Source organism: Tasmannia lanceolata, unplaced genomic scaffold (assembly GCF_043159265.1).
Source record: "Tasmannia lanceolata isolate RefF3 unplaced genomic scaffold, GAP_Taslan_0.1 ptg000003l, whole genome shotgun sequence".
NCBI lineage: Eukaryota > Viridiplantae > Streptophyta > Magnoliopsida > Canellales > Winteraceae > Tasmannia > Tasmannia lanceolata.
The window spans coordinates 45,504,043-45,648,221 of NW_027518680.1; the positions used below are offsets into that span (position 1 = coordinate 45,504,043).

The 144,179-nt window shown below is 39.0% G+C and overlaps 3 protein-coding genes across 4 annotated transcripts; 2 read left to right on the forward strand and 1 right to left on the reverse strand.

Annotated features, from left to right (window-relative positions):
• Positions 1-278: 278 nt before the first annotated feature.
• On the forward strand, positions 279-27,116 carry LOC143854927 (zinc metalloproteinase-like protein). 2 transcript variants are annotated; one of them, XM_077365068.1, is made up of 12 exons: positions 279-436; positions 7,896-8,173; positions 13,534-13,746; positions 22,934-23,014; positions 23,118-23,204; positions 23,303-23,398; positions 23,544-23,597; positions 23,685-24,462; positions 24,805-24,991; positions 25,101-25,149; positions 26,540-26,579; positions 26,731-27,116. In XM_077365068.1, exons 2-12 carry the CDS (start codon positions 7,931-7,933, stop codon positions 26,877-26,879), a joined length of 1,977 nt encoding a protein of 658 aa, XP_077221183.1. In that variant the 5' UTR covers positions 279-436; positions 7,896-7,930; the 3' UTR covers positions 26,880-27,116. The 2 variants fall into 2 exon arrangements, with proteins under 2 accessions (XP_077221183.1, XP_077221192.1); XM_077365077.1 differs by lacking the exon at positions 13,534-13,746.
• A 9,561-nt stretch (positions 27,117-36,677) lies between these two features.
• Positions 36,678-54,919, forward strand: LOC143869823 (uncharacterized). The gene is made up of 7 exons (XM_077376382.1): positions 36,678-39,249; positions 39,292-41,223; positions 51,103-51,396; positions 51,717-51,927; positions 52,876-53,137; positions 54,642-54,654; positions 54,840-54,919. Exons 1-7 carry the CDS (start codon positions 36,678-36,680, stop codon positions 54,917-54,919), a joined length of 5,364 nt encoding a protein of 1,787 aa, XP_077232497.1.
• Positions 54,920-134,455: 79,536 nt separating this feature from the next.
• Positions 134,456-135,148, reverse strand: LOC143869824 (uncharacterized). The gene has a single exon (XM_077376383.1). It carries the CDS (start codon positions 135,146-135,148, stop codon positions 134,456-134,458), a length of 693 nt encoding a protein of 230 aa, XP_077232498.1.
• Positions 135,149-144,179: the final 9,031 nt, after the last annotated feature.

Below are 144,179 nucleotides of genomic sequence, written 5' to 3' on the forward strand. Positions count from 1 at the left end.
CATAAAACAATCCCTAAAAATTAGTGGAAAAAATTAATTATTTAAAATTGTTTTTCCCCCATCACCACCTTCTCAAGTCTCTCGCTCTCCGGCTCATGTCCAGCAAATTCCACAATCACAGGCTCACAGCTAGGCCCACAAATATTCCATGGAATATTTTTCGGGCTGTCAAACAAAAAATATTAAAGAAATAAACAGCTTCCTGGAAAAAAAACTTGACTGCACATACCAGCGCATTTTAGTGACAATTTTCGAAGAGCACTAATATGCGCCAAGTCTCTCGAATATTTTTCATTGGGTGATGCTGAATCGAAGGTTCCCTCATTCTTTGAAAATTGTGACCACATTGATTTATTTATTTATATAAGACCCGATATTTTCCTCATTAGTTTCAAGAGGAGATTGTATCATCCGTCTCTCTTATCATTCTAACGAGGTAAATCATTTAATTTTCCATCTGGGTCTCCTGAAAAATCCAATTTTATTGCAGAATTTTAATCTTTCTTGGTTGGTTTGCGATAATTAGTGGAATTGTCTTGTTAGAGTTATTATTTTGGGTAATTTGTTGAGCGTTTATGCCGATAGATGATTTTTGTGTAGATGTTTGAGGAATGGAATTTGATTGGTTTTGCTTTTCTCGTTTGTGTGTTTTTTTTTAATGTTTTTCCCTTCTTTATGGGTCCTTTGTGTTTTCTGGCCATTGAATTTTGGTGGGTCTCTTGTATTTTCTTTTTTCTTTTATATTTTTGTGCTGATAGATATTGATTCCTGTGCTTATTTAAGGAATTGACAATCCCATCTGTGTTTGATATTGAGCTTGATTGTTTAGGAATTAGATTTTGTTGTAAATTCAAGAAACTAGTCTTTGGGATTATGCAAGCACGCATGTCGCAAGCGGGGATACATTTTTTTTCTAGGGTTCTGAGTTTTTCTTATTTTAATTTTTAATTTTTTAGTGTATACATCTTGGACTGGTTCTCTGTTATGTTTCCTCTATAATGAAATAAATGGAGGGTAATTAGGATTTCATAGGATTTGGCCGCAACTTATTGGCTATAGTATGGGAAACTTGGTTGAAATATGATGGCTACATTTGCCAACCAATTTATAGTTGCTCCCTAACCTCTTCATTCTCCCCACTATCTTATGGTTAATTTTGAGTCCAATAATTGGTTTTGGACTCACAATCGGTTGTCATAATCTTAAAGGAACATGCCTTAGGAAGTTCCGCTTCTCTTCAACAACGTTACTTTAAAGCTTTATGACACTTTTCTGATTTGCTTTATGTCTCTACATTCATAGCTGTGAATTTGGGGACACTAAATTTGAGGCAAATGGCAGCATGTTGTGAGGTTATTATGAGAGATCATGTATGATGCATCAATCTAGTCAACAGAAAACCCTTATTGGTTCTTCCCAATCAATAAAAATTGGCCCCGTCAATCATTTGACTTTCATTAGTTGACCAAATTTTGTCCGAGTTTGAGTTTTAAAACACAGGCTAACCAACCTTTAAAAAAAAGCAAAAATGATCAAATCTTCTGAATTGGCATAATATTGAATAAACATGCCCCTTTCTCGTTATATGGATACAACAATTTACTAAAGGAATTGCAGTATACTTAATTGGGCTATGTAGGCACAATCAGCGTTATTATGGGGCCAAAACACATTGCTTTTCCCTTGTGCTTCAGGAGTTTGTGAGGTAGAACATGACACATGATCTGACTGTTGAAAAGTAAGGATTAAGTTTTCTACATATTAATGAAGCTTTTAAGAAATCCTTCTAAGCAGTGTTTAAAAATGTGGATGTGGGGTCAAATTGAGGCTACAAAAAATCCTTGTCGACTTGTATCAACTTAAATCAACCGGATTTTGTTTTTCTTGGTCTGGTCTCTTGTTTCAAGGTTCCTTAATATTTATTAGATTATTTCTCGAGAAACACCTGCATTCTCATTTTGGGTCGGTTTTGGTTATGTTGGCTTTCTACTTCTTTTCTTCTTTTATTATTTTTTTGAATGGTTCTTTTCTTCTTTTAATCAACACTGAAATTACCAAATTTTGTTTCTTCTACTTGATTTTGCCTAAGTTGACTTCCCTGGAATATTTCCCATTTGTGTAGGCAGTATAATCACCTTGGAACTCTTGCTTCTCCCTTGAAAACTTACCCCTATTGAAACTTTTTTTTTTTTTTTAGAGTGGACTGGTGATGAGAGTTTCTGTTGGAGTCTAAAGATATAGTCTTACTCTTACCCTTATCGTCAACTCAGCTTAAGATTATCCCCATTGTTGCCCCGACTTGCTGTGACCCTAATTGTTACCCTGCTTTGTTCTTGTCCATTGTGGCCCTAAGGTGTCCCTCCTAAGATGGTTGTACTACTCAAAGTAGTCCTGCCATGATATTCATCTTTTGACCATCTTAGAAAGTGTCATCCAGTGATCTATTGTCAATTTGTGATACATACCAACTACATGGAATTTATTCCTCATCAAGTGATTCGCCCTACTCGTTAGTTACCTCCAATTGTACGAGTTGTGTAAAAGGTGCATCTCACATGACATACCCATCATCATGGGTACATGTGTCTATGTTATCTTTTCCGATGAATAATATTGGCCCCTCAACATGGGTGCTGCCTACATCTGTCTGTTAAACTCTTGGTAATGATCTGACAAGTTCTCATGGGTTCATCGATGTGCCTATAAACTATAAGTTTAGAGCCTGTGGTGCTGAGATCAATTGTCAACACAATTTTCTGAAAGGTGATTGTTCAAGGGGTTGCCATGGATTGACTCATTTGTAGCCCCTTGCTTCCACAACATCTAAGTTACTTCTTCAAGGGACCTTTAGTGGAAAGGGGACAGGTAACAAAGCAATGTGAAAAGAGAAAACATAACAGAAATCTTTCTCAATCCACAAGCCCTCTCAAATACCTAACTGTGCAATCATTGTCTGAAGTAGGTAAAAGGAACTGGCTTCACTTCTTGCTCTGGCATTGGTTCTCCTTGGGACTGTTCACTTGCTTGCTCGCAACGTGAAAAGAAAAGAAAATGACGCGAGAAATCCGTTTTCTCACTATCCACTTGATTTCTCGAGAAACCAGAAATTCCGACGTGGATTTACGAAAATAATGACGTGGAAATCACGTTTTCTCGCAAAGGCAAGTTATGGTTTCCGACTAATATTGCGAGATTTGGTTTCTTTTCTACCACGGGAAAAAAGTCGGGCTCCCTTCTCTGTTTTCGTCACGCGTAAAAAGCCCTAGCCTCCTCCCTTCTCAACCTCTCCCACGAGAAGCTCATCTCCGGCAAGGTACTCTCTACCTCACCTCTCTCTCTCTCTCTCTCTCTCTCTCTCTCTCTCTCTCTCTCTCTCTCTCTCCGTGGTACTCCGGCAACCTCGTCTAACCCCCGAATTTTTTTGACAGATTTTTTCGGACTTTTTGCCATCGGGTTTTTGGACATTTTTTAGTGGTTTTCACCATTGTTTTTGTTTATTCCTGCAATAGATTTCTAATGTTGGGGTTTCTATATTTTTTTGTTTATGTTACAATAGGGTTTCAGATTTAGGGATTTATGCCATTGTTGTGGTTTATCGTTGGTATAGGTTCCAAATCTTGGTGTTTTTGGAGTTTTTTTTGTGTTGCAATAGGGTTTCAGATCTTGGGTTGGATTGATGAGAAATAGTTTTATATTAAAAATCTTGGGAAAAAATATAAATTGGTTATCACATATTTGTACTTGTTGAGAGGAGAAGAGATTAGAGAGATAATGAAGAAGTTGTGTTTACTCCCCCTTACTTTAGTATTTATATATAAAGAGAACATACAAAGACCACTATGCCCTTAGGCTATGCAATACACCTTCTAACACTCCCCCTCAAGCTGGAATGTATATATTGTACATTCCAAGCTTGTTACATCTGTCACTCAATTTTGTATAGCTTAAGGGCTTTGTGAACACATCTGCTAACTGATCAGTAGATCTCGTGAAAGAAACATGAATCTCGCCGAATCTCGCCTCTTTGTATCCTTTGGCGAATAAAGTGGCAACCAACCTCTATATGCTTGGTTCTCTCATGAAAGACCGGATTGGTAGCTATATGAATTGCAGCTTGATTGTCACAATACAGTTGAGCTGGAGCAGATGAAGAGAAACCAATCTCTGAAAGGAGAGAACGTAACCAAATAAGCTCCCCGCTGGTATGAGACATAGCACGATACTCTGATTCGGCACTCGACTTGGAGACTATGTCCTGCTTCTTACTTTTCCACGACACTAGATTGCCACCAACAAAGGTGCAATATCCAGTGGTAGATCTCCTATCTGCTGGAGATCCTGCCCAGTCTAGATCACAGAAGCCTTCTACCCGGGTATGACCATGCTTCTTGAATACGAGTCCTTTCCCTGGTGCTTCTTTCAAGTAGCGAAGAATCTGAATCACTGCTGCCCAGTGAGAAGTACGGGGTGAGCTCATATGTTGGCTGACTGAGCCAACAGCAAATGATATATCTGGACGAGTGACTGTAAGATATATGAGCTTACCCACCAGCCTCTTATATCTGCCAGGGTCATCTAATAAATCTCCTTCTTCTGGAAGAAGTTTTCCATTTGGGTCCATGGGAGCAGACGCAGATTTCACTCCAAGGTGATCTGTCTCCTCAAGAAGATCTAGTACATATTTCCTCTGTGAGAGGGAGAGACCTTTAGTAGAATATGCAACCTCAATGCTAAGAAAGTATCTGAGACGACCCAAATCTTTGGTTGAAAACTCGTTCTGCAAGAAGGTTTTCAACCTGCGTATCCCCTCTGAATCACTGCCTGTAATGATGATGTCATCGACATATACTATCAATAGCACACAACCAGTAGTGGAATGAGAACTGAAGACGGAGTGATCAACTGCACATTGCTTCATGCCATAGTGCATGATAGCATCACTGAATCGTCCAAACTATGCTCTAGGAGACTGCTTGAGACCGTATATAGACTTCCGCAACCGACATACTGAGGAGGACATCGCCCTTTGAGCAACATACCCAGGAGGTTGCTCCATATACACCTCAGTAAGCTCACCATGTAAAAAGGCATTCTTGACATCTAACTGATGCAGATGCCAGTCATGTGTAACTGCAAGAGATAGAAGAACACGAACAGACGGAATCTTAGCGACCGGCAAAAAAGTCTCTAAATAATCAACACCAAAGGTCTGAGTATAGCCTTTTGCCACCAACCGCGCCTTAAGGCGCTCAATAGTACCGTCAGGTAAGTGTTTGACAGCATAAACCCAACGACAACCAACTGGTCGAGCCCCAAGAGGAAGAGGAACTAACTCCCATGTCTTATTGGCCTGGAGGGCCTCCATCTCAAGATCCATGGCCGCACGCCATCCGAATGATCAAGTGCAGCTGGTAAAGACTGTGGCAAAGAAACAGAGGACAAAGAGGAAACAAAACTCCGAAACATCGGGGTGAGAGAATCATGTGAAATAACAGAGGAAATAGGGTGAGCAGTACTGTGAGAACGAGTTCTAGAAGCAATGGGAGAATCTGAAGTAGGAGTAGGAGAGATAGGTACCTGAGATGTGGGGGGTGTGATCTCCGGCTGTAAGGACGATGGCACAGGCGGAGGAGGATGAGCTGTAGATCTCGGCCGACGAGGATATGTCTGCGGAGGAGCGGGAGGAGGAGCCTCAGTAGCCTCAAGAGCCTGTAGTGAAGAGGAGGGATCACAAACAGGAATAGTTTCAGGAACTAATACAGGAGGGGAGAGGAGAGGAGCCGGAAGGGTGGGGAGGGGAAGAGGAAGGTCCGAGTCAGGAACTGTGGAAGGAGTCTCATGAGAAGATACAAAGTAGGACTCAGACTCGAAGAATGTGACATCGGCAGACACAAAGGGCTGACGCAGGCGAGGACTGTAACAGTGATAATCTTTCTGGGTACGAGAGTACCCAAGAAAGATGCATCGTTCAGCCCGAGGGTCCAGCTTGTTAGGGTTTTAATGAGGGAAAGGAAGGGAAGGGTGAAAATGGGAAGAAAGAGAAAGAGATTGGGGTGGAAGAGAGAGAGGGCGAGGGAGGAGGAGGAGCAGGGGCGGAAAAAAAAATGGAGGGAGGGAGGCGCGTGATGGAGGGAGGGAGGAGAGAAGAAGGAGAAGGGGAGCTTCTCCAATGGTCCCTAGGGCACAAAAAACCCTAGGGCTCTGATACCATGTGGAGAGGAGAAGAGATTAGAGAGAAAAGGAAGAAGTTGTGTTTACTCCCCCTTACTTTAGTATTTATATATAAAGAGAACATACAAAGACCACTATGCCCTTAGGCTATGCAATACACCTTCTAACAGTACTTACTGTTTATCAAAATAGTTTTTTCCCTCTCTTTTGCTCGGATTTCATCACAGTATGTATTTTTAGTTTTTTTGCTCAGATTCCATCATTATTAGCTGTTTTGGCTTGTGATTAGGATTTAATGTTCTATTTTTATTGAGAACCCTAACCATGGATTAGGGTTTAGGGTTTTGTTTTCATTTTTTTGTATTCCTTGGCAAGTGAACAGCCACATGATTCCTTTTCTTTAGGTTTCTCAGGATTTCCTGGGCAACTGAACAGCCGCAGGATTCTTTTTCCGGCACAGTTTCTTTTCCTTTTGCCATGTCAGATTCTTTTCCTTCAGCGAGAAACAAGTGAACGGATTAGGAATTGTCCTTTAGCCTCATTCTTGACAATCAGTAGTGATCCTTGTAGAAGCTTGCCTCATGAACTTAGCTCCCTATAGTTGGTGGTGTGTATTTCCTACACAGGAGGCCATGCTCAGAATGGGCACCACCTGAAAGCCGATGCCCCAACTTGTGAAATTTTTTCTCTATAATCAAGAATCATTTAATAAGTGTTAAGAGTACTTTTAAGTGTACGATTTGTCTTTATCTCCTTTGATCTCTTCCTGCTACCCAAAATCTTGTTATACTCTTTGCCACACAGCATATCACCATCCATTAATTATGCCGTGAAACACTTTCTACTAGTCGGGATAGGAACAAGGTTTTAAATTTCGGACCAAAATTTTGGATTTCGGTGAGGATCGAAACTGAAACCAAAACGTTCTGAAACCGAAATTGCTGAAATTTGCGAAATTCTTGATAAAATATTAATTTTTTTATTCCTTTACAAAATTTCAGCCGAAATTACTGAAATTTCGGCCCAAGAAAATGACATTTTGAGCTCTTCTACCGAATTTCGGTCGAAATTTCAGGATTTTGGCTAAAATTTCTTTTTCGGTGAGGACCGAAATTTAAAACCTTAGATAGCAACCACATGCTTGAATAAAAAGAAAGCTATGGAGGTCAGCCTTTGAGACATACTCAAGTGGGGCCCATGTGGACCACTTACTCCTTATTGAAGTGGAAACATAAAGGCGCAAAAGTGGGAGGGTCAGTTTTATCATTTTTCACTAGGTTAACCACAGCCAAGCAGTCACACCTCGTGCCCACATGGTGGTGGATCTAGTATTTGGGTTTAGTTTCTATTTTAATTGTGAGCAAGTCATTAGTCTTATTTCAGGAAAAATTTATTGCTCGGAGTAGTTTACAATTTGGAGATGATTCTATTTTGGTTGATTGAATTAACTAGAGTACTTTCCAATTTAGATAACCAATGAATACAAATTATGCTAACTGCTTACATAAGTAATATTGAAAATTTTCTAGATTTTCTTACTTTATTTTTATAATTAATATTGGGCCTTATATGGTGGCTTTGCTAATATATCTTTTTTGTAAGAGTTCTTTCTCATTTGGAAACTTAATATTGCTCTTTAGTTTGAATAAATGCAAGTCAAAAAGTTCAATTTGAACGTTTCCCTTGATTTGAAGTAGAACTTAGTTGGATTCTACATTGTGCAGTGTGATTGTTCCGTCATCACTTCTTCAAATAAAATATGGAAGAACAATCGAATATGATCAATTTATTGGTCATCTGGAGGGGGAAGCAACTGAATGTGGAGATTAATTCAAACTCTACTATCAAGGACTTCGGAAACAAGCTCCAAAAGTTGACTAATGTCAAGCCTGATACCATGAGACTACTCCTTCCACGGTCTACCAGTACAAGTTCCAAAACACTTGCTCCTTTCTTGGAGGAACACTCAAGTTTAGGTTTGCAAGAGATATCTGTTCTTAAGGTAAGAAACTATATCTCTACCACATCACTGTGATGCATACTCTCTTTTATCGCATGTTTTGGAATCCCTCTACTATGTTCATATCTTTTGCTGCGTAGATCTGCATACATAAGAGATATGAGGTGGTCTTTGTACCCACTACTCAATTCCGGGACCACAGTTAGGAACTTGGAAGCAATCTTGTAAATGGAAGTTTGGAAATAGTGATATTTAGGACCGGTAATGATCATTTGAATTTTAAATGGATAGTAACCTCTATTTTTGCTCTGATTCTATGAATATGGTCTTTGCAAAAAAATTTACCTAGGCGTATGTACTTATCAATTTTATGCATTTTTTTAACAAGTATTACCTTTGGCTGCTGAGCATTCACCCTCGGTATTCTTGTGCATGCATAACATTTGTATTCTCAATCTTTAACAAGGAGGTATATAGGTGAAACTAATTACAATTTCTATTTATTTTAAAACGCTGCCCTTACAGATCGTTTGTGGAAAACTTATAATTAACGTTCAGCAAAGGGAAATTACTGTTTCAAGATGTATTTTTTTAAGCCTGTAGAAGAGGGTAAAATCAGTTTCGGGTAAGGAGCATAAATTTGTTTACAACATAGCAGAATTTCTGGCCCATCCTCCCAATGATATTGAGGATTTGTTTTTTCTGTCAGATGGCAAAATTTTTAGAGGGGTGATAAATCGACCCCCCATGTGTCTCTCTCTCCTCTGGGTTAGAGAGAGAAAGACACATGGGGGGTCGATTTAAGATATTTGGGAGTTGATTTATCACTGCCCAAATATTGGACAATTTTAACTGAATTATGTTCAGTCGGTGACCATTGAATTTTACTAGTAACTTAGTTGTTCCAAGTCAAATACTATGAGCAGTCGCCCAACACCAGTCACATGGGCTTACACATATCGAAACAGCCATGTTGACGTGTTTGGTTCCTATGATACGGCTGTATCAATATGCTCATCCCACCTGCAGTTGGGTGTTATGCAACTACCAGTAGTTTTGTAGCTGTTTCAAATTGTTAAGCCAAACCTTTGATTTAAGGATGATAGATATATCTAAAAGGGATCTATCTAGATTACCTGACCCCAAATTTGTAGTTGAAAAATTTCTAACAGGTCATTGAAATCAGATTTTTTTTAAAGATATCTTATTCAAATGGGGAAATAACCACAATTTTGAATGGGTCTGCAGTAAAATAAAGTATGTATGGTTGATGTGTCATTATGGAATGCTTTTAGAAAACCATTGTTTGGGAAAAAGTCCTTTTATGTTGAAAAGATTGGTGGAAAAAAGTCACCAAATAATATCCAACAAGAAGTTAGAGACGAAGAGGACACATCTCGGAATGGTACTCCAGTTTTATATACACGTGTGTGCGCGTATTCTTGGCAAGTAATTAATTCTCCACTGTTGAGCCTGATTAGTGGGTAAACAAAAGCCAACCACGAAAACCATAGTACCTAAACTATCATTCTTAACTTGATGTCGAAATTTCACCTCCAGCTCTTGGTTGAAATTAATCATTCTAAGTCTCCCAAAGTTCTACAATTCTGTCACCTCAACTTCAATGGTTGTAACTTGTAAGTGTCCTCTCCACCACAATATGCAATGTGTACATTCACTATGTCAATGTGTGTGAGAAAAGGGTTCGTGCTAACGTTAACAGCTAGCTTAGCTGCTAACGTTAGCGTAAAACAACTGTGGGCCACATTGTTGGGCTGATCCTAAGCATTCATTTGAAAGGCCCCATCATGGATGGGGTGTGTACCAAAAATTAGCTTCATTGGATCATCATAGGATGTCCATTTGTGGGTGTGAAAATGGACAGATACTGTTTGTCCACTAATCTGCCCATTTTTTCACCCCACAAATGGACACCCTAAGATGATCCAATGGAGCTGATTTTTTGTGGACACCCTATCCATGAAAGGGCCTTCCAAATGAATGCTTTGGATCCCCCCAACAATGTGGGCGCACCTTGTTTTACGCTAACGTTAGCAGGAACCCTTTCCTCTCTCTCTCTCTCACTGTCTCTCTCTCTCTCTCTATATATATATATATATATATATTGTGTGCTTCTCCTTGGCCCTTACTGAAATAAAATCACCAAGTAAAATTCGGAAAAAGAAATGTAAGAACATGAGGATAAAATATTGGGATGGGACTCAAGTTTTTATTCCCTCTTTAATCAGTTGGAAGATGAAGAATACAATAAACAGCTTATCTCGTGCAGTTGTTCACCAATATATATATATATGAGGAAAGGGTTCCTGCACATGAGTGCAGAAACAGGGTGGGGGCCCACATTTTTTGGGGGTCCAAAGCATTCACTTGGAAGGCCCTTCCATGGATAGGGTGTGGACCAAAAATCAGCCCCATTGGATCATCCTAACCCCATGGGCAGAAACATGGACACACAATGTCTGTCCATTTTCCCTCCCACCTTTGATTGGGTTAGGACAATCCAATGGAGCTGATTTTTGGGCCACACCTCATCCATAGAAGGGCCTTCAAAATGAATGGTTTTGATCCCCACAAAAATGTGGCCCCCACCCTGTTTTTGCACTAGCGTGTAGGTAAGTTACCTGCACACGTTTGCAGGAACCCTTTTCTCTCTCTCTCTCTCTCTCTATATATATATATATATATATATATATATATATATATATATATCTCTCTCTATATATATATATATATGTATATATATATATATATATATATATATATATATATATATATATATATATATATATATAGAGAGAGAGAGAGAGAGAGAGAGAGAGAGAGAGAGAGAGAGAGAGAGAGAGAGAACAGTTTCTACACACAAATGTAGATAAGTTATCTACACACTAGCTTAAAATACAGTGGAGGGCATATTGTTTAGGTGATCCAAACCATTCATTTGATTGGCCCTCACATAGATAGGGTGTCCACAAAAAATCAGCTCCATAGGATCATCCCAACCCTATGATTTGTGGAGGTAAAATGGACGTGTATAAACCTTCACAAATCTGTCCATTTTTTGCCACTACGGTTCGAAGGGTTAGGATGATCCTATGAAGCTGATTTTTTGGGCACACCCTATCTATGTGAGGGCCCATCAAATGAATGCTTTGGATCACCCAAACAATGTGGGCCCCCACTGTATTTTAAGCTAGTGTGTAGATAACTTATCTACACTTGTGTGTAGAAACCGTTTTCTCATATATATATATATATATATATATATATATATATATATATATATATGTCAAATGATATTTTCACATTCTATAATTTATCCATAGATAAGGAAGGAGAGATTGAGAAGGATGTTAACCACAGAATAAAAGCAGGTTAGTTGAAGTGGAAGCATGTTTCAGGAGTTCTGTGCGATCGTAAAATACCTACCAAGTTGAAGGGAGAGTTTTATAAGACAGTTGTGAGGCCAGCCCTGCTGTACTGCTCAGAACATTGGGCCACGAAGAAGCAGCATGTGCATAAGATGAGTGTAGCGGAGATGCGAATGCTTAGATGGATGTGCGGCTACACAATGTTATATCGAATTAAAAATGAAGACATCTGTAAAAAGGTGGGGGTGGCACCAATTGAGGAGAAGATGAGAGAGCACCTCTTAAGATGGTTTGGGCATATCCAACGTAGGCCTTTGGATGCTCCAGTGAGAAGAAGTGACTCGTGCCAAGTTGATGGAGTAAAAAGAGGTAGAGGCAGATCGAAAACAACTTGGGTAGAAATAGTGAGGAAAGACTTTGGGGGGGGGGGGGGGAGCGCTAGGAACATAACAGAGAACATGACCTTGGATAGGAAAGAATGGAAGAAAATGATCCATGTAGACGAACCCAACCAGGGGCGGAGCTAGGAATTTGGTCCAGGGGGGCAAAGAATGGCTGTTGTAGTATGTTGGGCCCACACTTTTACACCATGTTTTGATAGGTGGGGCCCACAATCTCCGCCTATCCCATGCATTACGTGGAGCCCACAATTTACACCTCTAATTTTGATGTAGTGGTGCCCACTATTTACACTTCATGTTTTGATGGGTGGGACCAACTATTTACATCATGACCCAAGAATGCCAGTGATTTAACTATTTACATTGTGGCCTAGGAAGTGAACAGTTTGAATCATCATACGAAGTGGGACCTAGTTTTTTTTTGAAAAATACTATAGTTCAAAATTACTACAGTCTATTCACATTCTAGCCCAACAAATCCTGGATTTCAGGGAGGCAAGTGCCCCCCTCGCCCACTGGCTAAAGGGGTGCAACCTATATACATTATGGCCCAATAAATGAACAGTTTGAATCGTCCTATGAAGTGAGCCACAAGGTAGGTTTTGAAAAACACTGTAATTCACTTGCGGACGACATATAAAATCTCATGATTATATATATTAGTCATAAGTTTTTATATGGTGTGTGGCGCACAGTCCACCATTTTCCTAAAAAGATTGTAAAGCCCACTTCACGGGATGATCCAAACCGATCATTTATTTGGCCACAATATAGATAGGTTTTGCCTCAAAACTCATTTCCAAATGATGATCCTAACTTATAGTGGTCGTACCTTTACTGATCGGAGGGTTAGGATCATCCTATTAAAATAATTTTTGGGGCACAACTTATTTGCATTGTGGCCCAACAAATGAACGATTTGGATCATCCCATGAAATGGTCTCAGTCGTTTTTGAAAAATACATACGTCCACAAACCACATAAAATCTCATCTGTTGATTCAACTTTTGGCCCCCAAACCATATGAGATTTTTTTTTTCCGTTGCTCATGTAGAAATGGAAACTTTAGAGAGAGAGAGAGAGAGAGAGAGAGAGAGAGAGAGAAAGAGAGAGAGTTACGACACAGATGCTATAAAAATGGGATTTAAGAATATTTAGCATTAAATTCAGTTGCTTTTTGAGGAGATTACGAAACAAATGCTATAATACTGTGGCGTTACGAAAATCTGAGAAATTTTTTCCCTTTTCAAGGGGTCTTTATGAGAAAACTGAATACACCTACCACTTAGCGGAAATTTCCCGATTTTCAGGCTGGTCCCCTGCTGGCTCTGTCCCTGAACCCAACTAGTGTCAGGACTAGACTTTGTCAATTTGAGCCTGGTAGATCCTTTCACCTCCTTCATGAAAATTTTCTAAAGGATTAATTAGCCGACCCCAACTAGTTTGGGACAAGGGCTTAGTTGAGTTGAGTTAAGTTATAATTTATCCATACATATCCGTCATTAACTGTGTTTGCTCTAGACGATAAAATCTTCTTCATAAAATTATCTCTCTTCAAAAATGACAACCCTGACATGTCGTTTTATTTGTTTACTTCTTTTTCCTATCGCAGGGAAAGCCTATTAGAATGATGGGTGTTTTTGAAGATGAAATTGATGAGGTTTCGCAAAATAGTGCAAAGACAGACCTCAGGATAGCTGGATTCGATGAAGAGGAAAAGAGATTACGGCAGCGTTTGTTAGATAGGCCTCAAAGTTCTCTGAAACTTCCTCAAGGAGCCTACATTTTCTGTGATTTTCGCACACTTCACCTTCCAGGGATCGAGGTTTGATTACTCCTTGCTCAACTGTAGTCCTTGCTCAATTGAAATTGTTAAATGTATGTACTGTAACTACTTTTCACAAAAATTGTAGTCTAACTGATTTTTGAACCCTAGGATTGAACTTACATTGTATGAGTCATGAGACCAAATTATGATTTAGGGTTTAGACATCACTGGACAATGCAAGTGCATGGGAGATGTAGTTTCACCTTCTAGAGAAACACTCATCTCTGAATGTCAAACTTTCAACTTGAGATAATTTTTGAGTAAGTGTTCTTAATCCAGAAAGTCCTTAAATGAATGCATCTGTGAGTCACGACCGCCACAAGAACAACTGTTAAAAAACCAAAAAGATGATGAAAGAGTACATGGTCTTTTTTTAGCCATGCAACCATCTCCAATGATCAAACAGACTCTATGGGCTTGAGATAAACACAAAAATCTCTAGCCCCAATGACAGACCTCTTCAAAGTCTCAAATGTTCTCCAAATCTAAGAAACACGGGTACTCTCCGGAGGCCCACGCACCCGTGTCGGGTGCGTATCGGGTGCTCTTGGGTACTCTTTCGGTGCGTACCGGGTATGCACCCAAACAACTAACAAAACGAAAATCCAGTTTGGGAGTTTGGGTATGTATCGGGTGTGCACCCGGGTCGAATTAAATTGAAAATTACAGATATACAATAGAGGGGTTGTCTCAATCAAGGAAGCATGATTCGTTCCTTTAGGCGGGAATTGCGATTCCCCGGAACGCGAATCCGATTCGAATCCCCGAAAATTACGAATCGGGGTTCGGATTCGTCGGAACCCCGATTCCCAATTTTGGGAACCCCGATTCCCACTTTATAGGAACCCCGATGCCCAGGCGATTCCCAGCGAATCCCCAGCGAATCCCAACTCCCCAGCGACTCCCGACGAATCTCCGGCGAATTCCCGGCGAATCTCTGTCGACTCTCTGGCAAACCCACGATTCCCGCTTCCAACCATCCCTTGAGCCTCCGATTCCCGCTTTCGAATCCCGAATTGAATCCGCTTTCGATTCCCGCCCTGGCAACCTTGGTCTCAATTAACAAAAGGGGGGGGGGGTGAATATATCAAAATATCTATAATATAGATCCAGTAATTAAAAACCTAACAACTTAGAAATAATATTAGATTTTGGTGATGTTATTTTTATTTTATTGTTCTCCAATTAAATTGATTGAATGATTTAACAAAATATTTAATTTTATTCCTTTTTATAAATATATAATAAAATATAAAAATATATTATATTCAGCGTATCCTCAACGTACTTGTATCCAATTTTTTTTAAAATCACGTATCCACGTACCCGTATCGTATCGTACCCGCACCCCGTACCCGTATCCGTGCTTCATTGCTCCAAATGATTATCTTAAAGAAGGTTGCCACTTGTGATCATGATGAAAGTTCTTAGTCTATCTTGATTGATCTCATAATGGCTCTCTCAGAATATCTAAATCCTTAAATTGTATTTTGGGGCGGGTAGAATGTCCTGAGGTGAGATAATATCAAGTCTATAGGAGTCTAATGCCTTCACAGAATCATGTGACAACCCTCACTTTTTGTGATGGCCATATTGTTGGAGAAATTTGTCAAATAATCTATCTTTAGGAATTTCTGTTAATATTATTTAATCAAATTAAAATCTATCAAAATAATAAAAGTAAATTAATCAAGAAAAAGGTTAGAAATAGCCTGTTATGGATTGAGGCACGCCAGAAAGAGTGCTGTCTTTAGAGTCAAAACGCCCTCGTCTCCACTGGGCTCACAGGCGTTTGGCTCCTAAGATTCAACCATCCTTCAGGGTCTCTTCCGTGCAGGGAATTGATCCCACGAACTCGTCATGCCCGTGTCGCAAAATAATAATAAAATAGAAAAACTAAGAACCCATGAAAATACAGTTGTTTGTTGAGAGAAAGTGGAGAAGAAGAAAGCAATCCATCAGAGATCTCGTCTTCTATAGAAAAGAGTTGTTTCCTTTTTAAGAGATAGAGAGGGTTGAGAGAGCCGTTACAAAATTTAAGGGGTGAGACGTTCCATACCTTTCACACCTAAAATCTCTCCAACTCCCCCAAAATATCTCAACGTATAATGCCTACTAAGTTTCCAAATAAATAGGAAAAGATAAAACAAACTAGAATTATTAAAATTTTAAATCACTAAAAAATCTAACAATCCCCCACATGATTTAAAATTTAAAATAAATAGGCAAGCGACTTTACTGTGGGATGGGTGGAGATGTCTTCCGGACTTGAACCTTCACTTAGTGTTAGCAATTTTCCGTCTGAAGGAGCCGTAGTGAACTAAGTCTTGAACTAGGTCCTTGAGTTCAGACTTCATTACCACACACACAGTACGGGCAATTATTGAGTTCTAGTCGGTTTGGCCCTTTACGGTCATGAACCCATACTTTGTTTCATGAGTGTCTTTAGGGAGTAGCCCAGCTTCCCACAGTAGTGACCTCACTACCAAACTCACTTAGGTGAGTCCTCCAAGGGTGCTCTGTGACCTACACCCTGCAGAATTCCGCCTTGGACTGAGTAAGAGATAAAACTCAACCTAAAATCGTCACAGTCATGAGCATTATCACCATAGGAATGAGACTAGGGAATACCCCTCAAAATAATTAGTGCTCCTCCTAGACACCCTACAGCTTCGTTTTTACGCATTGAACCTCCTTCATGGGATCTCCTATCACAGAGGTTGGGTGTCCACTGCAGTGACTACCTTATGGGCTTCAGTCTCATTCCCTTCGATGAATATTTCACTAGCTTTTGAGGTAGTCCTTTTCAATTATAATGCTTTAAGACCATGAAAGGTCTAAAGCCACCACTCTTTGATAGAGTTTTATTTTATTTGTGTCTTAAACTCCTTTTTACGTTATGTACCATCATGAAATGAGTATGCCAGTCTTATTTTTACATCATGATTGTGCCGCTTATGATACTCAACTATCAGGCTTAAAACACCATATCTAGTCTGTTAAAGTATAAAAGATAAATAACGCCTCTCTCCAACGGCTTAAGCTTTTGGAGAAGTTGGTAATGTAACATGGTATCAGAGCCAAAGGTCTCGAGCTCAAACCTCTCGGATAGCAAAAAGCCACATGCGATGGTCGGCCCAAAGTGGGACCACATGTGCCACGTGTTTGCCAAGTGGGCCACACGTGCGGGGGAGTGTTAAAGCATAAAAGATAAATAACGCCTCTCTCCAACGGCTTAAGCTTTTGGAGAAGTTGGTAATGTAACATAGTCTATAGACATGCAAAGAACATCAACTCAAATGCTGAAATTCATCATGTGCGAGTAAGTTTCAATCTTGTAATAACTTTAAATAACTCCACTTGTATAAGTGATAACCCCTTCATTTGAGCAATTTAGTGAACACAATAATGTACTTTATTTGTGCAAGTGCTTACCCCCACACAACTTGCAAAAAAATAACTTTTGCATAAAGCACAACATATTCATGCAAGGAATCAGAATGCATATAAAATTTCAGCATAATGACAAGACATAGAAATAGATATGCTAATAGATAATGCACAATCAATAACACATCTATTTGCTCAAATTCATGCTCTAGATTTGCTTGCCTACTCAACCAAGTTCCCTTTGCATATTTTAATTGGCGGTCCTTTCCAATGAGAGCCACAAGTGTGTACGGAAAATACTCACACAATGATATTGAAATGGTAATATGTGAGGCTTTGACATATAAAACAATTCATGACTTGTTCCTGACAACGTCTCCTTCCTAGGATTTGAAGATGCAAGTTTTATTTACAGCTTCAAATAAATAGGCATATGTTGAGATCAACAAATCTTATCCTATATACATGGCACAAGTGGGCCTAGTCATTCCCAAATAACTCAGTTTAAAAAATATTTTGATGGAGTGTACAAAAATTGCCAAGTTATCAAACCACATCGATTAGCGGAATCTATCTTCAAGATAAATTAGAATTCAATTGACCACTCTATTGGACATCCCATGCACAAGATAAAAGACTACATGAATCAATGGGTTTGATTTTTGGGATATACAAGTTCTATTAATTGGACGGTTTGGATTAATAAAAGATGAGCCATTCTTATGATCAGATAGGTATGATTAGCATCACTCGTTGCAAGCCACCTTCTAAATTCATTTATCTCACTTGACTAAGTGACTATTTTTAGTCACCATAAGAAGTCAGAGTGAATAATTAACATTAGCATGCAGAGATGGCGTCCCTAATATCTCTACAAGACAACACCACAAACAGTAAAGATCTTAAAATTGCATTTGAAATTAAAATCATAGGATGACTCAAGAAAATTACAACAAATATTGTCAAGTTTGGGTGTTATATTAAAACACACAAATGTTCACATAGGCTATAAAATGGGTGTCAATATTAAAATAGTAGGATGTAAATTTCAGTTTTCCCTTTATGCAGAATGGGTGAAAAACTGCCTAGTATTACAAAAACTAAGATATAGAGAGGAAATGAATTCCCTTTTATTTTTATTTTGACTAGGTTCTTTAACCAAAGAAGAGAAGTGATATTTACACCCTAAACAAGGAATTTAGATCCCATTTCTCACGGCAAGAGTCTTATGGAGAAAGGTGTTTATATCTAAAGGAAGGTACAGTTTTCAATAAAAGTGATCTAATTGGTTTCCTTTCTCAACACGATTCATACCCGTTGGGAACACGCCAACTAATCGAGATGACAAAGATAGGAAGAATATTATCTTCACAAATAACTCAGATTCTGAAGAATCGCCTTGAATGGCAAATTCAAGCAGCTGATCCAAAAGCCTGCATGGGAGTCGGTAACAAAGTTGGCCCTGAACTCTGGGTGGCCAACCAAAAGAAGGGTTTATATGTGTCACCCTTAATTATTAAACGGGTTTATATGTTTTCTTTGCCGACTTCCTCACGGAAAGGTAGATATGAGAACTGAAACAGAAAACAGAGACCGATGAGTTTCAGCCACAAGAAAAAGAGAAGCTGATTAGAGGGCTTGCGGCAATATTTTAGGGACCTTCCGATTAAAAGGAAAATTAATGAGAGAGAGATGCGTCAAGAATTATAATGCAAAAAATTACGAGGGCATTAGTAGAGAGTATCTTCAATCGTAATCTTGTGTCTTAGGAAACTGAAAAGCAGAGAGTTCTTCCCTCCGAATTAATACTGAGAGGTTTTATCAAATAATGACTGAAAATTGACTCCTTTTCTTCTCATCCTCCAAATACAGCCCATTTCACCTCCTCCGTCTGATCTACGCATAGCATAAGGACATAGATGATAGGATAATGTCATTTCTTTGTACACAAACAAATATGCTGCATTTTTCAAAGAACGGAAATAAAATTGATTTTTCCTACAGAACAATTTCAAGAAATTCTAAGAATCCTTAATTAAAAGAAAACTAAAATTTCTTCTTGCAACTGGATCAAGAAAGACAAATTAATATTAACAGAAAATTCCTTATGTTTTGACTCTAAAATTGTTGGAGAAATTTGTCAAATAATCTATCTTTAGGAATTTCTGTTAATATTATTTAATCTAATTAAAATCTATCAAATTAATAAAAGTAAATTAATCAAGAAAAAGGTTAGAAATAGCCTGTTATGGATTGAGGCACGCCAGAAAGAGCTCTCTCTTTAGAGTCAAAACGTCCCCGTCTGCACTGGGCTCACCGGCGTTTGGCTCCCAAGATTCAACTATCCTTCAGGGTCTCTTCCGTGCAGGGAATTGATCCCATGAACTCGTCATGCCCGTGTCGCAAAATAATAATAAAATAGAAAAACTAAGAACCCATGAAAATACAGTTGTTTTTTGAGAGAAAGTGGAGAAGAAGAAAGCAATCCATCAGAGATCTCGTCTCCTGTTAAAAAGAGTTGTTTCCTTTTTAAGAGATAGAGAGGGTTGAGAGTGCTGTTACAAAATTTATGGGGTGAGACGTTTCATACGTTTCACGCACCTAAAATATCTCCAACTCCCCCAAAATATCTCTTAACGTATAATGCCTACTAATTTTCCTAATAAATAGGAAAAGATAAAACAAACTAGAATTATTAAAATTTTACATCACTAAAAAATCTAACACATATTTGTCAAGTTGCTTGTTTTCCTATAGGTATAATTGAACATCCCAGTAGAAGAGATAAAAATAATTTTCTGATTGCAGTGGATGTTAAAATGTATGATCAATTAGTTAACAATGGATAAGTATCTGTTGCTTACTACCTTCCTTGCCACCGATTTCTATCTGTGGCCTGTGCCCTGCACCCTTGCCATATTTGCTGATTGATTTTCCTCCCTTTTATTTATATTTCATTTTAGGTCTTTTCCTTTTATGGGCTGTGAACTAATAACAATTAAACAAACACCTATTTCCTTAGTAACGGTTTAATGAAAAATTCACTCAATCCCAGGCACAGAAATGTGGTTACTAGATTCTATAGTTCAGGGAAGAGAAAAACTCGTTATCTCAATAAACAGATAAGTACTGTCCAGTACTGTCCAGTTGTCCAAGAAGGATTATGTTACAAGATTGAAGATCTGAAGAAGAAGATTTCCCCTTTTCTTCTCTGAAAGAAAGGCCTAGTTGGTTGCCTCAGCTCCTTCGTAAGGCTTTGCTGGGGAGGATATTGTTGTGGCCCCTAAGCTTCTTCGCTATAGCTCGGCTGGAGAGTAACATCACATGGGATGCCGATGCAAATCTGATTCTAATAATACTAATTTGATAAAAATAAGATCCCACATATGACGTAGATCTAAATCTATTATAGAACTGATTATAATATAAGTGATCTTAAAATTTTCAGAACCGTCCATGTGATCTAAAATTTGTTTATAACAGCTGGACAGATCTCTCTCAAATTTTCAATCAATGGTATTTTGTTTGCTGGATGTAATAATCATATAAGATATATATATATATATATATATATATATATATATATATATATATATATATATATATTGATACGGTGTAAATAAGCTAGATTGAATATTTAACACTGCTGCGATAACTTTAGGAGGAACTGACCTCAGAGTAGATCCAAAATCAGTCATAGATACCGTTGGAAAGAAACTATCCTAGCGTTGAATCCTTTTTGTTTCTACAATTGGAGATTTAATAAGATGTGCCATCTCCTTGTATATTCTGAAACCACTTCCACCTGATTACTGATTTTTTTTTTCTAGTTGAAGGCTAAAGATGCGGTAATGGAAAAACTTTGAAGTCTTTGAAATGTGTAAGAGACATCCTAAGCATCGGTAGTGGAAGCTGAAATCGAGGTTTTAAATTTCAGTTTTGGTTGCCACGGAAATGGAAACATTTCAGTTTCTGTTGGGAATTTCAGTGAAATCTTATAAGCTCACAGAAACATATGAAAATAATAGACTTTTAAGATGAAACTTTAGGAAATGCTAGAATTGACACAAATAAATCATGTAACGAAGACAACTATCTATAATGGTTGAATAACATTGAACACCTAGTGACATACGTTGTCTCGCAAGTCCTATAATTTAGTGCATATCACCTTTCACATCTTATTCATATTAATATAAATATATAACACCGCATTTCACATGCAATTCATATAAATATAATTATGCAATACATAATTACATACTAATACTAATACTAGTACAATATACTACTACAGCACTTACAATTTTCCTTTTGATGCGTTTCGGTTTCAGTAACGTTTCTTTGGGGAAGTAACCAAAAGCATTTCAGTCATTTCGTGTCGGTTTTGTTGGAAATTTAAAACCATGTTGAAATTAGATTATGAGAAATTGATCTAGGAGCAACTCCACAAGTTGTACCGTTGCTACCCAATATCCATTGTTCAGCTACTTTCCTTTTGGGCATTGAAGAGGGGGAGCGTGGGCTTTGGCCATCTTCTTGATATGAATGATATGTTGATTTGATGAATGGAAACGACTTTTCTTTTTTTCTCTTTGCAAAACATGGAAGTGATGCCTTCTTTCCGAGGTGTGATGCGTTGGTCCTCCCTGGTGTAATTCCAGTGAAAGCCTTAGGTGTGATGTCTTTGGTCCATTAGTAGGGTGATGCACTCTCACCATATGTCATAGGCATGATGGCGTGAACAACCCTCAATGGGATGTCCCGGGAAATCTAGTGGTGAAATGCTCTAGTATTTATCTGACATAAGTGTTTTCAATCCTCTTCTCCGTTCTGACCCTTCTCTACAATTGATTATTCTTTGTTCTTGATTTAATTCCTGCTACCTACCCATTCAAATGATCATATCTGTGGATCTAACGAACCGATTTTAATCAAAATTTAGGATTATTCTCTAACCATAACCGACAACCATACCAAAGTTTCAATCCAACCGCTAGATCTTGATTTGGAATTGGATCAATTTCTGGGATTGAAAAATAAAACTGCAGAAATCTAGAAAGTGGCCAGATTTGAAATTCTATGATCTGTTTGACCTCACACTCTATATTGTCTTTCTCTAAGACCGTTCCAACAGATATTCAAATTTCGTGAAGATCAAACAGTCGGATCTTGACTTAGACTCAGATCTAGACTTGAGAGTAATTAAAACCTGCAGATTTTAAGAAACACCGACCTTACCTAGAATCTCCCTTCCATAGATCTGTCCGGCATAAACTCCCTACCAGCTTGCCTAGGCACCGTTGAAGTCAGGTCCCAAACAAAAGGGCCCGTGTCTCCCGATCCCCTTACTTAGGCAGCAGATATCCGGCGTGGCCTCCTTCAAGGAGATCCAGATAATGATTCAATTCACTGCTAGGCTGAATAGGTATGAATCACAGCAAAAGCCCCTTGCACGCATGCACAACTTGGCCACTTTGCAGCTGAATCCTTCATTACATGACCTTGCCATTGACTGTGTTATTGCTATTTTTTACAAATAAAGAGAACATTATCGATTGCCCATCTAATGGATGCCCAGTTGATATCACATAAGGTTCTTCTATCAACTTTCGCATTGATCAGATGTTTGTCACCAATTCACCAATCTATGGATGCTTCATTGGATGATATGAAAAAAATGTTGTCATACTTTGAACTATCTTACACATTTCGGTCATTCCTTGCCTATTATGACACTGTTAGAGAAGCTGTGTTATTGCAAATGTTTACTGTGTTATTGCTATTCTTACAGCTAAACCCTCCACCTTCAGAGGCATTGAGAAGAATGCATATGCTTGCGTGTGACCCTGGAATCATTGCTATAATGAATAAGGTACTTGATGACCATTCTTTCTTGTAATATTAATGCAGTCTGACCTTTCATTACTATGCTTCAGCCATCATTGCTCATAAATGATCATTTCTTCTTCTTTAAGCATCGCTGGAGGGTTGGAATTATGACAGAGATGCCACCTGTGGGATATGTTGGTGTCTCTCCTAAGTGCATTCTAGGTTTCAACAAGGTAACAATTGGTTTAAAAAGTAATGTAGAAGGGTATTCATAATGGAAAACCGATGAGAATAATCATCGATTTTATTTTGTAATTCTTAATTGATATAGAACAATGGAGAGGAAATATCTCTGCGTCTTCGAACAGATGACCTGAAGGGATTCAGGAAATATGAAAGCATCAAGAAAACTTTGTTGCATGAACTTGTAAGCATTATTAACCTTCTTTTTTTCTACATGTGCATGATTCACGTAACATGAAGTATTTTTTATTTTTTTTGGTGAAATGGAACATGTTTAAGTAGTTCTTTGTAGCAAACTATTTTTTGAGCTTCTTTTTATCTTATTGCAGGCTCACATGGTGTACTCTGAACACGATGCAAACTTTTTCGCTCTAGATAAACAGGTAAATATGATGTATTCTTCGAGGTTGTAGTCATCTATTAGCATGTTTGAATCTTCCCCTTACCAGTTTTTTTCCTTCTTGGGACAGCTGAACCAAGAAGCTGCTAGTCTAGACTGGACAAAATCGAAAGGTCACACTTTGAGTGGCCTCAGGCACTCAGATCGTTATGAGGAGGAGTTCCATTCTGATACAAATAGTAGTTATCGAAAGCTTGGGGGTAAATCATTGAGTTCATTGCCCAATGCGCGTGCTTCTTCAGTTGCAGCTGCTTACCACCGCGTTTTAAATGCTTCCGCTATTAGTTCAGAAGCACTTGGAGGAAAGTCTGAGAATGAACAGACAGATGGGTTAAGCATAAAGGTTCACCATGAACCCAATGCAGCAATTGAGCCTGATCCTGATGACTGTTTAGATGGAGAAAAGATTTCAGAACCTGATCCCGATGACTGCTTAGTCAATGGAAACATGTTAGAGCCATACTCCGAAACTAGCGGAGACAAAGCATTCGGGCTGGATCCAAATGATTGTGAAGCAATTGTGGACATCACTGGAGCCCACTTAATAAATACAGGAAAGGTTCTAAGTTCTAAATATTTTGATGAACCTGATCCTGATGATTCTGAAACTAACAAGGTTGTTAAGAAGTATGGAATTGTGGCAGAACCTAATCCTGATGATTCCCAAGCAGTTGAAGCTATGAAGGATGAAGCTGAACCGGAACTTTCAAGGCGTCTTTTTCCGAAAAAGATGGAGGAATCTGATCCTAGTGATTCTGAAACCAAAGAGGCTATTTTGGGTTATGGTGACGAGCCTGATCCTGATGATTCTCAAGCAGATGATATTATGCAGGCCGAGCCTGATCACGGTGAGAATATGGGTGGTTTCATGGCTAAAAAACCTAAGGTTTGGATTGCAAGAAAAAACATTTCTGATGGAAGAAATTTTTTTCTTTCCATGATTTAGAGGGAAATGATGTGATTAGAGGGTTAAATTGGGCAGATATTATCATAAATGGCAAGTCCATCTGAATAAAATTTGAATAGGATTGGTTCCAATTATTTTTTTCTCGTGTAAAAAAAGTTGGAAATTTTAGAATTAATTTTCCTTTCCAAGGTTTTCCACAAAATTCCTGCCATCCAAACAGGGCCTAAGATAAAAGACATGCATCCTGTATGGGAAAACTCTAATGTGTCTTTACCTGCTGCAGAAAGGACTGGTATGCAGACTGATGAACCTGATCCAGATGATATGGCAGACAATCAAGAACTTCAAAGAATCGATGACCCAGTTACTGTTATTTGTACTCGCCTTCGAAAAGCCATTGAGATGCTTAGATCTGAAGCGACACCAGTGGAAGTTACGTCTGTCACTCGAACGCTTTTCAAGATCATCAAGTAAGTTTATTAAACTTGAATGCTCTGTTCCATCAATAGCTTCTTCCCATCATGCTTCCCTTTCTTTTGAGTGAAGGTCTGCTTGACTTGTATGTATTTTTTATTGTAGGAATGTGATAGAGCATCCAGATGATATGAAATATAGACGGCTTCGGAAGGTATTCTCTTTGGAAACATTTTACACTGTATTGCATGGATTCTCACCCCCTGTGCTGAATCTGTGTGTACACGCTTCGACAGGAATATGTGGGACATATCCGGATTATTGTCATAGTCGTGTCGCACACAAATCATGTTTTTCAGATCTGACACATCATTGTCTCTTTTAAAATTCGATTCCTGTATATTTCCCCCTTTAAACATGTTTTCTTCTTAACTTTGTTTTTTTTAATAAAAGCACACCCCGTCCTCTCTTAATAAAAACCCTAGCGTCATCACATTCCACACTCAAACATCAACCTCCTTCCTCCATCTTCGACTCTCTTAATAAAAACCCCAACGTCTTGACACTCGACCTCAAAATTTTCATATATATATATATATATATATATATATATATATATATATATATATATAGAGAGAGAGAGAGAGAGAGAGAGAGAGAGAGAGAGAGAGAGGAAATGGTTTGTGAGCAGCTGGTCAGATAAGCTTATATGAGCATAAGCTCACAAACACATGTGGCCCCACAAATTTTTTTTTTTTTTGGGGAGGTGGGGCGGTCTAGAGCATTCATTTGGAAGGCCCTTCCATGGATAGGGTGTCTACCAAAAATCATCCTTGTAGGATCATCCTAACCCTGCCATTTGTGGAGGGAAAAAATGGGCAGAAACATGGACACACAGTGTGTGTCCATTTTCCCCTGCACTTTTGATTGGGTTAGGATGATCCTATAGGGCTGATTTTTGGTACACACCCTATCCATGGAAGGGCCTTTCAAATGAATGCTTTGGATCCCCAAAAAAATGTGGGGCCACATGTGTTTGTGAGCTCCTGCTCAGATAAGCTTATCTGAGTAGTTGCTCATTAACCATTTATATATATATATATATATATATATATATATATAGAGAGAGAGAGAGAGAGAGAGAGAGAGAGAGAGATGATTTTTTCACCCCCCATAAGGATTATGCGCCCCGCTTGTAATGTGATTTGACATAAAAAAGCGTTAAAAGTCTGCCCCCAAATCACGTTAAAAGGGGGACGCATAATCCTACCGCGGGGGGGGGGGGGGGGGGGGGGGAATTCCTCTCTCTCTCTCTCTCTCTCTATATATATATATATATATATATATATATCCACGAATCTCACATTTTGAAGTTTGCCGAATCCTAACACCTTGAATCCGTGTCGGATCCCAACATGCGAATCCGAATCTAAATTCATGCAACACTGATTTTACACGAGGCTCTTTTTTTTCTTTTTTGGCTAGTTAATCTGCTTGGAACCAAAACTGGAAAAGTGAAAACCCATATTTGACATATCTCTGTACCTTAAGAATGAGGATCCTTTTCAAGTCTTCCTGTTTACTAACTTTCATTAAAAATGCAGGCTAATCCTCAATTCCAACTGAACGTGGCAAATTATAAAGGTTTAGTTATTTTCCTTCCCTCGTGATTTCTCACTCACTGTTCTCAAGATGATGCTTCTTTTGCTGAGTATTTTTCTTGCATGATTTGGTCTAAATGGAAATTGGGCTCAATATGGTTTGATGATTGATTTGATGATTTGGTTGAAACCAGCTGCCATGGAAGTACTTTCTGTTGTTGGTTTCCACGAAGATGTAGTATCAGACGCGATTGGGAGGTCAGAAAGTTATTTGGTGCTGAAAAGGGATGACCCTGGCTTGCTTTGGCTTGCAAAGTCTTCTCTAGAGATGTGCATTGCTTAGTACTGAATTGGATTAATAGTAGTATGTAATTACAATAGCTTGTGTGTGCTCAATCAGGTGGGAGAAATGATTGAATTAGAAGTGAAATAGAAAGCCCATTGCCTTAAATTTGAAACATTGTATCTAGTATGGACATGTGAAAATTGACTGGATGGTGTGAAAATGTATATTGATTGGAAACTTTTTTTTGTTGAAAATTGACAATTCATTGATACTAAGAAAATTACATTGAGACCAGAGGTCCTTACTTGCATTACATAGAATCAAATAAGGGTGGCTAGGAGCATGCTCCTACGCCAGTAACAAACCAAAAATCCTTCAGGTCAACTATTACAGTGAGGTCTACACTACCATACACTGCCACCTTGTCGAGCAACAATTTCACTTCCCTTTCGAATTCTTCATCTACTACCCTTTATTTCTTGAGGTCCCGTGCTCATCTTTTCAAAGACAGGGAGAAGGCAAGGCATTCATCAAAACAGACTTGTCATCACCATCTAGATAGTCATTCAGTTTGAGCTTATAGGCAAGTTCTCAAAATCGAAGGAACTTCCTCCATGCTATGCTGGATCTGGGGCTCTAGCAAGAAAAAGGAGAAAAACCTCCGGAATCTTATTTAGGGCTTCCGAAGATTCGCTGGTCGTAGGCTTTTCTTCCACTAGCCGGATACCCACTGCCTTAGTCTCATCTCATTTTTGCCTTCACCCAACCATTTTTCCGAACCCAAGTATCCTATAGAGAGAGTGCCTGAATAACGGTAAATGGTTATCTTTTAACAGAATAATCCCACAGAGTCTATACCCAATGAACGGCCCGGCTTAAGACTCTAGCTTGAGTAGCTTCCAGAACATGTAAAGAGAGAATAGCCGTCTTCCAGAGCAAGATGAGGATTCTCCTGGATCATCAAGAGATGCCATTCCTCCTTTGTTAATAGTAGCAAGCAATAAGAAATCTATCTTTAGGCTTGAGAGTCTCTTTCAAAATATGATGTTGGGGGTACCTTTTAATACCAAACCTAAGACCTTGAAGTAGGGGTGCAACTCGGGTCGGGTTCAACCCGAACCCGACAGGTTGAACCCGAATTTGGGTTGGGTTTTTTTTAAAAAAATCGGGTTGGGTTGGGTTGGGAAAAATCAACCCGATTTCCAATTCCGATATGTGCTTAAAACCCGATTTCAACTGAACACATTTCCCATTGAAGCTAGAAATGTGCTTAAATTTCAACATAAATTTATCCTTTAGTATTAGTGAAAGGTGCAGCCAGCGAAGCAATTTTTCGCCTAAGGGCAGGGTATTTAGGCTTAGATTTCTCGGGTCTCACCAACAGACCAAAATGGTCTGAATTCCTCTCTTCAGGTCCCATCACACCTTTTACGAGGCAGACCGACGGCACATTCTTAGGCATCCCAACATGAGGATTTGATTGGTTAGATTTAAAATTTGAATTCCATATGGGGCCCAACGGCTCATCAGGCAAAGGTCTTTTACTCGCCGGAGATCGATCCGCCGGCGAAGGAGAACCTGATCCTGGGATAGCAGAATCAGAATTTTCCTTCGAAAGATCAACCCCAATGGTATAGGTCTGGTCTAAAATTTTGAGTTGAACATAGGAATTAAGGAAAAGCCAGCGGGGGGCTAGAATCTTGGCCGAGACGTAACTCATACAATTCTGGTGATTGCCCTCCATCTTGGTTTCTACAACCTTACCAAAAAGGCCCCCTAACGCCTCCATCGTTGAAACAGCCCAGGCGTACAATGGGATACCATAAAAGTGAACCCAATGAGCTTCCTCTCCTTGAATAAATTCCTTTTTCCATGGTGAGAGGGAAAACAAATGGTTATCCAAGGTCGCAGATCCCTTAGCGAGGATCTGTAATGCTTGTGATTCTGTTTCAAACATAAAAAAGAACTTCATTCATCGTCAACATAGAAGGACAATGTAAAGATGGGATTTCCCAGGTAACTTGGGCCCATTTCCAGAGCTCCTGCAGGGTCTCATTATGGTTTTTCTTTTTCCCTATTAGGCAGGCTCTTAGGCTTTGTTCACTTGTTTTCTAGCAGCAGGAAAAGAAAAAAAAGGAAAAGAATCTGACGTGGAAAACTGGAAAAGAAAGGAAAAGAAATTGTGAGAAAATTCATTTTGTGAGAAAATTCCGTTGTTCACTTGGCCGAGAAAGGAAAAGAAAGTATGCAGGCAAAGTGGTTTTCTCAGGAAAGTGATTTTCTCACCCTTTTGGTGAGAAAATTTAGAGGGAAAGTGCAAGAAAGTTTGTTTTCCACATCATTATTTATATTTTCCACCTGTGTAATTATGCTTTCCCGAGAAAACAAGTAAACGGCGAAAAATGTCAAATCATGTCCAATCACGAGAAAATTTGGCTTACTTTCTTCTCCTTTCCTTTCTCAAGAAGGCAAGTGAACAGAGCCTTAGGGAACCCATTCGCACATCCACTTCCCTGCCCGAGATAGATAAAAGTGGAACTCCTGAACTTTTGTGGCGATAAATTTTACCCGAATCAGGCCAAAGATCATCTTCACCATCATTGGATTGTACCATAGATGAGCAGCTAGCATGAGGAACCCATTTTTAAGGGGATTTTGGTTCTATGACACCAGCGACAATCATCCCGCCATCTAAAGTTAAAATATTGACAGGAGAGCAAAACCATGCTCCTGATCTATTATCTCGATCATGCTTAGATCTCCCTATGTCTCTCCCCTCCCCTGTCCAAGATGTGCGGAGTGAGGGAGGAAGATTAATCTAGCTTGCAGACACCTTCTGCATCTAATCTGCCATCCAAATTAATTATGGTAGCGACAAGATAGGCACTGCTAATCCTCCTCCCCTCCCCGTCCCTTCATGTGCACCGAGTCTGAAAAATTATTGATTGGAAACTTTGTAAGCAAGAAATACAAAATTATATGTGAACAATGATTTTATTGATGGTGGTTTACTGATTATACTAATATAATTTATGTTAATAATGAGATTGCATAGATTTGAAAGCTTGGTTATATATATATGGTTACGTACTCTGCATTGATCTGTCTTCCCATGACTTGCCATTGTGGGCTCCTGCACTCGGGCGAGCATTACTGGTGTCTTTTTCATCATTTTCATTGATCAAAAGGTGCTTTTAGCCTCTTTTTTTTCTCTCTCTCTTTTCTTGTTGGGTGATCCACTCATTAACCATAGTTAATAGAGGGATTGTCCTGTTCGATCCCCCTACATGAGATCTCAATGGAAAGACTCATGGGTTCAACTAGAGTCGCTACCTAAGATGAAGGGCTTAGATGTACGAGTGACATTCCCTGATTGGGTTTGTGGCCGCATTCCTTAGAATACGTGATGACTGCAGCCTGGCAGCCAACCTTCTTCCATCTTTGCTGTTTTCATCATGGTTTAGTCTGAGATTGAGACAAGAAAGAACAAAAGGTGTTTTATTACTGTTTTCGTTTAAGCTTGCATAAAGGAGAGAATTTATTAAAATTCGGGGAGATAGGCCATGGAATAAATAAACGTACCCCATGGACCCGTTGATTGTCCAACCTAAGAGTGTAATACTGAGAAGAACTTAAACTAAAACGCCAGGGTGGAGCTAGAAATTTACACTCTGAGTGGGGGATTGGGGGGGGGGGGGGGGGGGACGCTATATGTGCCTCCGCCCCTATATTAGTTCAACTAAATAGTCGAGGATGGCCTGGTTTAGGGTCCGCTGTTGGCCTACTAACGGTTGCAGCCTCGATGAATCATGAAGTGATGATGATAAGGGCTGTAGGCTACTGGGGATTGCTTAAAATGGCTAAGTAACTGATTTTATGGTTAAAATGAGTGACTATTGACTACCCAACCAGGCAAGTTATTGGCCAGAAAAAACCGCCGCAATTGTAAACCAAGCTTGGTTGGTGACTGGTTTGATCGACGAAGAGTGGATTTTACAACAAAAATGTCTTAAATTGACATGTATCATTGTTTTTCTTATCAATTTTCCTTTGTCGGTGCGCTGGAGTTTGAACAGGGGATTTGTGATTTGTTTCCAAAAAGAAAGGGGTAGTTGAAATAGTGCACCAAGAGGATTGAGAATGATGGTCATTGTCTGTTCATTGAAAAACAATGTTTGTAAAGAGTAGGTTTTGAAGGACGGGGTTTTTTTTTTTGGGCTGTCGATGACTATGATATGGTGACACAAGCATGGAGACCCTTCAGCTTTTGAATGCGTGCAAGGATCATGAGAAGCTCAGTCGAGTGAGTGCTGTAAAAATACGATATGAATACTACGATTCTTAAACTCGTTAGCAAAATAAGAATATTCTGAAAAGAGTGGGTTTTACAAAGTGATATATGATAATCCTTAATGAACCAAATTAATGCGGAACTTACCTCCGGCCATGGCGATTAGAATCGAAGATCACGACTCCCTCGAACCTCGACGAACCACGAACACGATCTCCACTGCGCACGCAAATAAGAGAAGAGAGATCTTCTAATCTTGAGAAGACCTTAGGCTCGATCGATGGAATCACAACAACTATTTTCCTCTCAGATTAGGGACCCTTTTTAGGATGGACTTTAGCTATACGTATGTGTTTGTTCTTATCAAACGCCCACATATTTATAGAGATTGTGAGTGCACGTATTTGCATCCCACCACAACTCAAACACTTTTGTGTTTTACAAATTAAAAACACTTTGGTATTTATCTAGAAGACTCTCTTTGTGAATATGATACAAAGTAGAAAAGGAAAACTAACGTTTCTACTTAAGGTGGGTCCCAGCAATGTGGGCCACACAAAAAATGCCAACATTCTCCTACTTGGTCCACATTGGTATATATTCACAAAGTAACTTAGAGTCTTAGATATTTATTTTGAAAAACTTTATGGCTATTGTTTTGGAAATACCAATCCCAAATATTTTTAACTATCTTTATTGTACACCCTTATAGCATGTTCCAAATGTACGAATCATAGCGGCATACCCCTCCAACTGGAAATGTTACCTTCTATGTATCACATACACTGATTCACACTAATGTACACTTTATGTGTGGTTTAAAACTTTATTGAATAGGCCCGTAAATGCCCATTCGGGTCCAACTTTATCTGTCCTCATGCACATTCCGTCTTATTAAACTTTAATGTGTACACACTTTATATAAGACATAATATATGTAAAAGCATATAAACAAAATCATCATCTTTATGTTGTAACTAAAAGTGACAAATGCAACTAAGCATCAAATACAAAAAGACCCATACGATCCACATGTTCTTTATACAATTTGGGGGAAAGCCCCTTAGTCATGGGATCTACTAACATCTGCAAGGTAGAAATGTGTTTAATAGCCACTTGATGATTCACAAAATTTTCTCTAACTTTGAGATACTCTTCTATGTCGACGTGCTTATTTCGACTACGACTCTTATTGTTGTTAGAGAAAAACAATGCAGCAGAATTATCACAGTAAATCACTAATGGCTTAGATATGGAATCCACAATCCTAAGCCCTGTGATAAATTTGCAACCATAACGCCTGCATTGTCTCCTCATAGCACGCAATGAACTCCGCCTCCATAGTGGAAGAAGCTGTTAATCTTTGCTTTACGCTTTGCCACGAAATGACACCTCCAACAAGTAGGAAGACATACCCCGATGTCAACTTCCTAGTATCAAGGCACCTGGCAAAATCCGAATCCGAATATCCGATCACTTCTAAGCGATTCGATCGTCTGTATGTAAGCATGTAATCCTTCGCACATTGAAGGTACCATAAAACTTTCTTTGCAGCTATCCAATGATCTATTCCTGGATTACTTTGGTATCTCCCTAACATCCTAACAACATATCCGATGTCTGGTCTATTACAGACCTGTGCATACGTCAAACTGCCAACCGTCAAAGCATAGGGAATATTCTTCATCTGTTCTCATTCTAAATCATTTTTAGGGGATTGTGCCTCAATGAGTTTATCACCTTTAAGGATAGGTGCCACACTTGGTGAACAATTCTACATCCTAAACCTTTTCAAAACTTCGTTAATGTAAGCCTTCTAAGATAGTCCCAAGATACCTTGAGATCTATTTCAGTGAATCTCAATGCCAATAACATATGTAGCTCCACCCGTATCCTTCATATTAAAGTTTTGAGTTAGGAACTGTTTCACATCATTTAGCATTCCCAAATTATTAGTAGCCAACAAAATATCATCTACATATAGGACTAAAAAGATAAATTTACTCCCACTGACTTTAAAATATATGCATTGGTCCCCAATATTTTTAATAAATCCAAAAGAGGATATTACGTCATGAAACTTGAGATACCACTGACAGGAGGCCTACTTTAGTCTATATATAGATCTCTTTAGTTTGCAAACTTTATGACTACGATTTTCCGACGAAAACCTTCAGGTTGACTCAAGTAAACCTCTTCCTCTAAACTACCGTTGAGAAAAGCCATTTTCCTCTAAATCAAAATGAGCTACAAGGGCCATTATGATCCTTAGTGAGTCCTTTTTCGAAATTGGCGAAAAAGTCTCACGATAATCTACGCCCTCCTTTTGAGTGAATCTTTTAGCTACAAGTCTCGCTTTATATCTTTCGATATTGCTGGCAGAGTCTCTTTTAATCTTATAGACCCACTTACAGCCAATGGCTTTAGCCCCTTTAGGCAATTCAACAAGATACCAGACTTGGTTCGTAGCCATAGACTCTAATTCATCGTTCATGGCCTCATGCCATAAATTAGAATCCTCACCACTCATAGCTTGTGAAAACGTCAAAGGGTCTCCATCATTCCTACACTCTTGGTCAACTTCTTGAAGATACACACTATAATCTGAAGAGATAGCTGGTCTTCTTATTCTTGAAGATCTCCTTGGTGCCACTACATCTTCCACTTCTTATGGATTCTGGTTGGCATTCTCAATGACAACATCCTCTTGGGATGGAAAACCATCTATTGGTCCATCTTCCATATATACATCCTGTGGAGGGTCATGAATTCCGACCAATTGATCTTGAGGTTCAAAAATAGAAACTGAAAAGTCTCGAGGTGGTTCACTCCCACTGTTGTCACTGTCCTCAAGAAAGACAACATTGTTTCCTTCAACAGACTTAGTAGTATGATTATGACAGTAAAACCTATAACCTTTAGACCTTTCAGCGTAGCCAATAAAATAGCCGCTAACGGTCTTTAGGTCCAATTTCCTCTCATGTGGATTGAACACTTTAACCTCTGCTGGACAGCCCCATATCCTTAAGTATTTTTGTGGGAGCCGGTTTTTTCTCGTGTTTGCGCAGGACGGCAGGGGATCACCGCAATCGGGTTTTCTTTTTAGAAAGGGGGTGGTATTTGATCTGCATTACTTGCGAACTCGGGACCGTAGTCCTAACTTCGCAAGTTTTAGAAAAACTCAGAGTCGCCACCTAGGTTAGGGCTTAGGACCCGTGTCTATTCTTCCAAGAAAATGAGTAACGACTCAAATTTCGTTAGAAGAATAGAAATCAGGGGTTCCTTTGCTCTGGGCTTAGAACCTTATATTTTACTCTATTTGCTTAAGGCATGGTCCTTACAGATATTCAGGTAAGGGTTGTGGTTACAATTCGGGAAGGTATTAAGCACCCATCTTGCCTGGTTTAATCCGATCTCTTAACTTAGATTGGCATTTTGAAAGGATTTGAAATGAAATGATTTGATATTATTTCCTTTGTTAGATTATACTTAATTCCGAATGTAAATGAAGTAGATTTACAAAAGAAATCGAAAATAAGCGATAGTTAACCTGATTGGTGTTGTAAGCTGCTTACAGAAGATCCAGATATCGCAACTTACTCACAACGTGGGTTAACTTAAATCAAACGAAAAATGACTGTACAGAAAGTAAAAGAAAGGCAGAAGGATTTATATCATAAATTTCGGGGGCGATTGTTGCACGGCCAGTCTTTACGATGTCACCACCTCGTACCTTACATTTAGAGAGTTGGGCAGGGTAACCGTGTAACAACCCTCAAAAAAAAAAAAAAAAAAAAAAAAAAAAAAAAAAAAAAAAAAAAAACTCGGAATTCCGAGAATAATTCTCGGAACTCCGAGAACTACTGGAGAGATCTCGGAACTCCGAGAAAATCACCTCGGAATTCCGAGAAATCGGACAGTAGTTTTGGAATCCGGTTCTCGGAACTCCGAGAGCATTTCTCGGAACTCCGAGAATTCTCGGAACTCCGAGAAAATGCCTCGGAACTCCGAGAACGTCGCGGATTGAGAATCCGAGAGTTTCCAAACTCTCTATGAAGTGCCGATTTCCATCCTTTTTTGGTAAGTTAACACCCAAACAAACCCTAGAAAGATTCATGACCATATATATACACTATCTTAACCTAATGTTCTTCATAAATCAAAACCCTAAAACCTAAGGAGAATAAGAAAAGGAGAATTCAAGGAAAGGGAGAAGAAGGAAGGGCTTTCAACTCCAAGATCCATCAAGCTTCATTCAATTCTCTCCATTCAAGTAATCAATCACATCAATCAAACCAATCCATTCAAAAGCAAAGGCAAGATTTCGGATTATGTTTTGTAATCTACACTATAACTAGAGTTCTTGAAAATTTAGATAAAACCTCTTATGTTTTTGTTTCTTGATTCTTGAATCCAATTCATGGCTTTCATTGAAAACCCACAACCCTATGATGGAGATGATTTAAAGGCCATAGTTTCTTATACCCTTGATACCATTTCCCTCGTACCCAAAAAGGGGCGAGAAGGTCAAAAGAACTACGTGAACTCCTCGTACAAAAACAGTGCGAAAGGTATCTTCGTACAAAAACAGTTCGAAGGTTATAATTCTACATGGGTATCATTGTGTATAGAAATTAATGGGGAAGGAAAGGGAAGAGCATAGTCTCTAAACGATTTTAGAACCTTAGATTCTAATGACTAGAGCAATAGCTTCTAATGAACAATCATATTTAACAAGGAGTCCTATTTTGCAAATTCAAAGGTGTTATTAGAAAAACCTCTATATTATTGCTTATTGTTGCACCAAATACCATGTCTTTCTTGATATGCTAAATTTCTTTGATATGCCTCTAATATGAGATGATTATATCTTTACATCTTCAATTGCCTAAGTTAAGTTTTATTACTCTGCATAACCGTTATTCTTGCATCCTGACCTTTAAAACTTTTCAACAGACTTTAATGGCGAAAATCCAGAAAACCAGCAAATCGATCAAAACGAAGGAGCATTTGCTGATGAGATGACCTAGGCAATGGGATGGGGAGAGATGGCATAGTTTAGGCAGTTATTTATTTCTTTTAGTTTTCTTTCCAAAGTCCTTTGGGGCATGGATATTTAATTTGGCAAATTTGTGGAGTTATTATTGAAAGTATTGGAATAAAATTCTCTTCCCTTATTTTTGTCTCTATTTCATTAAATAAAAGATTTGTTTTTAACTAAGACTTCCGCTGTATGAAAGAATGAATGTGTTTTGTGCCTCTTTTATTTTTTTTTGAGAGGCGTAGCAATCCGGATTTTTGGGGCTCGTTTGCTCTGTTTTATAAAGAGCTAGGCTCAGAATTGCCTCAAAATTTAGCCTGAGAATCCGGGTCGTTACAGAGGTGGTATCAGAGCCTATCTAGGTTAGTCAGTGAGGAACCTAGTACGAGTCTGGGTATATGTCTAAGGTTGGGTAGTTGAACCTAATTAACTAAAGTACAACCTAACCATAATTTACATGATCATAATTAAATTAAGTAAATTAGAATTTTTATGAACTAACAATTGTGTGTTCTTTTGACAGATGGATCAAAGAGAGTTGCGAGGTAATGCTAGGAGAGGTCGTGGTGATGCCCATGTTGGTGAAGGAGCAGATCCTTTACTCATGATTGCTGATCTCCTTAGAGGTCAAGCTCAGGCACAGGCTGCTAACCAAGCAGCTAATCAGGCCGCTTTGCAGAACATTGCAACCACTCTAGCAGCTCGCCATGCGCCTGCAGCAGATCCGACTAAGTTGCACAGGCAATTCAGGGACTACAGGCCATCGGAGTTTACAGGAGTGGGAGACCCTTTGGTTGCAGACCACTGGATTTTGGAAGTGGAAGGAATTTTTGAAGTGATGGAGTGCAGTGATATTCAGAAAATCCGTTTGGCTACCTTTTTACTAAAGGACCAAGCAGGAGTGTGGTGGAGATCCTTACTGCAAAATTATCCTTATGCTAAGAATGAGACGTGGACCGAATTCAAAGTACGGTTCAACAACCAATTCTTTCCTAACCATGTTAAGAGGGAATTGGCATCTCAGTTTGCGTCTCTGAAGCAGGGATCTTTGACTGTGGCTCAGTATGGAGCCAAGTTTAGGCAGTTGTCGAGGTATGCACCTGGCTATGCCTCTACAGAGGAGGATAAAGTTTCGAAGTTTGTTGACAACCTTCGCCCATCTCTTATGGCGAAAGTTGTTCTTCATGAACCTCAGACTTTGGTAGAAGCTTGCGCGAAAGCCGAGATGGCTGAGCGTAGTGAGAAAGTGATTATGGCCGCCAGAATGCCGCCATCAGGGAGCAGGAATCAAGTGCCGCCGCCTAAGAGACAGAGAATGGAAGATGGAGTTCCTGCAAGGGTTCCTTGTGCTATTTGCGGAAAATTTCATGCTGGAAGGTGTTGGAAGACGATGAATGTCTGCCACAACTGTGGAGACCCGAGTCACAAGATTTTGGAGTGTCCTAAGCCTACATTTAGGGACATGAGACCTCAAAGGCAGCAGCAGAATTTTCAGCCAGCAATGAATCAGGGGAACCGAATTAATAATAATCAGCTGCAGCAGAAACCCCCAGCGCAGCAGCAGCAGCAGAATCAGTGGAAAGGGTATCAGAATCGCCAGCAGAATCCGGAGAAGAGTGCATCTCAAGCACCTGTCAACCGAGTCTATGCGCTTAATCAACAAGACGCTGATGCCTCCGACGCAGTCATTGAAGGTCAGCTTTTTGTTAATAATACATCTGTGCATATTCTTGTAGATTCTGGCTCTACCTTGTCATTCATATCGCCAATTTTTGCGAAGGAACTGAATTTGACCCCTATTACTCTAAATTTCCCTTTGAGAATTATTACTCCTTTAGGAGATGATGTAATTACAAATTTAGTGTGTAAGGGATGTATTATAAAGATAGGTGGTAGAGAGCTTTTGGCTGATTTAGTGCTATTGGAGATGAACGATTTTAGAGTTATCCTTGGTATGGATTGGCTAGCAGCTTATCATGCTAATGTGGATTGCTTTCATAAAATCGTGAAATTTGCAATTCCTGGAGAAGAAGAAATCGTTTTTGAGGGAGTGAAGCGCCCTATGAAGAAGATTAAAGTAATTGCAGCTGTGAAAGCTCAGAAGTTGATCAATAAAGGATGTGAATGCTTTCTGGCTTTCATGGAGAAGGAAGAAGTCGGTATTGAGTTGTCTGTTTCAGACATCCCTGTGGTGAGGGAGTTTCTGGATGTCTTTCCAGACGACTTTGAATTACCTCCCCACCGAGAGATCGACTTTACTATCGATCTTGTGCCAGGGACCGAGCCTATTTCTAAAACACCTTACAGAATGGCCCCGGCTGAATTGAAAGAATTGAAGGAGCAGTTATCAGAATTGTTGGAGAAGGGATTTATTAGACCCAGTTCATCCCCATGGGGAGCTCCTGTGCTATTTGTAAAGAAGAAGGATGGTAGTCTTCGCTTGTGCATTGACTACAGGCAGTTGAATAAGGTGACTATCAAGAATCGCTATCCTCTTCCTCGGATAGACGATCTCTTTGACCAGTTGCAAGGAGCTACTCATTTCTCGAAGATTGATTTGAGATCTGGATATCATCAGTTGCGTATCAGAGACGAGGACATTTCAAAGTCAGCTTTTCGTACTCGATACGGTCACTATGAATTTGTCGTAATGCCATTTGGATTGACAAATGCACCAGCCATATTTATGGACTTGATGAATAGAGTATTCAAGCCATTTTTGGATCAGTTCGTGGTGGTATTCATAGATGACATCCTTATTTACTCGAAATCTGAAGAGGAGCATGCTAAGCATTTGGGACTTGCATTGGAGACTTTGAGAAAGAATCAGTTGTATGCAAAATTCTCTAAATGTGAGTTTTGGCTCGAGCGTGTTACATTTTTGGGTCATGTGATATCAAAAGAAGGAATTGAAGTGGATCCTGCTAAGATTCAAGCAGTTACTTCTTGGAAGCAGCCTACCAATGTTACTGAGATCAGAAGTTTCTTGGGTCTGGCCGGGTATTACAGGAAGTTTGTTGAAGGCTTTTCAATTTTAGCTGGACCTTTGACTAAATTGACCAGGAAGAATGTTAAATATGTTTGGAATGAAGAATGTGAAAGCAGTTTTCAAGAATTGAAGAAAATATTGACATCAGCTCCAGTTTTGATACTTCCTACCGCAGAAGGAGATTTTGTGGTGTATAGTGATGCATCATTTCGAGGTTTGGGTTGCGTGCTCATGCAATCAGGCAAGGTCATTGCCTATGGTTCGAGGCAGTTGAAGAAGCACGAAGTGAATTACCCAACTCATGATCTGGAATTAGCAGCAGTGGTTTTCGCTTTGAGGATATGGCGACACTACTTGTATGGTGTCAAGTTTGAGGTTTTTACAGATCATAAGAGCCTCAAGTATCTTTTTGATCAGAAAGAGCTGAATATGAGACAGAGAAGATGGGTTGAATTTTTGAAGGATTATGACTTCACTTTGAGTTATCATCCAGGCAAGGCTAATGTAGTGGCCGACGCTCTTAGCCGACAAGAACACCCTATGATGGCCTGTTTGATGATGGAAGAATGGGAATTGCTTGAGCGGTTCAGAGATTTAGATTTGGGAACTTGCGAAATTGGCGATAAATCCTTTATTGCTAATATTCGAGTTCGGTCGAATATCATAGAAACTGTTAAAGCAGCTCAGATAGATGATGAAGGAATTTTGAAATTAAAAGCTGAAGTTGATTCTAAACCAAAGTTTTCAGTAGGAGATGATGGATGTTTGTTCTTTAAAGACAGAATTTGTGTGCCAGCTAAGGAAGAAATCAGAAGGGACATTTTGGATGAGGCACATAAGTCTCGTTACACCATCCATCCAGGTAACACAAAGATGTACCAAGACTTGAAGAGGAATCTTTGGTGGAGTGGAATGAAAAGGGACATTGCTGAGTATGTTTCTAAATGCCTAACTTGTCAGAAAGTAAAGGCAGAGCATCAGAAACCTGGAGGTACATTGGATCCTTTGGAGATTCCCATGTGGAAATGGGATAGCTTGTCCATGGATTTTATCATGGGTTTACCCAAATCGAAGAGCAATTGTGATGGTATCTGGGTGATTGTGGACCGTCTTTCTAAATCGGCTCATTTCATTCCAATTAAGAAAGATTGGAAGTTGGAAAAGCTTGCTGAAACATATGTGGCTCAGATCGTTAGGTATCATGGTGTGCCCTCGACCATAATCTCTGACCGAGACTCTCGTTTCACTTCGGGATTCTGGAAGAGCTTACATTCTGCTTTGGGTTCGAAGTTGAGTTTCAGTACAGCATATCATCCTCAGACTGATGGTCAGACTGAAAGGGTAAATCAGATCCTTGAAGATTTGTTGAGAGCTTGTGTTCTAGATTTTGGTGGAGATTGGGAGAAGCATTTGCCTCTATGTGAATTTGCTTACAACAACAGCTACCAGCAGAGTATTCAGATGGCTCCATTCGAAGCTCTATATGGCCGTGCCTGCAGATCACCTTTGTGCTGGGCTGAAGTTGGTGAGAAGCAATTGCTTGGACCAAAGTTGGTTCGAGAGTCGACTGAAAAAGTTGCATTGATTAAGGATCGTTTGAAGATCGCGCAGAGTCGACAGAAGAGTTATGCCGATCAGCGGAGGAGAGATTTAGAATTCGCTGAAGGCGATATGGTTTTTGTGAAGATTTCGCCGTTCAGGGCAGTAATGCGTTTTGGAAAGAAAGGGAAGTTGACTCCTCGTTTTATTGGACCCTACCGAATTGTGAAAAGGATTGGGGCAAGAGCTTATAAATTGAAGTTGCCTTCTAATTTGGAGCGGATGCATGATGTTTTTCATGTATCGATGCTTCGATTGTATCATCCCGACCCTTCACATGTTTTGGCCGAGGATGATGTCGAGCTTCAAGAAGATTGGTCTTTTTCTGAAGGACCTGTGAAGATTTTAGATCGAGAAGAGCGAGCTTTGCGAAATAAGACGATTTCGTTGGTCAAGGTTCTTTGGCGACATCATGGCATTGAAGAAGCAACTTGGGAGCGCGAATCGGAAATCTTGAAGAAATATCCGCATTTGCTCGGAGGTATATTCCTTACTTCTCATTTATAATCTGTTGTATAATAATCGGTTGTTTTCGGTTTACCCTATGAGAGAGATCTAATTTCGAGGACGAAATTCCTCTAAGGGGGGTAGAGTGTAACAACCCTCAAAAAAAAAAAAAAAAAAAAAAAAAAAAAAAAAACTCGGAATTCCGAGAATAATTCTCGGAACTCCGAGAACTACTGGAGAGATCTCGGAACTCCGAGAAAATCACCTCGGAATTCCGAGAAATCGGACAGTAGTTTTGGAATCCGGTTCTCGGAACTCCGAGAGCATTTCTCGGAACTCCGAGAATTCTCGGAACTCCGAGAAAATGCCTCGGAACTCCGAGAACGTCGCGGATTGAGAATCCGAGAGTTTCCAAACTCTCTATGAAGTGCCGATTTCCATCCTTTTTTGGTAAGTTAACACCCAAACAAACCCTAGAAAGATTCATGACCATATATATACACTATCTTAACCTAATGTTCTTCATAAATCAAAACCCTAAAACCTAAGGAGAATAAGAAAAGGAGAATTCAAGGAAAGGGAGAAGAAGGAAGGGCTTTCAACTCCAAGATCCATCAAGCTTCATTCAATTCTCTCCATTCAAGTAATCAATCACATCAATCAAACCAATCCATTCAAAAGCAAAGGCAAGATTTCGGATTATGTTTTGTAATCTACACTATAACTAGAGTTCTTGAAAATTTAGATAAAACCTCTTATGTTTTTGTTTCTTGATTCTTGAATCCAATTCATGGCTTTCATTGAAAACCCACAACCCTATGATGGAGATGATTTAAAGGCCATAGTTTCTTATACCCTTGATACCATTTCCCTCGTACCCAAAAAGGGGCGAGAAGGTCAAAAGAACTACGTGAACTCCTCGTACAAAAACAGTGCGAAAGGTATCTTCGTACAAAAACAGTTCGAAGGTTATAATTCTACATGGGTATCATTGTGTATAGAAATTAATGGGGAAGGAAAGGGAAGAGCATAGTCTCTAAACGATTTTAGAACCTTAGATTCTAATGACTAGAGCAATAGCTTCTAATGAACAATCATATTTAACAAGGAGTCCTATTTTGCAAATTCAAAGGTGTTATTAGAAAAACCTCTATATTATTGCTTATTGTTGCACCAAATACCATGTCTTTCTTGATATGCTAAATTTCTTTGATATGCCTCTAATATGAGATGATTATATCTTTACATCTTCAATTGCCTAAGTTAAGTTTTATTACTCTGCATAACCGTTATTCTTGCATCCTGACCTTTAAAACTTTTCAACAGACTTTAATGGCGAAAATCCAGAAAACCAGCAAATCGATCAAAACGAAGGAGCATTTGCTGATGAGATGACCTAGGCAATGGGATGGGGAGAGATGGCATAGTTTAGGCAGTTATTTATTTCTTTTAGTTTTCTTTCCAAAGTCCTTTGGGGCATGGATATTTAATTTGGCAAATTTGTGGAGTTATTATTGAAAGTATTGGAATAAAATTCTCTTCCCTTATTTTTGTCTCTATTTCATTAAATAAAAGATTTGTTTTTAACTAAGACTTCCGCTGTATGAAAGAATGAATGTGTTTTGTGCCTCTTTTATTTTTTTTTGAGAGGCGTAGCAATCCGGATTTTTGGGGCTCGTTTGCTCTGTTTTATAAAGAGCTAGGCTCAGAATTGCCTCAAAATTTAGCCTGAGAATCCGGGTCGTTACAAACCGCGCTTGTTTGATGAGGGAGGCTTCAGAGATTGCCGAGATTTTGACAGACCCACGACGCTATGTTGAGAATAGGGCGTTGGGTTCTCTGAAATTCGGCAGTGCTACCGCGCTGTGTTGAAAGGGAAGCCTCCGATGCTGTGGGGAATTCGGCAGCGTAATGGCACTGTATAGCCGAAAATGCCTCCGAGTTTGCCGAGATTTTGGCAGAATAACGACGCTACTATGGAAAAGTAGCTCGTAGTTCTGCAAAATTCGGCAGAACAACGGTGTAAAAAAAAGAAAGACGCTCCGAACCTTCAGAAATTCGGCGGAGTACCGATGTTCGAAAAGAGCTACCTAGTGTTTCTCTACTTTCTCTCTTCTAAATCAAGCTAACTAGGGTTTTTGATTGTTTTTCTGCAGGGGTTCGGGTTTTGGATTTCACCAGACGGGGCTGAGAAATACACCGAAACAAGGTGTATACACCAAAGGGAGAGAGAGAAGAAATCTTTTACTTGTTACTTGTCGAAGTCTGTCGTATGTCTAGTCCCAAAGTCTTATATGGTCAGTATCTTTCCCTGGGCTGGGGTGACAAGCACCAAAAGTAAGAAGTCGCGTCTCCGAAAGACAATGTGAATCAGAACAGGGTTCAGAAGAAGAGCAGATTATTAAGCCTATTGAAATTTCAGCAGCTGGCAGAATTAAAAGAGACCTTTCCGGCAGAATCAGTCTCCTGTTTTCCTTTTTATTGGTGTGGTGAGCTTTGTAAATCCTACATTTATGAAATAAAATATTTGTTTACCTGCATTTGTATTGCTTTTTTAAGACTGTGGTCATGGAAGTATAAAATACACTATGGGCATCTTTTATGACTTGGCAAATCTTGCCAAGTCATAAAAGCTATCAATTACACAAAGATCATCGGGATAACTCTTCCTGGCAAATTGAGATAAGAGGGGCACGAGCACATCTCAAGCTGAATCTCTAAATTTCTCAGAGAAGTCTACTTTCCAGACGACTTAATCTCCTCCAAGAAAATCGGTTTCCCCAGCGGAGTCTAGAATTTGCTCCCGCAACCTTCAATCCTCAGCGGAATTTAGTTTTTTTTTTTATAAAAAAAAAGCCAATACCCAAAATCTCAGCAAGTTACTTTTGTCTGGTTCTCAGCAGAGATCGCACACTCCCAAAATACTCGGCAAGAGACAATTAATCCATTAGAGGAATCGATCAAAATTTCGGCATCCAGAGGCTAAGTTGTTCTTTCTTTAGTTTCATGTTCTTAACCATTCCATTGAGAGTCTGTCTCACCATCCCATTGAGATTCTGTCTCACGATTCCATTGAGATTCTGTCTCATCATTTCCTTGAGAGTCCGTTTTACTATTTCATTGAGAGTCTGTCTCACCATTTCATTGATAGTCTGTCTCACCATCTCATTGAGAGTCTGTCTCACCATTCCACTGAGAATCTATCTCACTATTTCGTTGAGAGTCTGTCTCATCGTTTCATTGAGAGTCTGTCTCACCACCCATTGAGAGTCTGTCTCATTATTCCATTGAGAGTCTGTCTCACTATCCATTAAGAGTCTGTCTCACTATCCATTGAGAGTCTGTCTCACTATTCCACTGAGAATCTGTCTCACCACCCATTGAGAGTCTGTCTCACTATTCCATTGAGAATCTGTCTCACCACCCATTGAGAGTCTGTCTCACCATTTCATTGAGAGTCTGTCTCACTATTCCATTGAGAGTCTGTCTCACCATCCCATTGAGAGTCTGTCTCACCATCCCATTGAGAGTCTGTCTCACTATTCCATTGAGAGTCTGTCTCACAATCCATTGAGAGTCTGTCTTACCATCTCATTGAGAGTCTGTCTCACTATTCCATTGAGAGTCTGTCTCACCATCCATGGAGAGTCTGTCTCACCATCCCATTGAGAATCTGTCTCGCCATTCCATTGAGAGTCTGTCTCACCATCCATTGAGAGTCTGTCTCACCATTTCATTGAGAGTCTGTCTCATTATTTCATTAAGAGTCTGTCTCACCATCCATTGAGAGTCTGTCTCACCATCCCATTGAGAGTTTGTCTCACCATCTCAGTTTTCTTTATGAGAATCTGTCTCGTCGATTCATCTTGTTATTCATTTTCAATTAATCCGATGAGAATTTGTTTCGTCAACCCATCTTGTTATCCTCTTACATTCCTTCTGTTTAAAATCTTGGACTAGTCAAAATGTGTTGTCTGTTCAGCTTTGGCATTCATGCGACAAGCACACTCTGCCAAAGAGGGGCATCTGTAGACACCCCATTTTGACCGGACCCTAAACCCTCGTATTCGAATAAAATCCTGAAATCGAAGAAGGTCCCGAAGTTCGAAATAAACCCGAAAAATCTAAAAAATACTGCTATTGCCAAGCTTATTGATCGTTGTTCGAACCTAAGAAACCCCAAAGTCTCTCTTGCACTCTTGAATTGCTTGATCCCCCACACTCATTGCCCCAAAATTTGTAAAAATTGTGAAAATGCCCCTTGCATTTTAATATTGGCACCATCCCTATTTGAAACTAGAAGTTCAAATGATGTTCGGACAAGCCCTTTTTGATATTCTCACTAAGCTATCTCGACTTTTAGTGTTAAATTGTTGTCAAGATGTTATTGCATTTTCATGCTCATTAAAGAAGAAAAGACAAGCAGGTTAGTGCAATTATCAAAGCGTGGTTGTAACAATATCACTTCCCATCATTCAAAAAAAAAAAAACCGATATCACTTCCCTTTATCTAAGGCAGAAGGGGTGTAAAATATCCAAAGCAGGTGTGCCAATACCAACCCTAACTGCAGCAACAACAAGAGGCAAATGCTCCGCCCATATTCTACCCGAGTCATCCTCTGTTTGGTTGCAAAAAGTAGGGAAGACGGCTGAGCATTTCTAGGAATATGAAATACCAAATGTTGTTTGGTTGTCATTTTTTAGCTCAAATCCCATTGGACTACTAGACATGGAAGAGACATCATTATTAGCTTTTTGCTTAGGTGGCGCCTATGTGGCGGGATTGTCCCCTCTCCTACTTTTCCAATGCCAAACCTTGTTTTTGGTAAATTTTAGAGGGGAGAAGAGTAGAATATGATATACCATGTGTAATCATTTCTTTTTTCTCTCTTTCTCTCTCCTCTTTCTTTCTCTTCTACTATTTATTTTGTTAATGACACCTCTCCATTCTCCCACATGCTTTGACATCTAACAAAACACACTACCAAAATTCTCCAAAATTCCCTCTAATCTTCTCTTGACAAGTCTACACATATCCCACCCTTGTCACCTCCTTGTTGACTACTACTTCCACTAAAATCTCATCTAACCAAACAGAGGGGCAGTTTAGTAGGGAAGATGGGGCGGGGGGGGGGGGGGGGGGGGGCTAAATATACCATTTTCCCTTGCAAAAACCCATTTTTGTTAGAAACAGGGAGGAGATCCCATTTCGTTGAAAGGGGGGGAGAGGGAAAGAAAACCCTAGCTGATAATTTAAGAGAGGGTTTGGAAGAGAGGAAGAAAGGGGAGCTGCCATCTCCAGCCCAATTTCCGGCCACAATCCGACATTGCCTCAATCCTTCATGGCCCTGCCACCAATTCTCGCCACAACCATATTCTCCGTTTCCATTCACCTTCACCATCTTCTTCATCCCCTTCAAACCCATCTCATCACCATCATCTTTCCCCACTAATTTCAGCCAAAGATCCATCGCCGCGACCACTCCAATCAAATCCGGCAAGGACCCCTTTTCTCCGACCACTTCATCTTCTCCGGACAACCCTTTCCGTCTGGCGATTTCGCCCCAACCTCATTTAGATCAGACCTTCATCTCCTTCGCCATCAAACCTTCCTCCATTGAAGAATACCTCCACTATAGCTTCATCTCCTCCAAATCCCTCTTCATTTGTAACCCTAGGACCACCTCCATTTACCATCATTTTTGCCCTAAACGACCTCCATTGAAACCATCTTCATATTTTAGGGATTGAGATCTTAGAGAGAAATTGCAGAGGAGAGATTTTAGGGCTTTGGCAAAGAGGGTTTCAACTCAACCAATTCTGCCTAAACCTCTTACGGATCCGATCTCCGGCAATGGTTCTTTCCGTTTCATCTTCTTTGACAACGAACATTCCCAATTTCGGCCATCAACGCCATAATCCCATCTCCACCATCGTTTGCAAATTCACCACTAACATCTCAAGTAATTCTCTCCCCTTCTTTAATTTTTTAATACTATGGTGTTGTTGTTTCATGTTTGAAATGAAGTGATAATTTTCTTTTGGGTATCATGGCGATTGAGTGAGAAATTCTATATATGGTGGTTATGTTGATTATAGTGCTGTTGTTTGATGTTTGAGATCGAGTGATAATTTTCTTTTGGGTATCATGGCTTTTGATTGAGAAATGGCTATATATGGTTGCTATGTTGATAAAATTTGTAGGAGCTCCCTGGACTCATGCTTTCTTCAATATGTTGTTTTCTTCAGAAAAGTGCTTTCACGATTGGTTTTACAAGGTCCTATAGAGTCGCACCAAAAGTCCCATTTTCTTTGATCTTATTTGTTGGATTTTCGGAGTTTTCATTGTTTATTTCTGTTGGCGTGATCTCCATTATAATATTTTTGTCAAATTCCTTTTCTTCAATTCATAACAGTTCAAGAGTTGAGATTAATCCTGAGGTTTACTTTCTTTTGCTGTTGATATGTAGCAACTTAATGAACATCAAGGTATTTGCTAAGTAACCTAGTTTTCGCCTCGATGATCTAAGCAAAATGAAAATTGTATATGACCTGTAGATTATCTTCCCCAATAGTATATGTGATTTTGGAGTTCCCATTTAGTTGTCATTTGTATATTTGTTTTTTAGCTTGGACTTGTCCTATGAAAAGATGTGATCTAAATTTCAAAATGTGTTGAGTTACTATTTCAGGGCAATGTCCACTTTGATTTGATCACCAATGAAATGGGTTTACCCCTTATCTGATGGGTCAATGAATAATGCAAGCCCACTCGTTTGGTCTTTAAATAATGTACACTTGCTCTGTTGGACCATTAAACAATGTAAGCCCATTTTGTTTGATTATCCGATGGTGTGGGCTAACCCTTTTCAATCATCAAATAATGTAGACTTGCCGTGTTCTCTTCATGTGTCTAAGCTTTTCCACTTGTTCTATGAATACTTGATAGAATGTTGGAAAAGATACAATTGTTTGAACACTCCCCATGTAATTGGAAGCCAAAGTAGGTTGATATAATTAGCAGGGTATGGCAATATTAGTTTTCTGATGGGGATTTCTTCTTCTTTAATTCCTTTGATAAATGTTGTCATTGCAAATGTGTTTGATAGGATCAGTGAAGTACACTACTTTATTGACTCACATGAATTTTGAAAAATGTAGTGTTTCCATAAGGGACTATTGGATGTTAAATGATAAGATACCCTTCCATGCTTCCAAGACAGGGTAGTGTTGATATTTTTTGGCTTTATTCTTCACGGAACAAGTCGGCAAATGACGAGTCTCATTGTTTCGGCTGAGTCAACTCCACTTCACATAAAGCAAGTTGGACTTGATACTTAGGCTACTCTGTCAGATCGACTTCATTTCTTATTAAACAAGTTGATCAAGTCTATCGAGCTTTCACCCAACTTAGTGCGACTTCGTTTCTTGAGAAACAAGCCGCTCAAGATGCTTTGGGTCATCATTTTGGTCGGACCAACTATATTTCCTGTAGAACAATTTGACGGAGTCCATTCATCTGCTTATTGTGATTTAGTTGATTTCGAACCGGTCAGTCAAAAGGGGCAAATTCCTATTCATTTCTCTTTTAGATTTTGCTTCGAAACTCGGGATGTTTATATGGTTTCTGTGACTCCCAACTGTGTTTGTGATTTCCTATTATTTTGTTTTGGGACCTTCCCCACCCTTTGGGAATTATTCAACTTTTAGGACTTTCCTTTAGAGTGTTTTTGTTTCTCTTCAAGTTTAAGGATTCCATTGATTCAAAACCTTTCCTCGGGTTCTAGGTTATGACGGAATGTTTCTTGAGCCAACCCCTTCTTTCCCTGTATTAGAGCTTTCACAGGTTGAGGGATCTCTTCCTCTTTAGGGAGAGTTAGGAGTCTGTCCTACCGTCATAGAGTTAGGAGTCTATCTTACCCTTATAGAGCTAGGAGTCTGCCCTACCGCCATAGAGTCATAGGAGTCTGTCCTATCTTCATAGTCATAAGATTCTGTCCTATCTTCATAGTCATAAGATTCTGTCCTACCATCATAGAGAGTTAGGAGTTTGTCCTACCCTCATAGAATCTTAGGAATCTGTCCTATCACCATAGAGTCATGGGATTTTGTCCTACCATTCATAAAGTCTAGGTTTCTATCCTATCTTCATAGAGTTTGTGATTCTGTCCATTAGTTTAGGAGTCTATCTTCTTGAGTCAAAATTCCTTTTTAAGTAAAAAATAACAAAAATATTTTTCGAAAAGCTGTTTGAACTACGTTGGCTTGATCCTCTTCCATGAGATACGTAGGAAGCTTGAGATCCTTATCCAAAGTCCAGTCAAATTTTGTAAATAAATCTTTTCAAACCTTTTAAATAAAACCATTTCAAATCTGTTAAAGCAAAAAAATTAAAAAATTCAAAAAACTAAAAATGGGCAAGGATGGTGATTGCTAGGTCACTCGGAGCTCTCTTTTCATTCAATTTTCGATTTTGATCGTTGTTTTCCGATTTTATAGGTTTTCCGACGTTTTCTCGGGTTTTGGGACGGGCGATGACGTAGCGTAGCCCCTTCACAGGGATAGTCCTCGCTGAGCCCAACGATAGGCTATGATGATCGCGAGACTTGCCCGATTTTTAGCAGATCAGGATCGTTGGGCTTGATTACTTAGAATTGCTCCCTGAGCTTATCGTATGTCCCATTTTCTTTTCTCTGGCATTTTTTGGTCCTCGCATATCGTTGATTTTTCGATTCCTTTCTTTCCTTTCATTGTGTGTTTATCTTTGGTTTCTTTTGTGTTGCTTTTAGCTGGCATACTTTTCTAGCGTATGATTGATTACTATTTTCACATGCACATTCACATGCACATTCACATGCTTAGCTATAGCATTTATTCATTCATTTTATTTTGATTATCTGCTTAGCTATAATTATTTACTGCTTTCCTACTTATCTCATCATATTTGCTATATCTTGCTTAGCTGTAGCTGTGTATGCTTTTGTTATCTCTTTTCTAGATGTGATGAGGTAAGATTAGATGAGATGAGTTAGGACTTGGATGTTCATTTTCTTTTGCTTATCCCTGAGTCATGCATGCTTTGGTAGACGTTTTCTCGAGGATATTTGTTCCCATTTCATATGATTTTCACCTAGAATTCTCTAAAGTTAACAAAAATGGCATAAGAGACCATATGCTTGCACTTGGGCGAATTGGGGGTGCCTAACACTTTCACCATTCGTCATCAGGCACAGACTATTGTATCTCTGGTTATCCGTTGCAACAGAGTATTGTATGGGTTCCAGGGCCGACTATCCTGGATGGCGACTCTTCTTTGTTTTAGGTATGTCTTGGTTCTGGACTAGTCCCTGAATCAAGAGGTATCTCACTTATATCGCTACCCATGCTGTGAGTGGCATCATTTCGAGAGTTCCTTGGTAGAGCTCTCCTTCACATGTGGAGATCTTAGAGGATTAACGGGGATCTCGTATTATCCTCGCCAGCCATTCTCGGGATCAGGGTCCACACGCGCAGATTCACACGGTGGAGGCCCCAACAAAGAAGTTACGGTCGGATTCGACTGATAACGAGGAATATATAGTCTTTTCTGAAAAAGACTACGACGACATCCACCTCCCTCATGACGATGCGATCGTTGTCCGCCTTATTATCGTCAATTTCAATGTAAGTAAGGTAATGATAGACACTGGTAGCTCGGTCACTATTTTACATTACAACGCTTTTAAAGAGATCCACCTAGGATTGGACAGACTTACACCAGTAGAATGATCAATCTACGGATTTTCATGCGGATCGATTCGTATTGAGGGAAGGATAGACCTCCCTGCCACGTTTGGTACCGAACCCCTCTAGAAAACCATCATGCAGACTTTCCTGGTTGTTAAAGTTCCCTCCACTTATAATGCCATCATAGGGCGTCCAGCTCTGAACAAGCTTGAAGCGGTCGTCTCCACACCTCATCTCAAAATCAAATTCCCGACAAAAGCAGGAGTCAGAGAGGTGAGAGGAGATCAGGAAAGAGCTAGAAACTGTTATGCTGATTACACCAAAGTGGTGAAAAAGGCAAAGAAATCCCACCAAATAGTCGGTACCAACCCATGTTCAGATAATTACCAAACGCGCGGAGAACCGGTAGAAGAACTGACTCAAGTACCGCTGTTCGGAGAAGATGACGAAAGAACAGTACAGATTGGATCACTTCTCACAGGTAAGTCCCGAATCAACCTGGTCAATTTTTTGAAAGCTAATGCAGATGTTTTTGGATGGTCTGCTTTAGATATGCCAGGTATCCCGATGGATGTTGCCGTCCATCGGCTCAGTGTCGACCCCTCTCACAGACATGTTAAACAAAAGAAACAGAATTTCGCACCTGAGCGACAGAAAGCCATAAGAGAGGAAGTCGATAAACTCCTACAAGTCGGGTTTATCCGAGAAATACATTATCCAGAATGGATCGCAAACGTTGTAATGGTAAAAAAGGCGAGGGGGAAGTGGCGGATATGTGTTGACTTTACTGACCTTAATAAGGCCAGTCCAAAGGACTACTACCCCCTCCCCCAATCGACATGCTGATAGACGCTACGTCTGGCCATGAGATGCTCAGCTTCATGGATGCTTTCTTCGGATATAACCAGATACTCATGTACTCCCCCGATATCCCCAAAACGTCATTTGTCACAGAACAAGGACTATTTTGTTATAAGGTCATGCCTTTTGGCCTTAAGAATGCGGGAGCAACGTATCAGCGCTTGGTGAATAAAATTTTTGCTTCACAAATCGGTCGGAACATGGAGGTATACGTAGATGACATGCTTGTTAAAAGATTAAAAACTACTGATCATATTATCGACCTTTAGGAAGCTTTCACGGTGCTACGGAAATATCATATGAAACTCAACCCCTCAAAATGTGCCTTTGGGGTAACTTCTGGCAAGTTCCTGGGATTCATGTTAAGTCAACGAGACATATAGGCTAATCCTGAGAAAATACAAGCCATCCTCGATATGACACCTCCACGAACCGTGAACGAGGTACAACGACTCGCGGGAAGGATAGCGGCTCTGAGACGATTCATGTTCAAATCCGCCAAGAAATGCCTCCCATTCTTCAAGATACTAAGAAACATGAAAGATTTTCAGTGGACGAACGAATGCTAAGAAGCATTCGAAAAGCTTAAGGAATACCTTCAATCTCCTCCGGTACTGATGAAACCGCTACCAAATGAAGAGTTATACCTCTATCTAGCGGTGAGCCCCTTAGCTGTTAGCTCCGTGCTTGTCAGACTAGAACAACGAACGGAGCATCCTATATATTACATTAGCCGAGTTCTATATGATGCCGAAACAAGATATCAGAATATTAAGAAGTTTACATTCGCGGTGGTCGTTGCCGCCAGAAAATTGCGTCCATACTTTCAAGCCCACACAATAGTTGTTCTAACCGACCAACTATTACGCAAAATCCTTCAGAAGCCCGATACCTCAGGACGATTAATCAATTGGGCGGTAGAACTTGGCGAATTTGACATACAAGTGCGACCACGCGCCGCAAGTACTTGCTGACTTTGTGGTAGAAAGCACGGCTCCGACCGAAGACTTGGGGGGGGGGGTGCGGGGGGTGCAGGAGGAGATAAAAGTTGAACAACAGGAAAAACAATATCCATGGATGTTATTTGTTGATGGATCAGCCAATGCAGGCGGAAGCGGAGCAGGACCAGTCTTGGCCGAACCCGACAAATCGACAAATTTCTAGTAGAGTATGCTTTGAAACTCGATTTTGACGCTTCTAACAACGAAGCCGAGTATGAGGCACTCCTGGCCGGACTATCGGTAGCCCTCGAATTGGAAGCCGACATATTAAAAGCCCATAGTGATTCTCAACTCGTCGTTGGACATATTAATGGACTCTATGAGGCAAAAGATCGAAGGATGCTTAAATACTTGGAAAAGGTGAGAAATTCTCCCTCTTCAAAGAATTTGAGATTGTGCAGATTTCTAGAACTCTTAATGCAAGAGCCGATGCTTTATCTTGAATGGCCTCCTTTGAAACCACTAGCTGAGGAAATGTGTATACTGAGGTCGTCTCCCGCCCCAGCATAGGGAGAGAAGAAGTTACCCATATTGGTCACGAACCCAGCTGGATGGATCCCATAATGCAGTACCTCAAAGATGGTATCTTACCTGAGGACCGAAAGGAAGCAAGGAGAATCACTGCCAAATCCGGCCCTTATATCCTAAAAGGCGAAGTACTTTACAAGTGATCATTTTCTTGGCCACTACTAAAGTGTCTCAGACCAACAGACGCCGACCGAGCAATGGCTGAGGTACATGAAGGCATATGTTGAGATCACTCGGGAGGCAAGGTGCTGGCTCACAAGATCCTTCGCCAAGGATTCTTTTGGCCGACTATACTTGAAGACGCTCATAACTATGTCAGGAAGTGCGAACCGTGCCAAAAGTTTTCATCGATACTTCGCCAGCCAGCAACCCAATACTCCCCTATCTCCAGCCCAATTCCCTTTGCGATGTGGGGAATGGATCTATTAGGCCCCTTCCCACCATCAATCGGAGGACACACAATGCGTCGCGATAGACTATTTCACCAAATGGGTAGAGGCTTAGGCGGTAAAAAAGGCCACTTCGAAGGCAACATAAACCTTCTTCTACCACTACATTATATGCAGGGTTGGAATGCCGAGGGTGTTGGTTAGCGACAATGGGCCCCAGTTCACTAGCGAACAATTCAGGAATTTTTGTGAAAGGCTCGTGATCGAACAAAGATTCACTTCGGTCGGACACCCACAGGCAAATGGACAAGTTGAGGTAACCAACCAAATCCTCCTTCAAAGTTTCAAAAAGAGAGTTGAAGACGCCAAAATATTTGGGCGTCAGAGTTACCGAATGTCCTATGGGCCTACCGAACTACCCCACACACCGCAACAGGTGAATCCCCATTCAACCTAGCATTCGGTGTCGAGGCGATTATCCCGGTCGAGATAGTCATCCCTTCCCCAAGGGTCGAGAGCTACAATGAACGAATGAACGACGAACTCATGAGAAGCAGCTTGGACCTTGTTGAGGAGACCAGGGAGAAGGCTCGGATCAGAGTCGCTGCATATCAGCAGAGGGTCGCTCGGTACTACAACCATCGAATGAAAGAAAGAACTCTTAAGGAAGGAGATCTGGTACTCCGACGGGCAGAGGTTTCAGACCCAAGGGACGCCTTGAGGTAGACGGTCACCGACCCTCACCATCGCCGACTATCTACGATAACTGAGTTATGGAAACGCCCATACACTGACCTTTTAAGGCCAGTAGAGGCTACTTTCCTCTCATTAAGCCAAAATCGCCACTTAGAATGAGCTCGACCTGAACCTTTTATGGTCGAAGAGCCGGAACACAATTCATTTAGTTCATTATATTTTTGTCCTTGTTCTTGTTCTGTTTGATGCAGGAATCCTTCAATCGTGCATTGCACTAACCAATCGAGCAAGAAATGAGCTATACGAGGTCACAAAAGTTCTCTGACTGAGACCCTATCAACTTGAGACTCGATGGAACCTCAATTCCAACACGTGGAGAATTTGGAAAAATTTTACCAAGTAAGAAGTTCATTATATTTTTCTCTTTGTTCTTGTTCTGTTTGATGCAGGAGTTCTCTTTAATGTTTCTCCGGGTATCTCCAAGGGCGGTTCGATCATAGACCCAAGCGGTGGAGGTCACCGACCCTAGTTAACCTCTTAGGGTTAATGCCCACCGGACGAGCTCTTAAGCCGACCGAGTAGGGTAAGGCATTTGTCCGACCCAAGACAGGCGGACTCGATGTCATTACATTAATTAACCTCATAAGGTTAATGCCCACCGACCGAGTATTTAAACTGGCCTAGTAGGGTGAGGCACTTCTCCGACCCATTAGACAGGAGGACCTGATGCCCAGATCTTTGGATCAACCAGATGATATGTAAAGTGCGACTGAAGTTGATCATCCCGAATACCACTAAAAATATCACTGGATAATGAATTCCTTCCTCATAAAGGAGGGCGGGTCAGTCGACTTCGAATTGATCAATCGAAGAAAGACGACCGACGTGCAAAGCACAAAGGGAATACTCGTAAATTGTTGCCTTAACAAAGGAATGATAGAGCGTATTCCTAATTAGTAAGAGGAATAAAGGGAACATGACCGAACGTCCGGCCCATTCCTCACAAAGGGAACATGACCGAACGTCCGACCCACCCCCTTTACCTTGAATCCCCTTTTTTTTATTTTTAAATAAGAAAGATAGAGGAAATAACCAGCATAATATAAAAGAAAACCCCGCCCCTCATAGAGGAAAGGTTAGAGGTTTATGAGATTCATAACATGAACCCTATCCCTCCATAGAGGCGAGGAAGAGAGCTCGTATACAAGAATAAAAAGGAACAGGACCCAACGTCCGGCCTACTTTTCATTATTAGGTTACTCTAATCATTTTTAAATGAGAAAGGAGATAACTAGTTTAACAAAAATCCAGGCCCCTGTAAAAGCAAAGAGAAAGGATTTACAAATAAAAGTAACATAGGCCCCATCCTCCCTAAGGGTAAGGAGTGAGAACCTGTGTATAGTGTTAACAAAATGTAAGGTACCCACCGGTACCGAGTTAGTAGTGCCAATAAAGGCACGGTCCTACAAAGTACGTACCCCACCATGGAGGTAAATATTACAATATATATATATATATATATATATATATATATATATATATATATATATATATATATATATATAATGTTCTGCACACTAGTGCATCCGAGAACGATAAAAAAGGATCCACTTCTTTAAAGAGGAACGAAAACTTGGGCATGGTATAGACATAAGACTACAACGGAAAAAGGTATTCCCAAATACCTGTTAACAACGCCAATTAAGACACGACTTTCACAAGTTGTATACAGCTCGGCATAAACAAAGTACTACGGACCATAAGAATATTGTTTTGTGCATCTTCATGCACTAAAAAAGAACTTTGTCAAAAAAGTTTTTACCCATGAGAGAAACCTAAGGATCTAGGTTGATAACCAACAGAGTCAGTAACGACTTTGTCGGCCTTGGGAGCACAAATGGAACACCCATAAATCATAGCTTTTTTAAAGGTATGGTAGAGTGTGTTCTCTTTCCATAAAGCCCCAAGTGAGGAAGCTTTATCCCCACCTTTTAAGGCCAGGAATCACAGAGCTTGGCCTCATCTCCAGATTCTCCATATAAACTCCACCCAGCTCAACTTATAAGTAAGCCGAGGAAGAGAGTTTAAAAATCGCCAAGGGATGAAGCACGATTTCACCCTCCTAAGGTTGAAGCTCGAAAGCTCAAAAATGTCTCGGCATTCTCCATAACACATCCGACCTTCTTACTCTTAAGTAAGTTGATGAAACAGTATATTCAAGAATTCACTAATTTAAGAAGCTCGGACACGCTAAGGGTAGACTTCACGCTTCCGAACTTCATGTCGCCGAACTTCTGTAAGCTCGGTCAAGCATCTAAAAGCCGCCTCATTAATGGTCGGTACCGAAAGATCTTAAAAGATATCAAATACCAAGAGCTACTTCCTTGACCCGAAGATGGCTCAAGGAAGTGGGGGGCAATATGTTGGGGGTAAAATTGGCACCATCCGTCGATGATCGACACGTGGCATCTCCGAATATTTAGAAACCGACTCATTGGTTTTAGAAGGAGAGATAATGAAATATCATCCTCTCCTTGAATAGAGCAACATTCCTAGTTGGGAAACCGTCCCTAAAAAGGGTAACTTTCTATCTATGGGAAGTTGATTAAGAGTAACTTGCTCGTTAAGGGAAATAAGATATCTATTAAAAATAGATATAAACTTATCTTCCAGGGAAGTCGACCAATTAGGCAAGACTCCTAAAACAGTAAGATTCTAATAATTGAGGATTCTATTCTCTATAAAAGGGATCCTCATATTCATAATGGAACTACATTAGACTTGATCCTCAAAGAAGGGGTACGTAGGCAGCTTGGCAACAACCAAGTTCAGTCACAATCCTTCTCCAATCTTCATTGGTAACACTTCTAAATCTAGTCTCCTTCTCTTCAATTTCATGTGATTCTGATTTCTAGCTTAATTATTGAGATATCGTAAGTCTTGTTCTGTTAACGTCTTTTCTGTGAGTACAAGTTGCTCATAGGATCAACTCTATCACGCTAGATCGTGTAGAGCGGATTTCGGCATCATCACCACCCGTCTACTTTTGAAGAAAATTGGGAACTTTCTAAAGGAAAAGAAAGAATTGCTGAAACTTTGCTTGGAGAGAGAGTAGCAGGTTTCCTATATATCCACATGAGGTGCTTGCCTTGTAGAATAATATTTAACTACAATAAGATACTTCCTGCCATAGCAGCTTAATGTTTCTAATGATAGAATGATGCTCTGCCTCCACATCCAAGTCTAAGATAGAAACGAGCAATGTCCTCGTGGCTCTCCCAAAACAGAAGTTGACCCGCATCTTACACGTCCAAAGACGAAAAGGTTGGTGTGGAAACTTGTACGCTTGGCGCCCTTGCACACTCGACAATCTTGCACACTTGGAAGAATTTGTGTTGAAATAAAATGTGAACTCTGTTCTTTTTTCCTTTTTTTTTCATTTGCAGGCCCCTCCAAGTTGACCAAATACACATTGGAATAAAAAATTTAAAATAATAGTGGGCCCCCCACTTGAATGGCCGAATCCCATTGGAAAGAAAATTCAAAAATTAATATGATTGGCCCGTTCCAAATTGGCTGAACATGTCTCTCTCCCAAAATTATTATTTTGTACATTAGTGGGCCCAATCCAAGTTAGCTGACTGCCCATGAAATTTAAGAGCTTGATAAACGGTGGGCCCCGCTCACATTGGCCTAAAATCGCACGAAATTTCAATATTTTAAATTGGTAGACTCCTTGATCGGAATCCTATAAAGAAAGAATTTTGAAACTTGGCGGACCCGCTTGCTTGGCCGAAACAAATGGAAATCCAATTTATAAAATTCGGTGCCCCCACATTTGTTCCCATTTTGAAATTTGAGTACGAAAATAAATTCGTACTTTTCAATTGCCCATGAAAAATGAATTCTCTTTGGTACTAAGAATGGAGAACGAGATAAATCCGGCGAATTTATTTGAAAATTCCGAGAAAACCCTGAAAAATAGGTAACATGACCACCTGAGAAACAATGGGGAATAAGCAGTGGATTCTCAGGGAAACCCTTGGAAATGAGAAAAATCCCTGGAAACGGAAAAAATTAGCAAATTTCCAAGGAATAGAAAAATAATTAAATAGATGGGAAACATGAGAGTTCGCCAATTTGCAAGTGAAAACATGAGACTAGCCTTGGAGACGTTTCAGGAATTTAAAAGGGCTAGGGAATTGTCCTGGAAATCCAATGTAACTGGAGACTTGAAAAAGACGACCCGGAAATGGAAAATACTAGGAAAAATTGGCGGAAAAACACTAAGAGGCAGAGGACCTCTTGCTGGTTAAAGCGAAGCAAAATGGGGGTGTCATGTACTTTGCTCATAGCACGGTCGGCATCGGTGAGTCGGGGACACTTAAAAAGTGGCCATGAAAATGACCGTTTGTAGAGTATCTCGTCTTTCAAGATGTAAAGGGCGGACTTGGCAACGATTTTTCGTGCTTCCTTTCGATGCCGACCCTCCTTTAAATATGGGTCCTTTTGGGTCCATCCAGCTGGATTCGTGATCAATCTGTTCAACTTCTTCTTTCTCGATGCTGGGTCGAGAGAGCACTTCAGTGTATACGTTTCCCCAACTGGTGGTTTCTGAGGAGGCAATTTTTGAGAGAGCATCGGCCCTCGCATTAAGTGTCCTAGGGATCTGTATGACTTTGAATTCTTTAAAGAGGGTTATCTTCGCTCGTACCTTTTCCAAGTACTTCAGCACCCTTGGGTCCTTTGCTTTGTAGAACCCATTAATCTGCCCGACGATAAGCTGAAAGTCGCTATGAGCTTTTAGTCTGTCAACTTCTAATTCGAGGGCGAGCGCAAGTCAATCATGGAGTGCCTCATACTCGGCCTCATTGTTGGAAGCGTCGAAATCGATCTTTAGGGCGTATTCGACTAGGAATTTATCGGGTCCAGCCAAGACTAATTCGGTACCACTTCCGCCCGAGTAAGCTGACCCGTTGGAGTATAGCATCCAAGTGTAATGCTTGTCGTGTTGTTTAGCTGGTAGCCCCTCCTGCCCCCCGGAGTCTTCGGTCGGAGCCGTACATTCCACCACAAAGTCGGCCAATACCTATGACTTAATGGCGGGACGGGGCCTCACTTGTATATTGAACTCGCCTAGCTCTACTGCCCAATTAATTATCCGGCCCGAAGTGTTGGGTTTCTGAAGAATTTTGCGTAGTGGCTGGTCGGTGAAGACGACTATCGTATGGGCTTGGAAGTACGGACGCAATTTCCTGGCGGCAATAACGACGGTGTATGCGAACTTTTCAATGTTTTGATACCTCGTTTCAGCGTCGTGTATGACTCAACTGACATAATAGATGGGATGCTCTATCTTTTGCTCTTGCCTGACAAGTACGGCACTGATGGCCACGGGTCTTACAGCTAGATAGAGGTATAACTCTTCGTTTGGTGACGGCTTCATCAGTACTAGAGGAGTTTGGAGGTATTCTTTAAGTTTTTCGAATGCTTCTTGGCACTCGTTAGTCCATTGAAAGTCTTTCATATTCCTGATATTTTGAAAAATGGGAGGCATTTCTCAGTGGATTTTGACATGAAACGGCTTAACGCTGCTATCCTTCTAGCAAGTCGTTGAACCCCATTCATAGTTTTTGGAGGAGTCATGTCGAGTATGGCTCTTATCTTTTGTGGCTTGGCTTCAATACCTCACTGACTTAGCATGAACCCGAGGAACTTACCGGAGGTGACTCCAAAAGCGCATTTCGAAGGATTGAGCCTCATTTGGTACTTTCGGAGCATCGAGGAGAATGCCTCCTGGAGATCAGTAATGTGATCATAAGCTCTTAAGCTCTTTACGAGCATATCAACAACATAGACTTCTATATTGCGACCAATCTATGTGGCAAAGATTTTGTTTACCAACCTTTGATACGTTGCCTCTGCGTTCTTAAGGCCAAACGACATGACTTTATAACAAAACAGTTCTTGTTCGGTGACAAAGGATGTTTTTGGGATAGCGGGGGCATGCATCCGTGTTAGCCCAAGGGTTCAACAAGTACTCCCATTGAAATGTTTTGATGATTAACAAACTCAATTTGTTATAAAATAAAGGTTTTATACACTAATGATTTCCATTGGCAAAGTTATGGTGTTCATAGCGTAGCATCCTCAAGAGTGCATGACAAATGACAAATCATTCAAGCTCAAAGTGATATCAAAGGCATGAAGAAGGCATCACCATCTCAAAGGTATTCAAAGACAAGGTTGAACTCTAGCCTAACAAGAATGACAATTAACTCAAAAGTTCAAGCTTGGCTCAAGCATCAATGGAGTTGAGTAAAGACATGTCAAAGCCTCTACAAGGTGCCAACAAGATTGAAGACCAAGTAGAATTAAAATGTAAATGGTCCTTCATGTATAATCTAGGGCTATGGCACAAAGGAGAGTTAAAATCAAACTAAATAGAACTTAATGGGTTTGTGAATGTTCATAGTGGTGTCCCAACATTGTTGGACCCTCATGACATTCCATTTAACTTGATAAATTAAAGTTCCAATAGCCCAAACAAAGTCAGCAAAAATATAAGGAAAAACTGCTGTGCATAGGCTTCTCGGAACTCCGAGAATATTCTCGGAGCTCGGAGGTTCCAGGTTTAAATTTAAAGGGATTTCGGCCCACTCGGAGCTCCGAGCCCGGAGTCCGAGAAGACCGTTGGGGAGCTTAAAAAAGGTGTATTTTCTCCCCTCTATAAATATAAACCTTGGGACTTTTGGAGAACGAACTAAGGAGTTCAAAAATAATTCTAAGAGGACTAAAAGGCATTGATTCTCCTTCTCCTCAAGATTTTCACTCTCCATCTCTCTCTTGTGCCTTTACCTTAGATTATTCTTGAGAGACTTTTGGGTTTTTATTTGTTGATCTTTTTCTTGTGAGAGTGAGTGAGCTTTACTTGTAATTAGCCTATCTAGAGGCAAGCAAGCTAAAACCTGTCATCTTCTTTGTATTCGGCACAAAGGGCGCCGTAGAAGACCCTTGGAGCTTGAAGCTCGATTTGTACAAGGCGGAAGGAACGCCGTATTTAAGTTCCTTGGAGAAGATAGTGGAATCCTCAAGGAGTGTAACATGAAAAGAGTGGAGTAGGTCTTGAGCTAAGACCGGACCACTATAAAAATCCTTGTGTCAAAGCTTCTTTGTCTCTTCACCTCTTCTCTTGTGGTAAGCATTTTACTATTGCTTTAAATACTATTTTTGATTTTCTATTCAATCTAAAACTAGTGCAATCTAAGTTTTCAAAATCCTTAAAATTTGAAAAGACACCCAATTCACCCCCTCTTGGGTTGCTAAGTGAAATTTCACTTGGTATCAAAGCATAGGCTCTTACATATGATTTCTCTTTGAAAACCTACAAGGGAAAGATTCAAATGGTAACCTATTCTCATAGCAATGAGGGGCAATCCACTACTAGACCTCCCTTCTTCAATGGCTCAAACTATCCATATTGGAAAGCTAGAATGAAAGTGTTTTTGAAATCTTTAGATTTTGATGTTTGGAGAAGTATCCAAAATGGATATAAAGAACCTAGTGTTGATATGAAACTATGGGATGATAATGAAAGAAAAGAGTCCACTATCAATGCAAAAGCAATGAATGTCTTGATTTGTGCCTTATCTCCGGAGGAGTTCAATCGAGTTTCTAGTCTTGAAACCGCTAAAGAGATTTGTGATATGTTAGAGATAGCTCATGAAGGGACAAATTAAGTGAAAGAGTCCAAGATGAATCTTTTCTTTAGAGAGTATGAACCTTTCATGATGGACCCTAATGAAACCATTGCCGAAATGCATACTAGGTACACAAACATAACAAATGGTTTGAGATCATTAGGTAAACAATTGTCCAGCAAGGACTTAGTTACCAAAATACTTAGGTCATTACCTAAAGATTGGGATCCCAAGGTCACTGCCATTGAAGAAGCAAAAGACGTATCAAAAATGGGCTTAGAAAACTTAATAGGTTCCTTAATAACTTTTGAAATGGTTTTAAAAGGAAGAGAAACCTTAAACAAACAAAAGGAAGATACAAAAAGGAAAGGATAGCTTTTAAAGCAAGAGTTGAGAGTGAAGAAGACACACAAGATGATGATCTTGCTCTCTTCACCAAGAGATTCAAGAAATTTCTCAAGTTTAAGAGAGGAGGCAACTCTAGCCAAGGAAGAAATAGGCATTCAAGCAAAGAGGAGATGAGATACTATAAGTGCAACAAGGTTGGTCATATAAGGCCAAATTGCCCACTCATCAACAACAACGACAAGGATAAGAAAAATAGAAGAAATGACAAAAAGGCTTTGTGTGCGGTGGCTTGGGATGAAGGGAGTGCTTCATCCGGAAATGAATTCAACGGAAATGATGAAGATGACCTTTGCTTCATGGGACTCGCCGATGTGACACAATACATCTCCGTATCCGAGTTAAATGATGTTGATGATATGTCTCATGAATTCTCTAATGATGAACTATTATTTGCTTGTGAAAAACTTCATGAAAATTTGGATTTACAACTTGCCAAAAATAAAACAATGAAAAAGTCCTTACAAGATATAACTAGGGATTTTGGGTTCTTGAAAAAGGAATTCGATTTACAAACCAATACAAGTGAAAATTTGATTTTGGAAAACAAAGCTTTGAATGAAGAAGTAGACAAATTAATTTTTGAAAACAAAAGCTTGAAAGAGGAAAATGAGAAACTTGTTTTGAAATGCAAAGAACTTGATTTAACGTTTAGAAAATTCTCATGTGGCAAAAATAAACTAGATGAAATTCTTGAAAATAAGCTTGTCTTTCTAGAAAAAATTGGTCTTGGTTACCAATCCCTTTATAAAGGAGAAGCCTCATTCAAAAATAAGTTTATAATGAATTCCTCCCACATCCATGCTAACACTAGTGCTTTTATTCCTACTTGTCACTATTGTGGTAGAATAAGACACTTAAGGTTTGCATGCAATGTTAAGAAATCAAAAGCATCTAAATTTATGTGGGTTAAAAAAGATGAGCTTTATGATGTTGCTAACCTTGAAGGACCCAAGAAAAAGTGGGTACCTAAAACTTCAACATGAGCTTTGGTTCTTGTAGGTGTGCTTGAAAGGAAAACCCTCAAAGGACAAGTGGTTCTTGGATAGCGGTTGCTCAAGGCACATGACGGGAGACGTAACCAAGTTCGCCTTCGTCACTATAAGTCATCAAGGAAATGTCACATTTGGGAATGACACAAGAAACAAAATCATTGGTGAAGTTACCATTAAAATTAAGGACATTAAAGTAGAACATGTTTTGCTCGTTGACGGTCTTTCATTTAATTTGATAAGCATTAGTCAAAAAAGGAGGAAAAGGGCTCCCCTATTGGTCACATTCCATTCAAGGCAGTTATGAACTTATGACTCAATTTTCTGTGCCACCTTAAATGGAATTTGACCAATGGGAGAGCCCTTTGCCCCCTTTTTTGCAAGGGCTCTGTGAGTCTAGCGTTATATCATTAGGTGATATAGGTTAGGTGCGAGTGTGGTGTATAATAAATCTAATAAACCAATGTTCTCTGAAAGTATCAGAAAAAGGGTAAATTCAAGAAAGAGTGTCATTATCAATAGAAAAAAGTTGGAATTCATTCCGTTTATTAAACGGTTTTCCATGCTTCCTTTCACATTCGATGGAGTATTTAATCGTTTGTTACTTATTTTAATATATGTTAAAGCATTTGTTTTCCAGGTAGCAAAATGTATAGCAAATACATTGTCACTGTGGCAATTCTTTTCTTAAAAAAGATTATCTCTATTTCTTTCATCAACAAATAGTTGTCTCTCCCTCTATTGATGAAATCTCCTATACATCTGATGTAGTTACAGTATATTCACTTATAATAATTAAAGGGATACATGATTTTCTCACAAACTTGGCTTGATAATGACACTCTTTTTTTAGAGGCTTTTAGACTGATTCTTGATGACTTTTTTGGAATTTTTAGATACCCCGTTTTGATAAATGGGGTATCTAGAAATAGGCCCATCGATACCTCACCGTTGCAAAATAAGGAATTTTTTTTTTGTGAAACGACCTTTCAATACTCCGAAGTTATAAAAAGATTAAAAAAACACTACCAATACACCAAGTTTTTGAGGGTGAAAAGACTAGAATACCCATTTTCACATTCTTCTCATCATCCTTTGTTTTTCATTTCTCAGATCATCGATCCAAATTATAGGCTTTATCGTCCACTCAATGTATAACATTTGATCCGACCGTCAGATTTGGCTAATTTATACTATTCGACATTGGGTCATAAGATTTTTTAAATCTGTTAAGTCTATAAATAAAATTAGATCGATAACCTAGGAAGGCATTGACAATTGATGACTAAACAACCGTATCGATGGATGCATCATCTTAAGTATCGTAAAATTGGTAGAAAATTCACCCCAATTATATGGTCTAGATCAAAAGTTATCACCATAGTACATATATTTCTGATTAGCGATTCAAGTAGCAAATTCAGATGTCTACAAAACTATTACGGGTGGATAAGAGATCCCAAGTGGCCCCAAATTCATATAAAAATTATGGTGACCAGATGATGAATACAAAAATTTTAAATTTCCAAGAAATAGTCTATTTATTTACAAGTTATTTCAATGTTTTCAACGAAGGTAGAGCTTATTAAAGGGTACCAAATCTTCATATATTGGGTATCTCCTCTATAAAACCAAGGTGTCGCCATAATATTTGCAAGGTATCTTTCGTTAAACTTCCGGAGTAATCTTGTAAAACTCCGTGGTCAAGAACTTTGAAGAATGTTACACAAGAAACCTCATTCGTACAGTGTATTTAGATATAATTGTCACATTCAATGAATGTAGACTTTGAAATTTTGATGAATCCGGTATTCATCTAGCCTAGCCTCTCATTTGTAATGCTCCTGATTCATTGTTAAAATTATTAGAAACAAAGATAAAAATGAGATATGAACCTAAATCAACATTGAATATGGATCTAGATTGGATGTGACCATTGCCGAAATTGAATCATGCATGGGAGTTAAGATGCATATATCGAGGAGAGATCCTATGAGATTCGGTTATAGGGCCCACTCCTATTTCGTCATTGTAGTGCAAAAATTTATAACTAGAAGTTGAATACACCATTCTAAGACTATGGTTACTTCGAAGCCTATAACAGTTATTTTATCGATTTGAACATTTACAGGTTCTCCTATCTTGTCATTGTAGTGCTAAAATTCAAATCAAAAGTTGAATATGATATTATGACGCACCATTCTAAGACTCTATGGTTACATCGAAACCTATAACAATTATTTTATCAATTTGAACAGTTACAGGTTTCTTCTATCTCGTCATTTTAGTGTTAAAATTTCTAATCAGAAGCTGAATATGATATTACGACGCACCATTCTAAGACTATGGTTACATCGAAACCTATAACAGTTATTTTAGCAATTTGAACAATTACAGGTTTTTCCTGTCTCTCCATTGAAGTGTTAAATTAATTTGAACAATTACAGGTTTCTCCTAAATTATTAGAATCCAAAACTACTGAACCCTATCAAGGCATATATGATTGGATTCTACCTTTTCAAATCGGAGTGTTTGATGTGATATTTTCTTGGGTCGGGCTGGTTCGGACAAATTTTTAATGTTTGGGCTAGGAGAATGACTAATTTCAACATTGTAGAATGCAATAAATATTCACACACTCAATTCATATGGCTTTGTTTCTTTTCAGGTAAAATGGGAGTAAAACAAATTATGCCCATTTTTAAGTAGTGAAATGGGAGTAAAATTTGTTTTATGCCCAATTTCTGTCGAAAGAAACCTACCTTTTACATAACAAACTTAATCACTTTAATGAAAACAATTAATCAATATTTTAAAAATAATTTGTTATGTTATTCAATAAATATTTAAGAATTTTATAAAGGGAGATGATATTTTCATCCCCCCTGCATTTCGCATGCGCTCCCCTTATAAGGTGAATTGACGTGAACACCTTTTATGGAGAGCGTATGCGTAAAATGCCTGTAAGAGTCGGGTCGAATTTCATGATTTGGGTTTTTTTTCTTTAACCCGACCCGGAATTGGGTCGAGTTTTTCAAACCCTCCCCAACCCAAGAGGCCAAGACCCATGACCCGACCCAGGTTATTTTCGGGTCGGGTTAATTTGGGTAGGGTAAAACCCATCGCAAGTTGCAACCCTAATAATATATAACTAAGAATTGAAATAAAAGAGATTGGAGCATTCTCCAAAGCTTCAATTTATGTGCTGGAATCTCTATAACTTCACCATCTAATTTGTGTCTGGTGTCGAAAAAAACGCATCTGCTTTTGCAGAGCTCGAGTCTGACTCCCTGAAATTTGATATGTCAATGAATTTTGATCATTGGACAAGATTAATCTAATATAAAGACTGGCCACTCGCTATCAGTTGTTGAAAATGGGTTGGATAATACCTTGAAGTTGTTTGCCGCAATTTCTCTATTGAAGTCTACGCCTAAATCGGATCCAAAATGCCTTAATAAATTACTTCCAATCGGAAGCGGACCACCTGATTATATGATCCACCCTGTTCTTCCTACAGGAGTGATTTGGGGGGTCAGCTTTGTAAGTGTTCGATACAATATGAACACCGGCAACGGATCTTAGCGATTCAACATTGAGAAAATCACATGTAACAATATGGAATAAATTGAAATGAGAAAAAGACATACCGGAAGCCATGAATCTTATTTTTCTTTCTCTTAAGGTTTCTCTTTGCTACACAATAGTCGGTGATGGGGACCGGTTTCCTTTCTCTTCAAGCGTGGATTCTCAAAGTTTGGAAACAAATTCGTTGTGTGCAAATAGGACCCAAGAGTACTTTTTATAAGCGTTTGTGGGAAGAGATGTGACTCCTCATCGCGCCGATCCCTCTCCCCAAACGTCTCTTTACGTTTATACCTTTTCACATAAAGTCTTTTCATTAATGACTTTTCACAAAAGTAATTAACTAACCAAATGATCTTGACCGTCGATCCTGCAAAAGCCACATCCACCGTTAGGATTATTTCCTAACAAGCTTATCATAAACTTCTGCTGAAAAATGAGAACCACTGTCTACACATGACTCACACGAGGACCAAATGGTCTTTTTTCTTCGTTAGTATCACCACTTAGCCTTTAATCAGTTTCCATCGATTTAGAGGAGAACCCAAATTCTTGGCCGTTAATAGATAATACGTGAGATGAGGAATGACTGCAAGGAGAATTTGGTCGCCGATTAGGAATCTTGGAAGGGGAAAACTCCAAAGAGCGTTAAGCGACTGTGAATGGATCGATTCAAAGGAAAACCCGAATTCTTGGCTGGCGGGAGAGGTTGAGATGGACGAGGTAGGAAATGGATGGAACTTGAGCGTGTACAGATCTTCCAGGGTATTTGATTTCTGGGTTTATTTCCATTAGAACAGAGTACACCGGTTCTTGGTCGGCTGGCAGAAAAACAACAAAGAACAAGAAGGGAAGAGCAAAGATAAAAAGTACTTTGAAGGTGGTAAGAGAAGAACAAGACATGTTGTTTTTATAGAAAAGAACTGTTAGGTACCTTACCGATACGCCGAAAGCTCCAAAGCTGATGGAACGCGTTAGGCAAGGCCCTTTAAACATGTCCCATACCAGGCTGGGTCCCACCCAGTCCCATACTTAGGCAGGCCCCCACTTAGGACCGTAACATACCACCACGCTTCCGCACCCGCCGACCTTGGCGGCCCACTCTGTGACGGCTTTCAGTCTGACTTTTTTCCAGGTAGCCCTTTTCATAGGTCGCCCCTTCTATGACTCAAACACAGGATGTGGTGGTTGCTCTGATACCAAATGTTAGGTACCTTACCGATACGTCAAAAGCTCCAGAGCTGATGGAACGCGTTAGGCAAAGCCCTTTAAACCTGTCCCATACCAGGCTGGGTCCCACCCAGTCCCAGACCTAGGCGGGCCCCCACTTAGGACCGTAACATACAATGATACGTACCTAGATGGGTCCTACTTAGTAGAATAGGTTAATTAGATAGTAGAATAGGTTAATTAGATATTTTAGTTAATAAGATCATATCTTAATATATTTAGTAGTTATGTTAGATTAGGATACTTACTTAGATTAGGATAATCTTTATTTGGCTATTTCTATTCTTATCATAAGATCTTTTTAGATCTTTCTATGTTTATCATTTTCTATGTTTGTTTGTAAGTGCTTTATATAAGCACATGTTAATGTTAATGAAAGGAATGAAGAAATTAGTTTGACAAAAAGAAAGAAAAAAAAAGAAAAGAAACTACTTTGAGAAATTGTGTCTTGTGCACAAAGGATGACCGATCCTTCCCCTCGAAGTGGATCAAGAGGCCGATCTTTCCTCTAAGAAGATCGAATCACATTACGAACCGATCCGGGTTTGTAACAAAGACTAAGATGGAAATTAATAGGAAGAAACAATATAGTGAATGAGTTTTATAAGAAGAAAAAGAGAAGGGGACTTCACGAAATGGGTTTTAATAATTTAGGAACCTTTAAACACTTATGGAATATAAAGAGAGAGGACTATGTTTCTGCAGAGAATATTGTAAGAGAGAACTGTGTAAGGAGCATCGTCTCTTGTTTCTTTGGGTGGAATCTTGGACAGGAAGAGAATCGTAATAGCCGATTAAGTAATAAAAGACAAGGTGTCTTTGTCTCGATATCACAACATGGTAAAAGGAAAATCAGTAGCTTGATTCAGAAGTTTCCTAAATAGGAAATTAGAAATCTCTCATTAAATGGCTTCTTGAGATGATTGTTGGCTCCTTTTTACCGTTATGTAAATGAGAGGGGCTTCTTAGGTTCTCCTTAACTCTGTTCATGCCCAAACCCCACCTGTCCTTTTTCCTCCCAAATCCCTCCCTCTCTTAACATAAAATATAGAGAAACAAATTTTCTATAATTTGTTTTTCCTATATTTTTTCCGCAACTAATTCGCTTTTCCCAAAAAGAGCCTCTCTAGCCACATGTAAAGATTGTTAGGTATATAATATAACCAATGTATGTTCTAATATAAGCCCAATAAGATAATGGACCGGTGTAGTGGGCCTACATGGGCTAGAGTCCATTAGCCAGTCATTAACCTTAGTGTATCTCTATATATAGGGGCTCGAGGCAACAAGCTTAGTATTCCAAACTAGATACCTTGGGTGTAATGCTTCAAGCAACCTCTTGCTCGACCTAATTCCTCTAAAAATCTTGAAGCATTACGAACCCTAATTTTATTCGTTTTGATTTGAAGCACCTCTCTTTTGAATTACTTCAAGTTTGGGCAAAAGAGGAGTTTTATTTCAAGATTGGTTCTCACGTGTTTTTGGTACTTCCACACAGAGAAAACAATTTGAATGATTGTTTATTCACCCACAGAAGTTCGTTTTGGTCGTGGGATTCTCACCTAGCGAAGTTTGTTTTGGTCGGTGGATTTTCTCCCACAGAATTGTTATTGGCGTGGGTTTCTCCCTTTCAACCCCACCTTTGCATCTCTCTCGTTGGCATCATTGTGCACTACATCTGTCCGTTTCTTGAAACCCTAGTTGGGTTTAAAGGAAAAAAAAAGGGAGCGAACATCCTTTTTACTCCTCTAATCTTTCTCCCTCAATAGTTCGATCTGGGTGGAATTTTCTTTGGGTTTCGATTGGAAACAGCCCTCACTCATGGCAGCTGGTGTTGGACTCTCTCTTGGTGAAAAAAAAAAATCAAGAGCCGACTCTATGTTGATCCCATAAAGATGTCTGCTTAATTGATGTGGGTTTATTTCATTATTGAATTGGGTTCAAGAAAGAGACATCGAGTACAAATCTTATTATATCTTGTGGTGCTTCTTTGCAATTCCGTTTGAGTCCTCCCCACACGGACAACTTGAGACACCAATGAAGTCATTTGGGCGTGGGTTTCACTCCCACAAAATTCAATTTGGGTTTCTCTCTCGGTTATAAATTCCGATCGAATCTTGCAGATTTTTCTTGCACGCCAACTTGCAGATTTTTCTGTGGAATTCAAGTTGGGTTATCTCTCTCGGTTAAAACCATTGCCGAATTACAATTTGGGTACAAAACCCATATTGCATTGTTTTTTGGATTTGGTTCGAGAGATTTGTGTGGATTTCATTCTTGGAGCTTGGTTTGGATTTGTTTTTTGGAGCGTCGTGTTCCTTTGGCGGCTAAGCAAAATTGGCCGCACCCTCTTAGGGAGTCCAACCTATTGGCAGAACTCTACTTTGGCATTCTTTTGGGTATCGGGTATCACGTTCTTTTGCTGCAGTCAGGTGCACACTTTCTATTTTTGCTTTCTCTAAATTCTACAACGGAGAAGAATGCAATCCCAATTGAGATGGTCAAACTTCAATCCTTTGGTGGATCTGAGTTTAATTCATGAAAGTGAAAGACTCAATTCGGTCAACAATATATGAATTGTTTATACACTGTTTTGAGTATCTTTGCTGACTTGACTGAAGAAGTTGATGAATCTCAATGGCATTCTTTTCAAACTGAAATGTATAGGAAAAATGCGCAAGTGGGACTGGATGATCTCAAACGATTAATTCGAATCGAAGATGAGAATCGAGCTAGGAATAACTTGGAGATGGTTAGACAGCAACAATCTGCTGCTAACATGGTATCAACTCCCAAAAATTTTTCTAAGAAATCCAAGTCACCTAAAAGTGACATTCCCAAGTTGGAGGCCAAAACGACTATCTTTCAGAAAAAGAAGGGCACGTGCCACAACTGTGGGAAATTGGGTCACTTTGCAATAGACTGTCGGCTACCCAAGAAGCCTAAATCTGACACACCACCGAAGGAAGCTCATATGATGGTGGGCAAGGCTGAGCCTAAGAGTTTTGTTGCTATGTTGGGCAACGGTAAGGCCAGTACTTCTTCAGATTGGTGGTTAGATACATGAGCCACCTGCCATGTTTGCAACTCTAAAAAACTATTTACAGATGTTGTTGTCGTAAAAGAGACCGTTATAGTGGCTGGTGGAGCAGAGGCAAAGGTGATCACACTGGTATTGCGAACATGGTCCTTTCTTCAGGAAACATACTAACTTTAAAAATGTTAAAATAGTTCTTGCTATTCAAAAGAATTTATTTTCTATTAGTCTTTGAAATTCCACTTAGCAACCCAAGAGGGGGTGAATTGGGTTTCTTTTCAAATTTTAAGAATTTTGAAAACTTAGATTGCACTAGTTTTAGATTGAATAGGAAATCAAAAATAGTATTCAAAGCAATAGTGAAAACTTACCACACAAGAAGAGGTGAAGAGGCAAAGAAGCTTTGACACAAAGATTTTTATAGTGGTTCGGTCTTAGCTCAAGACCTACTCCACTCTTCTCAAGTTACTCTCCTTGAGGATTCCACTATCTTCTCCAAGGAACTTAAATATGGCGTTCTTTCCGCCTTGTACAAATCGAGCTCCACGCCCCAAGGGTCTTCTACGGCGCCCTTTGTGCCAAATACAAAGAAGATAAAATGAAAAGGCTTGCTTGCCTCTAGATAGGCTAATTTAAGGTAAAGCTCACTCACTCTCACAAGAACAAGATGAACAAATGAAGGTCCTAAGGTCTCTCAAGAATAATCTAAGGTAAATGGCACAAGAGAGAGATGGAGAGTGAAGATCTTCAAGAGAAGGAGAATAAATGGCTTTTAGTGCTCTTGAAATCTTTGTAAAATCCTTAGGTTAAAAGCTCAAGAGTCCCTAGGTTCATATATATAGGGAGGGCAAAGAAAACACAAAATTTCGCTCCCCAATGGTCGTCTCGGACTCCGGGCTCGGAGCTCCGAGCGACATATTTTTTGAACTTGGAACAATTCTCGGAGCTCCGAGAAGCCTACGAACAGCAGAATTTCCTTATATTTTTGCTGTTTTTGTTTGGGCTTTTGGAACTTTGATTTTTCAAGATAAATGGAATGTAATGAGGGTCCAACAATGTTGGGACACCACTATGAACATTCACAAACCCATTAAATTCTTTCTAGGTTGATTTTAACTCTCCTTTGTGCCATAGACCTAGACTAAACATTAAGGACCATTTACATTCTAAATTTACTTGGTCTTCAATCTTGTTGGCACCTTGTAGGGGCTTTGACATGTCTTCACTCAACTCTATTGATGCTTGAGCCAAGCTTGAGCTTTTAAGTTGATTTGCCATTTTTGTGCTTGAGTTGATTTGCCATTCTTGTGCTTGAGTTGATTTGCCATTTCTTGCGCTTGAGTTCACCCTTGCCATGCACTCTTGAGGATGGTACACTGTGAACATCATAACTTTGCCAATGGAAATTATTAGTGTATAAAAACCTTTATAACAAATTGAGTTTGTTAATCATCAAAACAATTCAATAGGAGTACTTGTTGAACCCTTGGGCTAACAATCTCCCCCTTTTTGATGATGACAAACATAATTTGTTTTAGGGTAGGAGCTCCCCCTTTAGGGATGAATGAAACACTTTGGGCTCCCCCTAAGAGTTTGATTTAATTGAATATTTAAGGCATTTCTTTAAGGATGAAAATTTGATTGCAAAATTTTAAGCATAGAGTTTTGCTCCCCCTTAATATATGCATTGGGAGCTCAAATATTCTCCCCCTTTTGTCATCACCAAAAAGGTGGAACAAAAGGAGTGAGGGTAGGTGAGAGCAAATGAACAAGTAACGTGTAATGCTATAGAGAGAGTAGGCATAATACAAGATATGCAAGCAAAAAGAATGGAACATAGAAGCACACTGCACAGAAAACAAAAGATATATATATATATATATATATATATATATATATATATATATATATATATATATATATATATAGAGGATGTGAAATGACATACAGAAAAGTGCATACAACCAGTCAGCGTACATAGCATTCATGACACATCATAATAGTGACAGATGTAAATAAACCTAATACATCCCAAAAAAGATCCATACAACCAACGTATAGTCCAAAGACTATCGATACAAAATAGAAACAGATAGATACGCCGAATAGAAATAGAAATCTGAGCAAAAACAAGAGCCAACATCAGAGAACTCGAGCCATCTACTGATGCGGAGGAGGCGGTGGCTGATGAGAAGAGCTGCCCGGCGCCTGGCCCCACTGCTCACCGGAGAGGTAGCGATAATAGGCGGCCCACTGGTCATCAACATGGGTAGTCAGGGTCTGGAAGCGAGCAGAAATCTCAGAGTCGACATTGGTAGACAGCTGCGCGAACTGTGAGGCCATGGATCGCTCAATAGCCTCCTGCATGTGAGCCAAATCCTGGCGAGTGCAGAACTGAGAGGTATCCTGTGATGGCTGAGGTGCTGGTGCAGCCTGGGCCTCGGCTTCGTAGCCGCCTCCATCGTCAGAATCAACGTCAATTGCGGCTTGATTCAAAGCCATGCGGTTAAAGGTCTGAGCGTCAAACGGGGCAGTCGGAGTCATGGTCAGTTCTCCATCCAAGGTGATGCCAAAGTGACGGAAGACACAGGTGAGGACCATGCCATAGGGCAACGATTAGCGGTAGCGGTCAGGGGTCTGAAACATGAAGCGGAACATGATGTACGACAGACAAAGCTGGCGGCCTTCTAGGATGCTGTAGCTAAGATAGGCCTCTAAGGGTCTGAGGGCTTCACGCATCCCAGCACGAGGGATGAAGATGTGGTACATGAAATTGTGAAGCATGCGCGCTACCGGAATGAGGTCGGCGGATTGGACGGGCATATTTAAGCGGTAGCGCCACGTAATCCGACCATAGACCGTGTCATGATCGATATCATCAAGTGAATGTGTCGCATCTTCCGGCCAGAAATAGTGTGAGAGGCCATCAGAGCTAATCCCAAGAAGAGAGGCAAAGGTGTGACAGTTGAGTTTGATGACTGTTTTCTTGATTTTGGATTCAATTTTGAAGAAGGAAGGGGAAATTGTGAGATTGGCGTAGAAGAGACGCACCAATCGAGGGTATACTGGTTCATTGAGGTGAAGGATGGGTGTCCAATGGAGGGCATCAAATTTGGCCTGTAAATCAAAATGTTGAAGGATAGGTGGATCAATGTACTTGCCGGTGAGGATGCCCCTAGTGCCGACGTCGGCCCAGAGTTTCTTGGCCTTATCCCCAGTGAAAAAGGAGTTGGGCATAACCTCGGCCGCCAACGCCTTCGCCTTCGCCTTCTTCCGAGAAGGCCCTTCTTCCTCGGGAACTTCTTCAGGAATGTATTCGGGATCTGCAGCTTGGGAGGAGCCTCCAATGTTGAGATTTTTGGTTTTAGGATGCATGGTGAGAGAAAGATGTGGGTGGAGAGAAAAATAAAGAAGAGAAGAGAGCCCTAAAATGAAAGAAATTTGGAGAAATAGAGAGAAATAGAGAGAATTAGAGAGAAATAGAGGGAAATAGAGAAGAATAATGGTGTAAAAAGAGAGAATAGCCCTAGAATGGAGGAAATTAGAAGAAATGGAGAAGGGAAGAAGGAAAGAACGAAAAAGGGGTGAAATTCTAGGGTTTGAAGAAGAAAAAAAAGTTTTTGGCAAGAAGAGAGGGATTTTGAAGGGAGAAAAGAGTTGTGGAGGAAGGTGTAGGGAGAAAAAGGAAGAAAAATAACGAAAATGGAGGTAGGGTTTTAGGAGAAATGGAAGGAAGAGGGAAAGATGAGAGAAAAATAAGTAAAAATGAACCGGGTCCAGGGGTTTTAACGCTCCTGGCCCGATTCTCGGAGCTCCGAGAAATATTCTCGGAGTTCCGAGAACACACGCAATTTTTTTTTATTTTTCTACTGTTCGATTCTCGGAGTTCCGAGAAATTTTCTCGGAGCTCCGAGGACAACCTGAAAGAAATCTCGGAGTTCCGAGAAAGTTTCTCGGAGTTCCGAGAAACGCTCCAGGAGCCCTCTGTCCATTTTCTCGGAGTTCCGAGAATTTTTTTTTTTTTTTTTGAATTGAATGTGAGGAGAACATAGTTACATGTGATATTTCGAATTGCAACTTAACCATGATCCAATGCATGAACACACAGATGACTTACCGAAGGTTTAGATAGTGGCGCATGGCCAGAGTTTTAGGTATCTTAATTTAGGGTGATGGTACCGACTCCCCCTTGAAATGAAGTGGGCTATGGGTACCAATTGAGTGATTTTTAGAGTTAGGATTGGATCATCTAAAACCATGTAGTCACAATCAAAATATGAGATATATATAGACATATACAAAGATAATTGTGTCTTTTATTCATGCTTCATGTGCAAACTCTTTCACTTGATCTAGACTCCAAATGTTAAGTCCACTCCTAAGGTCACAAAATTGATCCTCATTAAGGGGTTTTGTGAAGATGTCTGCCAATTGTTCATTGGTGTGGATGTACTTAATTTCAATATCCCCTTTTTGATAATGATCTCTTAAGAAATGATGCCTTACCTCTATGTGCTTAGTTCTAGAATGTTGAATTGGATTTTTGGTCAAGTTGATGGCACTTGTATTATCGCAATGGATTGGAACATTACTAAATGCAAGATTGTAGTCCATGAGAGTGTTCTTCATCCATAGGATTTGTGCACAACAAGCGCTGGCCGCAATATATTCTGCTTCAGTAGTAGACAAGGCTACCGAGTTTTGTTTTTTACTAAACCAAGACACTAGAGACCTTCCAAGGAATTGACAAGTGCCACTTGTGCTTTTTCTATCAATTCTACAACCGGCAAAGTCGGCGTCCGAAAATCCTACTAGATTGAATTCATTCGATCGTTCATACCATAAACCTAAAGAGGGAGTTCCTTTGAGGTATTTGAATATCCTCTTAACGGCACTCAAATGAGACTCTTTAGGAGCCGATTGAAACCTAGCACAAATACTGTAAGCCCAATGGTTTCCACCTTGGCATTCCCATCTTATTTTGATGATTCCAATACACAAGTGATTTATGATCACTAATGTGTTTAATTGTTTAAGTTGTAGACCACATTGGTGCTAAGACAACATTGCTTGGATTGAGGCCAAGAAGATCTCATTGGACCGATTATGAAGGCCAAAGACATCGGAGATCCAAGACAAATGAAGACTTGAAGAATCGCATTGAAGATCGGAGTCAATTTAGATTGTATAAAATCCAATCTTAGTTTTAGATTTTAAGAGGCATAACTAAGGAAATAAACACACACCCAAAATTTATATGTGATTATCTTTGTGGTGTTCCAACACCTTGGAACCCTCATAGCAATCCCAACTTGGTGTTAAGTTGGAAGCCCAAAAAACATGAAGTGAAAATCTGCTCTTCATAGGCTTCTCGAAACTCCGAGAAATGGTCCAGTAGACTTTTTTTCATCTTCTGTTTGTATTCCCGGAACTCCGAGATTTTTTCTTGGAACTCCGAGAAATATTCTCGGAACTCCGAGAACACTGTAACGGTCATATTTTGAGCCGTTGGGAATTTTGCTGGAATTACCACAATGCCATTGAACGGTCATATTTTGGTTTTCCTATATATATGGGCATTCTAAACTTCCAAACCATCAATCCTAACACTCTAAAAACCTACTTGAACATCCTTAGAGTGAATCAAACTTGTTTATGCCTCTCATCATCTAAGATTAGGATTTGGATCTTTAGGCTATATTTGTACATCTTTTACAAAGTTGTAAACCCTTGTGAGGGATTTTTGTTCTTTCTTTCTTATTCAAGAAATTGTATTCGGGCGAGTGTTCGGAGAAGCGTAGCCCACTCTCCGTGGTGAAGATTGCCACCAAGGTTAAAGGTAATCGGAATTTGTAATCGGCACCGATCTTCGCCGAAGTTAAGAAGATCACTTAGTGAAGCCATCAACGGGTCTTTGTTGGTGGAGTGGAGTAGGCCTCGCGTTTTGAGGACCGAACCACTTTAAATCTCGGGTGCACTCTCTCTTGAACTCTAGCTCTTTATTTTGCATTGCACCTCTAGATTTAACTTGTGTAATTGAATTTTATTTTGATCTCTTAATTTCCAATTTAGGTTTGAGTTTTCAAAAGATTGAAACTTGATAGAAACCTAATTAATTTTCACTCCTCATAGTTGCCGTACTCGGGACTACCCTTGGAATTTCACTTGGTATCAGAGCAAAGGCTCTTAAAAGATTTTCTTTTCTATAAATCTTTGGAAAATTTTTCTTTAAAAATTTCAACAAGGGAAAGATCATAAGATCTTTGGCAACTTTCTAATTGTGAAATGGCAGATAGAAATGGAACCGGACTTCCGGAGGGCCATTCCACAACTATACCTCCCTTCTTTAATGGCTCCAACTATGGACATTGGAAGACAAGGATGCGCATCATCTTCTTTCGATAGATGTGGAACTTTGGCATATTGTTGAAAATGGATACATTTTGCCTTCCACACCATTTGAAGAATGGAATACGGTAGAAAAAGGCATGCAAATTTAAATTACAAAGCTATAAATTCTTTGTTTTGCGCCTTATCTACGGAGGAGTTTAATCGAGTTGCTCTTTTTGATTCCGCCAAGATTATTTGGGATACACTTGCCGTTACCAATGAGGGAACATCACAAGTCAAGGATTCCAAAATAAACTTGTTAAAGAGCAAATATGAAATGTTTAGAATGGATCAAAACGAAAGCATTTTCGAAATGTATACCCGTTTTTCTAAAATTTCAAATGAATTAGCAAATCTTGGTAAATCTTATCCTACTGATGAGCTTGTGAGTAAGTTGCTTAGGTCTCTTCCTCCATATTGGGATCCAAAGGTAACCGCCATACAAGAATCAAAGAATCTCAAGACGCTAACCATGGAGGAGCTTGTAGGATCTCTCATCACCCATGAGATGCTTCTCACTAGCCGACAAGAGGAGAAGAAGCCGAAAGAGAAAGAGAAAGAGAGTCGTTCTCTAGCTCTAAAAGCCTTCAAAGCAAACTCATCATCCTCTAGCGAGGCGGATAGCGATGAAGAAGAAGCTTTGAGAAAATCTAAAAGCTTATGTAGAAAGAAGCATAAAAAGAAGAAGAAAGAAGAAAGTGAAGTAGAAGGAGGAATAAGGTGCTACAATTGCAAGAAGACCGGACACAAAAGACCGGATTGTCCTCTTCTCAAGACATCTTCCTCTAAATATAAGGGAAAGAAGGAATGAAAGAAACATAAAGCTCTTGCCGCCGGATGGGATGCTACTAGTACCTCGGGAAAGAGTTCAAGCGAAGGGAAGAAAAGAAAGACGATCTTTGCTTCATGGCACTCACCTATGAAGACGAGGTAAACTCTAACCCTTCATGTTATTCATCTCGTAGTGATAGTGAAAAAATATCATATGATGAATTGTGCTCAACCTTGCACTCTCAAATTTCTAAAAATAAAGTTCAAAAGAAATCAATTTCAAAATTAGAAAATGAACTTAATTTTTTGAAAAATGAATTTTCTACCAAATCTCAAATACAACTTGAAAATTTTAAACTTGAGATTGAAACCCTTAAGGGTTGTTTGGATGAGAAATCTTGCCAAATTACAAAACTCCAAGATGTGGCAAGCTCTTCCAAATCTTATGAAGATGAATTTAATGATTTTCTAAATCAAATAACCCATCTTCATAATGAAAATGAAAGGTTAAGATTATGTCTCAATGGATTCTTAAATGATGACAAAATTATTGACATAATCTTAAAGAAGACTAGTCAAAGACCTAAACATGCAAATGATAGGACTAGCGTATCTAACCCTCATGTTAGATGCCATTATTGTGGAATAAATGGTTATTACCAATTCCAATGTGCATCTAAGATTAGGGATTATGGTGGAACCAAGAAATCTTGGGTTCCCAAAGCCCCCATATGATTTTCATCATATATGCTTAGATTAGGGGCTAATGCTTAAAATTGAATATCTTTTTCAAGTTAATTAAATATCCCCTCTTATGTTGAATAAAAATTCTAAATAGGGGGAGTTCTAGGTTTGTCTTTTTCCTTGAAAAAAGGGGAGCTTTAAATTGAATAATTCATCCCTTTGTTTATCTTTTACCCCAATCTTTTTGATTGATGCCAAAGGGGGAGAGAATTATAGTGTAAGGAAATATGAATGCTTTTATTGAAAAATCTCTTGTGCTTGTCATCATAAAAAATGGGGAGATTGTAAGCCCAATGGTTTCCACCTTGGCATTCCCATCTTATTTTCATGATTCCAATACACAAGTGATTTATGATCACTAATGTGTTTAATTGTCTAAGTTGTAGATCACATTGGTGCTAAGACAACATTGCTTGGATTGAGGCCAAGAAGATCTCATTGGACCGATTATGAAGGCCAAAGACATCGGAGATCCAAGACAAATGAAGACTTGAAGAATCGCATTGAAGATCGAAGTCAATTTAGATTGTATAAAATCCAATCTTAGTTTTAGATTTTAAGAGGCATAACTAAGGAAATAAACACACACCCAAAATTTATATGTGATTATCTTTGTGGTGTTCAAACACCTTGGAACCCTCATAGCAATCCCAACTTTGTGTTAAGTTGGAAGCCCAAAAAACATGAAGTGAAAATCTGCTCTTCATAGGCTTCTCGGAACTCCGAGAAATGGTCGAGTAGACTTTTTTTCATCTTCTGTTTGTATTCCCGGAACTCCGAGATTTTTTCTCGAAACTCCGAGAACACTGTAACGGTCATATTTTGAGCCGTTGGGAATTTTGCTGGAATTACCACAATGCCATTGAACGGTCATATTTTGGTTTTCTTATATATATGGGCATTCTAAACTTCCAAACCATCAATCCTAACACTCGAAAAACCTACTTGAACATCCTTAGAGTGAATCAAACTTGTTTATGCCTCTCATCATCTAAGATTAGGATTTGGATCTTTAGGCTATATTTGTACATCTTCTACAAAGTTGTAAACCCTTGTGAGGGATTTTTGTTCTTTCTTTCTTATTCAAGAAATTGTATTCGGGCGAGTGTTCGGAGAAGCATAGCCCACTCTCCGTGGTGAAGATTGCCACCAAGGTTAAAGGTAATCGGAATTTGTAATCGGCACCGATCTTCGCCGAAGTTAAGAAGATCACTTAGTGAAGCCATCAACGGGTCTTTGTTGGTGGAGTGGAGTAGGCCTCGCGTTTTGAGGACCGAACCACTTTAAATCTCGGGTGCACTCTCTCTTGAACTCTAGCTCTTTATTTTGCATTGCACCTCTAGATTTAACTTGTGTAATTGAATTTTATTTTGATCTCTTAATTTCCAATTTAGGTTTGAGTTTTCAAAAGATTAAAACTTGATAGAAACCTAATTAATTTTCACTCCTCATAGTTGCCGTACTCGGGACCACCCTTGGAATTTCAAATATACACACTAAACATTATATCCGGCCGACTAGCGGTCAAATACAATAGACTACCTATCATTCCTTTATACTTTTTCTCATCAACCGGTTTGCCAATTTTATCCTTTTCTAATTTGGTGGAAGTACTCATAGGAGTTGGCTTGATTTGTGAGCTATCCATGCCAAATTTCTTAAGGAGTTCCCTACTATACTTCTCTTGGTTGATGAAAATTTCATTTTTACATTGTTTGATTTGAAGTCCTAGGAAATAGGCAAGCTCTCCCATCATACTCATCTCAAACTCTTTTTGCATGGATTGTGCGAATTCTTCACACATCTTATCATTGGTAGCACCAAATATTGTATCATCTACATAGACTTGAACAATAAGCATATATTTTCCTTTTCTTTTAATGAACAAGGTTTTGTCAACCGTGCCCATTTGAAAGCCACTCTCTAATAGGAAGGAGCTAAGCCTCTCATACCAAGCTCTAGGAGCTTGCTTTAGACCATACAAGGCTTTGTCCAACCTATATACGTGATTAGGGTATTTGAAATCCTCAAAACCGGGAGGTTGTTCAACATAAACTTCCTCCATAATATACCCATTTAGGAACGCACTCTTCACATCCATTTGATATAACTTAAAGTCTTTGTGGGATGCAAATGCAAGTAGCATCCTTATGGCTTCCAATCTAGCAACCGGAGCAAAGGTCTCATCATAATCGATTCCTTCCTCTTGGTTGTAACCTTGGGCCACCAATCTAACTTTATTCCTTTGAATATCTCCATGCTCATTGAGTTTATTTCTAAACACCCATTTTGTCCTAATAACCGGGTGATCACTAGGCCTAAGAACTAACCTCCATACTTGGTTCCTCTCAAATTGGTTTAGTTCCTCTTGCATAGCAATCATCCAAAATTCATCATTTTCAGTTTCTTTTATGGACTTGGGTTCTATTTGGGAGATAAAGGCCATATTGGCACAAACATTCCTATAGTGAGATCTTGTCTTAACTCCTTGTGAGGTTTCACCTATGATTTGGGTAGAAGGGTGACTAGACATGATTTTACTATGTTTAGGAAGACCTTCTACTTGAGATTCTTCTATAGTTTGACCTTCTAGATCAAGAGTTTCTAAGGATTGAACAGTGGACTTTACTTGGCTATGAGGCTCTAGAGGATTGACACCTTCATCATCTTCATTAATGACTTTAGGAGGTTCAAATGACTCATCAAATTTTACATGTACGGATTCTTCCACAATTTGAGTTCTTTTGTTGTAGACTCTATAAGCTTTACTATGGGTTGAATAGCCTAAGAAGATACCTTCATCGGATTTTGAATCAAACTTGTGCAAGGTGTCTTTCATGTTTAATATAAAACATTTACAACCGAAGACTTTGAAATAATTAACTTTGGGGGGTGTTCCACTCCATAATTCATAAGGTGTTTTGTTAAGGTGAGGTCTAATGAGCACTCTATTTAAAAGATAGCAAGCCGTGTGAACGGCTTCCGCCCAAAAATTTCTTGGAACATTGTGCTCATTTAACATGGTTCTAGCCATTTCAATAAGTGATCTATTTTTCCTTTCAACTACCTCATTTTGTTGGGGAGTTCTTGGAGCCGAGAAGTTGTGCTTGATTCCATTTTCATTACAAAAGGTATTAAACTCAAAGTTCTCAAACTCGGTTCCATGATCACTTCTAATTTCATTTATGAAAACCCCTTGTTCATTTTGAATTCACTTGCACAAGTTGACAAATTTCTTGAAGGTTTCATCTTTACTAGTTAAAAACAACACCCAAGTGAATCTAGAGTAGTCATCAACAATCACATATACATATCTACTTCCTCCTCTACTACTAGTCTTCATGGGACCAAATAGGTCCATGTGAAGGAGTTGGAGTGGACAAGAGGTAGATAATACACTTATGGGTTTAAAAGAGTCTTTAGCATGTTTTCCATGAATGCAAGCACTACAAACTTTATCTCTAATGTATTTGAGTTTAGGTAACTCTCTCACAAGATTCTTAGAAGATAAATATGAAATTAAATCCATATGAGCATGACCAAGTCTCCTATGCCATAACCAAGGGTTATCATCCATGGTGGAGAGACATTGGATGTTTTGATTTTCAAGGTCTTCTAATGCTAATGAATACATATTGCCATCTCTATATGCAACAAATTCAACTTCATTATTCTTGGAATTCAAAATTTTACATCTATCTTTTTCAAAAAGAAATTTGTGACCAAGATCACATAGTTGACTAATGCTTATCAAATTAAATGAAAGATCGTCAACGAGCAAAACATGTTCAACCTTAATGTCCTTAATTTTAATGGTACCTTCACCGAGGATTTTGCTTCTTGTATCATCCCCAAAGGTGACATTTCCTTGATGACTCATGGTGACAAAGGCGAACTTGCTTACATCTCCCGTCATGTGCCTTGAGCTACCGCTATCCAAGAACCACTTGTCCTTTGAGGGTTTTCCTTTCAAGCACACCTACAAGAATCAAAGCTCATGTTGAAGTTTTAGGTACCCACTTTTTCTTGGGTCCTTCAAGGTTAGCAACATCATAAAGCTCATTCTTTTTAACCCACATAAATTTTGTTGCTTTTGATTTCTTAACATTGCATGCAAACCTTAAGTGTCCTATTCTACCACAATAGTGACAAGTGAGAATAAAAGCACTAGTGTTAGCATAGATGTGGGAGAAATTTCCTATAACTTTATTTTTGAATGAGGTTTTTCCTTTAGAAAAGGGTTGGTAACCAAGACCATTTTTTTCTAGAGAGACAAGCTTATTTTTAAGAATTTCATCTAGTTTATTTTTGCCACATGAGCATTTTTTAAATGTTAAATCAAGTTCTTTGCATTTCAAAACAAGTTTCTCATTTTCTTCTTTTAAGCTTTTGTTTTCAAAGATTAATTTGTCTACTTCTTCATTCAAAGCTTTGTTTTCCAAAATCAATTTTTCACTTGTATTGGTTTGCAAATCGAATTCCTTTTTCATGAACCCAAAATTCCTAGTGACATTTTGTAAGGACTTTTTCATTGTTTTATTTTTGGCGAGTTGTAAATCCAAATTTTCATGAAGTTTTTCACAAGCAAAAATTAGTTCATCATTAGAGAATTCATGAGACATATCATCAACATCATTTACCTCGGATAAGGAGATATCTTGTGTTACATCGGCGAGTCCCATGAAGCAAAGGTCATCTTCATCCTTTCCGTTGGATTCATTTCCGGATGAAGCACTCCCTTCATCCCAAGCCGCCGCACACAAAGCCTTTTTGCCATGTCTTCTATTCTTCCTATCCTTGTCATTGTTGTTGATGAGTGGGCAATTTGGCCGTATATGACCAACCTTGTTGCACTTATAGCATCTCATCTCCTCTTTGTTCGAAGGCTTATTTCTTCCTTGGCTAAAGTTGCCTCCTTTCTTGAATTTGAGAAATTTCTTGAATCTCTTGGTGAAGAGAGCAAGATCATCTTGTGTGTCTTCTTCACTCTCTTCCTCTTCACTCTCAACTCTTGCTTTGACAGCTATTTCTTTCCTTTTTGTATCTTCCTTTTGTTTGTTTAAGGTTTCTCTTCCTTTTAAAACCATTTCAAAAGTTATTAAGGAACCTATTAAGTCTTCTAAGCCCATTTTTGATACGTCTTTTGCTTCTTCAATGGCGGTGACCTTGGGATCCCAATCTTTAGGTAAAGACCTAAGTATTTTGGTAACTAAGTCCTTGCTAGACAATTGTTTACCTAAGGATCTCAACCCATTTGTTATGTTTGTGAACCTAGTATGCATTTCGGCAATGGTTTCATTATGGTCCATCATGAATAGCTCATACTCTCTAAAGAGAAGATTCATCTTGGACTCTTTCACTTGATTTGTCCCTTCATGAGCTATCTCTAGCATATCCCAAATCTCCTTAGCGGTTTCAAGAGTAGAAACTCGATTGAACTCCTCGGGAGATAAGGCACAAATCAAGGCATTCATTGCTTTTGCATTGATAGTGGATTCTCTTCTTTCATTTTCATCCCATAGTTCCATATCAACACTAGGTTCATTATATCCATTTTGGATACTTCTCCAATCATCAAAATCTAAAGATTTTAAAAACACTCTCATTCTAGCTTTCCAATATGGATAGTTTGAGCCATTGAAGAAGGGAGGTCTAGTGGTGGATTGCCCCTCATTGCTATGAGAAAAGGTTGCCATTTGAATCTTTCCCTTGTAGGTTTTCAAAGAGAATTCCTATGTAAGAGCCTATGCTCTGATACCAAGTGAAATTCCACTTAGCAACCCAAGAGGGGGTGAATTGGGTTTCTTTTCAAATTTTAAGAATTTTGAAAACTTAGATTGCACTAGTTTTAGATTGAATAGGAAATCAAAAATAGTATTCAAAGCAATAGTGAAAACTTACCACACAAGAAGAGGTGAAGAGGCAAAGAAGCTTTGACACAAAGATTTTTATAGTGGTTCGGTCTTAGCTCAAGACCTACTCCACTCTTCTCAAGTTACTCTCCTTGAGGATTCCACTATCTTCTCCAAGGAACTTAAATACGGCGTTCCTTCCGCCTTATACAAATCGAGCTCCACGCTCCAAGGGTCTTCTACGGCGCCCTTTGTGCCAAATACAAAGAAGATAAAATGAAAAGGCTTGCTTGCCTCTAGATAGGCTAATTTAAGGTAAAGCTCACTCACTCTCACAAGAACAAGATGAACAAATGAAGGTCCTAAGGTCTCTCAAGAATAATCTAAGGTAAATGGCACAAGAGAGAGATGGAGAGTGAAGATATTCAAGAGAAGGAGAATAAATGGCTTTTAGTGCTCTTGAAATCTTTGTAAAATCCTTAGGTTAAAAGCTCAAGAGTCCCTAGGTTCATATATATATATGGAGGGCAAAGAAAACACAAAATTTCGCTCCCCAACAGTCGTCTCGGACTCCGGGCTCGGGGCTCCGAGCGACATATTTTTTGAACCTGGAACAATTCTCGGAGTTCCGAGCTCGGAGCTCCGAGAATATTCTCGGAGTTCCGAGAAGCCTACGAACAGCAGAATTTCCTTATATTTTTGTTGTTTTTGTTTGGGCTTTTGGAACTTTGATTTTTCAAGATAAATGGAATGTCATGAGGGTCCAACAATGTTGGGACACCACTATGAACATTCACAAACCCATTAAATTCTTTCTAGGTTGATTTTAACTCTCCTTTGTGCCATAGACCTAGACTAAACATTAAGGACCATTTACATTCTAAATTTACTTGGTCTTCAATCTTGTTGGCACCTTGTAGGGGCTTTGACATGTCTTCACTCAACTCCATTGATGCTTAAGCCAAGCTTGAGCTTTTAAGTTGATTTGCCATTTTTGTGCTTGAGTTGATTTGCCATTCTTGTGCTTGAGTTGATTTGCCATTTCTTGTGCTTGAGTTCACCCTTGTCATGCACTCTTGAGGATGGTACACTGTGAACATCATAACTTTGCCAATGGAAATTATTAGTGTATAAAAACCTTTATAACAAATTGAGTTTGTTAATCATCAAAACAATTCAATATGAGTACTTGTTGAACCCTTGGGCTAACAGTCTTTTAGACAATGCTGGCATGTGTTTTTCTTTTTTGGGTCGTAGAGTAACTTTAACTGTTAACTCCTATTATTTTGGCTGTGCTTTCTTAATCGATGATATGTATAGATTGAGTTTAGCAAATGAAACAGTTAGTCAGGTTACTTCAACACTTATTGATCCTAAGTTGTTATACGATAGATTGGGATATGTGAACTATAGGAAAATGGTTCAACTTGCTAAAACTTATAATATACCTTTAGATACATCGATTAGATTTTACAGATGTGTAGTGTGTGCACAAACCAAGATCACTAGAAAACCTTTTCGCTGGGTTTCTAGGAGCACACAACTTCTTGAGTTAATATATTATGACCTCTGTGACTTTAAAAGTTTGACTACTAGAGGTGGTCAGAAGTATTTAATCGCTTTTATAGACGATTTTTCTAGATATTATCATATTTATCTCCTAAAATCGAGAGATGAAGCTTTTGATAAATTTAAAATTTTCAAGAATCGTGTTGAAAATCAATTGAACTTGAAAATTAAAAGATTTAGGAGTGACAGAGGAGGAGAATATACTTTGACAGAGTTCAAGAAATTCTGTGCCTCTCAGGGCATAATACTTGAAACTACTACTCCTTACTCACCTCAATCTAATGGCATAGCTGAACGTAAGAACATGACGTTAACTGAAATGTTAAACTCTATGTTATTGACAGGTGGCATGCCTACTAGCTATTGGGGAGAAGCAGCTTTAACTGTAAATCACATCCTGAATAGAGTACCACACTCTAAGTTGACATCTACTCCTTATGAGTTATGGTATACACATCCTTGTAGTTATGACACTCTTAAGACTTGTGGCTGTATTGCTTATGTGAAGATACAATACCCTATGAGACCTAAGGTAGGACCTAGAACCATCACTTATGTTTATCTAGGTGGTGCAGAAGATAGTGCTGCTGATCGGTTTTTGGATCTATCTACCAATATGGTTGTAGAATCTAGAGATGCAGAATTCTTTGAGAATAAATTTCTCAGAGATCATGGTTTGAACCTACCTGGCGATACTGAGATGGTTACAGAATCGCATGTAGAGTTTGAACAGAATATTTCTGACATCTGTCCTATACTGATTTCTAAATCAGAACCTTTAAGAGTTTCTACAAGAGATAGAGTACCCAAGAATTTTGGTGAGGACTTTGTGACTTACCATTTAGAGAATGATCCATCATCCTATAAGCGATGAGATCTAGGGACTCTTTGTTGTGGGCAGAAGCCATTGATGATGAAATGAGCTCTCTGTTACAAAATTAAACGTGGCAGCTAGTAAATTTGCCAAAAGGGGCTCAGACTGTTGTGGGACCCGATCCCGCGAGAGGGGTGGGGCGCGTGCCGCCACGCTCTCTCTTGGTCTCTCGTACCCACGCGATTGGCGTGTGCATTTTTATTATTGATTTTAATTCATCTTTTATGTGAACTTGGGATCACTAAGGCAATCCGAATTCCACACAAAAGAGACTGACAGAGTCGCCACCTAGATGTGGGACCTAGAACCCATAATTAACCAGAAATCTAGACTCCCTACCTGGTTACAAGAATGGAAGTATGGGGATTTATCCACCACATGCACCATTCCTGCCCGATAATCAGTCTTCGATTCCAAAAGCGAACTCTTTTAAATTTATTTTAAATGGCTCATTCAACTCTCTATTAATGTGCTAACTACGGGACATGCATCCTATGATTTAATTTCAATGTGAATCCTAAATGTGTATCTTGATTTCTTAATTTGTCTGGATTCAATCTAAGTGAAAGTTCTCCTAAAGTTCTAATTTCATTAAAAATCCTAAGTGATTTGATTAAGCATTTACAAGAAAATTAATATACAAAACACCACAATTTGTTGTGGTGCTGACTCGCGGTTGGTATGCCATCAGACATCCAAGCTGCCTACGCACCCAAGCCTCACTGAGATCAGAGTCGACGTAGTTCGGTGCACCTAAGCTAAGCTACTTATGCCTAACTCATCTAAGACACCGATCTAAACTGGACTGACTATTTCAACAGTTTTGAGAGAAGTTATTTAATTCAAGTTGAAGTTTTTATTATCCTAGGACTTCATCTAAGATGCTATATGATCCTATCTAAGTGCAAGTTGTCCCTTAGACTAATGGAGGTTAACCTACATCCTAGGTAACTAGGCTTGTCCTAGGGAAAAAGTGAGGTGACTAGTGTAACTAGATCTATGGCACGGTTGATCCATACCAAACACCCGTGATGAGGCTGAACTCCTAACTCTAGGACTCCCTAAACCTAAGACTCCCTAAAACCTAGGACAAGACACGACACCAGTGTTCCTAAATTGGGCTCTAATGGTTCTTATATCGGAAACCGTAATCCAATGGTTCCGAAAGACTCGAGACAAATCGATTTAAGCTCTTGAAGTTAGTTAATTTCAGATTTTAAGGATTTTTAGTTTTTGGACATTTAAGGATTACCAATGGCTCTAGGGTTCACCAATTTCGGCCTCGAATAGTATCCAAGGAAGGGAATCGTGCGCTCTTTCCTTGCACAATTTAATACTTAGGTTATAGCATCTTATTGCCTGGCATATCTCAGGATTTCCGTGGACAGTAACCTCGGAGCCAACAACATGCTATAGCTTAAATATTCAAATTGTCAAAGATCGGTTGCAATTGAGATACGATTATGGATGCACTGGCCATTTTTCCAGGGAAATCTAAAGATCCTAAGATTTCTGTTTCAATGGATTAAGGAGTTAATATGTGACAGAGTTTTAAGGTTCTTTAGAGATTTTCAGATGATTTTCAATTAATTTCGGATTTTCAATGAATTTTATCAATTTTAAACATATGAGTGATTTTACAAGTGAAACTGTTGCAAACAAATTCAAAATGAGTTGAAACTTCTACAGCAGCAAGATATGATGAGATGTAGCTTACTGGAAGATTTTTACAGATTTTTACATTAAGGTCATATTTAATTTTGATTTAACAATTAATTGATCAGATTGAAAAAATAACACAGACACTACTAGAAATAGGAACTTAAATTCAATGAAATTTCTACAGTAAGAAGATATAAGTAAAACTAGCAAGCTGTCAGATTTTCATGAATTTTAAAAACCATTTACTATCAGCTTCGAATTGTTTAATTTTCAGACAAGATTATGAATTAACAATACATCCCATATGAAACAAGATTGAAATCACTTGAAAATTTTACAGCAACTAGAAATGTGGAATATAAGACTACTGTAAATATTTTAGGAATTATATTTGTGATCTGATGTCTGTAAATATTCTCCCAAAATCGGATAATTTTCAAAGAAAGCATAAAATAATATACCAAACCAATTTGAAAAATTCTCAAAAATTCATGCTAAAATGTATCAGTATTATATCATTTTCCTATGAAATTTCATTAATTTTGGAATTCGTTTAGTATATATTTTATTTTTCTTCGTCGGAAAGATATTTTTGAAGAGTTTTCTATTTTTAAAACACGATTTTCGAGAAAATTACGCTTCCGAAAAATGTCCTCCAACCTTGTTCTGATGTGATGAACACAAGAAAATTTAAAATTCCAAAAAATAGATCATCCCGAGATGGCTATTTTTTCGAATTTCGTAATTACTCAGCCATTATTTTAAATAAAATACCACTCTTCACTCAAATTCTAAAAAACCGTTGATCCAATGTCCGATCCGATCCGGTAGTTATTTTACTCCATTTTAGTAGAACATTGTATCAAATTTCGAAACGAAACGGAATTGAAACACTCATGCAGATCATGATTTTAAGCACACACATTTAATATTAAATTAAAATCATTTAAATGCTTAAAAATCATGCAAAAATCTAAAAAAATACCAAATAATTTCGAAAAAATTCGAGGACAGTGTACTCACCTGTGATGGAAATTCTCGACGAATCCGGGAGCCGGAAAATCCGAGAAAACCTCGGCAACGCCCAATCCACTCCACTTTCTTCTTTTTCTTTTCTCGTTTTCTTGTATTTCTTGTTTTTCTTACGGCAGAGATAGAGAGTGTGTGAGAGATGGGGAGACAGAAAGAGAGAGAGAGAGAGAGAGAAATAGAGAGTATAAGAGAGATAGAGAGATGTAGTTATAGAGATTTCGAGAGAGGTATAGCGAGAGAGAGAAGCCAGAGGGCGCGAGAGTGAGAGGGAAACACAGAAGTGGTGAGAGTGAGAGGGAAACACAGAGGTGGTGAGAGTGAGAGGCTGTGGTGTGTGTGTGTGTGTGTGTGTGTGTGTGAGAGAGAGAGAGAGAGAGAGAGAGAGAGAGAGAGAGAGAGAGAGAGAGATAGAGAAAGAGAGAGAGAGAGAGGGAGAGAGGGAGAGAGAGAGAGAGATTCACGTTTTTTTCTTTTTTTTTTTTTTTAAAAACTGCTGTGGAGAGAGTTGGCTGATGATATAGAGGGAGACGAAAGTGGTAATGGGGAGCGATATGCTGCTCGTGTGGAAGAAAAGGATCTATTGAGATGGATATAGAGGTGAGGGAGATCATAGAACACAGAGAGAGGGTGAGAAACCGAGAGTAATGGGGAGAGAAAAACCGTGAGAGAGTGGGGGAGTTCGGATCATGAGAGTAATCAAGAGAGATCACCGAGAGACCAAGAGTATGAGTGCTGCTATCCCTTCTCCTCTTTTTCTCTCCAAAAGAAAGTAAACAGAGCCACCGCCCTCCTCCCCTTCCCACGTTTTTTTCTTTTTATTACCCCCTCCAAATCTGCTATTGAAGGAGAGCCGCTGTTGTATTATCGATCGCCGAGTGAAAATTCGCTGGGATGCGGCCGAGTGAAAATTCGCTAGGAGATGAGAGCAGAGGGCAGAGAGCAATGGAAGTTTTTCCTCCTTTTTCATGGAAAACCGAGAGCTCCTTTCTTTACAGAGCCGAGCCTTTCTCCTCTCTTTTTTTTTTCTTTTTTTAGAAACTTCCCCTCCCCTCCTCACACACTTACCTTAGCCACCCTCTAAAAAACAATTGATCAAGAATCGGCAATTGCCAACACGCAGGTAAGGTATTACTATTTTTGTCCATCAAAGAAAATCATTCAACCCTCTTATTTTAATATCATGCCATTTTAATTCAAAACATTCCCCATTGATGCTCATACGTATATAGAGTGAGAATAGCTGACTTATCTGCCTTTCCTTTCTCTCAGCAACTTTTACAAAAATGTTATGATTTTATAATAGAAAGAAAATAATCAGAGAATGCTGCCTGCAAGCAGCTTGCCAGAAGGCTCGTTGGTATGCTTGCCATCTTTCCATCTGATGATCCAGACGGTCCAATTTAATGAGCCATAATATAAATTGGTCATGCTCCGCGAATCATTTCAATAGCATGATTTAAGCTGTCCATCTGATGGGGCCACTTGACAATCTTAGCCGTTCAAATATTAAGCTGCGATGAATTGGTTGACTGCACCTTAACCTTTTCTATAAGATGATCCTAGCTATTTAATTGATAGGCCGCAATGTACATAAGATGTGAACCAAAATCATTTCCGTAATCAGTTCCATAGGGCAATCCGATCTTATCTCTAAGTCATCTTCATGGGATGATCCAAGCAGTCCATTGGATTGACCATGGCATACATAGGTTGTACCTCTAAAAATTAACACCTTGTGATGATCCAATACATCCAACTGATGGCCCATTAAGTGAGTATCTTAGATCATCATAATGTAGGCCCCATTCCATGTCGGACGAACTTATTTCTTCTGTAAAATTCGGTCTTTGACAACCATAATAACCTTTATAGATGACTTGAATGCTCTTTTAGCCGGGCCAACTTACTCGTTCCAAATTTAATCAAAACACACAATGCGGCCCCACCCAATGGGTCCACATTCTCTCTGGTTTGGAATCTTCTGAATAACCCTTCTCAACACTTAGTAGGAACATGCAAAACACGACGGAAACGACCAAAAATATTTAGAAATGTAACAGACGGACGCGCGAAGGAAAGACATTGGAAAACCGATAGAAAAATACTAATTTCTTTATCGATTAAGGCAGAGCAAAATGGGGGTGTCTATAGATGCCCCTCTTTGGTAGAGATGACGTAGTCATCGAATATCAAAGCAAAAATGACAGAACCATTTTGCGTGGCTTTAATCGACAAAGGACTCTCTAGACACAATGCAACTTAATATAATTCAAGACCTTAGATGAAACCCTAGAACTTGAACATATATCAAAAATCTTTTATTCTAAACCACTGGAGGACTCGATTATCGGGGGATTAGAGGCTTAAAGACTTGAGAACTGGAGAACTGAATAATCAAACAATGGGTGGACCGGAGAATTGGAAGACTAGATGACTTGGAACTGGAGAATTGAAGATTGGATGAACTGAAGAATTGGAAAACTGGAGAAGTAGAAAATTTAGGGACTGGATATTTACAGAGCTAAAAATTTGGAGAACTGGATGATTAAGAGACTCAATAGTCAGATAACCAGAGAATCAAAGAACTGAGGAGTTAAGGAGCCAGTCCACTGGGAATTGTAGAACTTGATTACTGGAAAACTGGAGAGTCAAAACTTGATAATTTGTGAACTGGGGATTAGATTAGATTGACATTTTGATTGATTCACTTGGGATTGGAATTTGATCACTGGATGTTAGGACTGAAAACTGGAGACTGGAATCTTAATCTAGACATCGGGAACCGGAACTCTAGAACGAAGACATACCGGATACTAGAATTAGAGTACTGAAACACTGGATTTTCGGACACTGGAACTGGATGTTGGAATTGGAGTGCCGAAATACTGGGAACAGGAATACAAGTACTAGAAAATGGAACACTGGAATATTGGTGATAGAGATACTGGACACTAGAACTATGATACTGGAATATTGGATATTGGAACTGGAGACTAAAACTGGCATAGTGACACACTGGAATACTGGAATTGAAACTGGATACAGGATACTGGAACTGGCATACTGGAATTGAAACTGAATACTGGACGTTGGAACTGGAATACTGGAATTGAAACTGAATAATGGACACTGGAACTGGAATACTAGAACACCGGATACTGGAACTGGAATATTGGAATACTGGATATTGGAACTGGAATATTGGAATACTGGAATACTGGATACTGGAATATTGGGATACTGGATACTGGATACTGGAACTGGAGTACTGGATAATGGAATTGGAACTGGAATACTGGATACTGGAACTGGAAAATCAGGAATTGGTAATTGATGAACTGGTAAACTGGTTTTTTACACAAGTTTATTCGCATTTTGAATTGTTTACTGGGGATGAACAAGAAAGTCTCACAGGGCTTGAAATTTCTTAGATTACGATCTTCTTTACTGGGGATATAAACTGGGACCTCGGAATATTCGGACACTGGTACAGAGGATTCTTCTTTTGACAAGCATTCAAACAAATATTCAACTGACTGGAAGGAGATTCCGATTTTTAATGGTTCATCTTTATGAGAAACTGGCTCAACTACCATTGCATCTAAGGCTCTTCCAAGCTCAAGGTGCCTTCTTGGGGTATGATCTTCTTACGAGAAGCGGGCTTTCTGATGTTTATGAAATACTCAAGAGGGGGGGTGAATTGAATTTAACTCAATATTAGGCCTTTTGAAAATTATCTATAAACCCTAATTGGAATTTTTCTTCACTTAAATAAATATTTGGTTAGTGCAAATATAATTGAAAGAACAAAGTGAAATGCCAAACCAAAACAATAATGGAAATGCAAGAGTGAGAAATTGACACACCGATATATAGTGGTTCGGCCAACGGCCTACTCCACTCTACTCAAGGTCGCACTTGAGGGATTCCACTATAGGAGACCTCCACGATGCCCGGCTCCGAGGCGGTTACAAATCCAAGGGATATTAAACAAGGATGCCCTTACACCTTTACAAAGACTCTCCTTCTCCGCCGAGTTCTAAGCGGTTGCTCTCTAGGGAATTAAAAAGGGAATGCCCTAGCCACCTACACTAGATTTGAAAGAGAATAGCTTGGCTTCTTCTTGAAAGCTTGATGCTCTTTGTAGACCCTTGATTGCTCTTCAAAGATGGTGATTTGCAAGTGAAAGCACTACTATATCCAAACTCAAAAGATTCACAAGTGAAAGGCAAGTTTGGGATGAAAAACAAAAACTCAAGCTAAAATGGATTGCAAATGTTTTTGATGCTTAAGGATGTTTTTCAAAGATCAAGAGAGAGTGAAAAACTTCTCTACATGTTGTATATATAACCACACCAAAGAATATGACCGTTTGGAGGTGGAAATATCAAAAACCAATAATTAATTTGAATCCCAACGGCTATTTTTTAGTCTGTCGCGAGGTTCTCGGAGTTCCGAGAACCATTCTCGGAGTTCCGAGAATTCTCGGAGTTCCGAGAAATATTCTCGGAGTTCCGAGACAACGGCCAGAAGAAATAAAATTTCTACTGGACCATTTCTCGGAGTTCCGAGAAATTGTCCAGATGCTACTGGACCTTTTCTCGGAGTTCCGAGGGAACTCTCGGAGTTCCGAGCTCGGAGCTCCGAGAAAAATTCTCGGAGTTCCGAGAAGCCTAAAAATCCGCAGTTTTTGATTTTTATTGCAAATTTGATTTTTAGCTTTTGGAACTCAACTCCTATGGTTATTTTGGAATGTTTATGAGGGTCCCAACATGTTGGTCCACCACATAACCATTCACTAATGCATTTTAAGTTCTTAAGTGTTCTTTGAAAAACAAGTTGAAAACACTTTGCCTTGACTTGGAAATCTAAAGAGAAAGGATGTACAATGATACCTATGCAATCTTCAACTTCTCTTTAGCCTTGGTCTTCAATTGATCTTCCATCTTGTGTATGCTTGCTTGAGAGATGAGGTGAGCTTCACTTAGCTCCTTTGACTCTTGTATGGGATATCTCCAAGCATGACCATGTTGTGTGTTGGTTTCTTCAATGATCAATCCTATCTTAAACACAACACTTCAAAGCAAATTGATTAGTATTCAAAAACACAATCAATTATGTTTAGAATCATCAAAACAAGATAGGAGAGTAGACCCTTGGGCTTACAATCTCCCCCTTTTTGATGATGACAAACAAAATTGATTATGAGGTGTGTGTGGAGTGACATAGTAGGCAAGTGAATACTAGAACTCCCCCTCAATATATGCACACATATAAATGATACAAGTTATAAGCAAGTGGTGCATATAGTCAATTGAATAGATAATCAATTTCAAACTTCTCCCCCTTTTGTCATCGACAGAAAGGGTGTAAAAAAAAAGGAGTGGATAACTCCCCCTGAATCAATGCTTATGGTATAAAATTATATAACCAAGTAATGCACATATACCTGTTCATGATCGAGATGTTGACATATGTCAAGATGTTAGGTATTTTAATTAAAGTGAAGATACCTCTCCAACTTAGAAAAACTAAGAAGGCTAAGAATATCAATTGAGTGATTTTTAAGATTAAAAATTTGACATCTCATTCATGCAGATACTACCAAACAAAGATTATATATATAAATACTATATAGATAAGCTGGTTAAAGGCACAAAGTATTTATTTGGCAATTTCTTTGATTTGATCCGCACTCCATATGTTTAAGGCACTTCGGATATAGCAAATTCTATCATCACTAAGGGGTTTTGTAAAGATATCCGCTAATTGTTCTTCAGTGTTGATATATTTTAAGCAAATATCCCCTTTTTGTGAGTGATCTCTGATGAAGTGGTGCCTAATCTCAATGTGTTTTGTTCTTGAGTGTTGTATGGGGTTCTTTGTTAAGCTTATAGCACTAGTATTGTCACATTGGATGAGAATATTATCCATTTTGATTGCATAGTCCATCAATGTGCTTTTCATCCATAGGACTTGAGCACAGCAAGCTCCAGCTGCCACATATTCTGCTTCTGTTGTGGACAGAGCTACTGAATTTTGCTTCTTGCTAAACCATGAAACAAGTGATTTACCCAAGAATTGGCAAGTCCCACTAGTGCTTTTCCTATCTACTCTACATCCAGCAAAGTCTGCATCTGAATATCCGATGAGAGTGAAGGAAGATGATCTTTCATACCACAGTCCTAGACTTTGGGTTCCTTTTAAGTACTTGAAGATCTTCTTAACTGCCGATAGGTGAGATTCTTTAGGATCCGATTGAAATCGAGCACAGAGACAGACAGTAAACATAATGTCTGGTCTGCTGGCTGTCAAATAGAGCAAACTACCTATCATACCCCTATACAATTTCTGATCCACAGATTTGCCAAATTCATCTTTTTCTAGCTTAGCAGTAGTACTCATGGGAATTCTTGATGTCTTACTGCTATCCATGCCATACTTCTTTAATAACTCCTTTGTATATTTTTCTTGATTTAAAAATATTCCATTTTTGTATTGTTTAATTTGGAGTCCTAAGAAGTAGGTTAACTCTCCCATCATGCTCATTTCAAATTCATTTTTCATTAAGGTTGCAAATTCATCACACAATTTTTGATTAGTTGAGCCACAGATGGTATCATCCACATAGATTTGGACAAGGAGGATATCATGATTTTCTCTTTTGATAAATAAGGTTTTATCCACCTTTCCCATCTCAAATCCCTTTTCAACTAAGAAAGTGCAAAGCCTCTCATACCAAGCTCTAGGAGCTTGCTTTAATCCATATAAAGCTTTATCAAGCCTGAAGACATGATTTGGATGTTTGAAGTCTTCAAAACCTGGAGGTTGCTCAACATACACTTCCTCTTGGATATAGCCATTTAGGAAGGCACTTTTGACATCCATTTGATATAGTTTAAATCCTTTATGAGATGCATATGCCAAAAGTATCCTAATAGCCTCCATACGGGCAACAGGAGCAAATGTCTCATCATAATCTATCCCTTCCTCCTGATTGTACCCTTGGGCTACAAGCCTAGCTTTATTCCTAGTGATAATTCCATTTTCATCCAATTTATTTCTATACACCCATCTCGTGCCAATGACTGGATGATCACTAGGTCTAGGTACTAGCCTCCATACCTTGTTCCTTTCGAATTGACTCAACTCTTCTTGCATGGCCATCAACCAATATTCATCCTTTTCTGCTTCCTTGATGGATTTTGGTTCTAATTCGGATAGGAATGCCAAATTATTGCTCACACTACGATAGTATGATCTAGTTCTTACTGGCAATGTGGCATCACCTAAGATTTGGGATTCAGGATGATCAACCAATGTTCTCCTATCCCTAGGTAATGAGGCATCATCTTCATTTTCTACTTCCTCACTAGGTGGTGTATGACTAGTAGATGCATGAGGAGGAGCACTCAATTTTGGAAAAAGATGTTCAACGGGTTCATCCTCATCATGTGGCATTTCTTGAGGTGTTGGCTCTCTTTCATCAAATGTCACATGCATGGATTCTTCTACTACTAGGGTTCTCCTATTAAATACTCTATATGCTTTGCTATGAGAAGAATACCCTAAGAATATTCCATCATCCGACTTCTTATCAAATTTATGTAAATTATCTCTAATGTTCAAAATGAAGCATTTACATCCAAACACTCTAAAATAGCTTATATTTGGTTTCAAGTTTTTCCAAAGCTCATAAGGTGTTTTCTTAGAGATTGGCCTTAAGTATACCCTGTTTATGATATAGCAAGCGGTGCTAACCGCTTCCGCCCAAAAATATCTAGGGAGATCATTTTCATGCAACATTGTTCTAGCCATTTCTTGGAGAGTTCGATTCTTTCTTTCTACTACTCCATTTTGTTGAGGTGTTCTAGGTGCGGAAAAATTATGTTTAATGCCATGTTCATTACAGTAAGTGTCAAAGTGTACATTTTCAAATTCCGTTCCATGATCACTTCTAATGTGGGAGATGGCAACACATTTTTCATTTTGAATTTGATTGCATAATGTTAGGAAGTTTTCATAAGTTTCATCTTTATGTCCTAGAAATATGACCCATGTGAATCGTGAGTAGTCATCAACAACTACAAACACGTACCTCTTTCCACCTAGGCTACTAGTCTTCATTGGTCCAAAAAGATCCATATGAAGTAGCTCCAAAGGGTAGGAAGTTGAAATCATATTTTTAGGTGCAAAAGAGCTTTTCAATTGTTTTCCTAATTGACAAGTTCTACAAATGTGATCCTTGATGAATTTGAACTTAGGCAATCCTCTAACACTTTCTTTTGAGGAGAGGGTCGAAATGAGATCCATTCCGGCATGACCCATCCTCCTATGCCATAGCCAAGAATCCTCACTAATGGCATTTAGACAAGTCACTTTTTGGAGTCTAAGATCATCTAGTCCAATTGTATAAATGTTATTGTCTCTAGACCCTATGAATTTTACTTCTCCATTTATCTTATTTTTAACAATGCATTTGTCGGGATTGAAGACAACTTCAAAACCATTATCACATAATTGACTAATGCTAATAAGATTATGGGACAAGCCATCAACAAAGAGTACATCATGTATGGGAGAGGTAGAGTTACCTATGGTGCCTTCACCTTTGACTTTTCCTTTCTTGTCATCTCCAAAGGTAACTTCTCCACCATCCTTGAGTGATAGGGATGCGAATTGAGTGAGATCTCCGGTCATGTGTCTAGAGCATCCACTATCAAGGTACCATGTGTTCCTCTTGTTGTGGCTTTTAAGGCATACCTACATAGGAATAGGCAAGTGAGATCCCTTAGGTACCCAAATCTTCCTAATCTTGCTATGTTCATTTGTTTTCACTTTAGAGTTCAATTTGATCTTATCTTGTTTAGCATGCAAGCAAGCAACTTTATAATGACCTAACAATCCACAATAAAAGCAAATTTTGGTACTACTAGAGGAGGTCTTTTCAAGTTTGTTTTTATAGTTAGATATTGTGGTATTCCATCTATGTCCAAGTCCACTTTTGTCACTTGACATTCTTTGAAGATTTACAAGTTTATCCAATTTTAATGAACTATTTTTAAATTTTTCAAAGAGTTTCTTGAGTTCATCATATTCAAAAGATAGTTTACCGTTTTCATGCTTTAGTTTGTTATTTTCAATAGAAAGATTTTGTCGATTTTCATTCAAAGTCTTAATGGTAGCATTTAGCTCATGAATCTCTACTTTGCATTTTTCATTTTCATTATCTAAGAATTCATGATCCTTTTTTAACCAACCAAATTCTTTTGTCATGTTAGCAAGAGAATTTTCAAGTGATGCAATTTTATCAAATTGAATTTCAAGTTCATCATTTGCACTTTGTAAGGACTCTAAAACTTCTTGTAAGATAATGACATCATTTAAAGTGTTTACCTCATTGTTGTCATTTGTTGAGGCCATGAAGCACACATTTCTTGCTAATAGGCAATCTTCCCCATCATTTTGTTCGCCTTCGCTTTCAATCTCCTCATCCCATGTGGCGGACATTCCTTTCTTGCCTTCTCTTCTCTTGAAGCGGTTGTTTGAAGTAGGTTCATTGTTGAGTGGACAATCCGGGCGAATGTGTCCAAGCTTCTTGCAACCGTAACATCGGGGTTGAGAAGATCCATCACCAACTTCTTCTTTCTTCTTGAATGGAGGATTTGTCCTTCTATTTCTCATGCCTCCCATGTTTCTTTGCAAGAACTTGATCCTTCTTGTTAGGAGAGCTACTTCATCCTCGATGTCTTCCTTTGCATCTTCACTCTCACCTACATTACAAGCAAAAGCAATTCCTTTTCCTTTTTCGATTTTAGTTTCGATTTCGGGTGCTTTTGTTTTGAAAATCATTTCATGTGTGATCAAGGACCCTATAAGTTCATCTAGGTTCAAAGTGTTCATGTCCTTGGCTTCGGTGATTGCGGAGGTTTTGGATTCCCAAGACAAAGGTAGGGACCTAAGAATTTTAGTTACTAAATCTCTATTGGAAAATTGTTTTCCAAGTCCCCTTAATCCATTTACAAGGTTGGTGAATCTAGTGTACATGTCGGCAATTGTTTCATCGGGTGTCATTTGAAAAAGTTCGTATTGCCGAAAAATATGGTTCATTTTAGATTCTTTAACTTGATTGGTTCCTTCATGGGTGACTTCTAGAGTGTCCCAAATTTCCTTAGCCGAATTCAAATTTGATACTCTATTGAATTCTCCGGGAGATAGAGCACAAATGAGAGAATTCATGGCTTTGGCATTATAATTCGAAGCTTGTTGTTCGGCTTCGGTCCAATCATTTAAATTTCTTGTGGGTAGGATATATTCATTATTAATTGCTCTCCACATTTGATAGTCTTGAGTTAAAAAGATTTTCATTTTAGTTTTCCAAAAACCATAATTTGTACCATCAAAATAGGGTGGCCTAGTGTTTGAATAACCTTCATGATGTTGAGGGTAGTTTGCCATTTTTGAATCTTTACTCTAAACCGGTTAGGGTTTTCAAAAAAAATAGAGACGAGGCTTTGATACCAATTGAAATACTCAAGAGGGGGGGTGAATTGAATTTAACTCAATATTAGGCCTTTTGAAAATTATCTATAAACCCTAATTGGAATTTTTCTTCACTTAAATAAATATTTGGTTAGTGCAAATATAATTGAAAGAACAAAGTGAAATGCCAAACCAAAACAATAATGGAAATGCAAGAGTGAGAAATTGACACACCGATATATAGTGGTTCGGCCAACGGCCTACTCCACTCTACTCAAGGTCGCACTTGAGGGATTCCACTATAGGAGACCTCCACGATGCCCGGCTCCGAGGCGGTTACAAATCCAAGGGATATTAAACAAGGATGCCCTTACACCTTTACAAAGACTCTCCTTCTCCGCCGAGTTCTAAGCGGTTGCTCTCTAGGGAATTAAAAAGGGAATGCCCTAGCCACCTACACTAGATTTGAAAGAGAATAGCTTGGCTTCTTCTTGAAAGCTTGATGCTCTTTGTAGACCCTTGATTGCTCTTCAAAGATGGTGATTTGCAAGTGAAAGCACTACTATATCCAAACTCAAAAGATTCACAAGTGAAAGGCAAGTTTGGGATGAAAAACAAAAACTCAAGCTAAAATGGATTGCAAATGTTTTTGATGCTTAAGGATGTTTTTCAAAGATCAAGAGAGAGTGAAAAACTTCTCTACATGTTGTATATATAACCACACCAAAGAATATGACCGTTTGGGGGTGGAAATATCAAAAACCAATAATTAATTTGAATCCCAACGGCTATTTTTTAGTCTGTCGCGAGGTTCTCGGAGTTCCGAGAACCATTCTCGGAGTTCCGAGAATTCTCGGAGTTCCGAGAAATATTCTCGGAGTTCCGAGACAACGGCCAGAAGAAATAAAATTTCTACTGGACCATTTCTCGGAGTTCCGAGAAATTGTCTCGGAGTTCCGAGAAAGTGTCCAGATGCTACTGGACCTTTTCTCGGAGTTCCGAGGGAACTCTCGGAGTTCCGAGCTCGGAGCTCCGAGAAAAATTCTCGGAGTTCCGAGAAGCCTAAAAATCCGCAGTTTTTGATTTTTATTGCAAATTTGATTTTTAGCTTTTGGAACTCAACTCCTATGGTTATTTTGGAATGTTTATGAGGGTCCCAACATGTTGGTCCACCACATAACCATTCACTAATGCATTTTAAGTTCTTAAGTGTTCTTTGAAAAACAAGTTGAAAACACTTTGCCTTGACTTGGAAATCTAAAGAGAAAGGATGTACAATGATACCTATGCAATCTTCAACTTCTCTTTAGTCTTGGTCTTCAATTGATCTTCCATCTTGTGTATGCTTGCTTGAGAGATGAGGTGAGCTTCACTTAGCTCCTTTGACTCTTGTATGGGATATCTCCAAGCATGACCATGTTGTGTGTTGGTTTCTTCAATGATCAATCCTATCTTAAACACAACACTTCAAAGCAAATTGATTAGTATTCAAAAACACAATCAATTATGTTTAGAATCATCAAAACAAGATAGGAGAGTAGACCCTTGGGCTTACAGTTTATACTCCTGAATTCTCCTGAGCTGATCTTCTTTGAAATGAAGCTGTTTGACTAGATTCTCGAGCTTTTTTAGGTACAATCGAGGGAGCTGACGAGGCTGGGCCTCCTTCACCGAGACAGTTGCATCATTTGGACACAAGGACGACGATTGACTCTTTCTAAAGAGAAAACTTAGATAAAAGGCACTACTCAAAGGATTGAGGAGCTCTGAGGGAGTGAACATAGAATGACAAAGATTGATTAACTACACTGACAGACACAGTAATGCTTCTGACTTAGTTAACGCTTTATTTGGTAAGTAAGTCTATCCTTTCAAGGAATGTTTTTTTTTCAATTGGTAAACATTGGACTTCTTCCTTAAAACAGTAATGCCTCAAGGATTTAATTACGACCCCTAAGATTGCTTAGCTTCAATGCCCCCAGTTGTGAGGATGTCACTTGAATTTGCTTGAACTTCAGTTGATCTTCAGTCTTGATACCGGCTGTAGCCTTTTTATAATGGTTCTCTTACCGTGTCCAAGTCACTTCTTCGGGGTTTTTAACTTGGCGGACCGTGCTAGCCTTAACTTTTGCCTGAACTGCCTTTCTAGGTTTTCGATTCAGCAGGCCATCCCCTTAGCTTTTGCCTAAGCCGCCCTTTCGGGTTTTTAACTTAGCAGGGGAAGGATCTTAAATTTTGCCTAGACTGCCCTTCCAGGTTTTCAGTCTAGCAGATCTTCAAACTCCGTTCTGTTTTTTTTTTCTTTTTTACTTTTTGTGTTTCGGGACCTATATCATTAATTCTGAACACCAGAAGGACTTTATAGGTAGGATAGGGCTTTTAAAAGAAGGGCTTAAAGTTCAACAAAGATTTCGACCGAACCTGTGAACAGGTTGCCTACATACCCAAGATAGGAATCAGGTCGTGTGTAGTTCAGGGCGAATGCCCCTAGTTTGAAGATAACTTGTTTGAATGTTAATTGATTTTTCTTTTTTCTTTTCTTTCTGGAATGATTGACTTCCCTTCTTTTGGAACTTGTCCCTCTTTTTTCTGAAACGATTGAATTTCTTTTCTTATTTTTTTTTTTTTGAATCGACCGAACTTGGTTTAACCGAGCTGCCTACGTACCCCAGTGTAGGGATCATGTCTCGCGTAGTTCGGGGGGATGCCCCTAGTTTGATGGGTTTTCAAGAAAATTTCATTCAGGCTCGAAGGGTTTGCAAACCGGTATTATTTTGACGTTGGGTTCTGATTTTGGGGTTTATTCGGCCAAAGGAGGCCTTCCGATGTTCAGATTGGGAATCGATATAAGTTACTAGAGTCCCTCTGGTACTGATTATTTTTTTTGCTCTTTTTTTTTCACGGAGTTTGACGACATTTCCCGGTAAGAGATAATGATTCTTTTTCCTTCTGGATATTGATAAGTAATTTGACTTTGAGGGTGCATACTGGTTTTTGGACATCATTTCATCCTTGAATCGGTGGCCCTTGATATTTTGATGATCGCTCTGTGATGATTGCTCTTGCACTTTTCATATTGGAATTGATGGCTTTACATTGTCACCGGTGAAACCTGTAACCGTGGCCATTGACTGGAGATATGGAAGTTGTATCGAATCCATGTCCCTTGTATAGCATGTGACATTTACTTCATTCTTCCTGAACCTTCTATCTGGGTCTTTCTCCTCATTAATGATAGCGTTTACTGGACCATTTCTTTATTCTCGAAATAGGTTTATTAATTCCTCACATTCTTCATAGGGTAATGTATTTTCAATCGGCATTCACTGAAACAAAGTTTCAGTGCCAGTGCTTACCATTTCAATTTTCTCTTTGAGAGGCTGAGCTCGGCGCTCCTCCTCTTGTTTGAGCATAGGCTACAACTCAAGAGGAGTTTCGTCGGCATCTTCTTCCTCATTTGAGGAGGGAGTATTATTCTCATTGGTTATTAAAGTTAGAAGCACACGTTGGAATGTATAGAGAAAGCAAGTTTCATTGAATTGAAAAAATACCACATCTGATAAGACTTATCCTGAACAGACTCAGAATTCACACTCTTGACTCAAAAATAAAAGTAAGAAACGACTCAACTGGACTAGAAATTTATTCAAACTTTTAGAAGACTGCACTTAATAACTGGACTTGACATCATGACTGGACTTAATTAAAATAACAAAAGGACTAAGACTGCTGCAATTGTCTGGCTTTAGAGGCTCGGCGAAAACTGAATCATCATCATAACAAGTGCCTTTTAACTTCTGGTTCTTCTCTATCACTGCAACTGAACCTGAGCTTCTCAAACCCCAAGTGCCTAAACATCATCCAGCCGCGGTACAACCTGGTTTTGTATAGGACTATCAGCAATATTTGGCGCTTGCTGAAATGGTAGCTTGCGCTCATCGATCAACTTCTGGATCACATGCCTCAGAGTTATGCACTGATCAGTACTATGCCCTGATCCTCGATGAAAATCGCAGTGCTCTTCTGCTCTCCATGTCCTGGGGAGCGGATTAGGAGGTTCCTTAATGCGAGCCAAGTAGATATCGCCGGATTTCAATCCTTGCTGCAATATGACAGATGGTGGAAACAGGAGAGGGGTGAATTCCCTATTAGGCTTTTGTTGAGCTGGAATCCCTGATTGAGCATATTTGAATACCATGGAGTTCCGTGACGGGTTAGCCATTGATACATTATCAACCTCAGAGATCTTAACTAGAGTCTGTGTCTTAACTTCTTTTGAATTGGGGTTTCCTCTATTGTAAACTCTTTGTGCCATTGCTTCCTCAATTTGCATACCAGCATTGATGAAGTGTTTAAAATCTGGATAATACTGAAGAGACATGTGATATTGGAGCTGAGAGGATATATTCTTCATAATCATCTGGACTTGCTCCTCTTCTGAGGGACGCTGCATCATTTGAGCCGCTAACCTTCTCCATCTCTTGACGAAAGTTAAGAATGACTCTTTTGAGTTCTGCTTAGTTCTCTCAAGATCCTTCCTAGTGACTTCCGTCCCATCATCATATTTGAACTGCCTGATGAATTGCTCGCCAATATCCTTCCATGTCCTGTAACGAGTCTTGTCCAAGACCATGAACCATCTCCTAGCAACCTTGGTTAGGGAAACTGGGAACAATTGAGCCATTTGCTCAGGAGATAAGCCTTGAGGCTGACACATGATGGTGAACATTTGCAAATCTGTGATCGGACAACCCACACCGTCATATTTGTCAAAATCTGGCATCTGAAAGCTTGCGGGGAGACGGATTTTAGGAAACAATGTAAGATCACTTGGGTTGAAACCACCTCGGTCCTGAAGCTGAATGTCTTGAACTTTCCTAGTAAGGCTTTCTAATTTCTCCATAACCGTCTTATCAACCGCTGACTGGGAAGGCTTACCATGACCTTCGCTGTACTGCTCTCTTTCTAACTCCTCTTCAGTTTTATCTGGGATAGGGATGAACACTGGCCGGGCGGGTGCTGCTGAAGTAGCTGTATGGTGCATAGGCCTTTTATCTTTGGAAGACGATGGCCCGAGTTTCTCAGCAAGCTGGGCTTTGAAGGCTTGATTTTCATCTTTGATCTCTTGTAATTGCTGGAGAACTAAGGCAAGAGTTTCAGCAACAGCAGTGAGCGGAGGATTCCCCTGGTTTTCTGCCATGGGTGAGGAGAAAGAAAGGGACGCCGGAGTTCTCACAGAGGGTGGTGGAGAGACAAATTTCCTCTCTAACCGCGAAGAAATTCGAACCCAAGGAGTAGTAGGTTTTGCTATGGTGCCAACTTCCTATCATGGAAATAATGAACACGAGGTATATGAGCTTGACATTCATGGAGCGTTCATTCTCAATGACTAAAAAAAGATTACACATTTAAACAAGTAATTGGGACAATAGAATGCATCCTAAATGACCAATACATGACAATGATGACAGATTCGTATAGGGGAATGCCCCTAGTTCAAGGATTATGAGAGTGAACTCTGAAGGACTTTGCAAAATATTCTTGGAAAAGGTTGCCCTTAGAGTAAGAGAAGACTAAAGGTACAAGCATGATCAGATCATCAAGATTGCACAATCAAGTGATCGAGACACAATTTCCGCCAATTGAGAAAGGGAATGAAGACATAATGGAATCCCACAAGAGGCGAATGATAGACAGACGATCAAAAGATTAGATGAGATTACATAGGATTACTTTCAACGGATAGATCATGAATGACTAATCCTATGAGATCTTAGGAAAGATGGGATTTATATCCTAACCCCAAAGGGAATATTTTTTTTTAATCTTTGTACATTTTAACGGTGTTACCTGAAGGCATCAACCCTAATCCTAATCTAGCGGAGTGGAGATAGGATCTCGACTCATGACTTTGTTTGTGTACCTAAGGACCGATCGTAGCCATTGAAAGATGGACCACGGCCTATTCTAGACACAAATGGGTAGGATATCCTAAACTAGGCTCACACACGTGATGCACATGTGTTCGTACACTACATGCATGTGTGGGTTAATCTAGGGGTAAGGCCAAGAGTTCCCTTAGCGCGAATCCATGTTCGATATACTGTACCAGTGTCCGGCGTATCAGTACGTGAACAAGAGATCTGTTTACGCACCATAAGGTGCTAGGCTAAGGGTGGAATGCTTCTCTAGGACAGAGGCACTAGGTGATGAAATCCCAGTCAACCATGCTAGATAACACTCCGGGTTCCTAAAATAGGATGTGTGTGCATGTGAGATGCAAGGGTTTAGATGCAAGTGATGTAAGTGTGTGCAATAAGTTCGCGCAATCTATGATGCCTTCAGGTTTTGTTAGATTAAGTTCGAGTAAAATGTGATGAGAAAATAAAACAAGACAAACTAATCTAACAAGTATAGAGTTTTTATGAGCCAGTTAAATTAAATTCAAATGAGTTATCCTTTGAAGTTTTGATGAAGTTAGGTGATCCCCAGCAGAGTCGCCAAACAGTGGGACCCGATCCCACGGGAGGGGGTGGGGCGCGTGCCGCCACGCTCTCTCTTAGTCTCTCGTACCCACGCGATTGGCGTGTGCATTTTTATTATTGATTTTAATTCATCTTTTATGTGAACTTGGGATCACTAAGGCAATCCGAATTCCACACAAAAGAGACTGACAGAGTCGCCACCTAGATGTGGGATCTAGGACCCATGATTAACCAGAAATCTAGACTCGCTACCTGGTTACAAGAATGGAAGGTATGAGGATTTATCCACCACATGCACCATTCCTGCCCGATAATCAGTCTTCGATTCCAAAAGCTAACTCTTTTAAATTTATTTTAAATGGCTCATTCAACTCTCTATTAATGTGTTAACTACGGGACATGCATCCTATGATCTAATTTCAATGTGAATCCTAAATGTGTATCTTGATTTCTTAATTTGTCTGGATTCAATCTAAGTGAAAGTTCTCCTAAAATTCTAATTTCATGAAAAATCCTAAGTGATTTGATTAAGCATTTACAAGAAAATTAATATACAAAACACCACAATTTGTTGTGGTGCCGACTCGCGGTTGGTATGCCATCAGACATCCAAGCTGCCTACGTACCTAAGCCTCACTGGGATCAGAGTCGACGTAGTTCGGTGCACCTAAGCTAAGCTACTTATGTCTAACTCATCTAGACACCGATCTAAACTGGACTGACTATTTCAACAGTTTTGAGAGAAGTTATTTAATTCAAGTTGAAGTTTTTATTATCCTAGGACTTCATCTAAGATGCTATATGATCCTATCTAAGTGCAAGTTGTCCCTTAGACTAATGCAGGTTAACCTACATCCTAGGTAACTAGGCTTGTCCTAGGAAAAAAGTGAGGTGACTAGTGTAACTAGATCTATGGCACGGTTGCTATCCATAGCAAACGCCCGTGATGAGGCTGAACTCCTAACTCTAGGACTCCCTAAACCTAAGACTCCCTAAAATCTAGGACAAGACACGACACCAGTGTTCCTAAATTGGGCTCTAATGGTTCTTATATCGGAAGCCGTAATCCAATGGTTCCGAAAGACTCGAGACAAATCGATTTAAGCTCTTGAAGTTAGTTAATTTCAGATTTCAAGGATTTTCAGTTTTTGGACATTTAAGGATTACCAATGGCTCTAGGGTTCACCAATTTTGGCCTCGAATAGCATCCAAGGAAGGGAATCGTGCGCTCTTTCCTTGCGCAATTTAATACTTAGGTTATAGCATTTTATTGCCTGGCATATCTCAGGATTTCCGTGGACAGTAACCTCGGAGCCAACAACATGCTATAGCTTAAATATTCAAATTGTCAAAGATCGGTTGCAATTGAGATACGATTATGGATGCACTGGCCATATTTCCAGGGAAATCTAAAGATCCTAAGATTTCTGTTTCAATGGATTAAGGAGATTTTCAGATGATTTTCAATTAATATCGGATTTTCAATGAATTTTATCAATTTTAAACATATGAGTGATTTTACAAGTGAAACTATTGCAAACAAATTCTAAATGAGTTGAAACTTCTACAGCAGCAAGATATAATGAGATGTAGCTTACTGGAAGAGTTTTACAGATTTTTACATAAAGCTCATATTTAATTTTGATTTAACAATTAATTGGTCAGATTGCAAAAATAACACAGAAACTACTAGAAATAGGAACCTAAATTCAATGAAATTTCTACAGTAAAAAGATATATGTAAAAATAGCATGGTGTGAGAATTTTATGAATTTTGGAAACCATTTACTATCAGTTTCGGATTTGTTAATTTTCAGACAAGATTATGAATTAACAATACATCCCATATGAAACAAGATCTAAATCACTTGAAAATTTTACAGAAACTAGAAATATAGAATATAAGACTACTGTAAAAATTTGGGAATTATATCTGTGATCTGATGTCTGTAAAACTTCTCCCAAAATCTGATAAATTTCAAAGAAAGCATAAAATAATATACCAAACCAATTCCAAAAATTCTCAAAAATTCATGTTAAAATGTATCGTTATTATATTATTTTCCTATGAAATTTCATTAATTTTGGAATTCGTTTAGTATATATTTTATTTTTCTTCGTCGAAAAGATATTTTTGAAGAGTTTTCTATTTTTAAAACACGATTTTCGAGAAAATTACGATTTCGGAAAACGTCCTCCAACCTTGTTCTGATGTGATGAACACAAGAAAATTTTAAAATTCCAAAAAATAGATCATCCTGAGATGGCTATTTTTTCGAATTTCGTAATTACTCAGCCATTATTTTAAATAAAATACCACTCTTCACTCAAATTCTAAAAAACCGTTGATCCAATGTCCGATCCGATCCGGTAGTTATTTTAATCCATTTTAGTAGAACAATGTATCAAATTTTGAGACGAAACGGAATTGAAACACTCATGCAGATCATGATTTTAAGCACACACATTTAATATTAAATTAAAATCATTTAAATGCTTAAAAATCTAAAAAAAATCTAAAAAAAATACCAAATAATTTCGGAAAAATTCGAGAACAGTGTACTCACCTGTGATGGAAATTCTCGATGAATCCGGGAGCCGAAAAATCCAAAAAAACCTCGGCAACGCCCAATCCACTCCGCTTTCTTCTTTTTCTTTTCTCGTTTTCTTGTTTTTCTTACGGTAGAGATAGAGAGTGTGTGAGAGATGGGGAGACAGAGAGAGAGAGAGAGAGAGAGAGAGAGAGAGAGAAATAGAGAGTATAAGAGAGATAGAGAGATGTAGTTAGAGAGATTTCGAGAGAGGTATAGCGAGAGAGAGAAGCCAGAGGGCGCGAGAGTGAGAGGGAAACACAGAAGTGGTGAGAGTGAGAGGGAAACACAGAGGTGGTGAGAGTGAGAGGCTGTGGTGTGTGTGTGTGTGTGTGAGAGAGAGAGAGAGAGAGAGAGAGAGAGATAGAGAAAGAGAGAGAGAGAGAGAGAGAGAGAGAGAGAGAGAGGGAGAGAGAGAGAGAGATTCACGTTTTTTTCTTTTTATTTTTTTTAAAAAAACTGCTGTGGAGAGAGTTGGCTGATGATATAGAGGGAGACGAAAGTGGTAATGGGGAGCGATATGCTGCTCGTGTGGAAGAAAAGGATCTATTGAGATGGATATAGAGGTGAGGGAGATCATAGAACACAGAGAGAGGGTGAGAAACCGAGAGTAATGGGGAGAGAAAAACCGTGAGAGAGTGGGGGAGTTCGGATCATGAGAGTAATCAAGAGAGATCACCGAGAGACCAAGAGTATGAGTGCTGCTATCCCTTCTCCTCTTTTTCTCTCCAAAAGAAAGTAAACAGAGCCACCGCCCTCCTCCCCTTCCCACGTTTTTTTCTTTTTATTACCCCCTCCAAATCTGCTGTTGAAGGAGAGCCGCTGTTGTATTATCGATCGCCGAGTGAAAATTCGCTGGGATGCGGCCGAGTGAAAATTCGCTAGGAGATGAGAGCAGAGAGCAGAGAGCAATGGAAGTTTTTCCTCCTTTTTCATGGAAAACCGAGAGCTCCTTTCTTTACAGAGCCGAGCCTTTCTCCTATCTTTTTTTTTTCTTTTTTTAGAAACTTCCCCTCCCCTCCTCACACACTTACCTTAGCCACCCTCTAAAAAACAATTGATCAAGAATCGACAATTGCCAACACGCAGGTAAGGTATTACTATTTTTGTCCATCAAAGAAAATCATTCAACCCTCTTATTTTAATATCATGCCATTTTAATTCAAAACATTCCCCATTGATGCTCATACGTATATAGAGTGAGAATAGCTGACTTATCTGCCTTTCCTTTCTCTCAGCAACTTTTACAAAAATGTTATGATTTTATAATAGAAAGAAAATAATCAGAGAATGCTGCCTGCAAGCAGCTTGCCAGAAGGCTCGTTGGTATGCTTGCCATCTTTCCATCTGATGATCCAGACGGTCCAATTTAATGAGCCATAATATAAATTGGTCATGCTCCGCGAATCATTTCAATAGCATGATTTAAGCTGTCCATCTGATGGGGCCACTTGACAATCTTAGCCGTTCAAATATTAAGCTGCGATGAATTGGTTGACTGCACCTTAACCTTTTCTATAAGATGATCCTAGCTATTTAATTGATAGGCCGCAATGTACATAAGATGTGAACCCAAATCATTTCCGTAATCAGTTCCATAGGGCAATCCGATCTTATCTCTAAGTCATCTTCATGGGATGATCCAAACAGTCCATTGGATTGACCATGGCATACATAGGTTGTACCTCTAAAAATTAACACCTTGTGATGATCCAATACATCCAACTGATGGCCCATCAAGTGAGTATCTTAGATCATCATAATGTAGGCCCCATTCCATGTCGGACGAACTTATTTCTTCTGTAAAATTCGATCTTTGACAACCATAATAACCTTTATAGATGACTTGAATGCTCTTTTAGCCGGGCCAACTTACTCGGTCCAAATTTAATCAAAACGCACAATGCGGCCCCACCCAATGGGTCCACACTCTCTCTGGTTTGGAATCTTCTGAATAACCCTTCTCAACACTTAGCAGGAACATGCAAAACACGACGGAAACGACCAAAAATATTTAGAAATGTAACAGACGGACGCGGGAAGGAAAGACATTGGAAAACCGATAGAAAAACACTAATTTCTTTATCGATTAAGGCAGAGCAAAATGGGGGTGTCTACAACTGTGGGCTGTAAATGGATTTTGAAGAGAAAACTTAATCCTGACGGATCCATAGCTCAGTATAAAGCACGTTTATTAGCTAAGGGCTATACTCAAGTAAGTGGGATAGACTACTTTGATGTTTACTCACCGGTGTGTCATTTGGCAACGATAAGAATTCTTCTTGCTTTGGCTTCTATTGAGAAGTATGTTGTGCATCAAATGGATGTAAAACAACTTTCCTTAATGGAGACCTCATAGAGAAAATCTACATGAACAAACCTGAAGGGTTTGTCATGGAAGGTTTCGAAAACAAAGTTTGTAAGTTACACAAATCTTTGTATGTGTAGACACCCCATTTTGACCGGACCCAAGTTCGCTATGCTTGGGCGAAATCCCGTTCAATCATTTCCGCCATGTTTCGCACTTTTCCGTTAAGTGTTGAGAGAGATTATTCCCAAGAATCCGAACAAGAGAGAATTTGGATCCGATTGATGGGCCCGTCTTGAGCATTTGTTTAGATTTGGATCAAACAGGGTGGCCCGCACATTGTTTTAGTGAAAAATGAGTTTTGAACCTACTTCGATCCAACACCTAAAGATGATCATCAAGAGAACGGTCAAGATCTCAGAGAAGTCGTTTTAACAACCAATTTTGTTTCGATCATCAGGTTGAGTTACTCGGATCAGCCCATTGAAATGATTTAGGAGGACACAACCTACTTAGGTAGGGGACCCATCAATTGGATGGTCTGGATCGTCATAGAGGAATGATTTAAGGGGGCACAACCAATTTACATTGCGACCCACCATTTGAACGGTCAAGATCATCAATTGTCGCCCATCAAATGGACGGTTCGGATCATCAAATGGGAGTGATTTAAAAATGGGGTAACATATTCACATTTTGATCTATTGGATGGTTTGGATCAGCCCATAGGATTGATTAGTGGAGCACAAATTAAATCACATCGCAGCCCACTATTTGAACGGTCAAGATCATCAATTGTCGCCCATCAAATGGACGGTTCGGATCATCAAATAGGAGTGATTTAAAAATGGGGTAACATATTCACATTTTGATCTATTGGATGGCTTGGATCAGCCCATAGGATTGATTAGCGGAGCACAAATTAAATCACATTGTCGCCCATCAAATGAACGGTTCCGATCATACTTTGGAGTGGGGCATATGATTTTATGCACAATTGGGAATTTGGTCACATATGGGACCCATTTGGGTTATCTTTTACCTACTCAAAAGAACTTTAAAAAACATGCATGGGGTCACACACATGTCAAAATTCAATGTCCACAATGGTGGCCACCTACCATGGAATATGTCCACAATGGTGGCCACCTACCATGGAATAAGTCCACAATGGTGGCCACCACCCTCCCATTCCTTTGCTATAAATGGTTCAATGAGGGTGAGTAAGAGGGAGGGAGAACTCATTTATCTTCTATCATGTGTTCTAACAAAGTTGCTATGAGGGGTTGAAAAGAAAAAAAAAGAAAAAGAAACAAGAAAAGAAGAAAAAGAAACAAAAAAGAAGCAAAAAGAGAAAGAAAGCGGAAGCGATCGCACGGAGGCGGAATTTTTGAGTTTTTCGGCTCTCGGATTCGGCGAGGATTTCGATCACAGGTAGGTACACCGTTCTCGGAATTTTTTTTAGAATTATTTGGTATATTTTCGGATTTTTGCATGATTTTTAACAAAGAAAACTAAACGATATACTAAACAGATTCCAAAAATAATGAAATTTCGTGGGAAAATAATATGATAATGATACATTCTACCATGAATTTGTGAGCATTTTTGGATTTTGTTTGGTATATTATTTTACGCCTTCTTTGAAAATTATCAGATTTTGGGAGAATTGCTACTGATGTCAAATCACAGATACAATTCTCCAAATTTTTACAGTAGTCTTAAATTCTATACTTCTTGCTTCTGTAAAAGTTTCAAGTGATTTGGATCTTGTTTCATATGAGCTGTAGTGTTAATTCATAATCTGGTTTGAAATTTGAAAAATCCGAAACTGATAGTAAATAGTTTTCTAAATTCATGGAAATCTCACAGCATGCTATTTTCACTTATCTCTTACTACTGTAGAAATTTCATGGAATTTAGATATCTATTTCTAGTAGTTTATGTGTTATTTTTGCAATCTGGTTAATTAATTTTTAAATCCATATTAAATATGAGTTTAATGTAAAAATCTGTAAAAATCTTCCAGTAAATTACATCTCATCATATCTTGTTGGTGGAGAAGTTTCAACTCATTTCGAGTTCGTTTGCAACAGCTTCACTTGTAAAATCACTCATATGGTTAAAAATTGGTAAAATCCATTAAAAAAATAAAAATTAAGTGAAAATCATCTTAAAATCTCTAAAGCACCTTCATCTTTGTGTGTGTTTGGGAGACCCGCCCGGTCTCATTCTCTCGTTAGTCCTCTTTGTGCGCCGTTTGGTTTTGGAAGAACGCCCTACTCGGCTTGGCTTCATACCCCTACCCTTATGGGTATTGGGTTGCACATTTGTTGCACCCTAGGGCTAGGTAGCTGTCCGGCCCGGCTGGGTGTTTTACCTCTGCCAAATGTGCAAATTCGTGTTTCCTTTTCTTTTAGAGAGTCTTTGACTCATCTATCCTTTAGTTGGTGTTATTGGAGTCTTTGACTCATGTTTCCATTTCTTTTAGAGAGTCTTTGACTCATTCGTTCTTTTGTTGTACTACTAGGAAGTCTTTGACTCATTGGTTCTTCTGTTGGCGTTATTTGGGAGTCTTTGACTCATTCCTCCTCTAAGTTGTAGTATTAGAGAGTCTCTGACTCATTTGTTCCCCTCTTTAGTGTTGTTAGTTCGGAGTTTCTCCTTTAGAGTTGTTGATTACTTCGCTTTTGATTAGAGGCTAACTCAGTCTTATTAGAGCTTTGCTTGCTTAGGATCTTGGACCATTTTCTCTCTTCTTGGGACGCTATCTTTCTTGTTGTGGTTTGTCTCTTTGAGACGCTAGTTGCTTATTCGGGATTTCCCCTTTTGCTTTAGGGCTTTGCCCTAGTTTGTGGTATTACTTGCGTGTTCCCTTTAAGATTAAAAATATTTTAAGGTCCTGAGCATTGGAAAAGCTATAAAATCCAAAAACATTAGAAATTTAAAACTCAAAAAACATTTGAAAACATCAAAAACCTTAAAAAAAATCTAAAGTGTTGAGTGTTTCTTTTAGAAGCGTATTAGGCGAGTTCGATATTCGAACTACGTTGGCTTGATCCTCTTCCGAGGTACGTAGTGCAGCTTGGGATTTACATCCCAAGTCCAGCCAAACTTTTTTTGTAAATAAACGTTTTAAACCTTCTTCAAAAACCTTTAAAATATAGTTTTCAAAAGACCTTCCTCTAGAGTTAGGAGTTTCTCCTCGATAGAGAATTTTAGAGTTAGGGTTTTTCTTTTGATAGGTTGTTTGATTGATTGTTTGCTGTGTGCTTGTTTTAGAGTTAGAGGTCTGTCCTAGAGTTATAGGAGCGCCTCCGTCCGGTCAGTCGGCGATCCATATCGCCGAGTGATGACTAGAGTAGGATACGCTAGTCCACCCTTGGTTTTCCGTAGGAAATACAGCCTAGTCACACATAGGTTGTAAGAACCACCTGCATTAGCTTAGGGCTAATCTGCATTTAGTTAGGGCATATAGGGTGTCATAAAATCCACAATTCACTGAAATTTAAATAATCGTACAAGAAACTTTAATAACCGGTTCGGTCTTTTAGATCGAGTCTAGGATAGAAGTCTAGGTGTCTTAGGCATCCTAGCTTAGAATAGGCGCGGAGAACTACGTTGCCTTGATTCTCGTGGAGGCGGGGATACGTAGGCTTCTTTGGATGAATACCAGATCATCTGAGGACTCGGGCTAATCACTTTTAAAACTGTTGAAACAATCAAATCACTTAGGATTTTCCATGAAATTAAAATTTTAGGAGAACTTTCACTTAGATTGAATCCAAACCAATTAAGAAATCAAGATACACATTTAGGATTCACATTGAAATTAGATCATAGGATGCATGTCACATAGATAGCACATTAACAGAGAGTTGAATGAGCCATTAAAAATGAATTTAAAAGAGTTAACTTTTGGAATTGAAGACCGATTATCGGGCAGGAATGGTGCATGTGGTGGATAAATCCCCATACCTTCCATTCTTGTAACCAGGTAGCGAGTCTAGATTTCTGGTTAATTATGGGTCCTAGATCCCACATCTAGGTGGCGACTCTGTCAGTCTTTTTTGTGTGGAATTCGGATTGCCTTAGTGATCCCAAGTTCACATAAAAGATGAATTAAAATTAATAATAAAAGGCACACACCAATCGCGTGGGTACGAGAGACCAAGAGATAGTGCGTGGCGGCTCGCGCCACCACCCCTCTCGCGGGATCGGGTCCCACAGACTGGCGACTCTGCTGGGGATAACCTAACTTCATTACAATTCCAAAGGATAACTCATTTGAATCTATTTCAACCGGCTCATGAAAACTCTATCTCTTTTATGCTTGTTAGATTACTTTGTATGCTTTATTTTCTCATCACATTTACTCAAACTTAATCTAACAAAACCTGAAGGCATCATAGATTGCGCGAACTTATTGCACACACTTACATCACTTTCATCTAAACCCTGCATCTCACATGCACACACGTCCTATTTTAGGAACCCGGAGTGTTATCTAGCATGGTTGACTGGGATTTCATCACCTGGTGCCTCTGTGCTAGAGAAGCATTCCACCCTTAGCCTAGTACCTTTATGGTACGTAAACGGATCTCTTGTTCACGTACTGATACACCGGACACTGGTACAGTATATCGAACATAGATTCGCGCTAAGGGAACTCTTGGCCTTACCCCTAGATTAACCCACACATGCATGTAGTATACGAACACATGTGCATCACGTGTGTGAGCCTAGTTTAGGATATCTTACCCAATTGTGTGTGTGAGCCTAGTTTAGGATATCCTACCCATTTGTGTCTAGATTAGGCCGTAGTCCATCTTTCAATGGCTACGATCGGTCCTAGGTACACAAACAAAGTCATGAGTCGAGATCCTCTCTCCACTCCGCTAGATTAGGGTTAGGATTGATGCCTTCAGGTAACACTGATAAAATGTGCGAAGATTAAAAAAAACTTTTCCTTTGGGGTTAGGATGTAAATCCCATTCATTTCCAAAGATCTCATAGGATTAGTCATTCATGATCCATCCGTTGAAAGCAATCTTATGCTATCTCATCTCATCTTGATCTAATCATATTGATCTACAGTTGTTGATATCCATCATTCAGATTTTAGATCTGGCCCTGGACTCTACTTTTGTCATTCTTATGGCCATGGTCTATTATCTGAGCCATTGATTTTTCATTGATCAATGTTTACCTATCATATATCTTTTACCTTTGGATCATATCGAAATCATTGATGGAAAAGTTTGATCTTACCTGTATTCTTTGAGTGCATGATCGTTGCTGAGATCGAAACTTATTCTGATTAGGGATGTTTATCGTTCCTGACTCTTTCATTCCCAAAAGAAGAACGGTTATACCCAAAGAACATCTTAAGGAATAGATTGAGGATTCTTTCCAAATTAACATACCCGTTGATGTATTTCAAGATTACTCTTTTCTCTATTTGTTTAGAATTTTTATCCCATGACTATTGAGATAGTGTGATTGCTTCTAAGTCAAAAGTCTGTGTTCAACAAAAAGCCCCTCTTCCAAAAGACTGACCATTTCTGAATTCATTCGATACATCAGTCTATTGCTTTACCCACATTGTCAGCATAAGCCTTTTGTTGCCCCATTTAACCTAGACCTTGTGGAGTTGCCTTTTCTGGGATTCCTACTCTGGGATTGAACTTTATAGTTATCATTATCATGGGGAAAGGTGTATCATCTATAAACTTTCAGTGTCAGTTCACTACCTTTGAAGAAGTGTCCTGTGTCTTTAGATTTATCTTTCATTGAGTGTACATCAACTTTCTTCTCTCTAAGTTGAAAAAGTTCAGTTATGTAGATGTTAAAAAAGAAGAAGAGAGAAGTGTCATATCTGCCAGTCTTTCTTATATAGAGTCAGTGTTCTGTTTTCTATCAGAACTGATAAAGAGCCCATTGAGGTGTGTCAAAAATCATCAATGTACTTACAGTCTTCAATTCAATAAAATGGTTGATTTCGTATCTTTGATACTCTATGATTCACTCTTAGATCTAATGTTTAAACAACTAAAGACCCCCTTTTCGGATGAGAATGCAGACGAAATTCACCTCGAGATCTGAAAGATGGTCGAACGAGAGGAAGAGCGTCGAGCATAGCCACTTAAAGAAGAAATCGAAGCCATTGATAGTGGTATCGAAATCCGAAATTCGGGAGAAATGGATTGGAAAAACTTTATCTCCTAAGGAGCGCAAAGAATTGATAAACCTGTTTAGAGGGGTTTGAGGTAGTCTTGCTTGATCCTATAAGGATAAACCAGGGGAATGCCCTGTCGTTGAGCAAAGCAAGACTTCATCTGCTTTAGACATCCAGTTGAAGAGTAAAATTTTAAAGAGATAAGCATCAGACATCCTGTGGAGCTGATGAAATACTGAGAGAAGATTTTCGGACAAGGAGTTGTGGAATCTTGAGCATAAATCCAAGATCTTTGAGATGAGAGTGGAGCACAGTGGTTGAAGTTTTGCCAGAAAACCGCCAGACTCCTCGATAAAAAAAAAATTCTAAGTCTTTGAACCTCAGCATTCAAGAGCTTGTACATCATATACATCAGGAGGCCATCATTGGACATTTGAGCCTTAATAGCCAAAATCCTAAAATCCTTTTGAGAACCCTTTGGGCCAACAATTTAAAGCCAATGTTTCTTTTCAAACACATTATAAATCCGGGGCATTTATGCACCCGAACTACGTCGGACCTGATCCCCATTTCTTCAGGGGTACGTAGGCAACTTGATTAATTCAGGTTCGGTCAAACCTTGGGATAAAATCCCTTTTCAAAATTTTGAAGCTAAATGCTAAACCATTCTTTGAAAAATCCTTAAGCGAACTACGCGGACCTGATCCTCCATTTTTGGGGTACGTAGGTAGTCTGGCTAGACCAGATTCGGTCCAAATCCTTAGAACCTTAGGTATTCAACCCTTTTGAACCCGAGCCCACCTAGAAAGTCCTTCTGGTGAAACAAGTAAAGGTTCGAGGCGAATGAAAAGAAAAACAGAAAGAAAAGAATGAGAGTCTGAAGATCCGCTAGGTTGAAAACCCGAAAGGGCGGCCTAGAGAAAGGTGAAAGTCGTTTTTTCTTGCTAAGTCAGCAAGCAAAATGATTGACTTATCAGAAAGTAAGGGTAGTGGTATGCTGGATTGAAAACTTGAAGAGACAATCTAGTCAGAGGCAAATACTTCCCATGAAAAGTTGAGTTGAATAGAAGCAGAAGGAGTTCCTCAGTTACGTAGAATTCCCAAGTTTGAGTACAAGCAAAAATTGAGATAAGTAGTCTTTTAGACTGAAAGCTTGGAAAGCAAAAGTTGAGATAAGTGGTCTTTTAGACTGAAAACTTGGAAGACATTAATTTTGACTTCTTCCGAAAAGACAAATCAAGGAGACCGAGAAGCAACTCTATAGGGCAGGATCCTGGAATCCGAATAGTGTCAGCAAGGCTTACTTTGACACCTTTTTAAACTAGGGGCATTAAAACCGAGCAATCCGAAGGGGTATAACCATGACGGATGTCCTGATGGAGGAAACTAGAGCCTTTTGGCATGGTTTTTGAGACTACTCTAAGAGTGGCTGACCTTACCATTTAAAAAATGATACATTTGATTTAAGAGTGAATCAAAATTTAGTCAAGTCCCTTGAATATTGTAAGTCTTCTTTGAAAGAGTCCTCAGGAGTCTGTTCCTTGTTTATCATTGTTTTCTTTTAGAATCCAAAGTGTTTGGCACTGAAAAGAATGGGTGTACACCTTCCGAAATGTAAAGAAAAAAAATCTAGAGTAGATCCTGGTTTAAGAATCAAGGAAAACAAGAAACATTTGGTCCAAACCTGCCTGAAACATCAAAGCCTCAAGCACTGAGCAAAATGAAGAACTCTTACGTTCAGCCTTTGTGAAGGTGGTCTTACCATTATACCAAAGAATTCTGCTTTCTTAAAACCTTGTCATGGAAGCACATCATACTAGGGGCATCTTTTATGACTTGCGTCATAAAAGATATTACACAATGATAACTGGGATATCTATTCTTAGCAAATAGAAACCAGAGAAGCTTGAACATACTCTTTGAGTTGAATTCCTTGATCAAGTTGTTTCTTTTGGAGTCAAAGTTTCATAAACTTCAACTCCCAGCGGGGTATATAATCTACTCCTGCATCCTTCAAACCTCATTAGAATGCTTTTCATCTGTTAAAGAGAGTCAGCACCTAAAAATCTCATCAATCTACTTGAGTTTTGCTTTCAGCAAAGATCATGCACTCCCATTTATTCTCGGCAGGAGATCGCTATGCTATCAATGAACTCGATATAAGATCGATAAATATTTTTGTGTTGATTTGAGACTCTTTGAGTAGTTAAGGCCCTTTGAGTGTTACAGACTCTTCGGGTAGTTGAGACTCTCTGAGTATAAATGTTTTGATTTGTTTTGAGACTCTTTGAGTAGTTGAGACCCTTTGAGTGTTACAGACTCTTCGGGTAGTTGAGACTCTTTGAGTATAAATGTTTTGTGTTGATTTGAGACTCTTTGAGTAGTTGAGACCCTTTGAGTGTTACAGACTCTTCGGGTAGTTGAGACTCTTTGAGTATAAATGTTTTGTGTTGATTTGAGACTCGTTTGAGTAGTTGAGACCCTTTGAGTGTTACAGACTCTTCGGGTAGTTGAGGCTCTTTGAGTATAAATAGATTTTGGTGTATTTGAAACTCTTTGAGTAGTTGAGACCCTTTGAGTGTTACAGACTCTTCGGGTAGTTGAGGCTCTTTGAGTATAAATGTTTCTCTATGTAGTTGAGACTCTTTCGAGTATAAATGGTTTTTGTGTATTTGAGACTCTTTGAGTAGTTGAGACCCTTCGAGTGTTACAGACTCTTCGGGTAATTGAGACTCTTTGAGTATAAATGTTTTTGTGTGCGTTTGAGACTCTTTGAGTAGTTGAGATCCTTTGAGTGTTACAGAGTCTTCGGGTGGTTGAGACTCTTTCGAGTATAAAGATTTTTGCATGTGTTTGAGACTCTTTGAGTAGTTGAGACCCTTTGAATGTTACAGACTCTTCGGGTAGTTGAGGCTCTTTGAGTATAAATATTTTTTGTGTTGATTTGAGACTCTTTGAGTAGTTGAGACCCTTTGAGTGTTACAGACTCTTCGGGTAGTTGAGACTCTTTGAGTATAAATGTTTCGCCATGATTTGAGACTCTTTGAGTAGTTGAGACCCTTCGAGTGTTACAGACTCTTCGGGTAGTTGAGACTCTTTGAGTAAAAATATTTTTGTGATGTATTTGAGACTCTTTGAGTAGTTGAGACCCTTTGAGTGTTACAGACTCTTCGGGTAGTTGAGGCTCTTTGAGTATAAAGGTTTCTCTATGTAGTTGAGACTCTTTCGAGTATAAAGGTTTTTGCATGTGTTTGAGACTCTTTGAGTAGTTGAGACCCTTTGAGTGTTACAGACTCTTCGGGTGGTTGAGACTCTTTGAGTATAAATAGATTTTGGTGTATTTGAAACTCTTTGAGTAGTTGAGACCCTTTGAGTGTTACAGACTCTTCGGGTAGTTGAGGCTCTTTGAGTATAAATGTTTCTCTATGTAGTTGAGACTCTTTCGAGTATAAATGGTTTTTGTGTATTTGAGACTCTTTGAGTAGTTGAGACCCTTCGAGTGTTACAGACTCTTCGGGTAATTGAGACTCTTTGAGTATAAATGTTTTTGTGTGCGTTTGAGACTCTTTGAGTAGTTGAGATCCTTTGAGTGTTACAGAGTCTTCGGGTGGTTGAGACTCTTTCGAGTATAAAGATTTTTGCATGTGTTTGAGACTCTTTGAGTAGTTGAGACCCTTTGAATGTTACAGACTCTTCGGGTAGTTGAGGCTCTTTGAGTATAAATATTTTTTGTGTTGATTTGAGACTCTTTGAGTAGTTGAGACCCTTTGAGTGTTACAGACTCTTCGGGTAGTTGAGACTCTTTGAGTGTAAATGTTTCGCCATGATTTGAGACTCTTTGAGTAGTTGAGACCCTTCGAGTGTTACAGACTCTTCGGGTAGTTGAGACTTTTTGAGTATAAATGATCTTTGTTGATTTGAGACTCTTTGAGTAGTTGAGATCCTTTGAGTGTTAGTTGAGACTCTTTGAGTATAAATGTTTTTGTGATGTATTTGAGACTCTTTGAGTAGTTGAGATCCTTTGAGTGTTATAGACTCTTCGGGTAGTTGAGACTTTTTGAGTATAAATGATCTTTGTTGATTTAAGACTCTTTGAGTAGTTGAGATCCTTTGAGTATTACAGACTCTTCGGGTAGTTGAGACCTTTTTTTAGTATAAATGTTTTGCGTTAATTTGAGACTCTTTGAGTAGTTAAGGCCCTTTGAGTGTTACAGACTCTTCGGGTAGTTGAGACTTTTTGAGTATAAATGTTTTGCGTTAATTTGAGACTCTTTGAGTAGTTAAGCCCCTTTGAGTGTTACAGACTCTTCGGGTAGTTGAGGCTCTTTGAGTATAAAGATTTCTATGAAGCTCTCTGAGTGTTTGATTTGAGACTCTATGAGTGTTACATACTCTTTGAGTAATTTGATTTGATATTCTTTGAAGGGTTGATTTACGTCTGCATCGATAGTGGTCTGCTTTCTTTGAGGTAATTTCATTGGGTTCGTTTTCTTAAAAGCTTTATTTTAACAGAGTATGTTTGTGTTTGCTTTAATAGAGTCTTTGCGTATTGATTTAAATAGTTGAGTTGTGAGTATTAGAGAGAGGCCATCTCATTGAGATGTCGTGATTGCCGAGTTAAGGGTCGGTGAGAGGTCATCTCCCTTTTGCTTCTAGTCTTTCAGTCTCGTAGTGCTATTTTGTTGTTTTACCCTGATGAACATCATTTTAAAAACAAAAAAAAAAAAAACTTGTTTTACTTTGTTTTCGGGCCGGCCAAAATGTGTCGTCTGTTCAGCTTTGCCATTCGTGTGTTACACACGCTTTGCCAAAGAGGGGCATCTGTAGACACCCCATTTTGACCGGACCCAAGTTCGCTATGCTTGGGCGAAATCCCGTTCAATCATTTCCGCCATGTTTCGCACTTTTCCGTTAAGTGTTGAGAGAGATTATTCCCAAGAATCCGAACAAGAGAGAATTTGGATCCGATTGATGGGCCCGTCTTGAGCATTTGTTTAGATTTGGATCAAACAGGGTGGCCCGCACATTGTTTTAGTGAAAAATGAGTTTTGAACCTACTTCGATCCAACACCTAAAGATGATCATCAAGAGAACGGTCAAGATCTCAGAGAAGTCGTTTTAACAACCAATTTTGTTTCGATCATCAGGTTGAGTTACTCGGATCAGCCCATTGAAATGATTTAGGAGGACACAACCTACTTAGGTAGGGGACCCATCAATTGGATGGTCTGGATCGTCATAGAGGAATGATTTAAGGGGGCACAACCAATTTACATTGCGACCCACCATTTGAACGGTCAAGATCATCAATTGTCGCCCATCAAATGGACGGTTCGGATCATCAAATGGGAGTGATTTAAAAATGGGGTAACATATTCACATTTTGATCTATTGGATGGTTTGGATCAGCCCATAGGATTGATTAGTGGAGCACAAATTAAATCACATCGCAGCCCACTATTTGAACGGTCAAGATCATCAATTGTCGCCCATCAAATGGACGGTTCGGATCATCAAATAGGAGTGATTTAAAAATGGGGTAACATATTCACATTTTGATCTATTGGATGGCTTGGATCAGCCCATAGGATTGATTAGCGGAGCACAAATTAAATCACATTGTCGCCCATCAAATGAACGGTTCCGATCATACTTTGGAGTGGGGCATATGATTTTATGCACAATTGGGAATTTGGTCACATATGGGACCCATTTGGGTTATCTTTTACCTACTCAAAAGAACTTTAAAAAACATGCATGGGGTCACACACATGTCAAAATTCAATGTCCACAATGGTGGCCACCTACCATGGAATATGTCCACAATGGTGGCCACCTACCATGGAATAAGTCCACAATGGTGGCCACCACCCTCCCATTCCTTTGCTATAAATGGTTCAATGAGGGTGAGTAAGAGGGAGGGAGAACTCATTTATCTTCTATCATGTGTTCTAACAAAGTTGCTATGAGGGGTTGAAAAGAAAAAAAAAGAAAAAGAAACAAGAAAAGAAGAAAAAGAAACAAAAAAGAAGCAAAAAGAGAAAGAAAGCGGAAGCGATCGCACGGAGGCGGAATTTTTGAGTTTTTCGGCTCTCGGATTCGGCGAGGATTTCGATCACAGGTAGGTACACCGTTCTCGGAATTTTTTTTAGAATTATTTGGTATATTTTCGGATTTTTGCATGATTTTTAACAAAGAAAACTAAACGATATACTAAACAGATTCCAAAAATAATGAAATTTCGTGGGAAAATAATATGATAATGATACATTCTACCATGAATTTGTGAGCATTTTTGGATTTTGTTTGGTATATTATTTTACGCCTTCTTTGAAAATTATCAGATTTTGGGAGAATTGCTACTGATGTCAAATCACAGATACAATTCTCCAAATTTTTACAGTAGTCTTAAATTCTATACTTCTTGCTTCTGTAAAAGTTTCAAGTGATTTGGATCTTGTTTCATATGAGCTGTAGTGTTAATTCATAATCTGGTTTGAAATTTGAAAAATCCGAAACTGATAGTAAATAGTTTTCTAAATTCATGGAAATCTCACAGCATGCTATTTTCACTTATCTCTTACTACTGTAGAAATTTCATGGAATTTAGATATCTATTTCTAGTAGTTTATGTGTTATTTTTGCAATCTGGTTAATTAATTTTTAAATCCATATTAAATATGAGTTTAATGTAAAAATCTGTAAAAATCTTCCAGTAAATTACATCTCATCATATCTTGTTGGTGGAGAAGTTTCAACTCATTTCGAGTTCGTTTGCAACAGCTTCACTTGTAAAATCACTCATATGGTTAAAAATTGGTAAAATCCATTAAAAAAATAAAAATTAAGTGAAAATCATCTTAAAATCTCTAAAGCACCTTCATCTTTGTGTGTGTTTGGGAGACCCGCCCGGTCTCATTCTCTCGTTAGTCCTCTTTGTGCGCCGTTTGGTTTTGGAAGAACGCCCTACTCGGCTTGGCTTCATACCCCTACCCTTATGGGTATTGGGTTGCACATTTGTTGCACCCTAGGGCTAGGTAGCTGTCCGGCCCGGCTGGGTGTTTTACCTCTGCCAAATGTGCAAATTCGTGTTTCCTTTTCTTTTAGAGAGTCTTTGACTCATCTATCCTTTAGTTGGTGTTATTGGAGTCTTTGACTCATGTTTCCATTTCTTTTAGAGAGTCTTTGACTCATTCGTTCTTTTGTTGTACTACTAGGAAGTCTTTGACTCATTGGTTCTTCTGTTGGCGTTATTTGGGAGTCTTTGACTCATTCCTCCTCTAAGTTGTAGTATTAGAGAGTCTCTGACTCATTTGTTCCCCTCTTTAGTGTTGTTAGTTCGGAGTTTCTCCTTTAGAGTTGTTGATTACTTCGCTTTTGATTAGAGGCTAACTCAGTCTTATTAGAGCTTTGCTTGCTTAGGATCTTGGACCATTTTCTCTCTTCTTGGGACGCTATCTTTCTTGTTGTGGTTTGTCTCTTTGAGACGCTAGTTGCTTATTCGGGATTTCCCCTTTTGCTTTAGGGCTTTGCCCTAGTTTGTGGTATTACTTGCGTGTTCCCTTTAAGATTAAAAATATTTTAAGGTCCTGAGCATTGGAAAAGCTATAAAATCCAAAAACATTAGAAATTTAAAACTCAAAAAACATTTGAAAACATCAAAAACCTTAAAAAAAATCTAAAGTGTTGAGTGTTTCTTTTAGAAGCGTATTAGGCGAGTTCGATATTCGAACTACGTTGGCTTGATCCTCTTCCGAGGTACGTAGTGCAGCTTGGGATTTACATCCCAAGTCCAGCCAAACTTTTTTTGTAAATAAACGTTTTAAACCTTCTTCAAAAACCTTTAAAATATAGTTTTCAAAAGACCTTCCTCTAGAGTTAGGAGTTTCTCCTCGATAGAGAATTTTAGAGTTAGGGTTTTTCTTTTGATAGGTTGTTTGATTGATTGTTTGCTGTGTGCTTGTTTTAGAGTTAGAGGTCTGTCCTAGAGTTATAGGAGCGCCTCCGTCCGGTCAGTCGGCGATCCATATCGCCGAGTGATGACTAGAGTAGGATACGCTAGTCCACCCTTGGTTTTCCGTAGGAAATACAGCCTAGTCACACATAGGTTGTAAGAACCACCTGCATTAGCTTAGGGCTAATCTGCATTTAGTTAGGGCATATAGGGTGTCATAAAATCCACAATTCACTGAAATTTAAATAATCGTACAAGAAACTTTAATAACCGGTTCGGTCTTTTAGATCGAGTCTAGGATAGAAGTCTAGGTGTCTTAGGCATCCTAGCTTAGAATAGGCGCGGAGAACTACGTTGCCTTGATTCTCGTGGAGGCGGGGATACGTAGGCTTCTTTGGATGAATACCAGATCATCTGAGGACTCGGGCTAATCACTTTTAAAACTGTTGAAACAATCAAATCACTTAGGATTTTCCATGAAATTAAAATTTTAGGAGAACTTTCACTTAGATTGAATCCAAACCAATTAAGAAATCAAGATACACATTTAGGATTCACATTGAAATTAGATCATAGGATGCATGTCACATAGATAGCACATTAACAGAGAGTTGAATGAGCCATTAAAAATGAATTTAAAAGAGTTAACTTTTGGAATTGAAGACCGATTATCGGGCAGGAATGGTGCATGTGGTGGATAAATCCCCATACCTTCCATTCTTGTAACCAGGTAGCGAGTCTAGATTTCTGGTTAATTATGGGTCCTAGATCCCACATCTAGGTGGCGACTCTGTCAGTCTTTTTTGTGTGGAATTCGGATTGCCTTAGTGATCCCAAGTTCACATAAAAGATGAATTAAAATTAATAATAAAAGGCACACACCAATCGCGTGGGTACGAGAGACCAAGAGATAGTGCGTGGCGGCTCGCGCCACCACCCCTCTCGCGGGATCGGGTCCCACAGTATGGTCTTAAAGAAGCACCTAAATTGCGGCATCAAAAATTTGACAAGATAGTAAAGACCTTTGGTTTTCAGACCAGTTACTCAGATAAATGCCTTTACTTTCATTCTATGTCGAATAAGGTTGCGATTATTTGCTTGTATGTAGACGATATGTTTATTTTGGTTCCGATCTCTCTGTAGTGAGTGACGTGAAATCCACTTTGGCTAAAGAATTCGACATAAAAGATCGTGGTGTGGTTGACACCATTCTTGGTATGGAAGTAAGTTTTGAACGACGAAGGATTACTCTTAGCCAAGCCCATTATATTGACAAACTACTTTCTACATGGGGATACAGTGAGTGTAAACCGATTGAGACACCATTTGATTATACTTAGAAGCTGATCTCTAATGAAGGAGACAGTGTAAATCAGTTAGATTATTCTAAACTGGTTGGTAGTCTCATATATGCTATGAGTTGCACTAGGCCAGAGATAGCCTTTACAGTTGGCATGCTGAGTCGTTTCACTAGTAATCCTGGCCATGAGCACTGGGATGCCCTTATGGATATGCTCTATGTTATAATGGCCATCCTCTTATCCTGGAAGGATATTCTCATGCATCATGGGGCTTAGAATTAGGAGACAGTAAATCTACTAGTGGTTATGCATTTACACTAGATGGAGCTGCTGTTGCATGGAAGTCAAAGAGACAGACTTGTATTGCTCTGTCATCTATGAAATCAGAACTTTATGCTCTAGCTTCTGCAGAAGATGAAGCAGAGTGGATAAGAGATCTGGTCATGGACATTCCATTGACCTGTTTAAAGATTAATTCTTTAATTATGTTATCTGATAATCAAGCTACAATTACGATTGTAAAGAACTCACTCTTTAATGGTAAGAGGAGACATGTCAAGCTGAAACATGCCGAATTATCTTATAGAACAAGGAATTATCACTTTGGTTGATGTGCGATCGAATGATATTATGTCTGATGCTCTCACAAAGGGACTGACCAAAGAACGAATATTCAAAATTGTGGGGGAGATGGGGTTAATGTCTGTATAGACAGGACTTAACCTACATCCATGTTATTTTGAATCTTCGAATCTCCCTTTTGGCCAAGATAGGCACTTGATATGTTTCGATGACGTTTACAGTTGTTATGTGTCATTCCACATTTACTGACATGTCCTTTTTGGGAAAGGTTGTACATTCCAAACTTGATGATACAGCTTAACTCAAATATGGATAAGATGACTGTAACATTCCAAAAAGAAACATGAAATGGTTCTTTGCAAAAGAAACTATTTGGTCTTATTTTTTATTGAAACTTGACAATTATGAATGGTTCTTTGCAAAAGAAGCTATTTAAGTTTTGTTCTTTATTGAAACTTTACAATGATGCTTATGAAGAGTTATATTTTCAGCCATTATGGAATTGTACTCAGTTCGTCTTCAGGTAGAACTAGATACTTTCGTATTTTACACAAATGATTGGATTCATGTTTCATGAAATTCATATTTGGTAATTTACAGGGGTTGGCGAAAATGGAGGAGCTTACCTCGATCTGAATTTTGATGAGGATGACTTACTTGATGAGTGAATCCTTATAGAGCTGCGAGGGACTATTATATTCTTTTTAGTTGAATAAATACTCCACTTACATGTGAAATCTCTTTGTTTGAGTTTATATTATTTCTAAAACTCTTGGTTATTCTTAAAAGTATTCGTGTTTTCAGTTGGGTTACAGATATTCTTTGATATGGTGATATGGATGATTCAATATTTTGTTTGGACATCACATTATTTATCTATTGGATTGTGCTATATGTAGAACATAGGAGGAGATTGTTGGGTATATAATAGAACCCATGTATGTTCTAATATAAGCCTAATAAGATAATGGACATGTGTAGTGGGCCTACATGGGCTAGAGTCCATTAACCAGTCATTAACCCTAGTGTATCTCTATATATAGGGGCTGGAGGCAACAAACTTGGTATTCCAAACTAGATACCTTGGGTCTAATGCTTCAAGCAACCTCTTGCTTGACCTAATTCCTCTAACAAAGATCTCTCTCTCCACAATAACCACTTTTCAAAATTTCTCTCTCCACAACACATTAACCACTTTCCCAAATTTCTCTTAACTTCTCTAAAATTCTCCAAATTTTTCTTTCTTTATAGAGTATCAAATCCTAACTATTTATTTGTTTCATTTTAACCACCTAACGATTTGTTTTTATTTTTTTTGGAAATTTTTTCTATGTATTTTTTAAGTACTCATGCATAAGCATAGGTGGGGTATGTTTTTTTATAAGGTGGGGTCCATCATTTAACACCTCACATCATGTGTAGGGCTCACAATCTTATATCATATTTTGATGGGGTGGATCTAAGGTTTTAAATTTTGTCCGAAATTTGAAATTTTGGATTTCAGTCAAGACCGAAACCAAAACGTCCGAATCCGAAATTGGCAAAATGTACCAAATTTTGATCGAAATTTCGGCCCAAAAATTTGAAATTTCTAGCGTCTTTACAGAATTTCAGCTAAAATTTCAGTTTCAGCTAGGTCCGAAATGTTACAGTATATGCCTTGAAAAGCCAGTAAAATGACATTTATTAATTAATAAAGATTTATTTCATGACATGAATGGGTAATTATATTAATGAATGTGTGTGATGTGCTTGTTTATTGACTCATGTTCGTCCTTAGGTAGCATAGTAGAAATGTCATGCTCAAAGGATTCACAGATCTAAGGGAGCAAGGAGATATGACATCTCGGTTCTATGCAAGCCTTAATAGTTTCTAGTTGGGAAAGAGATTGAACATCTCTTTCTGTATACATCTAGCACCAGTCTTGCCTACATGCACTTGTCGTGAGGTGATTTATCTCGGTCATCTGGGTAATAGACCTTAAGCAAGAAGAGTGGGTCCGACGATTGGATCGCGCAACCGAACCAGATCGAATAAAGAACAACTTGTGGACAAGAAAGTATAAAGTTGTTATTTCAGACAGGACCCTTCACATGTAGTTAGACCTGATGGATCTTATTGGTCTGTCGGCCCGTTCTAAGGTGTTAGCCTATCTCATAGTGATTCTAGTTTAGAGTCATATTCGGATAGAGCTATATCCTAGAGCAAACCTTCGAGACCAATAATGATACTCAACAAGGGATTCTTTGCCCTAAATTTTAGGGATTTACATCTAAAATTTTGTCAGAGTGGTAGGTCTATTAAATAGCCTGGCCAGGCAGATTTGATAAAAAGTTTTTCAGAAAGTTTTATGAAACATTGAATTATTTTCAAAGGATTTTACAAATGCATTTGGAGGCCGAACACCGCTTGATCAAAATGGTATACCAAGAGTGGGCCTGGGGGTAAATGATGTCCACTTCCCGTATGACTCAACTCAGTAGATGTAGTTCGAAGAAAGGACTTGCACATACATGATGTAATTAGGGGTATGATGATCTAACGGTCATCTTCAGGGTTACGTCTCGATGGAGGCCACTGACCTCTCACTTTGTAGTTTAACTACAGAGCGAGATCACAGGGGGTCCACCATAGGCTTCTGCAGGATCGACCGTCGGATCCCTGCGATGATCCCACTCATAACTCGAATGACCCGATAAAATCCAAACGGATAAGGGTTCCATTTTATGTAATTTCATGGACGGATGTGATCCGTTAGATTAATGTGGATATTAATTTTATATATATATATATATATATATATATATATGTTGATATATGTATATATACATGTCTTTGTGAAGTAAGTAACATGAGACAGTAAGAAAAGTTTTTGTAGACAAATTGGAGCCAAAATAACTCCCATTGGATTTGAGTTATTAATTAATTAATTTGTTAATTAATTATTTAATTACTATACATTATTATGCATAATTAATTTGATTAATAATAAGCATATTAATATGTAATCCATATGAGGATAGTTATTCCCAAACCGGTTTTACAAAAGTTGTAGAATTGGAATGGAATTGGAAATTGGGATAGGACTACATATTTGGATAAGGTTTGTGGGGCCCACAACCCTCCTAAATTTAGTTGGAGAGCTGGGAAAAAGAGTCTCAATTGCTCAAGGACTTCGAGTTGCACTCAAACTCTTTGTTGGATAAGAATTACTAGATTGTAGGATTTATAAAGCAAGCAATTTGTTTTCAACACCAACTCTTATGAGATAAGGCCACATGGGCTAGAGAAAAGCATCCATACACGTTCTCCCATGTATCTTGAGTGTCCCCACACAGTTTTGGAGGTTTGGGAGAGTCCCATTCCCTTGAGGAGTTTCAATTCAAGTTGGTTTCTCAATTGGATAGGAATTGGGAGAGAGAAACAATGATTTATGAAACCAAAACTGTATTTTCTATAAATGATAGAGGGATGAATGAAATTTTGAAGGAGGAATACTCCAAAATTCGTTCTCCCTTGCTTCCCCCTTTGGAAAAATAATTTTTCATCTCTCTTTCTCTCTCTATCTCTCTTCCAATTGAAATAGTTTCAAAGAGAAAGGCTTCCAATCAATTTCTCTATTCTCTAAAACAAAGGTAATGATTAGATCAGACCTTAAAGAGTTGAATAAGAGTTATTCACATACACAATAGTTTGAGCAAAGAAAAAGAATCCATCGGCTCAACTTGGGGGATTCGCGGCGTTCAGAACGATCGCAACCGTTCGAGGAGTAGATTAAGCAGCGTGGTTCCTTGATTTCTTCTTCAAAGAGGTATTTCTTTATGTTTGATTAACATAATTAACTAATCTAGACTCTAGGATCTTAGGCAATTGCAAGATCGAAAAGAAAAAATTAAAGTTCTATGCGATTTTTATTCCGCTGCGCATAGCGATCTTGCCGGAAGGGGATAACCTTCCTTCAGAAATTACCCCTCGAAACTGAAATTTAAAATCTTGGGTGGATCCCACCATCTCCAAACAAACCCATGAAAATGGTGGAGCCCACCATTTTACATAGACCTGGCAAACGGGTTGGCTGGGGCCGGGTTTCACCAAACCCGTACCGGTCAGGGTGGTATGGACCGGGTCACAAATTACCCGGAATCTTATGGGTCACTATTTTGTGAACCCAGACGCCGCCCATATGTGCCAGGTGGACCCGCGGGTTACCCTTATTTTTGCTGTTTTTATTCCCACACTATAGGATGATCCAAACCGTACATGTAATGGACCATAACGTAACTATGTTGTGCCCAAAAAAGCATTTCCATAGGATGATCCTAGCCCTCTGATCTATGAAGGAATTGCATATTATTATTTATGGAAGGGAAATGATAAATGTACCCTTTTCATCACATGGGACACCCAACTACAATGTACATAGTAATCAAATCTGTTGAATCCTTCTGACGTGAAGTACATCAGCCCCTCTGCAGTCATTGATATATTGCAGCTCGGTGTCCCACATGATGAAAAGGGGCGCATTTATCGTTTCCCTTTACGGAAACCTCTATAGATCGGAGGGCTAGGATCATCCTACGGTAATGACTTTTTGGGCACAACCTATTTACGTTGTGTTCCATCACATGGACGGTTTAGATCCTCCTATGATGTGGTCCGTACAGTACTTTCTGAAAAATATGGGACTATAAACGCCTTCACCATATATAATCTTGATCATTTGGGTTTTTATGGGCACCCACGAATTTACCCAGCCAGGCCCAACTTTTACTGGTTGGGCTGGGCCGGGTCAAATTTCAATGGGTCACTAATTTAGTGACCCAGACCTGTAAATTACGGGCAGGCCGAGAGGACCCGCACGTCTAGGTCACTTTTTGCCAGGTCTAATTTAACACCATGTATTGAGAGGTGCCTCCCACCAACTCTACTCTACGCCATGCATCGACTGGGGCACACCATTTTACCTCATATAATTGGATGGGGTGGCCCACTATCTCCACCAAAGTCATGCCATGTATAAGTCTGAGTCCCACCATATTACACTTCATGCTTTAATGGCCTGGGGTAGTTGGGCTGACTATTTGACACCCATGCATGGCATGGATTATCTTTTGGAAATGATTTTTGGGCACAATCTATTTACGATGTGGCACGTAAAATAGATGCTTCGGATCATCCTATGGTGGGGTCGTGTAGTACATTTTGAAAGATATTGAACTATACCCTTATAAAATCTTGTGTTTCTAATTTTGTTTCTATTGGTTGGATGTTATGATTGTGACCTTCCTCAGTTTCATTAATGTCTTAAAATTTGACGGTGTAGTTCATAGTAAAAAAACCATTATGAAACTGTCATGCATATCCCTTTTTGTGTGGGAAAGTGATATACAATGGTGAAAACAATTGAATTAACAAAAAAGAGGATGAGGAGTAGATGGAGACATCTTATTTTCTTTTTGTTCTGTTTTAAGACAAAACTCTCTCCCTTTTGGTGTTGTCCTTTTATTAGTTGGCAATTGGCATGCATATCCCTTTTTGTTATTAATGTACTATTTTAAACTGTTGGTCATGTGTTCCTTTGGAAATGGTATCACAATTCTATTTCTAAGTAGGACCAAAGACAATTGAGTAGCATCCAAGACATTGACAAGCTTTTCTACCAAAATAAACAAAAAAGTTCCCTTGCTACAAAAAAATTCATAGAACAAACTACCTGATAAATACAATAGACTGGTGGACATATCCGGCAAAATAATCAATGGTCACTAAGGAATGCAAGGGAAAAATTTTGTGCATGAAAACCTAACAAATCCATATTCATCCCTAACAAAAGAATGGAGGTGGGAAGGACACGCCGGACCTACAAATAAGATGGCACCGATCAATTAAATAATGGATGTATTATGGAAAGTCCCTACTGACTACTAATTCCGTACATATATACCACATACCTGTCATGTGTAGGATCAGCAGGACCGATAGGAGTCATATTTAATTGACGATTTACAATGGGCGTATTTTTGCACGTTTTTTTGTTATGTCGAGGTTCCCCACATGTTTTGCAGTTGTTATGTTTTCCAGTTTGTAGCCCTCTTTGTATTCGTACATTTTTCGGTCGTCCAGGCTGTTTTTTTACTCGTGGTGACAATACTTTTGCCAGATCGAGGGAAGGCGTCGCCCATTGTGTTTGATCTAGAGTAGGATGAACCACCTCCTCATATGTACTCCGATACTTTGAGGCCAAATACCATTCCTGGCAGTAATCATATCGGTCCAAATTGTTCATTCCCATGGCTGCTATGGCATGCCCACACAGTAATCCAATCGTTTGGAAAAAACCTCAAGTACATCTTCTCTTTTCTAAATCTACCTGATCAGAATTAGTTAAAGACTTTACTTCATATTCAGTGAAACTACACGCGTATGGTCTAAACTTACTGCTATACTCACATGACTTTTCAAACCAGTTTTCTACCTTGCGAGTCAAACGCGTTTGCCATTTAGCCCCCTCTTTCCGAGGGACCTGAAAAAAGTCTTGTACTTTCCATCTACAATGATCAATGAGCGAAGCAATCGTCAACTCCCTTGCGCTCTTTAGTACGTTGTTGAAGCACTCTGATGCATTAGTTGTCAACACATTCCACCTAGCCCCTTTAAAATTTGCGTTCGCCCAGTTTTCTTTAGAAATCTCGGATATCCACTTCTCCGCTTCTGCATTCTTTGCTTTAATATATTCCATCGCCTCCTTAAAGTCACTCTCCCTTAGGGAATATGCGTCATTCGAGAAAAGTTTGCGCAGCACTACATTCTTAAAGGTTGCATAAAAATTTGCAGTCAGGTGACGAATATAGTAGCTGTGGTATGCAGCAGGTAATGCTTCAGATATCGTTCTAGGTATTCCCTTCATCCAATCAGAGCTAATTGTAAAGTCCTCGTTCTTCTTCTCTGCTGACATAACCTTCTGGCGGAATAAACGTAGGAACCATAGCCATCTTTCATACGACTCGCTCTCAACCACTGCAAATGCCAACATAAATAACCCACTGTAGACACCCCATTTTGACCGGACCCTTTTCTGCAAAATCGAATAAAATTTTGAAATTGAACATAGTCCCGAAGTTGAGTCGAAGTCCCGAAATCAATTCTTGAACCCTGAAACTGAGCCCTGACTGTGAAAATCCAAGAATTGAAGCCCAAATTTCCGAAGAATCACACCAAAATGAAAAATAACCTGAAAGTGCCCATTTGCATATCATTGTTAAAGCCTTCATGGAGACTGAAGGATCCGAACCCCGTAAATTGACTCAGGTCGCACCCCAACCCATGTCTTGGGTTCAAGTTGTGCATAATATAATGAAATGGGAAAGGGGAGTGAATTATTCTGCCATAGTGTGCCCATATCAATCTAACAAAAAAAGATCCAAATGCCACCCCTCCTTCCTACCTGAGCCCCCTTTTTTGTAAAAAAAAAAGGAGTTTCACATATACTAAAGGTGGGTTGTCTAGAAAAAAATGGGGTCGAATATATCATTTCCCTTTTTAATGGGATCGAATTAGGGCATTCGGGAGATTTTCTTCTTCACTTTTTTTAGTAGAGTGGCTGTCCATTGAAAGACGAAGGGGGGTGACATATCCTATATGTAGTAACGAGAGTTAAATTTTATCCCTTGTTGCTTCCCAGACCGCCCCATTTAAGTGAAAATGTTAGTCATAATGCATTAGAGGGAGTGTCCACTTGGATTTAGTGGGTGTAAAAAATTTCACTTAAACTCTTTAAATACGCAAGAAGGATCGAGAGAGGGGGATCTTTCATTTTCTCGTTCACAAAAAGCCCTAGCAGGAAAAAAAAACCAAAGCGAGAGAGGGGAAAATTCCACCGAAACCCTAACCCCAAATCATCTTCTCCGGTGAGAATCGACCGGAATTCGGCTAAATTCTGGTGGATCAATCTTCCACGAGTTAGTGTCTCTTTTTCTTTATTAATTTCAGCTTCATTAACTTTAGATCCAAAGCTGAAACCCTAGATCTAATCCGTCGCCATTAATTCTGGCCGGGAATCTGGCAACTCACCATGAATTCCGACCAATTTCTACCTTCTGTAAGCACTATTACCTCTACATAGATTTGTTAAACCCCTTTCTATTGAGGCCATCACCATCTCAGATCCAGCAAATCCATTCCCTCCACCATTATCACCTACCTGTAAACCCATTTTCTCCTTCATTTTCCATCATTCCACGTGGTTCGGATGTGAAAGGAAAGATATAAAAAAAGAGGGTTTGTCTATAAGGTTTCAAGGCTTAGAGAAGAAGAGGAAGAATAGTGGCCGGTTTTTCTTCCTAATTTTGGTCGGATCTTCAACATGCCAGCGAGTTTTCATTTTTTTTAGCCAACATCTCGAATCTAACTCCTAACTGGCCTTCATCTTTCTATCACCATCGCGAATCTCAATCATAGATTCGACCCCACCTTCCACTCTATCCATTTCCACCATCAATCTAAGATCCAAACCACAAACTTCAGATCGGAATCATTTGAGCTTAAATTAGTTTATCTTGAGTTCCGATCTAGCTCATATTCACCATTTTTTAGTTCCAAGATTTTAGATCAGTGATGAACAGGAGAAATGCATAGATCTGTTGGTTAGAAAATGAGAGGAGAAGAATTGAAGGATTTGTAGAATTATAAAGAGGTTGAGATGGAAAGCAGCGGCTCCGATCTTCGTCAATGGAAGGTTGCCGAAATTACAAATTCCATTTCAGTCGCAAAAGAGAATCAGGCAGATACAGGTGATAATATTAACTTGTCTCTTTGTTTGTGGTTGTGATCGCATTTCTTTTGGTTAATTTTTCCTATCTGATAGCAGCAGGATTAATTTATGAACTCGGTTGTGGTTTAATTTTGATCTTGATCGTAAAGTAAATCTATCCGGCTATGATCCATTTTGTAAGCTAATCCTTTATAAAGATAGTCAATTCGTCATTATTTTGCTTGTATCAAGGATTCTTTCAATGGCCGCATGATTTCAGCCTATTTCTTCTCCTCCATTGTTTCTTTTCAGAAATTCTTCATATAGTAGTTTGTTTGGTCTTTTAAACCTCTTCTCAGAATGAACTGACCTTCCCATCTTAGTTGTCAAGGGCTGAGGCCATTCTATTATGCAGCATCGATATACCTGTCACACAAGGAGGTGTTCATTACAATTGGCAGGCTTTCTGTCCGAACAGAAAGATACTTATGATTCGACCAAAGATGAGCCTTGCGAATGATGGATGTTCTTGCATTGCTGTAAATGGAGATGTGGTTGCTCAAGGATCACATTTTTCCTTGAAGGATGTTGAGGTTTTGACTGTCCAAATAGACTTAGATGCTTTGCTTCCTGAATGATAGGTTGCCAACTATTGAGGATCGAAAAGTAGCTTCAGAGAGCGAGCAGGTTACCAACCTAATGTTTCATCAGTGACAGTGCCATACAAACTTTGCCAATCTTTCAACTCCCATACAATCCTTTCTAGTCCGATTAAGATTCGGTATCACCCCCCTGAAGAAGAGACAGCCTTTGGAACCCTCTTCATTGAACTCTTCTTCATCCTTTCTAGCCTCTGGTTTGGGAGGTTTTACTATGTGTTCAGTTTCTTGCTTATCGTCATGCTCCTGCTTGTTATCGTTTGTGCCGAGGTGTCTGTGGTCTTGATATACATGCAGCTCTGTGTGGAGGACTGGCGATGGTGGTGGGAAGCATTCTTTGCTTCTGGTTCTGTTGTCCTCTACGTATTCGTATATTCTATCGACTACTTGGTGTTTGACCTCCGCAGTTTGAGTGGTCCTGTGTCAGCTCTTCTATACCTTGGCTACTCATTAGTCATGGCTCTTGCTATCATGTTATCAACTGGCACCATCGACTTTCTCATGTCTTTCTACTTTGTTCATTATCTTTTCTCGTCTGTCAAGATTGACTAGATGTTACTAAAGCAATTGGGCAGGACAAATTATCAGCCCTTTGTGAATCATCAGCAGACAGTCAAGACACAAACGCGTAGGAAGAGAAGTTGCCACTCTCCATCTTTGCTCAATCCACAACTTCTTGATTTCGTTATAAGTTCTTCTGTTCTACCGAGGGACAGTCTATTTCCTTGGTTTTGGGAGCTTTTAGCTTGCTGTTACTGGTGAAGATGGTATGTAATCTCAGATCACCGCGGGCGATGATAGGGATACTTGGAGCCCTCTTTTGTATATAGGAGACTTGCCCAGTCTCATCAGAACCCTTGTTTACGTCATCTGTGTCTAGGAGATAAGCCTTGTCTTATGTAGAGAGTTTTCCCTTTAGGAGGCTTACCTCGCCTCATGTTAGAGTGGCCTCCTCTTTTAGAGCGAGTCTTTGACTTGGTAGTGTTATTAGAGAGTCTCTGACTCATTTGTACCCCCTCCCTAGTGTTATTAGTTATGATTTTTTTCCATTAGAGACTAGCTCAGTCATATAAAGCCTTCCCTGCTTGGGACCTTAGATCGTTTTTTATTTTCCTTGGGGGACTTGTTTACTTGTGGTTTATTCGTGTGTCTTTGACACAAGTTGCTTATTCGGGGTATTCCCTTTAGATTTAGGGCTTTGCCTTAGTTTGTGGTGTTACTTGCGTGTTTCCTTTAAGATTGAAAACATTCAAAGGTCCGGAGCGTTGGAAAAGCTTTAAAATCCAAAAACATTAGAAATTCGAAATCCAAAAATATTGGAAAAGCTTTAAAATCCAAAAACATTGAATATTTTAAAACTCAAAAATATTAAAAATTTAAAACATCAAAAATATTTGAAAACATCAAATGCCTTAAACCATTTGGAGTGTTAGGTTTTAGTTAGGAGAGTTCGTTTCGAACTACGTTGGCTTGATCCTCTTCCAGGAGGTACGTAGTGTACCTTCGGATCCATATCCCAAGTCTAGCCAAATTTTGTAAATAGATCATTCAAACTCTTTAAAAAAGTACAAAAATATTTCATAAACCTGTTTTCGAAAAACCTTCCTCTAGAGTTAGGACTTTGTCCTATTTTTGAGAGTTTTAGAGTTAGGGTTTAGTCTTTGATTTGTTGTGTGCTTGTTCGTGCTTGTTTTAGAGTTAGGGGTTTGTCCTAGAGTTATAGGAGTGCCTCCATCCAGTCAGTTGGCGATCCACATCGCCGACTGATGAGTAGAATAGGATGCGTTAGTGATCCCATTTGTTTTTTCTCAGGATATACAGCCTAGTTACACAGGTTGTAGGAACCACCTGCATTAGCTTAGGGCTAACCTGCATTTAGTTAGGGCATATAGGGTGTCCTAAAATCCACAATCTACTGGAATTTAAATAATCGCACAAGAAGCTTTAAGAACTAGTCCGGTCTTTTAGGTCAAGCATATGATAGAGGTCTAGGTGTCTTAGGCATCCTAGCTTAGAATAGGGGTGAAGAACTACGTTGCCTTGATTCTCGTGGAGGCAGGGATACGTAGGCTTCTTTGGATGAACATTAGACCATCTAAGGACTCGGGCTAAATCGTTTAGAGTCTTAGGATTTGTTGTGTTGTTATGTTGTGTATTTTGTTCTCTTACTTTCATGTGCATACCTTATACCTTTAGCGGTAGCATGCATGTGTTTGTCCACCAAAACTTAGACACCAGTTAGGCATGTCACTCATAACCTAGCTGTGCTTAGGTGACACATCCTTTATTTTATTTTTTGTGTGCTTATTATTTCATCCCCGGTCATGCATGATTAGGTAGACGTCCACTCGGGGATATTTATTCCCATTTCACATGATTTGCCCAAAATTCTTTGGAGTTAATGAAAATGGCATAAGAGACCAAGTGCTTGCACTCGGACGAATTGGGGGTCCTCTTCGGACCTTCTCCATTCGTAACCAGGAACGAGCCCATATATATTTCTGGTTATCCATTGCACAGAGGATTTATTTTTGGGGTTCCATGGCCTATCTATGGATGGCGACTCTGAGTTATTTTAGGTACGTTTTGGATTGAGGATTTATCCTTAGATCAAGAAGTATCTCATTTATCGCCACTCGTGCTATGCTATGAGGGTGGCACCGTTTCAAGAGTTCTTTGGTAGAGCTTTCCTTCACATGTGGAGGTCCAGAGACGATGTAGGGACTCGTTTTCTCACCATCCTCGGATCGGGGTCCACACCCACCATTACCATCTAGTACAGTTGTGGCTAGTAAAATTCCTTTATACTTGTCTTGCATGTGTGTCCCGTCAACTAGGACCAACGGTCTAATTGTTTGATTGAACGCACGTATGCTAGGCCCCAATAACCAAAATAAAAAACCAAGTGTCTCATCTCCATTCCTCTATAGCTCTTGGCTTCGGTATACACGCATAATGCTACCAGGATTACATCTTTCCATATTGTGAGCATATGCAGGAAGGATGCGGTAAGAAGCTTCGGCATTTCCACACTTAATTTCATGTATAAGGACCTTCGCGTTGAAAGCTTTTTGTAGCTTATGGTTACACCCCACTTATTCTTAATTTACTCCCTTGTAAAACTAGGCTTCACGTCTTCTAGACTGGAAATAACCCTAGGCAGGTTTCAGCTACCCAAGCTGCAGTGACAAGAGGATGATCATTACCGCTCAAAGTACTTGAGCATGTGTGCTCTGCCACAAACCTTTTTCACCTTGACATAATCCAAGTACTTTGTCCAAGTGATTCTAAAAGGGCAACTTGGATCCTTACATTTAACAACATACTTTGTAGGTTTTGTCTCAATTGAGACAAATGCAAACTTTCGTCCGATTGCATACTCTCTAACTTTCCTCTTAAAGACCTTCAAATTTGGGAAGATTCCCCCAACCTTCAACTCCTCAACTCCTATATTCCCCTCAATTAATTCATCAACAACCATTTCATCCATTTCTATCAGCTCCCTTGCATAAGTATTTCCGAATGGATCGCCCACAATGTTATGTACGTCATCCTCTTCCTCACCAAGTCCTCACCAACGTCCTCACCAAAGTCCTCATCATCCTCAACAAAGTTAATCGCATCATTAACACGACTATCGTTATAGAAGAAATTCCTACTGAACTCCGCATCGTACCAACATGATTGGGACTAATAAGTTAGAATATTTTGTGCGACTGACATCCCAATAGGCAACCCAAGAGGGGGGTGAATTGGGTGTCTTTAAAAATTTATCCTCTTTAAAAACTTTTGTTAGATTAGTTTCAAAAGCTTAAATAAATATTCTCTCTTAGGCCTATTAACAAGCACTTGTTAGGTGACTTTTGAAAATCCTAGTTGATTATTTTCTTTTTAGTCTTTTTATCAAAATACTTGGTGGGTGATTAAAGATTACAAATATAATGTAAATCCCACAACAAGATGAATGGTTTCTTTTAGGCCTTTTATCAAACACTTGGTGGAACCCTAGTTCATCTACTCTATTTTTAGTTCATTTGACAAACACTTTGTGGATGGTTCATACAAGTAAAACAAAATTAAGAATAATGTTCATCCACAAGAGTTAAGCACTTACCACAAGAGTAGAGAGGAAGAGACAAGAGGCTTTGACACAAGGTCTTTTATAGTGGTTCGGTCTTAAACCCAAGATCTACTCCACTCTTCTCAAGTTTGCTTTCCTTGAGGTATCCACTATCTTCCAAGGAACGTAAATACGAGGTTCCTTTCGCCTTGTACAATCCGAGCGTCCAAGCTCCAAGGGTCCTAAATACAGCGCCCTTTGTTGCCAAATATAATAAAGAGAAGAAGGATGTTGCTCACTTGCCTCTAGATAGGCTCATACAATATAAAGCTCTCAAATGATCTCTCAAAAGATGTACAAAGATAAGCATAAGTCTAATCCCTTTAGATATTCTCAAACTGAGGCACAATGGTGTTTTCCACTCTCTAATATGTTTAGAACAAGTTTAGGAATGAGAGAGATGAGTTCACATGCTTAGGGAACCCATATATATATAGAAAACCCAAAACTAGCCGTTACAGGGGCATTTCTATAATTCTGGGCAACTTTCCAACGGATCTATTTCAGGGCATTTTTGGCATTTTTCAGATTTCAGACCCGGTTTTGTAAAATTCATATCTCACTCGTTTCTCGACGTTCTTATACTCGATTTGAACGGAAACGATGAGATCTTTCTGTTAAAAATATTTTCGAAAATATTTAAAATTATTTAGGATAAGTTATGATAGGATTTATGCCCTGATCTCAAAATTTAAGTGCTAAGTGTGCCGATTTGAATCCTTTGCAATTCGAAGCTATCTATCGCACAAGGGCTTTGGTCCACGGGTGTTTTCCTTATATTCTAATATTGGTTGGGACCTTATTAGTGACTTGATTATGTCTCAACATGGGATACCTACATGGGATTAAATTATACAATCTAACACAAGACTCATTACTCATATCTTCAACTTTAAAGCTCATTTTCAAGTCTTGGTCTCTTGAATGGATCACTCCTTCAAGTTGGTTCAAGCTTCTTGACATTGTATGTAGTTCATCTTCAAGCTTAGGCTATGGAATGATGTATGTGCTAGCCGGATTGACCTGTGAATTTTCTATCTATAGCACAACACTCGAGGCAAATAATTAGCCCATAAAGGACTAATTAATTTGTGTTTGTTAATCATCAAAAAAGGTGATTGAGAGAACCCATGAGGACCCTTGGGCTTACAATCTCCCTCTTTTTTATGATGACGAACCAAATTGATTAGAGAGGTGGGAGGAACCTCTTATGAGGATTAGATAAACAATATAAGCATAACTACTCCCCCTTAACATATGCATAGGTTAGTTTTAACAAGTTTAAGCGTACATGCATATGGATTATGGACGTCTAATCAATTTCATAATTCTCCCCCTTTTGGCATAAGCAAAAAAGGAAGGATTAACCATTAAGCACAATCATAAAGAATGAAAGATTTTTAATGAAAATACATGCTCTCCCAAGTTTCTTATCATAAATACAAGATAAATGAAGTGTAGATAACATGATAAGAGCATAACAACATAGAAAGAGAATATCAAATGTAAATCTAGTCTATGTTGGGAAAATCAAAGAGACATTATGTTTTAGCACAGTTTTGTGTGTGGTACTATATAAAGTATGAAAGACATTCATATACACCCAATGACCCATTTAAACATGAATAGTATGACATTATAAAAATTATAATATATTTATCATAAAAGAAACTAGAGTAAATGTCAAACTTAGCATGATAAGCCTCATTTTTTTGTGAATTCCTTATATAATCTTATCATGAGGTGATAGGTAGATATAATATGAGGTGAAACCTATCATGATAAGCAAGTATAGATATAGAACAAGTTAAGAACTCCCCTTTTATTTTGTCATGTGTAAGAATAACTTTTAGCACTTTCATGACATGACAGTGAGGTATATCATGGGTATATGAGTGAAAAAGTGAAAACACACATGATAATCACTCAAATTGATAGAAATTGTGATAAGCAAGTGTCTTTTACTTCTATGAATGTGGATCAACAATGATATTAAAGTTTTAGTACAAAATTCGAATAGTTGATCATTGAAACCCTTTTTTTGTAAAAGATATGAAAGTTTAAGCACAAATATGTGGGGAATGTCAAAATAGATGATTTGAGCATCTCATAATGATCCATATGAACATGAATATATTACTATTTAGCTCTCCTCCTTTGTATTTGTCATTGGCCTTAGGTGAAACCTAAGTAGCAAGGCATGACATGACACAATAGGCTAAAAATGTGAAAGTGAATACATGGCCAAAATAAAACTTATCATGATTATATATACTAAATAACTTTAGAAACACATGATAAGGATGTCCAATCATAGGAATTAAGATAAACAACTCTAAGAAAGATCTTTTGAAAGAGATTCTAAGGAATACACAAGGTAGACCACTAGAATGGAAACTTATCATTGGAATGACAATTACCACATATTGATATCAAAATGATACAAAATGAAATCAAATAGATGATCCAAGGTAAGTCTAATAGGATATGACCTTAAAATCTAGGCTATGGGCTTACTTGTCTTAAATTCAAAATA

Excerpts from the sequence above, each read along its gene's own strand:
- LOC143854927 (XM_077365068.1), top strand. The coding sequence starts at position 7,931 with ATGGAAGAACAATCGAATATGATCAATTTATTGGTCATCTGGAGGGGG. Across the intron at positions 8,174-13,533 it reads AAGAGATATCTGTTCTTAAG|GGAAAGCCTATTAGAATGAT; the intron begins GTAAGAAACTAT and ends TTCCTATCGCAG. Across the intron at positions 23,015-23,117 it reads TCATTGCTATAATGAATAAG|CATCGCTGGAGGGTTGGAAT; the intron begins GTACTTGATGAC and ends TTCTTCTTTAAG.
- LOC143869823 (XM_077376382.1), top strand. The coding sequence starts at position 36,678 with ATGGATCAAAGAGAGTTGCGAGGTAATGCTAGGAGAGGTCGTGGTGAT. Across the intron at positions 39,250-39,291 it reads ATATGTTTGGAATGAAGAAT|CTCCAGTTTTGATACTTCCT; the intron begins GTGAAAGCAGTT and ends TATTGACATCAG. Across the intron at positions 41,224-51,102 it reads ATATCCGCATTTGCTCGGAG|GGCGTCCAGCTCTGAACAAG; the intron begins GTATATTCCTTA and ends ATGCCATCATAG.
- LOC143869824 (XM_077376383.1), bottom strand. The coding sequence starts at position 135,148 with ATGTTGGCATTTGCAGTGGTTGAGAGCGAGTCGTATGAAAGATGGCTA.